Consider the following 144,179-nt stretch of genomic DNA (forward strand, 5'->3'; position numbering starts at 1 on the left):
TGACTAAATTAACATGCCAGGCTGCGCCAGGGCAAACTGTCTCTTCAAGTTCTTCGAAGACCAAGGACTTCAAAAAATCAACGAAGCTAATTTGATGGCACGTGAATAAATTCAAACAATTACTACAACTTTTTAAAATAATGTCACAGAAACAAAAACTATCTTTATTTATCCTGACGTCAAACGCCGGAACGGTGCTTTAGTGTGATGGTAGACGTCGAAATAGCAAATAACCATGGACATGTCTTTCGTATGTGACGAAAGATCTGTTCAAAGTAGTTTTAAAATTATTTTGAACCCGGATGTTGAAGTAGTCACTCCTAAACAAAAAAAGGCATCTCAAATCGTGGAATGTTAAGACCTTTCGGTGACGAGTTTGATATTCGCGGGGGAGAGCAACACAGCTGAGATGCAGATTTACGGCTTAGTGGATAGGGGTAAAAAAGCAAATGCACACAGCCCTGCAGGGCTGCAGGTCCCCAAAAAACCAATGTTGCTATAAGCTTGGCAGTTTATAACAACAATGATTTCCGGTGTTTGCAAATCCAGTGACCAGAATGCGATCCCCACAGCCCAGCGCGCTAGTATCTGTCGCTTCAGAAACCAGGCAAATCACGGGTCATACACACGAACACTGATTACATCACTGGCCAGAGGCGACGCATCAAAGCCGTGTTTGTGCCATGTGGAAGTCTTCACAGGTAGACAATGTCGGAAAAAGAACAAATTTTTGCTCTTTCTCCGACATTTTTCTTCCCCGCTTTATTTTGTTAGCATCTCTGTTGTCTGCTTTTTTAATGCCTGGCTCAGTCAGCGAAAAAGCCGTCGGCAAAATCCGTCATCGAAATTTGTGACTTGTCCAACGCAGTAAAAAAAAAACTGGTCACGTGATATCTCTGGGCACGTGACCTCTTTGGTTACGTCAGCACGAAACCATCCCCTGCCTGGTTTCGAAGCTAGGCCCTCTTGATCGTGAAGCTAGCGCGCTATCCATTGCAGCAAGACAACTCGGGCAATGGTAATGCTCACGCATTCTCACATCATAAGAGAAAGTTTAGGTAGCCTCGTAGTTTGTTCGTTTTTTTCTTCTTTGCTTGTACTTATTTCACTCCCCTTGCCTGTATGTATTTCACACCAAGAGGTGCAGCGAGTCAAGATATCCAATATTGAACCTCTTGACGCGTTGGACCTCTTGACACATCAAGGCACGAGTCAAGAGATCCAATATGGGTCAAGAAGTCCAACGCGTCAAGAGATCCACAGCGAGTCAAGAGTTCCAATGCGTCAAGAGATCCAATATTGGACATCTTGACTCGTTTGACCTTTTGACGGGTTGGATCTCGTGACGCGTTGCACTTCTTGACTCGGAATCCTGTGTCATCTTCCCTCATCTCACTCTTCTTGTTGCTTTGTTATTAGTCGCGGGATCCCACCCCGCTGCAGTGCAGTGACAGTCACGCCCCTCCTCGTTACCCGAAAGTTGTCATTCATCGCAGTTCTGCTTTTCTTTCTTTTCCTGCCCTTCTTCCAAGCCCTTCCCCCTTTCTTGGTGATAGGACGTGGAGTCAAGAGATTCAACGAGTCAAAATATTCATGACGAGTCAGAGGTCCAATAATGGATTTTTCGACTCGTTGGATCTTTTGAATCGCCAAACACGAATCAAGAGATCCAATGTGGGTCAAAAGGTCCAACGAGTCAAGAGATTCAACGGGTCAAAAGATCCACGACGAGTCAAAAGGTCCAACGAGTCAAAAGGTCCAACGAGTCAGAAGGTCCGACAATGGATCTTTTGACGCGTTGGATTTCTTGACTCGTTGGACCACTTCACTCGGAATCGCCCCCTCCCCCTTTCCAATATGACTTCTCTGCGTTTCTTCCGTGTGTGTTAGAGCCAAAAAAGAAATTACTATTCAGGAACAAAACGGACTGAGCGCACCCAATAAGGCAGGCGTGCAGGCAGAAAAGAATAAATTATGAGACTTAGAACTAACGTAGCTTTATATTTGATAGTTCTTGGTTCTATCGCCCTGCTTTATTATTTTGTTGTCATCCTTCAAGGTTATTGTTCATCTGTTCATTGTTCTACTATATCGAATTTGGTTATTTCCCCGAGCTCTTAGGCAAATGCCACGTAAGCCAATACTGGCAACTCCCGCGCAGTGCAGGCGAAAAGTTATCGCAGCGTACCTGGCGAGCACGGAGTCTCCGCAAGCAGACGAATTCTCCGCAACGCATTGGTTTTAGCTATCTCCGTGCAAGGTGACTAATGAAGAAAAAAAATGGGGGCTTTAATTGTGGACGTGGTTGGTCAGCGAAGCTGTGGTATCACCTACAACGATTGCCTACTGCACTATACAAAATGCCGCCGCCGGTCTGCGCAGCTAATTGTATTGGCGTTTCTTTTCCCTTTGCCGCTCCTAGTATTCACGCTGCTCCTCGGGAGTCCCAACTATGCGTGGCCTATTCATCGCGGTGCTGCAGCAACAATGAAATCAGTGGCTATACTCCGTTTCATCTTACGTTTAAGCGCAGCGGATGTTACGAGCCATCGGAGCCAATCGGAGGCCATGTGAGTGTCACGTGACCTTAGAAAGGGGGCGCAGCGACGCGCGGAAAGCGTATCACGGGCCGCGTCCACAGAACGGGATTAGCTAAAATAGCTCGTAGCATCCGCTGCGTCCGGACGTCTTCTTTCATATATGAAACGCTAGTGACATCACTCCCGACGTCGCAAGCTGCCGTCGCCGCGACAGCTTTTAGCACTTCACACAAGGGCTTCGAATGACGTCAACCCCTTTCGAAGCAGCTGCAAACCTAATTTTTACCGGAACGCTTGGGAGGGTTTTCCTATTGGTCACACGCGCCTTATCATCCATCATGTGGTTTCGACGCTTGTTTTGTGGTTTTCTTTATCGAAACGTATAGTGAGCTGTATGCTGCATGCCTGATTTCAAAGGAGATATGCTGTTTTTCTTTCCATTGTTCGCCGGGAGTCTTTTGCTTACAACGACGACACGAAAATTTTCTTGGCTGGAAGATGTATACAGCTTCACTGTAAAATTGTCACGGGTATTCGCTGCTTTCAATGTTCAAAGACTGATGCCACCTCATGAGTGAAAGACATCTTCTCCGCGTGCTTTCAAAATGAAATGTTTGGGCTCTCCTAAAGAAAACACTCTATCAGAACTTATCTAAGTCGTGCAAAACACGAATGTACGTTCGCCTCGTTTCTTGAAAAATGGCAATGTACAAACATTTCAGAACACAACGACGTTTCAACTTTACTGTTCTTATCGACCAATTCGTTTTTTTGTTACGCTTCCAATTTCTCATTCATGTATGCGGAGCGCAAGTTTGTCTGCTTCTTTTGCGGCGGTTGTGGTGACATCAGAACTTTGAACTCTGATTGGCTCTTATCAACGTTACTTGATTACCTCAGTTGTGGAACTCCCGCGGAAGGGGGTACCCCCCCCCCCCCCCCCTCACTTCAATCCGCCTGCCGTCGTTCGAAGCGCCATCTAGGTTTTCGTTTCGTAACTGGGCGTTCCGAAGAGCAGAGCTGAAGCGCCATCTAGACAAAGTGCTTCGAAACGTACGTACCCGATTCCTATAGAATACACAGCAGTTATCAAAGCAGCCGTCCGGCGGCGCGTCGAGCGACGCCAGGTGAGTCGTGGTGAGTGAAGGGGGGGGGGGGGGGGGGGGGGGGGGGTATTGTTCGTGCATGCAGCGTCTATGAGCAGTTCTGTAACTGAGTCAATCTAATAACGTTGGCAATCAGTGCCTTGGTGTATAGGTACTATTATAAAGGTACCTGCACGGTTCTCTCTTGAATCACCAAGCAAGGTACTTTTGGAGGATTGAGATTAATGTCGTACTGTGTTATAAATTCACTCACAAATTGTGATAGGCATACCGCTGCTCAGTAACCCCAAGGACGACTGCGCATTTAACTTGTAGTAAATATAACCTGATACCGAGCGCTGTCGCGCATTCTGCACTTTCACTCCCCATCAAGGCGTAGCCACACTGCTCATAAACCGTACAAGGCACGGCGAGCGCGTTCGAAACGAGTTTGCTTCACACATGTGGGAGGTCTGAATTCGTCTGCGGACAGTTCTTTTGTGTTACCAATGTACAAGGATGAAGCCTGCGAGGAACGGCTCAACTATTTCGCTACTATGCGCCGCTTGATTGTTTTACCAAGAAGCACCGGGGAAATCGGCGCGCTGCAATGCGTGCCAGAAGCTTTTTCTGAGTCACCCGATTTCTCCATACTCTACCTCACTAGTTGGGCGCAGCGTTGCCAAAGGTATAGGGACGCAAACGTAACCCGAGCAGTTGTAAAGAAGGGGAAGAAGGGAATTTACTCTTAGACGGACCCTCTTCAGTGAACCCCACATCGCTTTGCTTTCCCTCGGAGATTAGCCCGTCACTCAGAATTCGTACAAAAGAGGCTTCCTTCTTTCTCTCGCCCGTAGCCTCCGCAGTGCTGCGCCCCACTAGTGAGATAGAGTATAGCTACGGATGTAAGTGTAAAGTCCGTGGGAGGACGGAGGGTTACATGCGTCCGCAGCGGTGTTTCAAAAAACAACGAAGCGGCAGCATGTCGGTTATTGTAAACGTAACACAGACAGTGTCCACACAGCGTCTTTACTATATATGAGGGCAGTGTGACCGGGCTTTAAAGCCCGACCTACAAAAAGGCTTTCCGCAAGGTAGGAAAATCCTCCTTACTACTCTTCCCATTCCCCCCTCTCTCACTCTTGTCGGCGGGCAGACTCCTTTCGTTGCGGCATCTTGGACAGTGTTGGACAAGATACTCGGCGAACGTACTTAAAATAAGTTAGTAAATACCTGCTTCATAAAGTATTTGGAGCAGTACTACTCAAGTCACTTTCCTTGCAAAATATATTGAGTAGAGTAAAAATCCATAAAAATGTAATTAAATTACTTTCGAAGATACTTCCGCATTGCGTAGTTCGAAGATACTTCTGCCGCAGTAGAGAAGTACTGTGATCGCTGGTGCATGTTTCAAGGTAATCATTTTCAGACAAATGCGCAAAAAAGAGCTTATTCTACCTGGTCACGACATCAAAAATCACATCTTGTGGTGGATGTGTGTGTGTGTGTTTTGTGTGTGTGTGTTTGTGTGTGTTTTACACATTGGACGTTCCGTTTCACTCTGTACCGTATTCGCCATATCTAGACTTCACGTAAACAGATTTTATATACGCGAAAGAATAAATTGAATGGCACGGAGGGCTCAGGTATAAAAGGTAGGGTAACCTAACGCGCCTTCTTTAGGTAGGGTACCCCAAACACTGCTTCCAAATATAACTGAACTCCAAAAATAAAGGCAGAAGGGGACACAGGGAAGTACTGCTGTCTGTCTCGCAGTTGTCGACTTTATCATTTTCCCCCGACTGCGCTCGAGCAGCCCGTTCAGAAAAGGCGTATAACTTTCAGAGGACTCTTTGTTTGCATTTGGAGAGCTCATCGTGCTCCTAGCTTCGTTCGTACCTTGATGTTATAATCCTTCTCCTTATGAAAGTTCCCCCACAGACAGTTTCGGAAAGTAACCGACACTCTTTCCTTTGGGGGGTCAAACATAAAAAAACAAACAGAAAAAATAACGTTGTCTTTTTTTGGTGCCTTCTCCTTATTCCCTTCTAAATATTATTTTGTTGACATTCCTGTTCAATGTTCCGTCGTTTCTGCGTCACGTTTGCAGGCGGTTCGACTCTGCGCTCGGGTGTTCCCATAAAATATGCCCGCGACAAATTTGTTAGTAAAGTACTATTGAAAAATGTATTTGAAATAATGAGAACCAGATACTGAGAAATGTAATCAAGATAGAGTAGCAAAAACGCCCGATCAATTATGTTCGCAATATATCAAACTTCTACCAAAAGTAATTGAAACACAGTATCTTCAGTAGCGTATTTGAGATAGGCACAAATCTGATTTTGGAGCTGGATAAGCCAGGAGCTTATCCCGGCTCATCCTGTCCCAAGATTTTGATCGCGCGTGCCTGCCCTTTCACACTTGTGTTAGCAAGGGCAGAAAGCTCGCGCTGAAGGCGGATCGTCTAATCTCAACTTAGGGGTGAATGGAGTGTAATAGCCCACACCAGCTCGATGCACGCGGAGCCAGGGGTTTCCCCAGAAATTGAAATTAGGGAGGGGAGGTCTAACTTTTTAGTGGGGTTAGAGGGGGGGGGGGGGGGGGGGGGGGGGCATTAAGAATAGAGGAGTCGTTGTGATTCAAGAGAGTGCCTTCGGAAAAACAAGGGGGGGGGGGGGGGGGAGTAGACCCCCGTAAAGGATGTGGGGGGTGTAGGGAAATCACTGCGCGGAGCGAAAGCTCGCCCTGCAGAACCCAGGGATCTTTGGTGCAATACCCACCCCTGCCTGAATCTATCTGGATGAGCATCGTACCGGCGTGCGGTCGTGTATCACTACTGCGGGGTGCACGTTATAGGCCCCAGGCTAGCGGTTGTACTGCACTGGATAAATTTCTCATCTTCAGCTGAGTGACAAGTCGCCCGTTGTTATAAACAAGTTGAAGCTGTATAAACATTTTCACACCCCAATTTTTTTCAGTTTTCAGCGCTCTTGCATTCCCTGCTTGCTAGCCGAACACAAACAAATACTAACCTAGAGACGACTAGAATCTCGCGAGGCGATTGGCTAATCGGTCCCCGTTGCTACGACAATCTCCAATCCGGCCCCTTCAAATCTTCAAAACTTCGAAAGGTCGTTCTAATCCAGTCGCACCAAGATCGGCTTGGAGCATCATCGTACCGAAGGCGTTCCTAGCCAATATGAACGTCTTTGGCACCCTGTATGCAACGAACTTATCAATCTTCAGTAGCGTATTTGAGATAGGCACAAATCTGATTTTGGAGCTGGATAAGCCAGGAGCTTATCCCGGCTCATCCTGTCCCAAGATGCAGCAAAAAACGGGAACTTTCCACCTTCAAGATAAGAGTGGAAGAGTGGGCGGGTTGGCGAGGATGATATTCTTACCTTGCCGATACCCTTTTGGTAGGTCGGGCTTCGAGAAGTAATCAACTAAAGCTGCACAAACAAGAATACTCGAAGTGGTTCGATACAATCAAGCCCCTCCAGCTCTCTTTTTTTTTTATTCTACCGAACAGACTCCATTGATATTTTTTTAAAGTTATTTTATTTGCATAAATAGTTTCACTTTCCGTTAATGCCACCAGTGCAAGCCACCGTATGCATTGGGTGTATTATTAGCAAGCATACCTGGTCGGATCGAGAAAATTAAACATGACTTTTCGGACCGCAAAATAAGCTATACTATTTTTCTTACTTAGCTATGACGCTGTGAAAGCTGCTGGCGCGAGCATGGGGTCTTGTAGATCATTTTGCGCGCGTTCTCGCCCAGACGAAACCATAGATGGAGCCACCCGCTCGCGCCAGTAGATTTGACAGCGTTGAATACTAAGTATGGAACGAAGTATAGGCATCGCAGAAAGCTCTAGCGCTGGTGATAAAAGGAGGAACTTTGAGCACGTCACGTTACCTGTATCAAACAATTCATCAGAAAAGCATAAGCTAAATATTAGGCAACATAGTATGGACCGGAGACACTAAAACAAAAAAAAAGACGTACATAACACAGTCTCGGTTTTGTTGTGTTGCCTCCTATTCCCCAGCTTACCTGTGCCCTCAATCTTGTCAAATATTAACCGAACCAAAATCTTAGATTGTGGGCGCCTGTAGTGTTTATTTCAGTGGAAAGAACACACTTGTTAGTCAGAAAGACGACATTGTTTTATTTTAAGTTGACAAGTGTTACAGGCGCCCACAATCTCAAATGCTGGTTCGATGAATATTAGGCTTAGGTGAACGTCGGCTCTGAGAAAATATCGTTTTTCATTTGTGTCATTTTTTTCGGGTAACGTCATATGCTCAAGCTTTTGCATTTGACCACTTCCCCCAGCGTCACACTCTCGCGGAGTTTCAGCTTTCTTCGGTGCGTAGTTATTAATGCAAACCAAAATGCCGGGTTTCATTTTCTCCATCCAAACCGGTAGAATCATAACTTCTGTTTCTTTCCAATCAAAGTAAACGCAATGTCGCCTCATGTTCGACGATGACTGCAGCGTCTTCCTCTTCGTGACTCCAAGACAAATAACCTGAGTTCACGCTTTTCTTTTTCCAGGCGCACTCAGTTGGGACCTGGTTAGCCTTGTCCTCTGTGGCTTGTCTGCGGTTCCTTTCGCGGTGGCTCATCAGTCCGCAATGTGTGCCTGCATTACGCACCCACAAAAATAAAGAAAGAAACAATCACGACACTGTTAAGGGTGGTTCACACATTTGAGTCTGCTTGCTACCTTAGGCCTTAAAACTTCCAAAAATCTCTTACCCCATTCACACGGTCAACATAAAGGTACCTTTAAGGAGGCCATGAAACGAATTTTGGGCTGAGATAAATGATTTTAAATTGGGACTTTACTAATCACATATGGTTTAGTTGGCCAAAAGGAAGAGGGTAGAAAGTCGAAAGCCAGCTTTTCGGTACGAACATTTGAAAACATAGCGGACTATTTTGTACCTTCTTTCCTTCGAATGCTCTCCGCCTTTTCACAATCATACATCCGCGGTTTCCAAAGCGCGTCAGCGGCGCCAACCTGACGTCAGCCGAACCCAGCCCACGCATTGGACACGAGAACTGCGTCGCTCGGACGTATGCGCTCGTCAACAATCAATCCGTCGACGAATATTTGGATTCGCGTTCGTGACCAATGAGTGGCCTGACGGAACCTATCGTCACTGGCGAATGACAAGTTCTATGGTGTGCATAGAAAGCACGGTGGAAGCTAGGAGTCATCGCACCGGTGCCGAAGAATGTCACGACGACGTGATTTCATAATTCGCGTTTGAGTTGAGGATTAAAGCTAAGGAGGAAGAAGTAGGAAAATCGTTTCATGACCCCTTTAACATGGGTCCCTTTGCTATCGGCGAATCAGCCGGTGCTCTTGGGTCGCGAGCACATGCCACGCGCGGAAGATCGTTAATTGATTGGCCGCACAGAATAAAGGTCTCTTAGCAAAATCTACCTTTACGGTCGTGTGAATGGGGTATTAAGCCCCTTGATAAATTCGTTTTTTACACGTACCGACAACCATTCTTATGGAAACCAGCGCAAGACACGTGCCACGAGCGAATGATCCGCCGCCATTCGCATCCAAGGACCGCTCGTGCCACAGGGGACAAGGGCCTCGTGCACTGGCGCCTTTGACGCTACTTGCAAGACAATCGCAAGCACATCGAGAGGCTTTACTTTCGACTAAAAAGACCTTTTAATGTCTTTGCGTTTGTATTTCAAGTAGCGTCAAACGCGCCAGTGCACGAGATCCGTGCTGACCATCACACAGCCTCATTGGAACGACCCCATTTACGCCGCGCGGACAGTGGCACTTCAGACTGCTTACCTTTCACAGAATCCATTGAAACATACCTGCGTGGAAAAAACAACAGACGAAGAGTAGAGGTTAATGACTGCGGTACATCCCTATATTACCGACTCACGTCGAAGTAGCTCTTTTTTACGCTGAGTCATGGTACAGTACACTAAAGGTACGATGTGTTTGTCCCATTAGGCAGAAATGTGGAAGTACATTTATCTAGCTGACGAGGAAAACGACGCGATTTGAGGTTGATTGGGAGCGTCAATTTGAAATGTGAACTAAACTGCCATGCATTACAAAGCGAATGTGCCACCACAAAGAAAAAAACATTATTTTGTGTTCTTTACTGTGGAATGCGCTACGCTCGCTCAATAACCATAAAATTATCCCTTTTCTTTTTCTCTTTACATTCTACTAATTTAAGATTTCCCTCCAAAATTTCTGCTTCCTTTGTTTACTCACCGTTCGAGGTATCCTATCCTTCCTTGTAAACTCCAAGAAACCTACCACTTGGGGGAGCCAATCTCTGCGATCTACGGAGGGAACTCGGCGAATGACGAGACGACCGCTTCCGACATGAAGTGGTGTGTATAAAGAACACCAGAGCTAAGGTTTATTAAGCTGTATTAACGTGAAACGTTATTTTGATAGGTGTTCGGCATTTTGTGAAGCACTGATAAAAATATGGCGAATTGCTGGGCAATAGATTATATGCGAAATGCACAACGCCATCTAGTGGGGCACCGAAGAACATGCTTCGGCTCACCCGTTGCCTTCGGCGCTGACAAAGTCCAGGGCGCGAAAGCGTAGTTCTGAAAAGTCCTTCACACGCACAAGCACTCGCGCGGAGAGATCGCTTTAGAAAAACAGGCGCCCGAGCCCCTGAGCCGAATTCCGAGCTGAAGTGTAAGTCCGCCACGTTGATGGAGGCGAAAAACCAACGTCCGCTGGGGCTACGAGCACGTGCTATACGTGCGCAAGAAGAGCGTAAAACAATACTAACCCTTAGCTCGCAGCTATGGGTGAGGATCGATGACGTGAGCAGTGGGCCTCGATAGTTATCGACAACGATACAAAATTCACAAACAGCAGAGGAATCTTGACGCACCAAAAGTTGCACCGCACAGGGTGTTGACAGACATCCGGACACTTTCGTTAATGGTCTATGTTCGTCTGCTTCTTTTGCCGGGGTTGTAGTGACGTTCGAACGCCGAGGAGCTCAGATTGGCTCTGATTGAAGGATAATGGGTAGACCTCAAAGAAAGCCGCCTCGTGGTCTACTCACCATCCTTCAATCAGAGCAAATCAGAGCTTGGCGTTATGACGTCACCACAACCCCCGGCAAAAGAAGCAGACGAACCTGCGCACCGCATTGTGTTGCATACTTGAGCCGTTCTAGGATCGCAAACGTTAAGCGGTACTCTGAGTTTTCAGACGCCAGACCGCTGCGTTCCCGGTTCTCTTTATCATACAGTTTAACGGTTACCATTTGTACACTTGATAGTTGTTCCTTGAATGAAGTGATACTACTACACAGTAATATTACCGATAATCGGACTGATGAACCTAAAGATCTTCCAGTGGGATGGATGGATGGATGAGGCTGAACACTTCGAATCGGGGGGCAACATGCGTCCCCCAGCCAGTGTTTTTTTTACATTTATTTAACATAAAATTATATATCTGGAGATTTATTTCTAAAAGCTATATACAATCCACACGACAGAGTCACCTCTATGTAACCGGGTGCCCACACCTCCCGCCCTAAGAGTCGCCCGGAAGGGAATAAGCAACCATTCATCCTTCCCTTGACCTATGCCACCAATCAGATAATCTTCTTTCGGTTATCTCCACCTTCCCAATTTCTATTTTTCCCTCACTATACCTAAATCCCAGTCGGTTTCTTAATTTAATTGCCTCCTCACCTACTACAGGGCAAAGCCCCTTACAGTAAATTATCAAGTACTCAGCCGTCTCGTCCTTCTCTCCACAAGCTCCAGATACTGTTTATACTTCCTAATATCTAGTTCTGTATGTGTTAGTCCGCAACACTCCCCTCCTTGCCTCGAACAACAAGGAGCTCCCCCTAGAATTGTTGAAAAGGGACTCCTTAGCAATGTGTTTCTTAAACGATCTGTAAATTTCCAAGGCCGATTTAGTCCGCATGCCTGCTTCTTATATTTCTCTTTCAGTTTCTTTAACTCTCTCCTTAACCTTTATGTTTTCACCCGCATCCCCGCTATTGTCCATATCTTAGATCCAAGTTTTATAGTCCGCTTTCTTCATTTTGAATCGACGCTTCTCATGTGTAAATAGCTAAGAAAAGTTCGTGCCCATCGTTCTGCATCTATTTCTTTTAGCCTATCCTCAAAGCCTATCTTACTGCAAGCATCTCTGCCGTCGAATGACGGCTATCCCATATCGCCTTGCACACTTTGGTTCAGTATTTTACCATGTGCTTTCAGAGCCAATCTAATCTACCTACTCCACGTTGCTTTATTTCAAGCCTTGTTTGGACGTCCAGTTTTATGCACAAAACTGCATTTGCAAAAGTCATGTCGGGAACCATAACTCATTTCTGGATCCCTCACCACCTCATACCTTTTAATAGTTCCACAGTGTTCTATTTTTTATTACAGCTGCATTTCTGTTGTCATGATCAGTTAAACATTTCGCATGTTCGTTGATTGTATTATGCGGCGCAATCTCTTTGAAATGAGAGTCGAAGTTCGACACGCCAAAAAAGTTTAAAAAAAAGGAAAGAAAAGAAAAGAAAAAAAAGAAGGAGAGGAGGGGGGAGGTCGTCAGGGCCCACCATCTGTCGTCGATGACCGCTGGTGGGCGGAGGGTAACAGCTACACGATCACGGTGGTCCGATCGGTACGCGCTGACTTCTCGGTGCGCAAATCACCTTCGCACTTTCCACCACGCCTCCAGTCTTTGCCTAGAACAGGCCACGTGGTCATGTTCATTCGTGAAGCCGAGTGCCTGCTCGATGCGGGAATCCCCGATGGGCGCTGGCAGGAGCTTCTGGCACGTGAGCAGCAAATGAGGTACCATCCACTAGCGCCACCTACCAGCATACTGAGGTGCCATGTTCATTGAGCTACCATCTACTAGAGCCACCTACCGGCACATGAGTTCTCGTTTCGAAAAAGCCAAACCTGGCCAACAAGCCACCATTCCGCCTTTTGTTCTTTTAGCGCGCTTCACCAAGCCGCTACTACTGGGGCGTACCTGCTATGTTTATATATATACGTGCTTATAAAAGTTCATTAAGTTACTATTTCTTCGCTTCACCCTTGCCCCTTCGCCCTGAGGCCGCTCTAAGCCAACGCCCGGCCTTAGGGCTCAGGACTGGCGCAGTCGACAATGAAGCCCGCCGGGACTCCCCTTCTACCACCACCGGTTGTACCGCACGATAACCGCCAGACGTGGATACGTTCGCCAGTACCTTTCTTTGACCCCTAGTTGAACGCTGTGGACTTGACGCCACCGAAACAAAAGGTGACATAATCGTTCGCCTTCTCCGTCACATTCACCCGAAAAGCGGAAAGAACCAGGAGTCTACCTACCATCCTATGAGAATGGAGCACTACATCTAGTCCAGCCGACCGCACCGTCACCGCAAGTGGCATTGTAGTCACGTTAGCTTCATGCCTGAAACAAAATACTCCGATCCTTTTCCGGAATGCAAGAGTCATTCGCACAGCGACCCACGCAGTTAATAACGCTGACTGACTTGCCGCAGTCGTCGCCGTTTTCCGACGATTCCCAACAACTGTGCTCACGCACTTGGATAGAATCGGAACGATTGCAAAAGCTAACACCATAAAGTGACGACGCCCTGCGAGCCATAGCTCAAGGAAAGCTCCGCGGAACTGCTAAAAACTGGTACCTAGCGTGCGGCGACGCCTTCGCAACGTGGTTGTCATGGCGTACCGCCTTCCTCAGACAATTCAGTGACGACTTGAATCTGATCGAGTGGCAAGCAAAGGTCAGCGAGTGTCTGCAGTCGAAGAACAAAACTTTGCACTCAACGTTTGCGTAGTCGACAATCCTCGCCCGCTTCTTCTCTCTTGACTGATAGGCAGAAAATGAAAGCCGCATACAACTCCATGTAACACCAAATTAAAGCGCAGCTCTTGAGGAGGAGGGGGGAAGGAAACTGAGGGGAGCGTATACCACTCCTCCCTTCTCCTCACCTCCTCACCCTGCTTGCTACTCTTCCCTCCGAGCGGTGTCGGCGTAACCGCAAGGGCACGTGACCCCCGTGACGTCACGAGGGTCACTAGTTAGATCTGATTATGTGTCCATCTTTTTTTTTCTTTTAATGTGTTTTTCTTTCAACCATGCTTGTTTGGAAGAAAAAATAAACTAGTTTTAGTTGCGCCTTTCGTGTGTAAGTGTCGTCCTTCTTTGTCCAAGTTTGCATACCTTAGCAGCGCAGAACAAAAATCATGAACGCTTGCTACCTCGGACGTCGAATGCTGCTATGCGCCAAGAGTAAGCTTTTGTCACTGTGTTGCGGGACACCACAGCCCACCAGGACCACAACACCTGCCACTGCCAGGTACTGATCAGCCCTGTGGACTAGATCGTTAATCGAAAAAGAGATCACCAACATTGACAGCGTACAGCCAAAGCAAGAAGCATTCTCGACAGTTGGTGTTTGCATCTGTCCAGCCCTGCCCACAGCACAACTTGGAAGTAATCTGTCAGCCACAGCAGACCTAATTTACTGCCCACTTGTCTAGACGTGCTGAAGTGTTTCCCCAACAGAAAATGACGTTGTTTTATTCGAAGGTGTAAAACAAGCGATAGACCTGCTTCCAGACGCCACCCCTCTAACCGTTCTCTGTGCCGCAATGCTGCTAATGACCGCGGCTTTCTTTAAGCGCAGACAAGGGCACTTTTTTGCCAAGGCATAATTCTTCCCGCCACTAGGCCATGGGTTTTCCAAGTTTGGTTGTCACCAAAAATGAAAACAAAAAACCGTCTTTGCGTGAACTATGTGCCTCTCAACAAGATGACCGTCACTGTCGTCCCACCCCTTCCACACGCTGACGACATCATGGACGACATTACAAGCTTGTCATACTTTGCCTGCCTAGACCTGAAGTTTTCATATTGGCAGGTTTGTGTTCATCTGAAACATAGTGAAAAACTGCGTTGTCACTCACCAGGGGGCCTTCATGTAGTCCCGCATGTCGTTTGGACTAAAGAATGCGCCGTCTACATTTTAACATGCCATGCCCTCTACCTTGTCCAATTCGTACCCACATTGCTCATACTGTGGTGTGAGAGCCTACTTCGACGATGTGTAGATCTTCAACTTTTGACGAGTTCCGGACGCTACTGGATGAGGTAGTTTATCTTCTTTTATGACAGTGAATTTAAAGTATCGCTGTTCAAGTGCAGGTTTGCCTTGGGGCCCTAAACTCAACACACACAAAGTTGGAGCCGAAAGTTCACGGAGCGCGGCGATTGGACGCCACGACAAAAGCGCGAAACCATCGTCGTAATAGTCGAAACAGCGCGCTCCACGAACTTCGGCCCGAACTTTGTGTTTAACGAGATTAGAGCCCTTGGAAACCATCCAGTTTTACCTCTATTCACTGGGGAAGAAATTATTTCTGTTTACTGACAATTGGGCTGTCGTATGTCTCACCACAAACATCAGACCCACTCGCCGCTTCACCACCATGTTGATGGATCCCAATGAGTTCGACTTTACAGTTCAGAAGCATCCTGGTCACCGATATGTGGTTGCTAAAATGCTTTCCTGTCCTTCGGCAGCAGTCCTTGGTCAGCACATGGCCGTGGCATCGATGCAAGCAGAAGACAAAGTGTGTCAAGCACTTTGTTGCAGCCTTTCGACTTTGTACCAGCCAGAGACAGACCTTGTGATCACAGCTGATGTTCTTTAAAACCATGACACTACCTCAGGCGTGCAAACCATTGTAGCTGCAGCAAAAATGCACCAGGCAGTACTGGAAGTGGTTTTCGATGGTGCAGGCCACATACACGTTGCCCAAACATTGACCAAAGTACGAGACCGGTACTAGTGGCCAGACCTTGCAGCCACAGTAACCCGTTATGTGACAGCATGCCAGATCTGCCAGTGTAACAATCGCCCCGTGTCTAAAGAAGTAGGCCAAATGGGATTGATGCTACTTTCGGATGTTGCTTTTACTTTGAGCTCCATCGAGCATGTCAACGTGCCTGCCACAGCAAACAAGAAATATTCTCTGAAAGTGATCGACTTCCAACATATTTTGTCGTCCCAGCAGCCGAGTCTTCAACCTCGACAGAGGACGTGCTAAAGCACTTGCAGTCCGTGTTTTCTTTTTTTTTTTTAAGTTAGGATGCCCCGACCACTGCCTCTGCTACCATGGTTCATCCTTCGAATCTCACCAGTTCAAGCAGTTCATGAGCATGCATGGTGTGATGATTCACTACTCGGTTGCATACCGCGCGGAGAGCAATGGTCTCGTAGAACGCAGCAACGGGACTTTGGTCTCGGTTCTTCGCAAGCTGTGCACAACTGACCCTGCCTCCTGGTACAGGAAACTCGAAGAAGCTGCATTTGCTGACAACTGTACCAACACTGCCAGCACTCACATTTCTCCGTTTAAACCACTACTTGGATATGTGCCCAAGCTCCCACGCCAAAGTGATGCATCGTCCCATCGAAGCCACAACTCTTCAAGATCGCTTCCTGACTCTGTCAGAGAACCGAAGTGCTGCAGCTTGAAACACTCAAGAGGCTCAAGAGAAACGCAAGACAGCTTATGAACAAACCCAAAGGCACCATTCCTTTCACATGTGTCCCTTTATGTGGGTTCGCTGTCAAGAGCCTATTGTAGATGTCACTACGAAGTTGGCTCCCAAGTTCAAAGAAGTTTACAAAGCAACTGACCAGGAGACACCAGTGACATTCGTGGTCTCCTGTATCACAAGGCAAGACCGCGCGATCGAACCCGTGAAAGGCTGGTACAGGTCTCCCAATTGAATAAGCCGTATGTGCCAGCGTATGTCGAGCCCTAACTGGTGGACAGCATGACTTCCCCTGGTTTTGGACCCCCTGGGAACGTTTCAACTGCTGGGTCAACAGCCAGTGTCGACATAACCCCTTATCACCTGACCAGGGAACCGTTAACCAAAGTTCGACCTCAACGGCACGGACCAACGGGACTTGGCCTTATCTTAAGCAGGGTGGGATGTGAGCTACCCTCTAGTAACGCGACCTACCGGCCCACCAGTTCTCATTTCGCAAAAGTCAAGCCTCGCCAACAAGATACCCGCCGTTCTGTCATTTGTTCTTTTGGCGCGCTTCACCATGCCGCTACGCCTGCGGCGTAACTGCTATGTTTATTTACATACTTTTTAATAAAAAGTTATTTAAGTATACTATAACTACGCCTAGCCCTCGCCTCATCGCCCAAATGTCGCTCTAGGCCAACGCCCGGCCCTATAGAGCTCACACAAGAGCCTTCCAAACTCTCAAGCTCCTCCCCCTCCGTGCGCGCAGGTGATTGAGTTCTTACTCCCCAGCCAAACTCCTCTTCGCCTACCCCTCTGATCACAGAATTTCCCCCGTTAATAACCAGTCAGTGTCAAGCCTCGTGGTTACGCTTTTATCTGGGCTTCACAAAATGCCGAACACCCAGCCAAAGAACGTTTCCCGTTCAAAGTGACGCCTGGATGAAAGCGTGACCGCGTAGCTCGACACTGATTGGTTGATGGGTAAGAGAGGAGGAGTGAAGTGCTAGAAGCTGATTGGTCGTGCGTCGTGTGGCCAGGGGGTAGACGAGGGGGAGCTCGACCACCTGTGTGCACCGAGTGAGAGGGGCTCGAGAGTATGCAAGGCTCTGGAAGATCGCCAGCTTCATCAACCCGATTAGCTGTAGTATCGCTTCAATCTAGGAAAAACTATCAAGTGTACACATGGTACGCGTTAAACTATCTGATTAAGAGCGCTGTGAACGTAGGCGTCTGGTGTCTCGAAAGTCTGAGTATCGCTAAACGTTTAAGATGCTAGAACATTTAACATATGCATCCCGACTGCCTAGCAATACGCCATACATTTTTTTACTGATCCGGTTTAGTGGTATAAAGTGAACAACATTTATGATTGGGAATTCATCCCCAATTCGGTGTAGTCCAATGACCTTTTCTCGGGGGAAGCATCAAAAATAAATAACACTTTTGTTTAATAGATTTGACTTTAGGGAGAATCTAGATGCAGTAAATTGATCCATACATCTCTTGCAAAACATGCAGCTGCGTCAGCGGCGAGGAAAGGAATGACGAGAACGGTATATGCAGAACCGATTGTAGCAGACGACGGGGAGGACGTGTGAGCCCTCTTTCTCTCTCGCTCTCTTCAATGTCACGTAGTAGATGTGCAGGGAAAAGAAGGTGCGCACAAAACCTCGCGCGTGGATGTTTTGGATATGTACGTAATTAAGGTCTATTATATTCGATGTGGCTTTTTATATTTTATGCTCTGGTACCGCTCTTGAGACGTCTCAGTAGCTACTCTTGAAATAATATATACATAATAAAAACATATATACCGCGTACACATTGAGTGGTTTTAGTGCCTATGATGAATTTCCCTTGGTTCGCAACTTAGGTCGCGAGATGCTTTAACGAACCTAAAGATAAAAATTTATCTGAAACTTTGAGCCGAAGTGAATTCGTTTATACAGGATCGTTGACTTTGAGTCGAACTGGCCCGCTTAATTCGAAAGCAAGCTGTATAAGCCGAATCGCAAGTTACAGCTGAAATGAAAATTCGAGTACTTTGAGAGGCTAAGCTCAATAGACCGATCTCACCAGCTAGTTTGAGTACGCCACCGCTGCCGCCAAGCATCGTGGGAGCTGTAGTCTTTCTGCACGTGTGACAACCCTGCTGGAGATCTGCGCGAGCAGAGCACGAGGCGGCATGAGATATCTCGTGAACTGGCGTCTGCCTCCTACGAACTACAGTTATGGCGGCGTCACGCATGCGTGGAACGCTTGGTGAGATCGCTCTATTGGGGTTTAGGACAAAATGAGGATTCAGCCGAACTGAAGCCGCAGTCAGACTGCTCCTATTTCATACAAAAGGTACGGCGTTCTCTGCAGATAGGATGACAAGAAAATCTGCGGACAAGGCTCAAGCAAGTTCTAAGTATGTCTGCTTCATACTATACGCTTCGGGGATGTCCGCAGACAGTTTTTTATTACCGCCATGAAAAGAAGAAATGCACCTCAAACAATGTCTACATACTGCCTTTTGTATGATTCATTAGCAGTATCACTGCGCTTACCCCGACCCATTGCGCCAAGTCCTGCGTAAATTATTTGCCGCTTTCCTTCCCCGCACGCCAATTTCCCGCTCCAAGCGGGGGGATTGTAAAACTCGGCACATAAAATGAGGAGTTTGGATGTAAAAGCGTTGTAACTCACGCCAACAGTGTTATACGTTTCGAAGAAGGAACGGCAGGCCATTCCGTCCAGACCGAAATAGGTCCAGACCTTTTGCTTTGCTCCGTTGTTCCACGTACAACAATCCACCGTGCAGGAAGAGGGCAGGATATTATAGTCCTACAAAAACCAGAGTCGCTACTGTTAATAAAATTGGGACTCTCGGAACGTCAGTTTTAATACGCATACTAGCGAGAATCTGTCAGAAAATATTCTTCCTGGGTTGAGTCACCATGACAGCATGAATAATGATATCGTGTGTACGCTTATACAGCTTAGAACTTAGACTGCCTCAACGGCCGACTTGTCTCCCTGCTCATAGATGATAAATTTAGCCAGTGCAGCACAACCGTTAGCCTGGGGTCTCTAACGTGCATCACGCAGTAGTGATACACGACCGCACGCCGGTACGATGCTCATCCAGATCGAAACGGGCAGGGGTGGTGTTGAACCCAAGATCTCTAGGTTCTGCAACGCGAGTTTCCTCTCTGCGCGCTCAAGACTGCGCTGCGGTAACACACTCAACCACCGATTCTAGATTTAAAAAAAAAATTAAACAACGCTAAAAAAAGAAATGGGGGACACCCAGTCCTCAAAATTAATCGTCACCTAAAAACAATTCTTGGTCACTTGCCGGGTCAAATGAATTACGTTGGCAGACAAGGCGCTCAACCCTCCGCTGCTTATAATGGCCAACACACGACGGACCGAATCGCAATTTTCGTCCCCGGACTGTGTTTACCAGCTGAGCATCACGTCCCCAATTCCTGCGTTCCGCGCCTGGTCCGCGTAAGCGCCGACTGAAATAGCCGAAGCAATCGGGTTGCACTTGAAAACAAGAGACATCAACGTAAAGGTGAATAGGAAATGTTGTTTTTCGACATGCTTCTCTCACTTTGGTGTATTTCCTATTTTGTAATGATCGGATCCACTTCTCAGACCGTGAGGACATGGCAACCGTTTTCAGTGAGCTTTAGTAGATAGTATTTGCACTTTGATAACGCTACGCCATAGCAATACGATGCATACGGAAAGGCTCAAGCTGAGTATCAGGTATCATTATCAAAGTTTCCGGGACGATGTACTGATTCGGAATTCACTAATGTGATTATGCACCAGAAAAATAGCGTTAGCCGGGATAGTGACGGGAAGCAAATTCACCAACTTAAAAATATTGTTAACGTAATTGCTTTGATTAACTTACAGTTTCAACCTCTTTTTTTTTAAGCTTATGTATTGTCCAAAGGAAATCTCAAATGTATCTGTACTATAAAAAAGATGCAAAAATTAGATAGGTAATTATAGGCCTGTTCTTATCTTCCATGTTTCCACGAAAGCTTCGGAAAAAATATTTTATCCTCTATTAGTAGACTTTTCGAATAAATCTTAACTTCATCGACCTTTTTTTTTTCAGGAGGAATTCTTTGACTAAAACAGCCCTACCGAAAAGGAAAAGTTATTGTAAACATATTTAAAATCAAGATGTTGGTCCTTGGGGTGTTTTTAGACTTTGCAAAGGCATTTGATAGCCTCAATCATAAAATCTTATATCTAAAACAAAATCTTGAAATTTTCGACATCCAAGGTCATACGTTGATGCTCTTAAAGTCGCACCTACAATACCGCCAATAAATGGGACTGTGAATGGTTACTCTTAATGCCTATCACATCAGGTGTTCCGCAAGGTGGCATATTTGGATTCCTTTCAATTCTTTTTTTTTACATTAATAATATTATTAATTAAATGATCAGGCGAAATTCGCTATCTACGGGAATGATACGAGAATATTTTGTTTTTTATTTCAAGACTGGTTAAGATAACACGAGAAATTTCTTTACTTTAAAAACTTTTTTCTCTTCTCCGAGACTGGCTAAGACTTGACGAAATATAAAAATTCGTGGGACATACCAACTAATTGAAAATAATATTAACCCTTTGCCTACCGCAAAATTTTTGGGAAAAAAACTATTTGAAAATAGCGCTTTTTTGTGCCCCATAAATTTAATATGCAATACAAAGGCCAAAAAAACAAATGCCAAAACAATTATTATATGAGAGATCTTTGAACACACTGCAAAAGAAAAGGGGACTAAAGTTCGGCTTCACTGCATTAACACAGACAGTTCACATCACCTTGCACAAGGACGTTTATGCCGGGCGTAGCATTCCTGCAGACAGTTCACATCACGTCGCACGCAAAGTGAACGCAAAACGTGGAGGGGCTGGAGGGGCAGGTTTCACGTTGATTCTAGTCCAATGCCGACACGCCGACACGATGTCCTATTCGTAATCGGAGTTATCTGAGTTAAAATCCAATAACTCAGTTGCATCGCTCTTGCTGTTCAATGAGAGATTCATTTCCTCGTCTTCTGAATCTGAAGAGACACTTCAATATCTTCCTTTTCGCCCCAATTTTCAGGCAAGATCGTCATTACGAACGCAACGACCAGAAGTTGACGCCGCCATTTTTAGATCCCCTGTTGCTTGCGTTGGAAAAATTTTCCGCCAAATTCAGAAATTTAATATATGTTTTTTTTTTCGTGAAGCGCCCTCTATCCACGGGAAAGCTCACTAGAAACACGTGGTCTAGCCCAGTTCGTCCATGGTAGCGTCTTGGAGTCCAAATGAACGTGGACGAGCCCAGCTCGTCTTCGGGGGGAGCGGTACAGTGTGGACGAACCCAGGACATCCATGGTAGGGAAAGGGTTATTAAAACGAAACCTGTGACTTCTTATCCAAAAATAAGCCTGCAGTAGTTCCTAAAATTCTGACCTTTAACTCGACACCAATCGAAAGTATTAGTAGTTTTCAAACTATTTTTTTTTAAAGAACATGTCCTGGGTAGCCATATACGCTATCTTACACCAACACTATAGTCGGTGACATGTTAAGAGTGAAGCAGAAGCTCCTCCCACCTCTTTCCACTTTAGAAGAACGAAAGCTGGAGAGGAGGTCGCCTCCTCTCCAGCGTTCGCTCTGCCATAGTGGAAAGAGATGGGAGGAGCTTCTGCTTCACTTTTAACATGTCACCGACTATAGCTTTGGTAATGGGAATCGTTAGTCGCGAACGATTCATTTTGCCATATTATGTTAAATTGTTGCTGTACAAATCATTATGTTACTTTCAATTGACGTATTGTCATCTTGTCTATGGTACTTCACAATGACTGATGTTGAGAAACTCTTCTTGCTACATAAGATTTATAGGTAAGGTATCACGAAGCTTTTATGGTATTGATTTATAAAGAACAGTAATATGATCAATATTTATAAATTAGACCAATACCGACTATGTACTAAAATGAAAAGGAAAAAAAACTCAAGGTGAATGTTTTTGTTAGGAACCTTTGCGTCGCTGAGAGGGAAATGACACCTCAGCACAGAAAAATGAGAATGGCTACTCAGCAAAAAAATTTTGGCTGTTAATTGCTAGATTTTACAGTCATATTTATTAAATAATCTCAGCATAAATGTGTGAATCTAAATTGTCCAACATTTCAAGACTTAAGGTTGTATAAGTATGAGTGCGTATGTTGTTTTTTAGGTGCACTCAAGCTCAGCTTGCTGCTAATCAGTGAAGGGTCCCTAGGAGTAGTCAAGCTATACATTACAGCTTCACTCATTGAGTGTCCCATCGTATTCGATGATAATAATTTTTTTTTATATATTATATTTAAAACTTTATGCTAGGGGGTTTCCGTGGACCGTGTTCCCCCCTCCGCTATGATCTCAGCAACCAAGACGCCGCTAGAGGACTTGCGCGCCGCTAGCCTTGCTAGCGGCGTGGCCAGTTCTGAATCTCGCAGCGGATTGCGGAGAGGGTGTGTTTCGGTTTGGTAGGGTGCTTGGACCGCTTCTCCAACTGGTGTGTTTAGCGTTTTATTGAGCCCATGCGTCAAAAGCGGTGCCGAAGTAGCAACAAACGACAAAGCGGTGATGGCGCAGGCCCGAGTTGGTATGGATTTACCATTTTCTCAAATGGTAATGACGCAGGCGACCTATCAGCGCATCGTCCGCCTCCCAAACGCACGGAGCAGACGCACGGAGGAGACGACGAGCAGACGATAGCGGGGACGGGCCTAACCTGTTCGCGACTCAACATCGCCGCAAAACGCAAGCGCACTGTGGCACTGTTGTCCAACCAAGGTTGAAAGCGACGTTTGGTGCTGCGGTCGCGGCGCTGCCGCGAACACAAATAAATCGTTGTGAGCCACTGTAACATATACGAAGCGAAACAGAACACCGTGAAAGGCTTGCACGAAGCGCCACTAGTTTTACTAACCCAGGTATCAAAAGCATGGTCCTGCTCGAGGAGGCTTCAGTATACAAGTACAACTACTAGAAGCGACAAAGTCCTGGTCTCGCAGAGGCGAATTGGAGATGACTTAACGCACCGCGCGCTCCCGCACAACCCTTCGGCACACCACAGCCGCAAGAAAGTTCTTGCTCGTTGAAAGGCTGGAGGACGTACAGAAAAGATCGCCGAGTGGAGCCTGCGGCGCGTCAGTCGGATAAATTTTCTGCAGAGTCTTTCAGTTAACTGAGATAGTGTCTGAGATAGGCCAGCTAGTTGAACTCTTTGATCGTTAGCGGCTCAATAACAGTTGGCGATGCTGTGTAACTACGGCCGATCGCGTTTGAGTAAACTGTGGTTAACTTAATGACAGTTAAGAGCGCGCGTGTCATTATAGGGGTTAAATACTGCCTGACACTCAGAGGAATCGGTGGCCGAGTGGGCTAGAGCACACTGAAGTCACTGAATCCTGGGAAAGTAGAGCCATTGCCGGTAAATTGGTGGCCGGGTGGGCTAGCGCACACTACACTCTTAGAAAAAAGGGTATGGATAGTCCTCCCTTAGGGGGAGGAACGGTCTTGTATCCCATGTTCCTTTAGAAAGGGAGAAACTGTCGTCCCTGAAGCAGGGGAGCAAAGTTCCTCCGTCGCTTGCATCTCAATATGGCGGCCCTGAATCGAGCAAATCGAGCCCAATAAGGCTTGACGAGGACGCTACGTCTCTTGTACGGGACGAGAGCAGCAGCAAATAAAAGCGTAACACGAGCTTTCCGCAAATTGTGTCTATTTCCGAAGCCAGATTCCCCCCACACCTACAAATACTTGCGTTTCGAAAGCAGTTACTCAGTCTTCTCGTCGACAGAACTGCGATGTTAAACGGAGACAACCGATACCCAGTTACTTCGCACACTTTGCGTCTTACCTTTGGTGTTCCTCGAGTCACAATTCCTTTGTCAACCACACATCACGGAGAAGGGCAAACTCTATCCGCGAAACCAAAGGCCGCTCTCGAAAGAACAAACTCGAAGCCGCTGTTTATCGCGTAGCGTGAAAGAAGGTTAAATCGCTAGCTACCAGATGGCGGGGTCAAGCAGAGTAATTGCAAGTAGCTAGGCTAGGTCATACCTCTGAGAGTATTTTGAATGGCTCAGGGGATTAATCTCTTATTAAAAAGTAAACGCCCGATCATGCCGTAACTATATGACAGCCAATAAATCAAGCCGCTTCAATGCGGTTCGAAGCCATGAGTTTGTTTCCCCACACGGCACGTCGTAGCCTGTTTTTCTATTTGTGCTGTTCGCGCAAACCTGCAATTGCCGTCTTGAATTAATCTCTGTAGAGCGGATATTCACTCAGCGTCAAGTGATGCTTCACGGGCTAAGAAATCGCTTTTCGATCAACTTGAATGCAGTCAAAGCCGCGACTTGCGGCAGGTGTTAAGTGTACGGAGCTACGCCGTGGCGAGCCCGAAAACTTCTAGCGCTCATCCCAGCGCGCCACTTGGAGGGCAGTTTCTCCAGGAATCGCAGTATATTTAAACAGCAAAATAAAGGGTGGCTCTTTTTTTTTTTCGATTTTACCTACTATTGTTTTTTAATGCCGAAATTCCATACTGTAAATATACGTACTTTCCGTCACCATTTCGTACTGTTCAGTGCTTGCCCCAGAGCGCAATCGCTCTCGGGGACGAGACAATTCCGACAGTCACATTGGCCACTGTACGATAGGAGCGTCTACTGTTCAGACCAGCGTTCCAACATGACTATCCGCAAGTTGATCGATTGCACGTAGTTCCTCAAGTGGTATTAAACTTTTTAATGTAAAGCAGAATGTCAACCTGCGACACTCCGCCCCCTCCGATCACGGCCCGACCAGCGGCATCAATGCCCAACAGTGTACGATCACATCTTCTTGATACACCACTGATACGCGAACACACGGTCACATCGGCGATAATTCCAGTCTTCTGTTCACAACCCACAACACGGCCATCACGATGTTGCAGCTATGTTGCTGACACGCACAAACACAGAACCACGTTGAACGCCGGTTGCACTCGGCATCGGAAAACAGAACCGAACTCACTGCAGCACGGAAGGCACCCAGGCAGCCGGCAGCAAAACGTGCCTGTCTTGGACGCAGTTCCTGCGGTTTCCATAACGTCGAAAACGTCGACACAGTTCCGCGTGGTTTCGCTACTGTGGTGACTAGTTCTGTGCCGCGCGAGTCCCGCAATCCGGAAACGGCCATTGCGGCCATCCCCCAGTGTACGTGGCGCTGCTGGCACTGCTCCGGAACTTCGCTGTTTTTAGCGACTTCGTTTGCTCGTTTGATAAAATTTGTGATAAAAACGTCAATGCAACCGAAATGTTCTGCAAGTTTAGACTAGAAGACGGAATTACAGGCGGCCTTCGCTGCCGCTGGAGCTCAATCAACTCAACAGCTATTTATTAAACAACAAGCGCGACCTGCTCGAAAAACGAAACCGAAAGAAGATGAGTCGGGAGGGCGAAAGCTTTCTCCCGTCTGCCTGGAGAAGGAGAAAAACGTTCCGTTCCTCCCCTTTTCTCGTGTCCGCATGGGGGCGCGTATGTAGAAGAGAGGAAGACGCGCCGTTGCTCCTTTTTTCCTGTATTTTTTCTTAGAGTGTATAATCCGTTCACCCCTAAAGCCTAGTTCACATGCAGCGATTTTGGCCCTAAAGCGGCGCGATTTCTGCCGTCGCGGCGCTCGTGCCGCAGAATTGAGGGCCACCCACACTAGCGAGAAAACGCGCCCGGCGCGCCGATAAATCGGTTAAGCGGCAAGATAAAGGGCGTGTCTCTGCACGCGCTCGTGGCGCTGACTGTGCTTCGGCGACATTTTGTTACTTGCCGCGATCGGCGTGCCACGCGCGTTTTCTCGCTAGTGTGGGCGGCCCTTTGCTGGTGCTGGCCAGAGCGTCGCGACGGCAGAAATCGCGCCGCTTTAGGGCCAAAATCGCTGCATGTGAAACCCGCTTAAGCATGCAGTGGAATCTCCGCTTTCAGGGCGAGCTCTCTGGCTTTCGCAGTATTTTGATCGCGCGTGCCTGCCCTTTCACACTTGTGTTAGCAAGGGCAGAAAGCTCGCGCTGAAGGCGGATCGTCTAATCTCAACTTAGGGGTGAATGGAGTATAATAGCCCACACCAGCTCGATGCACGCGGAGCCAGGGGTTTCCCCAGAAATTGAAATTAGGGAGGGGAGGTCTAACTTTTTAGTGGGGTTCGAGGGGGGGGGGGGGGGGGGGGGGGGCATTAAGAATAGAGCAGTTGTGATTCAAAAGAGTGCCTTCGGAAAAAAATGAAAGCCGCTTACAACTCCCTGTAACGCCGAATTAGAGCGCAGCTCTTGAGGAGGAGGAGGAGGGAAGGGCACTGGGGGGGGGGTTAAACTAACCAGGGAGGGGGTCATGGACCTTGGGGGTCACGTGACCCCCAATGTCGATGATGTCATCACTGACGTCACTGATGACGTCATCAGTGACGATGGCGATGCGGGTACCGATGACGTCATTAGTGACGTCACTGATGACTTCACCAGTGATGATGACGATGACGATGCGAATGTCGGTGACGTCATCAGTGACGTCGCTGATGACGTCATCAGTGATGATGACGATGACGATGCGGATGCCGGTCACGACATCAGTGACGTCACTGATGACGTCATCAGTGATGATGACGATGACGATGCGGATGTCGATGACGTCATCAGTGATGATGACGATGACGATGCGGATGCCGGTGACGTCATCAGTGATGATGACGATGACGATGTGGATGCCGGTGACGTCATCAGTGATGATGACGATGACGATGTGGATGCCGGTGACGTCATCAGTGATGATGACGATGACGATGTGGATGCCGGTGACGTCATCAGTGATGATGACGATGACGATGCGGATGCCGGTGACGTCATCAGTGATGATGACGATGACGATGTGGATGCCGGTGACGTCATCAGTGATGATGACGATGACAATGTGGATGCCGGTGACGTCATCAGTGATGATGACGATGACGATGTGGATGCCGGTGACGTCATCAGTGATGATGACGATGACGATGTGGATGCTGGTGACGTCATCAGTGATGATGACGATGACGATGCAGATGCCGGTGACGTCATCAGTGATGATGCCGATGACGATGTGGATGCCGGTGACGTCATCAGTGACGATGACGTCATCGGGGGGTCACGCGACATCGGCGGGGGTCACGTGACCTCGGGGGGTCACGTGACCTCAGGGGAGTCACGTGACTTCGGGGGGTCACGTGACCTCGGGGGGGGGGTCACGTGACCCCCCACAAGGTCACGTAACCCCGGTGGGGGACTCGCGCGGTGCATTATGGGACATTTCCCATGATGCACCGCGCGGTTACGCCGACGGCGACGGCGACGGCGACGCCGCTCAAGCCGGGAACGGACCCCTAAGAGCTGCGCTCTAAAACAAGGGGGGGAGTAGACCCCCGTAAAGGGGGTGGGGGGTGTAGGGAAATCACTGCGCGGAGCGAAAGCTCGCCCTGCAGAACCCAGGGATCTTTGGTTCAATACCCACCCCTGCCTGAATCTATCTGGATGAGCATCGTACCGGCGTGCGGTCGTGTATCACTACTGCGGGGTGCACGTTATAGGCCCCAGGCTAGCGGTTGTACTGCACTGGATAAATTTCTCATCTTCAGCTGAGAGACAAGTCGCCCGTTGTTATAAACAAGTTGAAGCTGTATAAACATTTTCACACCCCAATTTTTTTCAGTTTTCAGCGCTCTTGCATTCCCTGCTTGCTAGCCGAACACAAACAAATACTAACATAGAGACGACTAGAATCTCGCGAGGCGATTGGCTAATCGGTCCCCGTTGCTACGACAATCTCCAATCCGGCCCCTTCAAATCTTCGAAACTTCGAAAGGTCGTTCTAATCCAGTCGCACCAAGATCGGCTTGGAGCATCATCGTACCGAAGGCGTTCCTAGCCAATATGAACGTCTTTGGCACCCTGTATGCAACGAACTTATCAATCATGCCCATCTCCAAGTATCTCTTACAATTATATTGTTCTTCTTGTGCATTTCAAAACGGTTTGATTAATTGATTGATTGATTGATTGAACATGTTTTATGAAAAAAAAGTAAAGCGTGTACGACTCTCTGTAATCAATTGTCTCCTGACATCGGAGAGAGGAGGGGGGGGGGAATTATTTTTCAATGCCTCCAAGCACGGACACGGCATCTGGTGGTGGTACGAAGATGTGAGCTTCTTTATCCAATGCGTGGATAGCGATATTTCGGTATACAAGAGACGTACGTCTCTATAGACTTTTTTTCCGTCGTTCTGAGTCACGTGGGTTCCATATATGATATGCGGGACGAAAAAATAATGAGACATTTCAACTTGAAATATACGAGAAAATATGGGTGAGTCAAAACAAGGATGTGTGACAATCACGCATTTTTCGTAAACCCCTTCCAGCGGCGTGGAGAGATCAAAACGATGTTTCACCACATACCACAAGTGACGACAATCAAGATGACTGCGACCATGTGGAAAAGCTGTTAAAAGCTACCTATCACCAACGAATTTGGATCGGCTTACCAAGAATTGAGAGGTCAAGAAAAGATTGTTCATTTCATTAGCTAAAATTGCGGTTATATGGGGAGCTTGGCGCTACATTCGCACGATTCAGTTGCTTTAGTGCACAGTAAGCGCACACTATAATCCGTTCACCATTAAACATAGTCTAGAAGCTTCGCCTTCAGCGCGAGCTTTCTGGCCTTGCTAACACAAGTGGGAACGCGCAGGCACGCGAAACCAAAGCACTCCGGATGCCAGTGAGGTCTCGCTGAAGGCAGAGCTTCTAGTCTCAGCTTAATGGTGAACGGAGTCTACACCTTTTTCTCAAGGGTGCAGCCATCTTGAATGCCGTCACTTCTGGTATGCGGTAAAGTATCATTTTGGTCTCTCCACGCCGCTAGAACGTGTTTACAAAAATGCGTGATTGTCATATATTCTTGTTTTGCCTCATCTATCGTTTCTCGGATATTCCAAGTTGAAAATTTTCAATATGTTTGTCCCGCATACCAGATACGGAACCCACGTGGCTGAGAACGGCAGGAAACAGAAAACGACTATAGCTCGAATACCGGCTAATCCAAGCCACTTCGCTCGTAGCGCCCTCTCGGGCGCTACGAACGAAAGGTTTGGACAAGCAGTTTTCTTCTTTTCTTTTTTGATAAAAAACGCATTTTGTTCTAAACCCAAGCTCAACCGGCACACTGGTCAAGGTCATAGAAACAATAGAACGCCGGACTATATTTCTGATACAACCTAGACGTAAGTCGTCACGTACGTAAAGTCACCGCGACCTGACTTGTTGTCACAACGCCATGCGACATCAGGACGACGCCTTGAAGTCAACGTCGTCATCGACGTTGACAACGTGCGTTACACGCAACGACGTAGAGGGGCTTAGAGCGATAAACAGAGTTCCGGTCTGCACTCGAAAGTGGCCCCCATAAGGCCGCTGCCATTGCACGCAAACTTGACCACTCGTCACGTGACCAAACCAAGCACGTGACGTCACAGGAAAGATGGCAGCGCCCAGGCAGCGGCTGGCCTAAGCTGGGCCGGAGATTGTCGGTTGCTTTGTTCGTTGTCGTTCGTCTCGGCAAGTTGATTTCAGACGAGGAAGCCGTCATACGAGACCGGTCGATAGCGACTTCAGAATTCAGCGTTGTGTCTGACGTACGTATGACTTGAAAATACGGAGGAATGGTATGCATTTCGCTGGTGACCGACAGGGATACTGTCACGAAACAGAAAATCGGCCCTACGTTGCTCGGGCCTCGGATTGAATCGGATACGGCTAGGATAAAATTTAAGGCGACGTTTCTGTGCTCTCGTTAACCATCGGAATCTTCGAGGTCTGCTGTAAAGCGTGTGCAATATATTTGGATACACAGTTTAGCGACGGAAATTGCGTGAGTCGCGCTTGGCAGTGTGCAATCGTGGTGCGGCTTCATTCAAATGACCGAAGGCTCACTTTGGTTGTGCGGTGCACCGGAGAGCTGCTTTGTAGCTTGCAGCCCCCTGCCGTGCTAAATGATACTGTGCTGCTTCCCAGATTGTTCCGGCGTAGACGTGCACTTCCACGGAGCACAGGTGTGCGGCGCACCGAAGAGCTGTCTTCAAGCTGGTAGTTTCTGTGCCGTGCTTTGGGTGATGCTGTGCTGCTTCCTAAATTGTTCTGGCGTAGACGTGCACTTTCACGGAGCAAAGATGTTGCAGTTGGTATTGATTCCGCTGGTCTGTCGCACGTTTCGTCGACACAAAAGTTTCATCAACACTCGTTACGCGAATTGCAAGCTGTATGGACATTTCATCGCGCGTGTTACGTACCCAGTCCACCTGTTCACGCCGCTTTGCGACGATAGTTTGCAGCGGCCCATTACCAGAAAAGTGGTCCCACATCCATTTTAGTTCAGCTCATCCACGGCAGTCACCAAACCCCGAAGGAGAGGATTTATTCGGACAGAATGCAGCTTCTTTAGTGTTCAGGATAGTCTCTCTTCTGTCTGTTTTGTTATATTGTCACGGATGCTTGCTCCATTCCTTTTTTCTATCAATATTTACTATTCTGGAAAGTTCCAGGCCATGCTCAGCTGTCATCGCATGTTCTGGTGGAGGTGCTGCGCACTTTACCCATAGCCCTTCGCTCTCTGTGGACCCTGGCGGCTCCTCAGCCGAGTTGCCCGATAACAAGACATGGGGGGCGGGTTATCCCGCGTCTTAAACCCCCGGCGAGCCGTGAGCCAAATCTCATCCCGAGCCCGGCAGAAAAACCGCAAGACGAGCGAGTACCACAAGGACGAACTTCGGAAATGCACCACGAAGAACCCGAAATCCGAGCCAGTCGCTGCTACCAGCAAGAACCACCGGAATTCGGTCCTTTGCCAGAAAAACCGAAGCTGACTAAGCCAACAATAGCAAACCTGTAGCAGCAAACCGCGTCCGCTCCCACCATCGTTTGCATGCCCGTCGCACCTCGCACTCCGATGCCCTTTCACGCAAGGTGTATGAACGCGTCGAGGGCTGGATTGAACAATATGGCCGTGTCGCCCGCCACAGTGGTTAGACGGACAACCAGATCCTGCAGAACCTATGCTTCTCGTAAAAGAAACTGCCAGGCACTGGTTTGAGATCCACGAATCCTCCTTAACGTCGTGGGAAGCTTGCAAGATCGAGCTGAAGTGCACGTTCATCGGCCAACCTTGACGAGAGAGAGCCAAATTCCTGATTCTGTCCAGGACACGGCCCCAACGAGAGCGTCATCGCCTTCGTGGAGGATGTTTTGCGCCTGATCGAGCACCCACGCCAACCCTGATGCTACAGAAGAAAAGAAGTTTAGAATCCCATGTCCCTCATGTGATGGATAACACCTTCGACAGCCTTGTCCGCAGCCCCACAACAACAGTCGAAGGGTTCATATCACCAAGGCTTCTAAGATTGAATTTATACTGCAGGCCCGAGCCTGTTAATATCAACAACTTCCCAGCGTCTCGACACCCGAATCATCCAGCTACAACTTCGACTCCAGCCTCCCAGGCATCCGCGACATCATCCACGACGTTGTCCGGGAGAAGATCAGGAAACTACTTCTTGCCATCAGTTGCCCGGCTTTTATTTTGATTGCCAAGATTGTTTCGGAACAAGTTTGACAGGCATTTCAACTGGAGACATCTTTGAGCGAAGTGGCATCTGACGAACTGAGGGCGATATATGCCAGAAAGTCGCGATGACCGCCCACCGGCTGCCCGTTACTATTCAATGCCAATTCAACGAGACACCCCAACGCCGAAGCATTCCCGACATCGGGAAGGACCGGTGTAGGTCCGCGCTGAACAAAGTACACCAAGGAAAACGGAGGTGCAGCGAATGGTCAACCGAAAACTACTCTGCTACCACTGCATGAGGCCGACCATGTCTACTGGAGATGCCCGTACAAATGAATTGGCCTCCAAGGGTTCGTGCCGAACGACCCTCGACCACGTCTCGACTAGCGTCGGCGAAACATTGAAAATTATCTTTGGCGACCTTTGTCCCTGGTGCCGACATTACCCCGAAGGTCCTGATCCCCTTCACCTCGACGGGAGGTAAGCACGACAAAGCATGTGAGCGGCAATGCAAGGACAGTTGATTTGGTGTCGGTTGTCGTCCAAAGACAATAGCTAATAATTTGCTGACACTAATTATTTGTCCACGCCACGAAGCACACAATTTCCTACTTTGAGGGAAAATGCCGCTGAGCGACATAAAGAAATAGACTGGTTGGTTGTTCTCGAAAGTGGACTCCAAGCACCACCAGACTTCACTTTGCCACACGAGACTTACACAAGTTGCAGTGGTCGCGGGATGCAGAAAAAATCGCCATTACGAAATGGAAGTGAAATGGCTTGGACAGCAAACAAACATTATTGTCAGGTATCTAGTCAACGGTACAGCAAATGGCACAGCCAAGTAAGGAATACATGCCCGAGCTGGCTGCAGTGATGCAGAAAACTACCAGGAAAATGTGCGGATTAGAAGCCAGCCCTGCAGCTTCAGTGCATCAGGTGTCAGTGGCCGCACATGACGTATGATTACAAGACGGCATCAGTCGTTCAAAGTTGCCACTAGACCAAACTGAACACCGACGTGCCAGGAGCGTCATCCGGCAACAAAGAGCACAGGTACTCAACGACTGAACACCTGACACAAGACTGTCGCAGAAAGAACTCGCTATGGAACCATTTGCAAAGAACCAATAATTACGTAATCATGTGCAAATAAACATATCTGATACACTAACCAAATAAACATATTTCCGCTCAGCTTTACGCCTTCAGAGTCTATGCACAAAGAGTTGTGTTCACCGCGCGTGCTGGACCTTTTGAGGACACTGGCATCTCTGAACCCTCAATATTAATTAATGGGACATACCAGACTGGCAGACTGGTTGCATTGGGCTGCACTCGTTCCACTATTCCTGAACATGTGGCGCATTCAAAAACCAACTCCAGTGATGTGAAAATGTTATTTATTAATTTATTCCCACCAGAGGACCTTGCAGGCATTGGAGAGAGGATACTTAAAACTACACAGATGATTATAACATTAAAACACACTGCTGTAACTTGTTAATTGCAAAAACAAATAGACCTCTGAGCATCTAGTTTAATAGTATGTGTTGATGCATTGTTCTATAGCAGGACACTTCCTATACGTATGACACAATACACCCTTTGCAAAACCCCATCGAGCAACACAACTGTCACCATTTGTTTTACGGCGTAAAGCACACGAATAGGCCCCAGTTCACGTCGAACGTTAATGAAGCATTCAAGTTCAATAGGCGCTCAGCCGAGTTCACAGTGATGGCGGACATAACATTGTTGAACAAATGTCCAAAGAATGGAGGCCTTGGGTAATTAGAGTAGTATCTACTGTAATTCGTTCCATCACAATTTGAGAAACGGCACAGGCTACAGTCTCGGCGAGTCAACTCAATATGCACGCTGGAGAGAGACAGTTGACAACATATCAGAGTGCTGGTGTGCACAGATTTGTCACACACCTTCACTCCGTCTCTCTGATTGGCTCAGGGGGTATGTGGCGGTTGCCCTTTCCCACGTTATGGTGAAAGAAATTATAGGCAGCCCACACTTTTGAAAAAAGTCTATTGAAGAGACCGAAAGGGATGGTAGTCAAGATTTTTCAAGAAGATTGCTCTTCGGGCAAAGGATGAACACACATATCAATAATCTTGTCCAGGTAATTAGAATAAGTAAATAATTGACTGACTAATACAATGTACTCTTGATGAGAAAAGTATTGCTGCAATAAATCCTACGAAAGAGAAAAATGTGCAGTTAATCTATGCGTACACCAAAACGATTGTTCTTATAGCAAGTCGGATAGCTTTGAAGCAGGTGCCTGCAACGATGTATTCATCCCCACACTCAATGAAACGTTAACCTCGCAGCTGAAAAAGGTGTGCACTTCGCACTCACAAAAAAAGAAAAGCGATCGAATGTAGAGTCGTAGATTAGCACAAAAGGTTAAAATCGCAGGAGCTTTCTCGCTAAAAGCTGCTATGGTTATTCGGTGACGCAGGGCTGAAACAACTTCCCCTACGCCCTAACGCGAGGTATACCTTTCGCTTCTATTCTCAGACGTTCAAACGAAGCTAGAAAGATGCGAATATTTTATGCTAGAAGTTATATCGTAAAATTGTTGATAAGTACAAAACGTAAAGATCGCAGGAGCACCTTCGCTTAAACGTTGGCTGTGATTATGCAGTTACTTAGGGCTGAGATGAATTCTCCTAGGCCCTACGTCCGACCCATACATTTCGCGTCGATTCTCAGGTATTCCAATGTTCAAACAAAGCTAAGAGAATGCGAAAATTTTATGCTAAAAGCACTGAAAGTTTTATCGATCCTCGAACACATCCGGGAATCCGAGCACCGGCACGGCGATACGGCTGATGCTGCCTCCCGTGCGTTAATATTCAGATATCAAAAGCGACCTGGCGCAAAAGGGGTATAAAGTCTCATTCCTTCAAGTTTTCACATTATACCTGCGTCAGCGAGCACGAAAAAGCCCGAAGTCGTCGGAAAGCAGCTGCACATCACGGCTACCGCGCACCGAACAAACTCGCATCCGCCAGCTCTGGGCGCTGTCATCTTACCGATGACGTCACGGCTCCTGTGAGGTCACGTGACGACTGGTCACTTTTGCGTACATCATGGCGGCGACCGGGGGGGTGCCACTTCCCAACTTCCGGTTTATCACTTTAAGCCCCTCTACCTCGTTGGTTACACGACATCAAGACCGCTTTCTGACGTCATATTGCGTTGACAACGACGACGATGTCAACGTTGACGTTGATGACGACGACGACAACGTCACGGGACGTCAAGATAACGGCGTCCTCGTCAATGCGACGTCATTAGGACGATTGGCGTCAGTTCGTCGACGTCGTTGTCGACATGACGCAACTCGACGTCACGAAGACGTCCCGACAGCTTCAGGACGTCGACGTTGACGTCATCGTCGACGAGGTTACACGACGTCAAGACTTCATCGTGACTGCGCGTCAACGTTGATGCTGCCGAAGGCGACGTTACACGCTGTCAAGGCTTCGTCGTGACGTTGACGTTAACAATGACGTAAGGACGACGTTAACGTGACGTCACAGCGATGTTCAACGTTGCGCGGGGCGTCGACGTCAACGACCAAGTCCACGTCGTCCTCGACGTGGCGCGCGACGTCATGACCGCGTTGCAACGGCGACTTGGTGTCGCGTAACGGTGTCGTCCTCAACGCGACGCGATGTCATGACCGCGTCACAAGGACGACTTGATGTCGCGAAACGGCGTTGTCCTCAACGCGATGTCATGACTGCGTTACAACGGCGACTTGATGTCGCGAAATGGCGTCGTCCTCGACGCGACGGGATGTCACGACGGCCTTACGACAGCATCTTGACGTCGCGCAACGTCGTAGTCGACGATGACGTCGTGGCGTCGCCGTAACGTCACGTCGTCGTGCCGTGGTGCTTTGACGTTACCTCTGGGGTCAAAATCATAAAACATACACTAAAGCTCCTAAGGGGCTATATTGCCCTTATGACCGTGACCTGTGTCGTTGCTCGATCGCACGCAGCGAAGGCGGCGCTGCGATCGAGGTGGCTTGGTTTCACCTGATCGCTTTCCACATTTTGAGGTGCAACTAAAAGCATGAGCGAAGCCTGTAGCTCGTCCCACTCGTACTTTCTAGTACACTCTAGCTCTGAGCAGCAGGGCCTAGCTCGAAACACGTGGAGCGAAAGCTCGCGCTGCAGAGTTGAGGGATCCTGGGTACAATCCACACACTTACCCACTTCGATATGGATGAGCATCGCACCGGCGTGCGATCGTGTATTACTACTGCGTGGTGCACGTTCAAGACCCCAGGCTAGTGGTTATACCGCACTGGCTAAATTGCTCATCTACAGCTGAGACATCAGACGCCCATTTGGGGCTGACTAACTTGCAGCTGCATAAACGTACACGTAGCACAATTACGTTTACCATACACTCAATAATTTAGTTGCTCTACGTTGACCGTGTTAGTATATCAACGACGTGGAAACACTTACCGGATGACAATAACTCAAACTCTTATTGTGTGATGAGCAGAATTCATTCGGCGACAAGGCTTCACCCATGTATGTTCTGTTTCCGTGAACTGGTGACCACTTGTTTGTAGGGTTGAGGCAAGTGGCGTCCATGCTGCACGAAGTCGAGATATAATGTTACAAACAAAAATCCTGTTTCTGGTGACTGAGGTGTATAGTACATTTGTGTGCGCGACGTTGAGGGTTTCTGACAGCTTCACTCGTTAGTGTGTTGGATACTCGTCACCTTGAATTATATGTTTGGATTTTGCTGTCCTCATCGTGAGGGCCCATTGTACCCGCCCGAAGCTCGAGACAACGGACGTTCGCCCTGTTCATGCAGGTTTCTATCGTACAATCGCCGCGATGTTTGAACCGCTGAAACTAAAGTTCTTGCGATCTGCGTTATACAGAGCGATTTCACGTTCGCACTTATAAACGACATGGACTGCGCGTGATGGTATAATAAACGTGCGGAAAATTTAAAACAGATCACTTGTGTCTGTTTTTTTTTCTTCTTATTTTACGTTTTAGAAGGTAATTTTAGCGAATCTTCAGTCTACTGCGTGCAAACTAAACTTGGCTTTAACGTTTTTGCTAGCAATAAGACGTCGTGAAAAATGTGTCGCGGTGTTTGACATTACATGGACTTCCTTCTTGTTTTTTACTCGTGTTTGTAGAGTGGAAGCGCCAGATATACTATTGGCATTACGTGCTCGTGTGTTTAATGTCGATTTCTTTCTTAATTATGGTTTCTAGTTCGGTTTGCGTTCTATAGAGCGGTTTCGATTTCGCATGGCGTGCGGGGCAAGCTTTGTGTAATGGAATATTAAATATGTGGGCAATTTAAAACAGATCACTGGTGTGAGTTGTTTCTGCTTATTTTACTTTTCATACGGAAATTTTTACTACTTGCAAACAAAAGTTGTTTTTAGCGTTTTCGGTGGCATTCAAAGACGTCTCGTGCCTGTGTTTGACCTTAAATGCAGTGCCGACATGTCATTTGATCGCATTTCCGCTGTAGAAGCGCCAAATACACTGGCGTCGCTCACCCGGGGTTTTCTCTATCGAATTGTGTCGTTCGACTGCTGCGATGAATTAGCCCTAATCCATCGCCAGAGCCGAAGGGCCGGATTCGACCGAGAGCCCTGGAAGCAGGTTAAAACAGATTGGAAATGCCCGATCGACGCTGCATCCAAAATCGGCCAGAAAGAAACAATTCCAGTCTGCAAACCAAAAAAAAAAAAAAGAGCTACATTCAACCTGACATTATTTGTTCACACCCAATTTTAGATCCGGACTGTATCCGATATTTTTGCATTCTGGCTTCGATGTTAAATTTTCTTATTGGACACAGTATGCACGATATTTCATCCAATTACCGTTTCTTTAGGGTCTCCTTGATCATATGTCTTGAACAATTGGAAAATGCGTAGGGCGTGTAAATTTCTCCGGTTCCCATAAAATACCCGCCGTCTTCGGGACATTCAGAAGCTTCAGCTCTTCCGTCATACTCCGCACCTAACCTGCGAGACGAGAACACGTTTGAGTTCGTTCGCAGCTTTCGCCATCCGCCACAAATAGGCATAATATGAAAATGTCGCATTAAAAACTTGCTAGCCGCCAACTCAGTTCTGTCCTGTCACGAAAATAAGAACAAAAACAAAATAACTTCGGAAGTAATTACTCGCTCTTAGCTTTAGTCAGCAATTTACTCAATTTCTGTTGTTGTTATGTGAACTCTGCTCATACAACTTTTAACAACGAAACTGTCTGTTTTAGTGATTTGTACATGTTTGCATACACCGGGATTGTTTCTGCACAGACATTCAAACATCCCTAAAAATGGGGTGTTTAAAAAAAAAGTCCACTCTTCGGGAAGAAATTGCCAGCAACGGCAAATGTCAGGCATCGCAAAAAAAAACAAAAAAAAACATACTTATTGGCGAAACAATGACATAAAATTAAGTAAGAAACTTTTTGATTAGTGCAAATCAACATGTGGTTAAACTGCGAGCTTGCTGAGCGTTATCGAAAACCCCTATATCGGGCCATTTTATGACGATTCGTAGCGCGTGTGAAGCGCAGGGGCGAGCTAAACTTACATCGTGTTGCAGGCGCAAGGCCCACGATGCAAAAACGCGAATAAAAACATAATTCGCGTTTTGTTCACAATTGCGTCCGACTGTGGTCTGAGTTGAGAACACAGACACGTGAAGATAATCATTCACACGGCGGCGTTTGCTTACGTTTTCTTACGTTACGTTTTGAGTAGGGTTCCGTGTTCTTTGCAAATACCAATAAACCCTGATAAATAACACCGAAGTGGTGAAACCCCGAATCGGAGCTGCCCTTAAATAGATAAAACCCCGGTTTTAGGTGAAGACATTTTTATCTGCAGCCTTTTGTTTTAGGTCGTCCTGAACACTATCATACCCGTCCTAACTGTTCTTTACGTTCCTTCTTTTTTGGGGGGAATCACGTCGCTTGCCCCGTCTCGTATTCTCGGTATCCGGATGATGTTTTTTTGTTTTTTTTAATATTTGGGTCACAGGATAAGTTCAATAGACCATAAAAAAAAAGAGGACACCCGGGGGGAGGGGGGTTATTAGGAATCACATAATCTACAACCTTGTACTGTTTTCTTCAGGCATTTGCAAGGATCCCAGACCCTTTGGTAACCAACAGGCTCCAGTTCAGATCAGATCTAGGCGCCAGTCGGCATAGGTCCAGAAACAGAAGACCATCGAAGATTATTTTAACTAATTTGACGATTTCGAAGCTTTTGGTGAAGGCGTCGAGGAGGACCTTTTCTGCAAGAAGTCCCGTTTGAGATTCTGCAGACCCTTCCCACACCAGCAATCGAATCAGGCGACATCCTCAGCTCAAAAAATCCCGAACATAGCCAGGTATGGAGTATTTACGTGAATTTATTTCCGTTTATCGCCTCTTATCTTGGTTGCTGCAATAACAATCTGGTCATTACTTTCAGTCGTTTTAAAGATACTGTTTTAGTAATTAAGTGTTAATTCACCACCTCATTTTTTCAAGATTGCGTGCTGCAGCTGACACTAAATTTAGCCCCGCTGCACTTCGATTTTTTTTTTTTTTTTTTTTGACGGCCACTATAAGTAAACACGGAAAAACACCGTATTTGAGAAAATAATTAAGCCCTCAAAAAAGTCCCCTAATTAAAAGAAATATTCGGATAAAATGAAACACATAAAAACTAAACAGTTATGAGCCACCGCAACATCCGTGCTCGTATGTCTCGCGCGAAGGTACACATTGAACTGCTTGCCACGCTCCATATGAAGCACGAATATCCCTGTGTCCCGGAACCCAAGAAGACGTAAGCTCCAGTAGCATAAAGCAACGTAACAAAAGCCTCCTGTGTCAAATTATCTCAACGCGTCAAGGCATATTTGAGGGCGTTCGTTCTATGACACGGAACCAGGCTCTAATAACTCACAGTCTTGCGGTAATTACGGCTGCCATCTCCACTCCTTCGTAGTTGCCGTTGTCCCTAACAAAGCCATACTTCTTTCGGGAGGAGCACACGCCTCCTCGAACAGCATACCCTGTGGTGCAACGCAGAGAAATTACTGTAAGCAGTTTTCTAGAAGTAATGAACCTTCCTTAAAATTAGCCTTCAGGCTATTGGGGAGGAGATCGAACTGTCACGCCTCTTGCGGCACGCTTCAGCTGTGGGGACAAGAAACCGAATTTTCTTGTTCGTTTTTGATCAGCGATATCGAAGATGACAATTCGAATGCCACTCCTTGTGCAACCAAAGCACTGGTCAGAGCGAAGCTCTCGTGTCCAGGCCGTGCATGACGAGGTTCAATATTTTTGTTATGCTGTGTTAGTAAACACCGGGCAGTGGCGACAACAACCTCGATAAAGCGCCCCCTATAGTTAGATCTCCTGCCCAATAGTCAGCTCACATTATTGGCATAAAGAAAAACAAATACATGACTACACTGACTCGTTGAAAACAAAAACATGAAAATTTGTGCAGAATAATGGGTGACACAATATGATTTCCATTACGGGAGTGCCGAAACGAACGCCGTCGTTAACGATCGCTTGCACTGCAAGCATGAAAACAACCGTCACCGAACATCTAAAAACAAAATATGTATACACCTCACAGTAAGGTTTGATGAAGTAATCTCCAAACAGCTTGTTCACAACACAGGCAGGGAATGCAAAACGTGTAACATTGAAAATGGTACTTATTGTGGTCAGATACAACGACAACCGAACTGTCACTCTCAATTTTTGAAATGGCATATATATTGGGAACCACAAAATCCTATAGAGCTGTGTGTGGGCGCCACAATAACTGTACCTCATTTCAGTTTTCTTTCATTCTGCTCGCTTCACATCAGCACCGTGGTCGCGCGACAAGCTGTTGACCTTCTAGGTACCACAATTTTCTTGTCTCCTATAGTCGGCGACAGGTCAAGAGTGAGGTGCAAGCTCCTCCCACCTCCCTCTACTTTAGCAGAGCGAACGCTGGAGTAGAGGTTGCCTCCTCTTTTGCGTTTGCTCGGCTCAAGTGGAAAGGGGTGGGAGAAGCTTTCACTTTGTTCTTACCCTGTAACCGACTATAGACCATTTTCGTGTCACGGCCGCCATGTTGAAATATGACATAGTTGGGCGGGCCACAAAAACTAGGCAATAATTAAAGCATATAATATAATAAAAATCTATAGCCTAGAAAAAACAAGAACTACTGGCACGCATCCCTTGAAATCTAGCGCCTTTCAATCGGCAAATAAATTAATTTTCTATTTTGTCCGAACTCAGCTACGTCAATATTCAACATGGCGGCCAACACGGAAAAACAGTCTATAGGCAAGCTTTGCGTAGATATGTTCCTACCCATTTCGCTGGCTCGGCATCTCCACGAGGCAGCAGAAGGTTAGTTTTGGCAGCGAAATTTTGGCGCGCGGGAAAAGTGTGTCTATTCGTCTTCTAAAACTTCAATCAAGGTTTCATGGAAGGTGCAATCTTGAGTTCACAGATATCAACTTCATGCGTCAACTCGCCCCCACATCACTGCCACAGATGCCACCATTCCCCATTTGCCCCCTTCCCTTCATAAGACGTGGAGACGAGGCCCACCCACAGAAAGCAAAGCTCCGCCCACACAAAACAATGATAGTGTGCCAGTGGTCGTCTTCTGGTAGACTACCCAGTGGCAAGCGATAAGCACCATCGTTAAAAAAAATCCATTCAATATACGAGTACAAATTATATAGGTTATCTTCCATGGATCGCGTTACTGTGAAATAAGTAAAAAAGATAGGCGCCTGAACATAGAAGGCTCAAACTTTCAGCGAATGTGCTTTTAGGTGGTGCATTTTTCCGAGTGAAAGCATCGACTGATTTGTATTGCAGTAGGCTGGATTGCGAATCAAGGTTTGTCTTGCTGAAGTCCTGCGGCATCAACAGCAGCCATCACTTGACACCAGCTAATGCATGGGGCTCTATGAGAAAAATGGGGAAAACTGCAATTTCTTACCTGAGGAGGTTGTTCTCGATGGTGAAAATTTTATCGCGTTTTCCTGGAATGACAGTTTATATTCTTGGCAAAACTATCAAAAGCGATTGGAATACCAATCTTTTTTTAATAAATGTTTTGTGGTTGAGGGGTGAGGGTTGCGACTTTTTCTTGTGCGCAAGCTGTGATGCGGCTCAACGAGACAAGGGTGGCTGAGGGTCAATGTGGAGTCATTCGTAATCTTGAACTCATCAGAGCGTAGCAGGCGATAAGTTAGAAGGCATTTACTGGGGATATTCGCATCGTTTTAAGAGCTTGTACAGAGTACGTCTGATGTAAGCTTTTGTTTTCAACTGCAGGGGGGAGACTCTATAACAATCTAAAACTCGTAGCGTGGAGTTAATTTTTTTAAACATGTCATTTATTTAGCAATTGAAGCAAGCAAAGCCGGCAAAGTCGGAGGTGCTCCGGCACATTTGTTTTTTTTAATCGGCGTAGGAACGCTTAACAAATACCAGTTCGATCTTCATACACCCGATATAATGATCGCACACATCGTAAAATACTTGCCTACAAACTTCAACATTCCTACTTTTGTGTGTTTCTCATACAGGCTTGCGTGTTTTGCCTGGTGTCAAACAATGGCCACCGGTGGTATCACCGACGAGCTGTGGATCCGCGGTCCAGCCTACTACAATAGAGATCAGTAAACTATACTGACTACTGTTTAACTCTTGCTATAATATTGAGATAGAAACATATTGAACTCACCAACAAGATCGTCTTCATTGCCCCGAATGTTTGATTCACTTAGAGAGTACCTAAACAGATGTTACGAAGGAAACGTTACATAGTGTATAATTACACAAACAGAACTAGGTATTTATAAACCCTCACCCAAGTTTATGAGCAGCGGCGGCAAACGTACACGCTAAATCAAATCGAAACACGAAAATTGAGACTTCCGTTTCTTAATAGTTAGAGCAAACCATCCTACAAGGGTGCCATGGCAAATGACGGCCTTCTGCAATTACGCAGCACATTGGAGTGCCAGATGGAGAAAAAGAATGGCGTCCTCATAACTGATATTGTGTGTGTATGTGTGTGTGCGAACACACACAAAACAATATATATTAGGGGGGACCTGTGTATTTAGGCACCCTTGTACAATATACAAAGTTATAAGAAGCAGCATTAAGGATTGTGGGGCGGTCCAGCTAAGCGAGATGCAAGCCGGAGCAAGTCAGTGCATGTGGACCCGATTGCAGAGCAAGTCATTCCTGTGTAGATAATTTGCTCGTAGACACAAGACGAATACCGACAACTACTTCCTTTTAAAAACAGCAGTTGCGTGGGGGGCCCGGGGGGGGGGGGGGGGGGGACTGTTGGACAATCAGTAAAGAAAAAAAAACAGCACTGGCAGCGACATTAAGTTTAATGTCCTATAAAAATTAAGTATTTAAGAATATCACAGTAGAAGAGCCTACGCATTTGCTATGGCAACTTTTGGGTCTTCATTCTTGTCAACTACTGAACCTACTGGCGTCAAAGTGATTGTATTCGAAAAAAAGAACTTCAGAGTTTTGCGGAATGGCATTTTTCGATTTTGCGTTCATTATCTTTTTAGGGCCTCGAGTTTTGAGAAAAAAAAAAACAATTTGTTTAAGTTCCACTTTCAAACGTCTAAACAATCAAATTAAAGGCTAAATGTGAATTGTAGTGCCGAGTTGCTGTGTAAAATGTATCTGTGTATCTATACCTGATGATGGATTTCCTCGGTTGCACCCAGGAATCCTGGGTTCGAGCCCCACCCCTGCCCGTTTCGATGTGGATGAGCATCGTACCGGCGTGCGGTCGCCACACCACCACTCCGCGAAAAAGCCGAGCACGGTACACTCTGAGAAAAAAAATGGAGGAAAAGGGTAGCAACAACGCGTCTTCCTCCCTTCTACTGACGCGCCCCCAAGCGGTCACAAGGAGAATGGAGGAACGAGACGTTTTTCTCTTTCTCCAGGCAGACGGGAGAAAGCTTTCGCCCTCCCGACTCATCTACTTTCGGTTTCGTTTTTCGAGCACGTCGCACACGTTGTTTAATAAATGTTGTTGAGTTGATTGAGCTTCAGCGGCAGCTAAGGCCGCCTGTAATTTCATCTCCCAGTCCAAACGTGCAGAACATTCGGTTCCATTGACGTTTTTACCACTAATTTTATCAAACGAGCAAACGACGCTGCTAGAAATAGCGAAGTTCCGGAGCAGTGCCAGCAGCGCTACGTGCACTGGGTAAGATGGCCGCCTCCGGATTGCGGGATCTACGCAGCACCACGCGGAACCACTGATCTCTATGTCTATTTGCTGGATCGCGTTCGACCAGCTCCTCCTATGGACCGGAATGCGGTCACTGGCGGCCATCTTTAGGTAGAGTTATATCATCTCTAGCCATCATAGTAATATGGCGGACAGCGCAATGGCGGCAGGCTGCCATAAAATAGCCGTAGATCTAGTACACTGTACCGTGGGTGACATTTCGTGCTTGATTGAGTTGTTCGACGAAGCAGATTTTTGAAACCCTGCGTGAACGGTAGCCTCATCTTTGAGGACCCGGCAAAAGTTCTACGAAAGCGCAGCAACGGGGGAAAGCAGCGCAACTTGCATCAAAAGCAGACTCCGCACCGTCGTCTGCTTTCGATGCTTCTTTCAATGCGACTTTCGATACGTGCTGTGCTGCTTTTCTCCCGGTGCTGCGATTTTGTGAAACTTTTACCAGGTCCTCAAAAACCGGACTACTGTTCACGCCGTGTTTCAAAAACATGTTTCCTCAAATAATTTTAATCAAGCACGTAATATCACCCACGCTATTTTGACCAACCCACCTGCCAAAACGCTATCTGCCATGGATGGATGATAGCGGCTGCAGCAGCTTACATTGGCTAGAGGTGATATAACTCTACCTAAAGATGGCCGCCAGTGACCGCATTCGCGGAGCGGGCAAACGCGATCCAGCAATTGTCATAGAGATCAGTGCGCGGAACTGTGTCGACGTTTTCGACATTATGGAAATCGCAGAAACTGCGTCCAATACAGCCAGGTTTTGTGCCGGGTGCCTGGGTGCCTTCTTTGCTGAGTTCGGTTCTGTTTTTCGATGCCGCGTGCCAATCAAGAGAATCAACCTGATTCTGTATTTCTGCGTGTCAGCAAAATAGCTGCAAAATCTTGATGGCAGTGTTGTGCGTTGTGAACAGTAGACTATAATTATCGCCGATGTGACCGTGTGTTCGCGTATTAGTGGTGTAACAACAAGATGAGGTGACGTAAACTGTCGGGCATTGGTGCCGCTGGTCGGCCCATGATCGGAAGGGACGGGGTGTCGCAGGTTGACATTCCGCTGTACATTAAAGAGTTGAAGACCCGTTGAGGGATTAGGTGCAATCGATCGACGTGCCGATAGTCATGTTGGAACGCTGGCCTGAACCGTAAGCTCCTATCGTACAGTGGCCAATGTGACTGCAGCGTTTACTTGTTGATCGAAGGGTCGAAGGGCGATTTCTCTGCCCGTGAGGAATCACTTTCAACTGAGCGAATATCCGCTCTACAGAGATTAATTCAATACGACAATTGCAGCCGTGCGCGAACAGCACAAATAGAAAAACAAACACTATAATAGAAATACTGGCTACGACGTGCCGTGCGGGGAAGCAAACACATGGTTTGGAACCGCATTGGAGCGGCTTGATTTATTGGCTTTCAAATAATTACGACATGATCGAGCGCTTACTTTTTACTAAGAGATTCATCCCCTGAGCCATTTAAGATACTATCAGAGGTATGACATTGCTGGAAGAAAATCAACATGCTGGGAATATTTTTTATTGCCTAGGCAATCACTGAGAAATTCCGTACGTTCAAAACGACCAGTATAAAAGACGGAAACGCAGAGCTCGGGAGTAGTGATCGGATTAGTATGCTGTTATATTGATGTTTGTGTGTGCCTTGTATGTGTATGCGCTCAGTGTAGGTTCAGCTGATGCTTGTAGTATGCGTAAAGTGTCTTCATGCGTGTATTAAAAAGGTTCCCGAAACGCAATGATAGCCTGAGGAAATGAAAATATTTTTGTAGTAGAACATGAATTGGGCGGTACCTAGCGCCACTTAGCCTAGATACGTGCAATTACTCTGCTTTACCTTGCCATCTGTTGCAGACGATTTAATCTTCTTTCACGCTACGCGATAAACAGCGGCTTTGAGTTGTTCTTTTGTGAGCGGCTTTTGGTTTCGCGGATTGGTCTGCAATTCCTTCATGATGTACGGTTGACGAAGGAATTGTGACTCGAGGAATAGCAAAGGTAAGACATAAAGTGCGAGAAGTAGCTGGGTATTGGTGGTCTCCGTTTAACATCGCCGTGCTGACGACGAGAAGGCTGAGTCACTGCTTTTGAAATGCAAGTTTCTTTACCTGCACGAGCCTTCCGCGAACTGTGTTTATTTCCGAAGCCAGATTCCCCCCGAATCTGGCTTGGGAAATGAGCACAGTTTGTGGAAAGCTCCTGTCACAGTTTTATTTGCTGCTCCTCTCGTCCCGTACAAAAGATGTAGCGTCCTCGTTAAGCCTTATTGAGCTTGATTTGCTCGATTCGGGGCCGCCATAATGAGATGCAGGCGACGGAGGAAATTTGCTCCCTGCTTCAGTGACGAAAGTTTTTCCCTTTCTAAAGGAACATAGGTTACAAGACCGTTCCTCCCCTTAGGGAGGACTATCGAGACCCATTTGTTTAAGAGTACGCCGCCGACATAGTGGCCGCCGAGGAGGGGCCTCATACCTCAGCATCCTCCTCGGCGGCGCGGAAGTAGTTTCGAACACGATCTTTTTGCTCGCCCCCCGCGGGAAGAGCGGCCACAGTCATCGCCTAAAAATATGTTGTTTTTTTCCACCGTGGATCAGGCGTAAAAGGTAAGCGATTAATTGGTGTAACAAGCACGTAGCTTTCACTTGTGAAGATAAAAAGCCTGTCTGTATTCTCCTTATAGGCCCGAAGCCCATACATTTCACCGTCATCTTAAATGAGAATGGGAGACTGTGACGTAAATTTCGCTGCATGTGCTCGCGCACACTGGCGGCTGCTGGCTCGAAGAAAGAACGTGCACCACTTATTATAGACCATAGCCTCCTCTATACTCACAAACCGTGGTATTTCGACGATGGAGGAACAGAATGCCCGGCCGCAGATTTGAAGTGCGAGATTCTCAGGCAACCTGGACGTCATTGCATAGCTTTTGCAGCGGCGAGGACCCGAAATATGGTTTTCAAACCCGACAAGAAAAGAAGCGGCAGCCCGAGGAACGCGGGGAGCACGGGCGGACATTCCATCGGTCGGGAGAAGTATGTTTCGGCGGCTCGCCGCAGCCAGGCACCCGTCACGTGGCTCTCTCATCCGTTGTCGGCCGCTCTACCTTTTCTATTTCGGCGGCCGCTTCTCGTGATGATCTGCCAGTCTTTGTCAGTATAGAGGAGGCTACGTATGTATACTAAATTGTTTGGTTCAGTATCCCTTTAAAAAAAAGGACAGTGTGCAAAGCTCCAGACACCAAGTTCGGGTTCGAACGTCTGCTCCGTCATCCTCGTCCTTTAGCCATCAACACGAGGCTATCCTTGGTACATATACGACCACTCGACGCCAATAATTTCAGCAGTTGCTAAGATTCAGGACCAAAAATTTGTCATAGGAAATGCTCCGGTAGTTCTACCATGATATCCTCTTGCAGTCCGTTCACACACCTGCGTTCGCTTAAGACCTAGTTACCATGACATTTTGCGGCAAGAGAACAGATAGGCATGCTGGCGTCATCTGAGGTGACCCTGGAACTAAATTTCTCCAAAACGAAAGTTTTGCGGTATTCGCGAGATAAAATGTACAGTGCTAATCACACTTGTCTATAACGCGCAAGCGAGCGGCTTTCTCCGGGGAGCGCTGGGCTGGTGGCATTCGCGGAAACTAAGCTAGTCACGTGGACCAACATGGAACGGCCCGCTCGAGGGGTGTCCTACCCACTCTATCAGCTTGATAAGCGATAAAAGTAAAGTGCTTTATGTTATATTTTTGTTTTTCGATAACGACATCGTCGATACGTTTTCATGCTTTGGTGTGTTTATTGTTCGAGCAATGATGTTTGTAAAAAGCGTGCGAGCAGCGTTCCGCGTTCGCCGCCAGCTGATAGAGTGGGCAGGGCGACACCCCTCGAGCGGGCCGTTCCATGTTGCGCCACGTGACTAGCTTAGTTTCCGCAACTGCCACCAGTCTAGCGCTCCCCGGAGAAAGCCGCACGCTCGCGCGTTATAGACAAGTCTGATTAGCACTGTACGTACTATCTATGAAAAATGGCCATTTACAGCGCTTTGAAAATATTTTTAAACAAAAAAAAAATGAAAGTCGCTTACGACCTCTTGTAACACCGAACTAGAGCGCAGCACTTGACGAGGAGGAGGGAAGGGTACTGAGGGGGAGCGTATACCCCTCCCTCCTCCTCACCTCCCCATCCTGCGTGCTACTCCTCCCTCCGAGCGGCGTCGCCGTCGTCCGTGAGGTCACGTGACCCCGTGAGGTCACGTGATCTCGTGGGGGCCACGTGACCTCACGGGGGTCATGTGACGTCACCGAGGTCACGTGACCCCCGTGAGGTCACGGGACGCCATCGCGCCATCGCCAATGATGACGTCACACGTGACGATGACGTCGTCAGTGACGCCATCAGTAACGGCACTGATGACGTCATAACTGGTGACGTCACTGATGACGTCACCAATAACGTCACACGTCCCATACTGCACCGCGCGGTTACGCCGACGGCGACGGCGACGCCGCTCAAGCCGGAAATGGGCGCCTAAGAGCTGCACTCTAAAAAAAAGGAATTATGCGCGAGAAATGTAAAAAATATATACTCCTATAAAACGAGCTGCAAGTGTTCCAAGGTAAGGATGCCGCCAGTGTGTTCCCTCGTAGAGACTTTATGAGGTTAAAAGGCGTCTGTTCAAAAGCAGTCGCAAGTGTGTGAATGACCCAGCCTTTAATTCAGCTCGAATGGGCGTCTGGCGTCTTCGCTGTAGATGAGAAGTTCACCAAGCGCCGTACGACCACGCTTGCTGATACTGAAGGCCTCTACGCATAGTTGCGTTTGAGAGCGCGTTTCATTGCGTTGCGGCTGCGAGAAACCAGGACACATTATGTCGCGAGCCAAGCTATTTCTTGAACTGTATTTCACACTTCATACAAAGACAAACGTGCTGATGACTCCCTTTCGTTCATCGACGCAACGAAGTCAAACGCACCCAAACGCTCTCAAACGCAACTGTGCGTAGGGACCTTGAAACTCAACCGCACACCGGTGCGACACTCATCCAAATAGAATCGGGCTTGGTGGGCTTGGCAGCACGAGCTTATCAAATGACAGAATCATACTCACTGGGTGAGAAAGAGAACCACGTCAGCATCGGCATGTCTTGTTCCCTGCTTCAATATGCCCGGCGACGACATTACATTGCTAGCTTTTGTTAAAGGAACTGTTGGTGGATGCTTCTCCCGTATAAGACTCTCGATATACTTAGGTGCCTGTGGAGACCCCATGGCGCACATGTACATAACAAACAACGACATGATTATATATATAAAAAAGGGAGCGCCAGTGATCGTAATGATTGAGCTAAGAAATTTCTCACGCTATACACGCCAATCAGCACCATGTGAATCCCTGGGTACTCCAGTGCCTTAAGTCGAAGGGCAACCTGCAAACAAAAAACATAAAAATTGCTTCGGTATTTTTTATTGACTTGGGAAGCACATAATGTATCGTGCATGTATGTTACAATGGAGTCTTGTGAGTTTTCGTTTTGCGCCCTTAATTTAGATTTGACTTTGTGAACAAAGCCCTGTACGGCGCGCTGCTGTCTTGGAGCCGGGGCCTTGTCTAGCTGCACGTGCTGCAGCTTTTTGCCCCAGCTACCATCTTTCCTGCTGAAATAAAAATAAATATATTGATTGATTGATTGATTGCATAATTGATTGATTGATTGATTGATTGATTGATTGATTGATTGATTGATTGTGTTATGATTTGCTAGGCTCGGTTGCGGTGAGCTCTAGGTGGTTTCTGGTGCGCTATACACAAAACAAACTTTCGTGTTCTCCGTTTTCATCCGAATAATCGAAACAAATTTAAATTTCTTGAAGAGCGGAGTGTGTCACGAACATGTTTTAATGAGAAGCTTTAAACGGGTACGGAAACAAAAATTGAAATATTCAAATTTCGTTCGGAAATGAGTCAAGCATGACGGATAATAACCGTAAATGATAATCGCATGTTTGTATTTTGAACGACTGGATCTATTTTTCGTTCCAAATGGTGCACTCGAGCAAGCGCTCGAAGAGAAGCGAACGGAGAGCGCGATGCGTCATGGGATATCCGGCGCAAACAAAAACAGAAATAGAAGATTCCCCGCATTCATGACGTAGCAAGGCTGGCGTGATTATGAGCTTTGCCCTTGGTGGCGTCGTCAGCGTTGTGGTGGTGCCAATAGCGTCAGCGCGTTCCAACCGAGCCGTTCGAAGTACCCGTGGAGTGACAAGCGTGTGACTGGCCCAAGGAGCACGTCGCTTACAACACTGGGGAAAGCAACTTTTGTTCGAGTTTTGAGCGACGGGCCAATCTTCTAGGGGGAGAGTGGCTGTGTCCGGTTGCACGAACGAGGGTCTGAGAAAGAGGGGAGTTCTTCCTTTCCGTCTTCTTGGACCGTTCGGTACAATGCGCGATTTGTGAGTTGAGGAGGAAAGCTAAGAAGGAAAATGTTGAAATGCCAAAGCGCAGCGCTGCTCCGAAGGGATCTGCTACGTCACGACTACGTAGAAAGTTCCCCAACGTTGCTAGATTACCTCCCAAATAGGCTCCGCATGCATCCACCAGGTGCACATTGAAAGATCGTGTATTTAGCTCTAAATTTATTTTTCTTGTGCCTTTCAACCGAAGGCTGGTGTTTTTGAGGTTGGGGTGCATCATGCAACACATTCAAGCTAAAAAACAAGCGCTGGAATTTCGTTGCTTAGCTTGAGAGGAGGCCCTTGTGACGTAAGTCAAATAATTACGAGGAGAGGAAGTTTATCGCACCCTAACGCTATCAATCGACTTTTCTAGCTCTGGAGCTTTGACTTCATACGACAGCTGTGCTATCCCTTGTCACGTTATAATTCACAAAGATTAGTGTGCAACTTGTCTCTCAGCTGTAAATGAGCCATTCAGCCAGAGCGGTACAACCGCTCTGGCCACTGGGATCGAAAGTTGGGGTTGTTAGGCCTATATACCGTGTAACACAAGACAACTCAGTTGAACTCAACAGTTGAGAGATGCCAACGATCGCTGCAATGATCGTTCAAACGGCCCCTGTAACTAGATATAACTCGCCGCTACCAGCCGCCTGCGGACTGTGCTCCGTTTCACTTTAACTTCGACCGCAGCCGACGCCAAGATCCGATGGAGCCAATCAAACAATGCCAAAAGTGCTTCATCACGGCGGTCGTTGTCTTTTTCCGTTTGGTATCGCCGACCAAACCAACCGCGCACAATGAACGCGCCGTGCTCACGATTGGTTTAGTCTCGTGATCGCGAACGCACAAAAACGACGAGCGCCGTGACGTTGCAGTTTTGGCAACGCGCCTGACTGACTTCATCTGATCCAAGCACTGATCTCTATTTTAGCAGGCTGGATCGCGGATCGGGAGCCCGTCGGTGTCGCCACCGGCGGCCATTGCTTGACACCAGGCAATACACGCAAGTCTATGGGAGAAACGCACAAGAGCAAGAATATTGAAGCATGTGCGCTGTGCTCGGAGGCGAGTATTTTATGATGCGGTGCAATCCTTAAGTCGGGTGTTTGGAGATTGAATCGGTATTTGTCAAACGTCCGGTCGCCGAATAAAAAAATCGAACGTATCGGAGCACCCACGACTGAGCTGGCAAGCTTGCTCTCGTAGTGGGGTAAACAAAGGAACTTGCCGTCAATGAGATCGTCTTCGGGGAAGCCCAGAGGTTGATGAATGACAAAGAAGTTCCATATCGACAACGGCTTTCCGAGATTGAGCGAATTCCGCGTTGCAAAGCCTTGGAGCTTGTCGTCTGCTAAACCCAACTCAACGAAACCGACACCGACTCCGCGGTAACTCTAGGTAACTCGCATCATTGAGCTGCACTACTGCGGAGTCACTCTCGACCACAAAATATTTATTTATAAGAATTGAGAGGGCTGTCAGTTTTAATGTTTGTAAGCAATCTATTTGACGGGCTTATCGAAAAACATCCAAAAAGTTTCAGTGCCGAGAACAGCTTAGAAACCGGGGAAAACGTCACTTTTCCTCGTTCTTCCCATAGAGTCCCATGCATTGGCTGGTGTGAATCAATGGCCGCCGGTGGCGACACTGGGCCCCAGCTGCCGAGGACGCGATCCGCGATCCAGCCTACTACAATAGAGATCAGTGGATCCAAGCGTCGACTGCGGGCGGACGTTGTGTGAAACGGATCATAAAATCGATGTCAGAAAGCTCAAGCGATAGCGCTTTAATCTCTCATCGACTTTGCGGAGCGCAAGTTCTTCCGCTTCTTGAATACGGGTTGCGACGATGCCAAAACGTCGAGCTCTTATTGACTGATTAAAAAAAAAAATTAACGACGCTTACGAATTTCTGTAATGCGCAACTAGAGCGCAGCTCTTTAGGAAGAGGGGAAGGGTACGGTAGGGAGAGTATGCCCCTCCTCCTCCTCCTCGTTTCCTCCTCCTTTTCTCCTGCCTCTGAATTTGTTCTTGGGTGACCTGACACTAAGTCATGACGTCATTCCAACGGTAAATTTAGCGGGGAAACTGAATTAGGGTTGAGGTCATGTTACGTCAATTTACCAGATAAATTTAGCGGGTAAACTTAACCCGGTAAATATAGCTCGAAAATGTTCCCACTAAAGTTAGTGGCGAAATTTTTACGCTAAACTTAGCGCGGAAATTTTTCTCTAAATTTAGCGGGAAAACTGTCGTCACATGGCCTCAACAAGAATTCAGTTTCCCCGCTAAATATAACGCTGCGTCTGTGTGTTTTCTTTTACTGGTCCTTCGTCTTTTTGCGCTTTTTGACCCATTCAATATGATCAAGTAATAGGTTTTTTTTTTTTTGCAAAATCAAAAATAACACAAACAAAAAAAAACTCACAGATTCCCCATACAAGATTAGGTACAACACTGGATCCTCCCTGACTGGGCCGGCGTATATCTTGTTCAGCAGTTCAGCCTCGGCCACAATTATAGCCTTCATAGTCACATCTAAAACAGGAAGAAGAAAAAAGTAACATGTATTAAAAGTGATTTGCCAGTTTAGTGGCAGTGTTCTTTGACAGCCTCATGGTGTCCAAGTAAGCCTGCCTTTTTTACCCGCCGCATGCACCCGTACTTTTGTTTCCCCACCTCCTCAACCATTCTCAGCCAATGACGGCGAGCGCTCGGCTGCCTAGTCATCGCTCGTTCCCTTCGCCGTTCCCTATGTTGTTCTTTGATTGGCGGGCCCCTGCTAGAGAAGCGACAAGCGTGAACGCAATTAGCCAAGTAATGTGTTGGATTGGTCATTGATAGACATAATAAAAAAAACAGCGCAGAATAGACGGGACAATACTAGTGCCTGTAATGTGTGTTCCTTTTTGTTCCGTATATTTTGCGTTGTGTTCCCTTCATTGCAAAAATAAGCCACGCCCTTTTCTTTCTAAGCCAGTGACTATAGGTAATTTAAACATTCTGCGCTAAAACGGGCGACGAAATTCCGCGCAGCATTTCGTCACTCCGCCTTGCAATTCAAATAATCAAAGAAAATAAAACTATACTTGGTTTCAGCGTACACTGTTAGCAAGTCCCGTGTATTTGGCGAATATTTGGGGTGAAAAACACGCCTTTTACACAAATTACCATAAATTTACACGATGAGTAACGGATAATTCGTTCAGAAATCATGCGAGGTTGTAAAAAACGTGTTTTGGTTCGGTCATACACGCATAACCGTGTAGCCGACCTCGAAAACACGCATCGCCCCCGGCGACGACCGCGGCATTGCCGGCTATCGAAGCACCGGAATGCTTGGGGACACACTTAGAAAGGACCGTCGAGACATATGCCGCGGAAAGAAACATGTCTCGGAGACAGATATGCACCAAAAGCAATTGCGCCATGTCGCAGGACGTTGGCGAAACCCACGCTTACCGGGCTCGCCGCCATCTTCTGGTCGATGGCAATGCGGCTTGCTTCATGTCGCCCATGTTTGTATTTAGTTTAGGGGTCCTGATAACAGTTTCTTAGACACCACAAATAAAGTTATGGGTCTAATTATTCATTCCAAACAGTTAAAATGGATATAAAAAGCGTGTCCTCGATGTGAACACGTGACATTGCAGTTGGTTTCGTTTTTGCTTCAACCTTCAACTGCAAGCGATCTGGCGATCTGGCCACGGCGCAAGCGCAACGCCGATGTACGTAGAGCACTATATAGCTCCTTCGGAGCAGAGTAGCGCAATCTAGAACGCCGCCTCTCCGCGACTAGCGGCGAACGCCCGGAGGTTCCAACTGCGGTTGGGAATGCATGGAGAACGTGAGAAAATCGTTGTTTCTTCGGTATTGTGGGGATGTACGGAACTACAATCGTTTTTGACATAATAATGGAACATTTTAGAATAATTTGCGCTAAGTTTTGTGCCCCGCAAGGACGTGACTTTCTTTTTAAAATTGCCTGAGGGGCATCATGCAGCAGACGACACGGCGACGTCACACCATTCACGGGACCCGCTCCGGCCAACCCGAAAAGCCCATCTCCGCTGCGAGCAAAAATCGTCTGCTTCAAACGCCATTGCCTTGGAAATTGCCTTTTCAAAATTTGCACACGGATCCGATATTATTAAAACTTTGATAAAATGTTTAGTGCTTTACTACCTTCACGACAGACTAGTTTTGAAAAGTGTGAACTAGCCGTTCATTTTTTAATCAGCCGTGTTGTGTCAATCTCCATGTATTCTCCCATAGGGCGGGCCGCCTCCTGGAACCCTGAGTACCACGTGACTCGCGCCGAGCCACTCTGTCGGCCATGTTGTCGGCAAAACACGGGGTTCAAAGGATTGCGCTACTCTGCTCCGTAGGAGCTAGATAGTGCTCTAGATGTACGCTGGAAGCAAGCGCCGGTTGGCTTTCGTTGTTTTTGTTTGACCGGAGAAATCTGGCAAGTACGCTTGGCGCCGCTACTGTTTTGGTTTGACGGGACGCGAGAAGCTTCGCATAGAGCTTCGGAGTTTGCGAGCACATAGGGAAGACGTGACCGGAGAAGTGCCCCTGTAATGTTCCTGGAAGACGGAAAGTAGCATTCGTAATCGTCGTGTGTGCTTTGAAAGCGCAGGGAGTCACAGGGTCCACAAGTTCGCAACCACAAGCCAAGGTTCACGACAGCGCGGCGTTGACTTCGGCGATCTCGTTCTGTTTGGTGCAACCCGGCGATGCGAAAAAGAGCTGAAACATTCGTCGTGTGTGGTGCGGTGCTTTGTATTCCGGGTCTGTTTGAACCACGCTTTTAACACGGAGCGCAAATTGTTTGTTGCGTGGTGGAGGTTCAACGGGTACAGTCCCGTCGTCGTCAGCTGATCCGGTCCAGCTGGTCCGGGAGGACGCAGCGAGCGTTTTTAAAAGTAAATCTTCCCTCGTTCCGTTTCAAACTGTGGAAGTATCCCGACACATACCGTGAGTAAGAAGCAGCGGGCGTTTTCAACAAAATTACGTTGTTTTAATTGAATAATGGACTCCGGATTGTCGTCTTAAATCTGCCGTTTTTTATGCTTCGTGTTGGACTGCGTTTGCATAGCGACGCACACCGCTCGAGTATGATTCGGTCCTGCAACGAGTTCGTTGCGGCAATCATGCGGCGTGAATAAATAAGGGCAAGGTTTCCTACCTGCCCACAGATGCATGTGCTGAGACCATTTTTTTATGTTGTGAACGTGGTGCTCTTTCTCTATTTTAGAAGACGCGTTGGTGCATTTATTATGGTACAATCACTTGAGAGTTGAGAAATTGGAGAGCGAGCAAGCTTTCTCAACTTTGTCTCTTTCTTTCTGGCACTGCCCTGTTTCAGTTTCAGTAGGCATATCTACTAGCAGGTACAAACTGCTCTAACGCAGGTAAAAAACGGGAAGCTAGGACGGTGCAGACTCCGTGTTTCGCGCTTTTCGCAAGGTGACAGGGTAAATGCTTTTGTGAGATATGCGGAATATGCAAGCGATTTTGTTATGCCCGTCGTTTGCGTCTCTCCAGCAAAACGAATAAGATGATCTACTACAAAGGCGCAATCACAAGCCAAGATTTAAGATAGCAGTCGTTTGCTTCGGTGATCCGTGTAGCTGTATTTTACCCTGCTCTCTGCAACACCGTGTCATGACGAAGAGCTGGAATGGTCACGGTTTGTGCTGGCCTCCCGGTTGACAGAAACCCGCGTCGCCCGCATCGGCACCGAGTGCGCTTGGGCTGTTGATGCTCCAGCCTTTCGTCCGCGGCTTGTCGCCAGCTCATCCTGCTGCTCAACGGTGAGGAAGCGGCGAGACTAACCTCGGAAGTGAATGTAAATCCTCGTTCATTCAGTTATCCGGTGTCAAAGTGTGGAAGATGTCCAACGTGTACTGAGGGCGGGAACTACGAGCGTTTTGCCTTGCTTTTATAACCGAAACCAGACCAACGAGATAACTGCCTTGCGTATTCTAAAATGACGGAAGCAATAAGTTTCAACAGGTCGAGTACGTCACCGGGGATGTAGGCGAGATGGTGCACACTGTTTAAACGCTTGCAGTGTCCACGAGTGGTACCAGGAAAGCAACGTCAACAGAGAAGGAGCTCGCGATTCAGCATAATGCACTGCTACGGGCCCGTGTATCTTCAAAGTTCGGGGTGGTGGCAGTATAAAAAAAAGACGCATCAGCGCCCCACACCAGTGTTCACGAATTACACCGGTCACAAACTACCAAGCCCCACCGCTCTTCTCGACACCGACACGACATACGACAACAAACTGCATCAAAACGCCCCAAAAGTGAAGGCGTCTGCTCCCGTACTGCAACTGCTGCAACTAGCGGAAGTGAAGTGTTGGGCGGATGTCCGGATGTCCTACACAAAAATATATAAAAAATGCTTTGCGCAAGGATCATTTTCATTTATTATTGTATACGTAATGACAAAATTCCAATAATTTGTTTTTCTATCTGATTCATGCTAGTCGGACTGCTCATAACACTGGTCAAGCAAGAAAATAACAAAAATTTGAACTTTTTCATGACCGGTTTAAGATTTATTGTTAACATATCATTATTTACTGCAACGGACTAACATTATAGATTTTGCCTCCATACTTTTTAAATGCAAACAGTTCTTACACTCGGCTGTCCATTGCGCCGTGTTTTGTGTATTCTTCTATAAATCTGTAATGGTCAGTGACCAAGGAGCTCACCCGCACATGTCAAGCTTATATGCGCCGCGGGGAGAAATGGATATCGAGTAGGAAGTGTCGGGCGTTGTGTCGGTTGTTGTGTTTGTGTATATGTCGGTGCCGTGTAGCTGTGTGCTGTGTTGCCTGCGTTGTATGTAGGGTTGCTGTGTGGCCGTGGTCGTTCACAGTGTTAACAGACTCGTCTTTTTTTTTTTTAAACAGGCTGCTAGAAATCTCGATAGGTGACGCAAGTTACCGCCCGATTTTAAATAGTTTGCTCAAGTTATTTATCCATGTGAGTTCGGCATTCGTTTTTTTTTTTGGGTTTAGCGGCTCGTTGAAGCTATTGACGCCGCCGACCGCCGACAACACACGTACGTACCTTTGCAAGTAGCTACGTCCGCCGCTTGGAGACTTTACTGTGTATAAAAGACATCGAACGAGAACTAACGCGCCCTGTGTGCTTTCAATTCGGCTGAAAGGCGCGCGGCTCGCTGGGCTCGTCTCTCGCCTGTTCTCGGCCGCTGGCCGCCATGTTTCATAAGGAACACGCTCGAAACGGTTTTGCGGAAGGCAGACACGGTGTAGCGTGTTAAGTTTACACAGCAACTCATCTGTTGACGAAAAACGGGTCCATATCACATGAGCGAATGACATTTTAGCGAACAGCGACATTTGAGCGAATGGACGTTTTAGCGAATAACGGGGGCGCGCGTTAACCCATCCGCCGCGCTGCGCTTTCGCCGCTTCGCGGCGACAGTCTGCGGCGGCTCATTACAAAAATGTGAACTCATTTGGCCCACCCGAAAACGCCGCTCCGCGGCGTCCGACTATTTGCTAAAGTGTCATTCGATGAAACGTGGGCGTTCGCTAAAACGTCATTCGATCAAGTGAGTGCCTCCCACGAAAAACACAGATGGCCTCGTGTAAAACGAACACGTTTCGACGTGTCCGCTATGGGACAACGGTTTACACGTCTGGGCGTGTTATTTTTGCTAACAGTGTAGGTCCGAGCGTAGCCGTTGTTATGATCTGAAGGACCAACCAAACAGCCCTAAAACCGCAACTTCATGGCATTCTTCGCTCTTGATAGCACGAGCCGGCGGAGGAGCACGCACAAAAATACAGCGAACACCGCTGGTCTTATCGATTGCAGAGAGCATACATGACGATGTGACTTTTGGCCTTCCGGCTCATAACGTCGGCCACGCTCGGACCTAATCTGATTTGAGGTATAGCATCTATTATGCTGATTAACCCCAGGAGCACATGATGTGTCGTGTGTGCATTAGGCGTCCGTTCTGATTTGCCACGCTTGGTTACGGAGAGCTTTGGGTGGTTTCGGTTGTTTTGCACGCACGACCCACTCTTGTGTACTCCGGGTTTGTCAGAATGATCGAGATAGGTCTAAATTTTTTTAGGAGTGGTGTGTGCCACAAGGGTATCCTTTAATGAGGAGTTTTACATTGGTTCTCCTTTCTTTCTGGGCGCGTGCGTGGCCCTTGAATTCTTCGTGCTCTTCAAATGAGAGGACCACCTTTTGATGTATGAAGTAATCATGAGGGGAAAAGATTAATCGCGCCTTTCACGCTATCTATTGAAAGCTGTCTAAAGTTGTGACGTCACCCACCCGCTGCGCTATATTTTGGTACGTGTGTGGTCCACCCAGTCATATCGTGAGTCCACGTGGGTTGCTACGCTTCGTCCACGTAACCGACGCAACTTCCCCCGATTTACTTCGGTGACCATCGCACGAACTGCCGACAACATGCAATCACGGAAGCAACAAAGGGCTAGCAGAAATCGCGGAAGGACTTGTTCCGGCCAGTTCCGTGTTTTCCCGCCTATTTGCTGTCCGTTTTGCTAGAGTTGTGTGTATGATGCTACCCTGTGGTTACGTGCCAGCCACGCTTTTCAATAGGACGAGCAGACTCGTTTGAACGGCTTGGCGACGAGCAAAGTTTTATATTTAGCTATCGCGTTCCACTCTTTTTGACAATCTCGTAGGCGCATGCAGAGTGGAAGGTCAAACGGCCTGGGGCGAGCGTGAGAACAGCGTTGGAGTAGGCGAGTTGTTTGAGCGGTTTTGATCATACCGTGGCGAAGCGAGCTTGTGCGATCACGGGGGCGCCTAGATTGAGAGAGTGTTCATGATCACGTGGTTTACGCCTTAAGTACTACGTCTGTACTTAAGTTGAAATGAAGTATAAAACCTTCCACGTTAAAGCACTTTCTCGTTGTCTCTAACTCCATGACTTTACAATCTGGAGGACACCGACCTTTCCACCAGCTGTTTACCTCCATACAACTATTCCAAATCTCCTGCTATAACTCCGCGTTAAAAAAAAAAAAAAGTTTGAAAAGGTGAAATTGAAAATGTTGATTCCTATTCCTCGGCACGAACCAAATGTTACTTGCTCTTGGGCAGCCTTACCTCCGGTAAAACGTTTAAAGTGGCGGTGCAACGATTTTCAGACTTTGGCCAATTAACTCCGGGAATTAATCTCTCACCTAACCTGTCGAACGAAGAACATACAACCCTAGTGTCTTGCGCGCTCTAGTTTTTATTTCTTTTTAGTTAAACAAATCGAAGGTCAAACTGCCTCTAAGCTCTCATGTCGTCTTTCGAGTGACGTACTCATGAGGACCACCCGGTTTCCCGTTGGGTTCTCTCTTCAGAGACTCCAGCCGCTTCCTCCGCGATCGCCGACTTTTCAAGGATTAGCATCGTCGAAGGTCGCGGCGAGCGACCGACACAAAAGACGGTTCGCCACAGAGCTGACGGCGAGTGTAGCAGAGGAGGGGGACAGCTGCTGTTGACTTCGGCGTTTTCCCCCAGAGACGTGTCACCGTAGTTTCCGTAACCATGACACACGGCTGCAGATAGGCAAATAATTCATTTTTTCCTTTGCAATTATACAGCGGAATAACAGTTTTTCGGGGAAATGTGGTCTGTTTCTGTCGTGCCTAGTCAAACAGTATATAACAAATACAAACTGCAAATTCTTTCAAGATTAAAATCGTTACACTACTCTTTTACGGTAGCCGACTAACAAAATAATGCTTTATTGACGCACGAATGATTACAAAGGTTCGAATCGGTTCTTGTCCGCGCGCCATTTGTTCGTGCGTATCTAAAAAGAAAAAGACAAATTGATATATATCGCCGCAAGAAACCCCTTTCAAAAGCCAGAACTTCACTTAGTGGTAGTCTCAAAAGCTCCAATATTTCGACTTTAATCGCGGTGCGCGGTGATTAGCTCCGAAGTAAATCAGTGGAGTCCTCTAATAGCCGCTGTTTGTGACGTCACGATAAAGATTTGCCCAACCTTATTAGCTGAGTTGGGGAAGTGCTCAGAGACGCTGCTTGCACAAGTAGTCCCCCCCCCCCCCCCCCTTCCCCTCTGCCCGCGATGCGCCGAACGGCTGTTATGATAACTACAGTGTATACTATGGAATACGTAGGTTTCGAGGCACAGCGTTTAGATGGCGTTCCACTGTACCCTATGGCAGAGAGAGGGTAAGAGTGTGGACATCTATTGTCCTCGGTGACATGTTGCCGTACCTTCGCTCCTCCCAGACTCCTTCAATGGGACTGACGTCAGGCCTAGTGCCTAGCAACAGAAAACTCCGGGGGAACGGCGCGGGCCTGTCCACCTATACCGATCCCAGGCCAACGCGCCCGCATGCAGGGCCGCATGGTATCCTATAGATGCTTTACACACGCGCCAGATTACAGCAGCCATTGCTGACCTTCTCTTGTTTTGCGGAGATAGCTAGCTACTGAAACGGATGTTGACAAGCCGCCAGAAAGGCCAATGTTGGGAAAAAGGACGCAATAAAATTTAAGTTGGCAATAACCTGGCCTGCTATCGTAATGATGAAGTGAAGAAAATGGAATAAGAGGAAACAAAAACTGAAGGTCAGTTATGGCGGCGCCAACGCACAGCTGCTGCAAAGCGTCTATAGGGAGAATTCATTGACGACCATAGGTGTGTGCGCGAATGCTGAGCGCGGGCTGAAGCCGAGCTTCCATAGTTCTTTTGCAACGTGCATTCCGCACCATCAAGAGTGCCGGTCTTAGCAGCCTATAGATGTGAGCTTGTTCTGAGCATGCGCTTTAAACAGCACTCACAAATATGGCGTCCAGTGAATACTCCCTATAGTACGTTGCAACCTAAGAACGAAGGGCGAGGGTAAGACGGGCCGGGGAGGAGGAAGCAGACGGAACGCTGGAGAAGAAAGGGGGAAACCTCCTTCTCTCTTTAGCGTTCCGTCTGCTTCCTCCTCCCCGGCCCGTCTTACCCTCGCCCTTCGTTTTTAGGTTCTCACCAGAAAACCTAAAAATAACGGTTTTGTAGCTATAGTCCGTTGCGGACTATAGGTACAAAACCGTTATTTTTAGGTTTTCTGGTGAGAACTTGGTCGGTGGTTGCGAGTTCGATGTTTCAATCACGGCGTTTTCGTATTTCGTTTTATATTTTAAAATTCTAAAAGAAAAAAAAAGAAAAGGACGTCTCAAAATATGGTTGTATAAAAACAAGCGCGACAATTGTACACACTACAGTGTTGTACACACCCATGGAAAGCTCCCGTCTTTCTGAGGTAAGAATGCTTGTTTCATCTTGGATTTTTTTATTGAATGGAGTTTTCGTCGCACTAGGGACGAAAACTAGCGAACTAGTTGCTACAGAAAGCTCGCGTGCAAGGTGCAATGTGAATTTTTGCTGCACGAGACAGTGACGTCTTATCTCTGAAGCGTTTTCTTCTGCCGTCTTCAAACCGCGAAGTGAACGAGTTATTTGATGCCTTCTAATGTTGCGAAGAAAGAAGACGATGAAGCCAGTAGCAACGGCGCCCTGCTTCTTCGATCAACCTAGAACTGTTTTCAGTCGAAAATTCTGATATTTTCTTCGTGATTTTTGTGTCCTTCGACGCCTAAAGTCGTCCAGACCACGCCGATACGAAATTTTCCCCGGTGGGTGGATTTTTTGCCAGTTTTTCAAGATACTTTTTGCTCGACCACACCGCGGACGCATTAAGCCTCACACCATAGCCCTACCGTCCCGGTGGAGGCTCGGCGGGCTCGCTCCCGTGCGACCTCGTTTGCTTTGATTAAGATGGCCATGCAAGTTGCAGTGGAGGGGGAAGACATTTCTCAAGAAGAATTTCAGTGCGCCGGTTGGCAGTCGGCGTTTACCAAGCGCAAATCTTCCCAGAAGTGCCTGCCCGCCGAGAGCGAGCAGCCCGCCAACACACCAAGTGGAAGTAGCAATAACGGCTCCCGCACTCCCGCCAGCGTGAAGAAACGCCTTGTAGCTGCCTCGAGAATGCCTCGCCTGCCGAAGGAGCACTTTAGAGTCATCGTCCGACCTCGGGGTGGCCTAAACGTTAAAAATGTTAGTCAAGTCAAGGTCGCCCAGGCTCTCGTGAATGCGGCGGGTCTCCCTTTCGCGAATACTGCGGAAGACATCATCTGCCCCAACACCATGCAGAACATTTTGGTGGTCAGCACACCTTCAGAACACAATGCCAAGACCTATGCGGGGATTGAAGCCATCTCCATTGGCTCAGCAATCTACGAGGTCAGTTCCTACCTCGCTGCGCCTGACAGCACGTGCAAGGGGATCATAAGAAACATTGACCCGGAATTAGATCACGAGCAACTTATAAGTCTCATCATACAGCCGAGGAACCCCAAGGCTCTCGAAGCTAGAAGAATCAAGAATTCCACCACAGTCGTCATTCTCTTTGACGGTCTCAAAGTGCCAAACCACGTCATGTGCGGCCTCAGTATGCTCAGATGCACGCTCTACCGAAGACAAACGGAGGTCTGCTACGCATGTGGCAGGCTCGGTCACCGAGCCGACATATGCCCGACTCCCGAAAACGTGGTCTGCAGGGGCTGCGGAGTAAATTCCCCAAGCGACCAACATGTTTGTTCACCGAAGTGCGCCCTCTGCGGGGGGCCTCACCCCACGGCCGACAAGTCCTGTAAGCAGAGATATCAACTGCCTTACATCGTAAGACAGAGAAGAAAAGAACGACGTGCCTACAACCAGGATTTTCCGCCGATGGGCACGCTGTCTGGACCAGCCATTCCACCCCGGGCCGGGAGTGGATCCCGGGTGCCGGGCATAACCAGGGTGCCCTCGAGAGGGCGATCCAGGGTCCGACTGCCGCGGGCTACCTCCGGCGGCCGCTCTCGCTCCGGGGGCCACTCACACTCCGGGGGCTCGGCGGTTCGCATCCGGAAGCCTGCTGCCCAGGAGACCGGATGGGCCGATCGCGTCAAAGGATCCCCGACAAAAGTAACGGGGGCTACGCCGCCTGGGCAACACAACACCAGACTCGTACAGTTGGAAAAAGAAAACGCGGCGCTGAAGGGCGCTATTGAACAACTCAGGTCAGAGATGGCAGAATGAAGGTCGGCTCGCAAGTGCGAGGCTTCGCCGTCTCCGCAGGCTCCGAAACCCGCCAGGGAGGAAACACCCATGGAGGTTCCCGTCGAGGCGCCCTCCGAGGCGCGTACGGCCAAAAAAAGGGCCCTAACGAAGCCCGTTTGCGATGAGGGACTAGAGGAATTTCAGACTGAAATGAGGGTTATGCTCAAATCACTCAGCGAAGCGGTTGCGATGCTTAACGCTAAAGTTGATGTCCTTGACGGCAAGTTCAACGCGCTGGAGGCCAGGGTGGACACTTTTGAGGCGAGGAGAGGGACGATGGAGTTTTGTGCTCTTGCGAACAATGAGCCTTCTCCGACCGAAAACCCGGCATCTTTTGGTGCCCAACACCTCCAAGCGGCTACACCTTGTAACATTGTACAGGATAGGCTAACTGGCATATCCAGTCATGGAGGCTCATCTTAAAGCAGTTGGAATCTGGCAGTGGAATTGCTGGGGTTTTCAGCGCAAGAGGGCTGTCCTCCAGCAGTTCATTAGATCTCATCCGGAAAAGCCACACGTCATTCTACTTCAGGAAACACTTTCCGACGCGGTCACGTTACCGGGTTAGAAATCGCACGTCGTTTACAGTGAAGGAAAGAGGGGCATCTGTACGCTTGTCTCCAAAAAATGCACTTTCATCACGCATGATCTTTTTTTAGACTCTAGCAAGGTTGAGCACTCCTTTGTTGAAATAATTCCGAGTGATCGGCTAAATGTAGCATCTTTATACTCCACATCTACAGCTCACCTACGGATCTAAAACAGAGGTTCGCACCGCTTTTTAGCAGGGCAGCTGGTAAAGCCGGTGGTTCCCCTCTCATCGTTGCCGGCGACTTCAACGCCCCGCACCGAGCGTGGGGTTACTCGCGAGCAACGCGCAAGGGAGACGACCTCTGGCAGGCGGCGGCAAATCACGACCTCACGCTCGTCACGGACCCCGCGTTCCCTACCAGAATCGGCAACTCATGTTCGAGGGACACCACGCCGGATTTGAGCTTTGTGAGGAACGTTGGCGCTGTGTCTCGGCACAATCTAAACGAAGCTTTAGGCAGTGATCACAACGTACTTGCCACTTGCATAAACGTGAAGAGCAAACCGCTTAAAGAGTTTACCATCACGGACTGGGATCAGTTTCGCAAGAGCAGAGAAGAGCGGGCACTGATCCAGGACTCGTCTATCGACCTGGAGCGCTGGGCGACACAGCTCAAAGGAGACGTCGAATCGGCGACAAAGACGGTCCAGACGGACCTAGAGATCGATAGAATGGACAACCGCCTCGCAAACCTTCTGGAGGCAAAAAAGGCGCTTCTCGACAGGTGGAAGGGGCAACGACTCAACCGCAGGCTTCGCAAGAAGATTGCAGAGCTCAACCGAACCATCGAGGACCACTGCCAATCCCTCACCAGACAGCAATGGGACGAGGTGTGCAACTCGGTCGATGGTCAAATGCGAGTCGGCGGTAAGTGGAATCTACTCAAGCACCTGCTGAACGAGTCCAACTCCAACTCCAATCAGAATCGGGTCATTCGCAGAGTCCCCCACGAGGCCAGGCAGTCCGAGACGGAAGACGCCATCTTGGACGTGCTGACAAACAAATACCTACCTATCGGCACCTCGACCCTGGCGGATTACCCGTCCTATAAGGCCCCCCCCCCCCCCCCCTGCCTGGAGCTCAACGAGCCTTTCACCGTCAACGAGGTCAGGGAAGTTCTCCAGAACCTCAAGGGGTAGATCGGCCCCCGGCCCCGATGGCGTCTCCAACAGGGCGCTCCGAAACTTGGAAGACGGCTCCATTGAATTTCTCACTGATGAAATCAACCGTATTTGGGAGCAGGGATCCGTCCCGGAGTCCTGGAAGACGGCGACGGTCGTCCTGATCCCCAAGCCCGGTCGGCCTCCGGGGCTGGCTAACCTCAGACCCATTTCCCTTACGTCCTGTGTGGGCGAGGTGGCAGAGCACGTTATACACAACCGCATATCAAGGCACATCGAGGGGAAGAATCTCTTCCCGTACAACATGATTGGTTTCTGCCCGTCCCTGTCTACGCAGGACGCAATGAAGCTACTCAAAAACCAAATCTTTAACAGGAAGACGAGGGATGTCAGGGCTATCCTAGGCCTCGATTTAGAAAAAGCCTTCGACAACATCACCCACGCGCACATCCTGGACTCCATTTTGGAGCTCGGACTGGGCGACACGTTTCACAAGTTTGTTAGTTCGTTTCTACGATCCAGGAAAGCCACGCTCAAGATTGGCGATCTTAGGTCCGACCCCGTGGAGCTGGGCCCAAAAGGTACGCCACAGGGTGCGGTAATCTCCCCGCTCTTATTCAATATTGCCATGTGCAAGCTATCTAAACAACTCTCCACAGTTGAAGGCATCAATCACACTCTCTACGCCGACGACATCACCATCTGGTGTGTCGGCGGTAGCGAAGGCGAGGTCGAAACTGCCCTTCAGGAAGCCCTTGACCAAACAGAACACTGTCTCACCAACACGGGCCTTAAGTGCTCCTCGAGCAAGTCGGAGCTCCTCCTATACAGGCCTGTAAGGAGGGGTCCCAAACCAAAAGGCTGGATGCCACTGTCCGAAGTAGACATAACGATCCACACGAGTACCGGTAATCCCATTTTCAGGGTGGACGTCCTTAGAGTGCTTGGCATACTGGTAGAGTCGAATGGCAGTAACAGTCGAACGATTAACAAAATCACCTCGAAGACGGAGAACATTATCAGGTTAATCAACAGAGCCTCCAACAGACGGGGAGGTCTCAGAGAAGACAACCTCCTGAGGCTTTTTCACGCCTTCCTCATGAGCCACATCACGTACGTGGCGGCCATGCACTGCTGGCACGGTCACGAGAAAAAGACGTTGGACACGCTAATTCGAAAGAGCATAAAGAGGGTGCTGGGCATTCCCATGCAGGCCAGCACCGAGCGACTCATGCAGCTAGGGGCTCATAACACCCTGGAAGAAATCATCGAGGCACAGGAAACTGCCCAGGTAGCTCGGCTGTCGTGTTCGCCGGCCGGAAGGAAGATTTTGGCCATACTCGGCCTCAACCCCACGCTCGTTGCGGAGCGGCGACATCAGCTTTCTGACGCCCAAAGGGCCAGCATTCAGACCTCTCCTTTTCCTCGTAACGTTCATCCACAGCACGATGTCGGCCGACGCAGAGCCAGGGCCGTCGCGCTTCTCAGACAGGTTAGGGACGAACCTCGCTCGGCTTGCTTCGTGGATGCCGCACAGTATGGCCGCTCGGCCAGGTTCGCTGCCGTTGCCATCGATCACCAGGGTTCGATCCTCAATTCCGCATCCTTCAAAGATTCTACTCCTTCGAGGGCCGAACAGGCGGCCATAGCTCTCGCCCTCCTGGACAATAGTAGATCGCACATCTACACAGACTCTAGATAGGCGGTTCGGGCTTTTGCTTCTAACTCCATTTCTGACGAAGCCTCTAAAATTCTTGGCAATAAGATTATCTCCCCGCACACCATTACTTGGTTTCCGGCACATCTCGATTCTCAGCTAGATTCCCTTACCAACCTCAACGATACTGCTAACTCTCGGGCGCGCGCTCTAACCCTCCGCGCCGGGAAGGACGCCGATCTGCAGGGTGGCTACGTGGAATTTAAAGACATCTTATTCACCTTTAACGAAGTCACCGCGCACTATCGAATGGGCAGGCGGACTTTTCCGCCCCCGCATGGTAAACTCTCCAGGTCTCAGGAAATCACACGAACACCCCTGTTACACGGGCACACTTAACCGCGGTTAACTCAGCTTTACAGCTATTTCAAAAGAAGTGAAGAGAGCGCGTGCACTGCTCTTTGATGGGTGCTCAAGATGCCCAAGCGCACGTTCGCCCATAGCTCTGACTGCATCGCCGCAGAATGTTGTCGGCAAGTATTGTGCGCTAACTGCGGCTTAGCCTAACTGCAATTAAGTGTGCCCGTGTAACAGGGGTATAAGAATGTTGCAGACTAGATCATATCCCAGTTTAGCTTTCTTCAGCATTATTGATCCGGATACCTTCAAGTCTATCTGCCCGGACTGCGGGTCGGTCAGCAGCTTGGATCACATGCTCTGGCGGTGCCCCTCGTTACGGGGGCCCAATCAAGTCACCGAGGAGGAGTGGAGCTCTGCCATCACGAGTTCCGAGCTTCCCCCACAACTCCGGGCTGTCCAGAGAGCCCACGATGCGGCGGTGAGGCTAGGCCTCCCCGTCCCCACGTGGGAGCGGCCCGCGGTGCTGCCTTAAGGGCAGCGCTTCTCAGGACCTCAATAAAGTTCTTTGTCTATCTGTTCTAATGCTATTTTTTGTATGAAAAGGCTAAATTTGTTGTCTTTTTATCTTGCGTTATTTCTTATGTAAAGACACGACGATGGATGCTAATATCTCATTGTCGTCAGGAACGGTCAATCAATTGAGTTGAAGCTATGAAAACGAGCAAGCTTAACATTCGCAAAGAGCCGCCTGGCTCTGAGTCGCTCAATGTTTATTTCGTAACCTTCCGCTCTGATATCGACGGCGGCTCTGACGTTACGACAAAAGGATAGTGCCGGGGCCGTTTTAATGCCAGCAAACTCTCACAACCTTCATTTATTTTTCTTATTTATTTGTAACCTTTGGGCTTCCTAGATGTTCGAAGAGCAAGATCGCGTTCCACTGCTGAGAGAGTTCGGTGGAGGCACCCGGTAAGCGTGCACGGCGTAGTCACCCATACCAGGGGTAGCGACTGCTTCGATCAAGCCATATCGTTTGGCACGGTGGCGCTTAGTCAAGAGGAAATGCAATTAAGCAGAAACGAAACTCTCGAAAACTTTCGGACGAGAGGCTTCAGCTCGCTTTACAATCTAACAGATACCTTTCTTCAAAAACACGGGCAACAATTTCATCTTCGTATACGCTAGCTAATCAGAGCACTCTACGGAAAGTCCCTCAGCTGCGAATTAGAGGGTGTTATCGTTGCACACTGCTAAAATACCAAGACGCGTCAACGAGAACTGAAAATTGCGAACATTACACGAGCGTAATTTGCGCGACACGCCGGACGTCCGCAAAGTGTATGAACGGGCATGGTGACGCGGCGCGTATGGAGGGAGAATAGACCGGGAACTAAGGTACATGGCTCTTAAATTAACACGACACATCCCAAATTCTGCTATCGCATGAAACAAAAACACAATAAAACATTCATTGGTTGGAGGAAACCGAGAGCCAAGCATACGGGCATAGGTCCCCAGCGTCGGTTGGGCTCGAAGATGGCGAAATGGCGTGGCCGTGACGCTCGCGGGGCGTGTCAGTGAAGTATTTGACAACCTCTCAACGAGGTCACGCCAGCTGGCTAAACTCTTCCCGATATATTTCATTTCATTTCATTTTATTATACCTCAAAGGCACTTCTACCGAAGTGCATTACATGAGGGGGGATAAGAATACAAACTCACATAAAAACAAACAAAAGCAAAAGTAGATTCACAAACAAATAATGGCTCTGCTCTATGGCAGGGCCGTATATAGGATAGGGAGAGTCTGGCCAGAGGATGTGGCAAAGAAGACGCTGGAGAGGAGAAAAGTGGAGGAAAGGGAGAAGAGCGCCAAAGAAGCGAGAGATAAAGCGCAACACGCTTTCGGTGCGGAGCACTGTTCAGGATACGCGTCGTCGGCTACGGAATGACGTCTTTTTCGCATGAATTAAGGTGTGCAGTCAAAGGTCAAGAAACCTTCATTCGTAAGGTTTTTAAGCCACCGCGAAATAGTGCAACCCACTCATAACGATGATGAGAAAACCCGATATTTCAATCGTTATAAAAGATTATCGTTGCATCTGGACTAGAAACTGATCATTTCCAGTCCAGAAACTCTAGAAACTGATCGTAAATGGTGCATCGTTATGAGTGGGCTACACTTAACACGACATCATTTTCTTGCCAAAGCCAGCGATAGCGAAGGAAATAACCGATATTTAAATGTCGATCTCATGCATTCCACCGGGCGAATGAACGAAAATGGCTTCCCTTCCTGCTCAGCTGGGAGTAGCCGGGAGATGACGCGCACGCCTCTACTCTGCTCCGCAGGCTGATTCGCTCTCTCGGGAGGGGTGCGTTACGGCGGCGAGATCATAAACTGGCCAAATTCTCCCAATATACGGCTATGCTCTATGAAACACAAAGTTTTGGAACGAAAGTCTAGATCGCGTTTCAAACGACGGGAAGTGAACTGAAGTGAGTGAGGGGGATACCCTCCTCCGCAGGAGTTTCACAACTGAGGTAATTCAGTAACGTTGAATGTGCCTCGCCGTGACGTCGTGAGTCTTAATTATAGATACTTATCATAAGTTGCAAACTACAGGCTCGATAGTGTGTGTAAAAAGCACGATGGAAACCGGAAGTCATCGCATTCTTAAACCAACACCGTCAAAGTTGACACTCAGACGTTCTTATTTCCGTCGATAAAAGCAACATTAATCTAAATAAAGACTTATTGGTGACGAGATCAGAGCCGTATAGAAGGTATTCATTGGACCCCATATTTAAAGGCGATGTTCAGAGCGCATGCTCAAAAAGAGCTGCTAAGACCCGGACTCTTGATGGGGGGTACCCCACGGGGCTAAAGAACTCTGCAAGCTCACCGTCAGTACGCGCTCAGCAGTCGCGCACACAGCTATGGCCGCCAGTGAATACTCCGTATAGGGAGTATTCACTACACGCTATATTTGTGAGTGCTGTTCAGAGCGCACGCTCTGAACGAGCTCACATCAATAGGCTGCTAAGACCGGCACTCTTGATGGTGCGGAATGCACGTTGCAAAAGAAATGTGAAATCTCGCCATCAGCACGCGCTCAGCAGCCGCGCACACAGCTATGGCCGCCAGTGAATAATCCCTATATAACGGTTATTCACTGGACGCCATATTTGAGGGCGATGTTTAGAGCGCATGCTCCAAACGATCTTACATTAATAACCTACTAAGACCGGCAATCTTGATGGTGAGGAATGCACGTGGCAAAGGAACTGCGGACAATCGCCGTTAGCACGCGCTCAGCAATCGCGCACGCAGCTATGGTCGCCAGTGAATACTCCCCATACTGGTAAAGTTCAGAATTCTTTTGAAGATGTCGACAGTCTAGCAACCAATGCAAGAGATCTGGCAACCAAATGTGTTCCCTGCAATATTGTGTTACGAATTCATGGCGCACTCTGAGTTAGCCACCCATAAAATCACTGGATATTGGGAAAGAAGCTGTATTGCCTTCCTTTCCTGCTAGCCGGACACAAAAATATACTATTATACAGACGACAAAACCTCGCAAGGTGATTGACTGATCGCTTTCAGTTTCCATGGCAATGGCCGATTCGGTCCAATCAAATCTTCGAAGCTTCGAAACGGTCGTTCTGAACTTGTCTCACTAATATCGCTCTAGAGAATCATCGTACTGAAAGCGTTCCTGTCAAATCAATCAACTCATCGGACATGCTTATCTGCAGATATCTTAAGGCCGGTTCACATAGCCACTTCTTTTTTTTACGTTACATTACGTCACGAAAAATTGCGTCTGCTTACGCCACGAGTCATCGGGGCATCTGCGCTGCAGATGCCACAATGACTCGTGCTTATATCTGCTTCAAATTAAGCGTAACTACCAGTTCAAAGAGATAGCCTGGCACGTGACATTCGAAACACGAATGTTTCGGTTACTTAAGGCTGGTTCACGCCGTTTTCTTACGTTTTCTTACGTTACATATAAGTCACCGAAACATTCATGGAATGTCGCTTGCCAGGCTATCTTCTGGAACTGGTAGCCACACTTAATTTGAAGCAGATATGTCCCGGTGACTTGTTGCGTAAGCAGACGTAAGCTTTTGTAACGTAAAGGATGGCTCACGAAGCACCGTTTTCTTACGTTTTATTACGTTACGTCAGAGGCGGCATTTTTGACTGAATTCACTCACAGCTAGTTCAAAATAAAAATGTTGAAACTCAGCCTCACCCTCCCGCCGCACTCAACTTCAGGTCCTCACTCGCGATCTCATGAACTCATCGAACTCATGAACGCATGAACTCACCAAACTCACACCCCTCACCAAACTCACTAACTCACGCCCATCACCGAACTCATGAACTCACCGAACTCATGAACTTACCAAACTCATGAACTCTCTGTACTCATGAACTTACTGAACTTACGAACTCACGCCCCTCGTCGAACTCATGAACTCCCTCACTCACCGGTCTCACTCAGTCAGAAGTATTTCTCACCCTCACTACAGTCGCGACGCTGGCGCTCGTGTTGCGCGCGGGTGGCACGGCTTTTACAACTCCGCCACGGTCGCTGCCGTTTTCCACCGCTCCGACTCCAGCCGTCACGTCACCAAATGAAGAAATGTTTTGTCTTTTCGTTTGTTTCTCTTCGACTCCCTGCTGCACGCCGGCCGAGGGCTTAGGAAGGCGCGCTTTGTTGAGATACAAGGGCGCATCATCGCGAGTTTCGTGCGCTATTCTTCACGGTGTGCACTGTTTGTTTTAAGCATCCGTGACAACTTCGTACAAGTATCAAGTGAGTGTCTGCATCGCTGTTTATTCAGGTGTGAAATATTATTATTCCAACAGCACCACCTTGGGTGTGTATTTTGTTTCTCCATAGCATATTTCAAACTTCTTGGTAATGGTAGGACGGTTTGCTCGGCAATTCGTTGTCGAGTAGAACTATATCGGAACGGTTTCTGTTTATATTTATCGTCGTTCACACAAATTATTTTATCTAGAATAACTGCCTGGTGCATATTTAGTTTCAGGAAGAAGAAATTACTGAAGAACTTTGTGCGTACCATATTGTTGTATATTAATTTTTTATCGCGTGTCAATTGTTTACTGTTGCTCCGCGCATACCAATTGAAACTGGCACGTTGAAATCTACCCACTCTATGCCTCGTAAAATGCTGCACTTCATGGATCCCGACATCAAATCGTCATCTGTGTCAGAGGCCTTCGGTATTCTTGTTGCTCAGACAATAGGGAGTTTTAGAATAGCGCACGCTAAAGCTTTGCGTGCCCAAAGAATAGCGTCGTCGCCACTGCGCATGCTCCGAACGCAAACCAGATTTTGCGCTTTGCGTGCGCAATTTTAGCGTGCGCTATTTCTCGGAAATAGCGTTCGTACGCAAAGATTCTTTGCGCTTCTCCAAGGAGGATTCGTGATGAGAAGTTGGCTAAAGCCAAGACGAGCAGAGTTGAAAAAAGATGGCGGCTTCCAGGATTATGTCAGCGGCTGCTTTGGCGACGTCGTGAGTGCGACGTCGGCGGCATCCTCGCGGCTGCGATTTTCAATACGGGACGGCATTGTACTCGGTTTGCCAACGATCACCGACAGCTTGATGCTTGTGACGCGCGAACATTTCTCGGCGAAGGTACGATGTGCGAAGGTCAGTACTTGAGACTTCTCTTGCCGAGGCGACGCAAGCGGACACGACCGGTCAACCGCTCGCGTCGCATTCTCATGTTTAAATAAATCTAAAATAATACTCTGGACCAGAAAACTTTTTTTTTTCTTAAGTTACAGCATTTCGTGTGTGAAATAAAAATTGTGACTGTGTCTTGGTGGCGTCGCAAGCGCGAGATGCTTGGGCTTTTGCGTCGCGACCGGAGAAACGCTATTCTAAAACTCTTTCGCGTCGCGTGCGCTAATACAAGCGCTAAATTTAGCGCTAGCGTGCGCTAAAATTTCGTGCGTTATTCTAAAACTCTCTAATAGGCAGTCATAGAATAGCGCACGCTAAATTTTTGTGTACGCAAGGAATAGCGTCGTCGCCACTGCGCATGCACTGCCACTGAAGCATTTCGTGTGTGAAATAAAAATTGTGGCTGTATCTTGGTGGCGTTGCAGACGCGAGATGCTTGGGCTTTTGTGTTGCGACGGAGAAACGCTGTTCTGAAACCTTCTTGCGTAGCGTGCGCTAACACAAGGGCTACATTTGGCGCTGGCGTACGCTAAAATTGCGTAAATTATTCGAAAACTTCCTAATATTTTCAAACTTGTCAATATGTTGAATACAAATAGTTACACAGTATATCTAGAAAGCGTGTTTTCTATTAAAATCATTTAATAGTTTTTGATGGATGGTAATTTTAACTTGTATTCACTAATTTGAATGAATGAACAGTATGCCTAGTGTAAGCGGAAGTTCTTTTACCTTCGATATTTAAATTACTTCACATGGAACTACTAATAGCCTAATTCTGATATCCACGCTATATTTGAGGAGGGGGAATGGCGCGGTCATGCAACTTAATGAAACGTTCTACAGTTCTCCAAGATTTGTTTGTTAAATACACAGAATTGGGGCGTTTAGTTTTTTTGTTTTTTTTTGACGGGGAAGGTGCTTTTATGTACGCACGCGCATGCACACATATCAAATATTTGTTTAATTACTTAGGTATTGATCTTACCCACCTCCCCCATGGTATTTACTCGTATAAATATAAATCATGTTGCCAAAAGACAAATAGCCCTCCTCGTAAACGACTCAGATGTGAACCGGCGCGGACTGTGCCGGTTGATAAATAATATTATGTAGGAATCATAACTAATATCTAAGTATTATTAGAGCTAGTAAGAAAAACCCTTTCTACGGCACGCGAAACGTTTTCGGATGCCGCCGGTATTTCGACTTTGCTCAATGGCCCCCTCTTGAGCGACTAACGGGGTGTCAGATAGCAGGTTAGGAACGTCAATTTGTTATCACCAATATTAAGCGAAAGTAAAAGGTAGTTTCATATCTCTTTGAATGCAATCTAGAAACTTATCGTCTGCAGTTGTTCTATGACAATAGAAAATCTAATTAACTTTTATATGCTACGAAATGAATGTAGCAGCCTTGAAACCAATTGCGATCAAGTCCGGTGTATCGGGCGTACGCGCACTACAAATAGCAACGTCTGCCTTCAGGCGTACCGGCGGAGCGCCCGTTCGCCTCCTTCCTGAAACGACAAAACGCCGCGTGTATATCGTTGCTTCACAGTCTACATAAGAGCGGCCCAAGCGAGCGGGAGAGCCCTACTCCCTTTCTCGTTATCGCGCCACGAAGCAGCAACCGGCGGCAAAAGACCACGACAAGCCGCCGCAAAGCGAGCCGGAGCCGAAGAGCGCAGATAAATCAATAGGCGCCTTTCCTCCTTTCCCACCACTCGTAAAGAACCAGCCGTACGAACTAACAGCGCTATTGCGAAGCGAGCCTCGACTCAACTTCCCCGGAAATGTACGGAGAAGTCATGCGACCCGCTCTTCCTCGACGTTGCTACCCAAAGACTTTATGCCTTGCCAAACTCAGGAACTCACTGTCCTCATGAGCTCAGGCCCCTACAACACATGAAGTCATTGAACTCATGCACTCACCGACTTCATGAGCTCAGGCCCCTCACCCAACTCATGAACTCGCCAAATTCATGCACTCACCGACATCATGAGCTCAGGCCCCTCACCCAACTCATGAACTCGCCGAACTTATGCACTCACCGGCCTCATGAACTCACGCCCCTCACCGAACTCATAAACTCACTGGACTCACTGAACTCAGGAACTCACTAAACCCACAAACTTACGCCCCTTACCGAATTCGTGCACTCACCTGCCTCATAGACTCACACCCCTCACCGAACTCATAAACTCACACACCTCCCCGAACTCATGAGCTCACTGAACTTATATACTTACCGAACTCACGCCCCTCACTCAACCTCAAACTCATAAGGTTTACAGGCTTACGAACTCACTCACCCTCACCTCACGCGCGATCGGTAAGGGTGAGTGAAGCTCGCCGCATGGCGTCAAGCTCCCCGTATGGCGATCATACGGGGAGCTTGGCGCTGCTTTCTAGGGTCCAGTGACTTCACTGACGACCTGTGAATTCTTCCACAGTGAGCTTTTGGCGAACCACAAATGCCGACTTCAGCGACGTTTTTTGGTCATGCCGTTGCCCATAGACCTTTTACTAATTACCCAAGCATCAAAGAAAAGGCCGGAAACGTAGGTACGCGCGCTGCACGTTCTGGCGTCTGCAGCAGTAACTGTTCTGAAGCAAAAACCCAAAGCAAACTTGCAGACGAGTTCGTCATTTTATTTCGTTCAAATCTTTTATGTGGGGATAACGAGCAAGTGAGGCGCGTGCACTGACATTCCCAGAATTATCTTTCAAGCTTGTGTAATTTAGAGATAGTAAAGACCTTCACTAAAAAGAGCGTGTGGCCGACGCCATTTTGAATGTTCGTGCGTATGGCGCGTGCTTTGCTCATTTTCCGAAGCGACGAACACGCACGTCCTGGGCTGTGAAGATTGGACGGTGTACTGTAATTTTTTTAAACCTTAGAAAGGTCTATAGCGATAGGTTTGTAGGAGGCAAGATTGCCTAAATTGAGCACCCTAGACTTCATGAGTCAATAAAGGTGACATACAACGACCAACTTCACCGTTTTCGGCTTTATGCTTTCTAATGTGTTTCCCCTTTCTTGTTCGGGAAGCTGCGTAATGCCATAATTACAGCTTCAGGTTTGAATCTGAACTGAGACGAAAGGCTGGCTTTTTAAAAGGGTCTATAACCTAAAAGACAATATAGACGGCACATAAAGCTTGTGTAACAAATTATCATTACCAACCATATAAAATTAGTTGACAATGATTTCACTGGTTTTCCGATGTATTTCACTACTTCTGGAATGTTGAGAAAAAATCTCGCGGATGGACATAAATTGTGTTGTACACAAACCCAACAACAATTCTCTACTCACTCGAGAGTTGGTCCGTCGGCCAGTGGTGATGCTTGAACCTCCAACCTAAACAAGGAAGAAGAACAATTTAAGCTGCGTTACAGTTTACTGGCTTTATCAGAAGACGCTCTGAAGCTCATGTAAAGTCTTTTGAACAGTGTTTTGATAAGAATAGACATGACTGTACGGTCAAAGAAATCTTTGACCCATCTCTTCTTTCTTTTATTTTGTTATTAACTGTCAACGAAGCTGTAAAAAGGGGGAGCAGGCTAACATTACATTAATAACATAAAAGAAACGATGAACAAAAGGAGCACGAGCGAGGTCGAGCCAATTCCTTTAATACCAGGAAGATAGTTATCTCACTTAAGTATCTTGACACACTTCCCATCTACGTGATTGGGCCTGTACATCGTGGCACATGCTGATCAATAACAACCTTCACGATTTTACCAGAGGGCATAAACTGGAGTGGACGGTTACAAGAGCGAGTCAGTTGAACCAGCGCTCAGCTTACTGCTATTCATGAAGTCCTCAACTTCATTTTTACTCGACGCCCCCACAAATTCTCCTCATAATCACGAACTCTGAAACGGCGCAACGACTTTCTATACCACGATCTCACGACAAGACTCTCATCGACGCCAGTTATAAATAATATACCTTTTGCGCCTGGGTTTGGAAGTAGAGTTTCAGTAGGTACACTCACATGGTGGGACTATTTTGACGACATAATGGCGGATTAGTTGGCTAGACTCGCCCATAGTTTACCACGTTCAATCCCAAGCCCTATAAACCTCAAGGGACTAGGCCGAGCCATCAAACGCGACGTTAGTAACCACACTCCAACCACCTTCGCGGCACACCAGCCATGTCTAACTAGGGGTCTAAAACAAACAAAACAACAACAACAAAAAAAAAGCTAGGCTTCTCCTGCGTCTTCGATGTAAGAGGGTATTCACATGAGCCTTTCGCTCGAAGGTATCCGTTGTTGACAACCCTGACTGCCTCAAATGCTCCGACGATGATACATCTGCTCACGTCCTGCTACACTGCGCGTAGTACTCGGACGCCAGTCAGGTCCTGCTCGCCAAGCTCTCCGAGATCGGAATTGGAAATCCTTCAAAAAAGAACATTATCATTTCTTCTGCCTCCATTCGCCGTCACCGGAAAATTCAGAAGTATACCTCTCGAGTCAATCGACCTCGCTGATATAGACCGTAGAAGATTCCCTCTCGTCTCAATACGACTCATCCCATTTCTCCTCTATGCCTACTCTTTCTACTTCTCAATTTGTGTTATTCGAGCTTTACTTTTCTGTTTCTCTCCTTTTCTTTCCTTATTTTTTTAAGAAAAACCAGTTCGGGAACCCCGTCAGAACAAACATCCCCATGGTATAATAGCACTGTTACGCTGGGAATGCTTTACTTCCCTAGTTTCTGGTCATTGAACTACCATTTTAAACGTAACTTTAATTTGTCTTACCACTAGTCATCTCCAGTTTTTCGAACCATTCCGGGTCGTTTTCATCTATTTGAAAGAAGGCAAGGTTAAATGTGATGAAATATTGCTTCTGCATTGAGGTCAATAAAAGTTAAAAGAACAGCACAGATGTGACAACTAAGTTCTTTAACATAATTGCACGATAATAAAATTAAAACGCTCCCTCCGTTCCTCCAAGATTTAAGAAACTTTGTTACCTTCCTTCACACAAGCAAGCTACTGTGTCGGGACCTCGCAATTCTTTTCTCACTGCGTATCGTGGCACAACAACGGGACGCCGCGACACCACGTGACCAGGAGAGGCCAGGCACATGTCAAGCTGTCACGTAATCCGTAGTCAATTTCTGTTTTGTTTTGTACTTTGAGCGAAAAGTACGCCTCTGTGGATATATATATATATATATAGGTATATTTGCTTGTATTCCTCTATATTGATGCACGTTTAACTGATGTCGAATACAAACGGCCATCTTGGAGCTGGGGAGTCGTCAAGCTACACTTGTTGCAGCTTTTTTTCCCAGCCGCCATCTTTCTTGTGACGAAAATAAAGCATTCCTCAATTGATTCATTCATCGATACCAGCTACGTGACCACGTAACCACGTGACCCATAACGACGTCACGTTAAATTCAGCCGGACGCTAGCCCTCTCAATGCAGATGAACCTATGGCGGCTTACTGGGAACAATAGACGCTTTTCAAAACCCCATCAAGCTACATTGGCGGCCGCCAGTGCTCGGGCACGAAATCTATGATTGAATTCGAGTCCTCACCGAAAGCAGACGCAGCGCACTTGAGACTGCGTTAGCTAAAATGGACTAATTTGATTTCAAAGAAGTCGGTCCTGTTCTTCGTATTTTTACCCTAATCGGGATTATCAACAGCCACCTCGCATATATGCATCCATCGTCATGGTTACCGTGTTTGCAATCAATAGATCAATATTAACTTCTCACAGTTTGGGATGTCATTGGATCTTGAGGCGATGCGTGGCTTTTGAATGGCACGTACGGCGTGAGGCATTGAGCCGCCCCGCGACCGAGCCATCGCAACCAGCGGCTGAATAGAGTGCGTTGCGTTCACCAGTCCACTCTAACGGGTAAAGGCAAAACAAAAAGCGACCAGATTAAATCATAATTTAGTCATTTAAAAGCTAGATGCATTGACTGCCTTAGCGTACCATTTTATAGAAGCCGTCAGACTGTTCCAAGGATACCGCGGCAAAGTGCCTACGGTCATGGTACAACCGTTCCGAAAGTCGTCTCCCGGGTAGCTATTTGGTAAAGAAATCAAAATGGCTTGGCTTTAGTCACGAATGAAAACGTTAAGCCACGTTCACACTGCTAATACATGAAACAAAACAGTCTGCAGACACAATCTGAGGCGTGTCCACAAACATTGTCTTCATATTATGCAACACAGTGCCTTGTACGGCGGTTCTGTCACATTGGTTTTACAGGAACGGTCTGCAGGTATGTTCGAAGCATACGTATATTTATGAAACAAGCACACTTCAAACATGCTTCAGGCGTGGCCGTTGCAGATAATTCTGCTTCATGTCTGCAGCAAACACCGCCTCTTTTGTTTGATGTATGATCACCGTGACCGCGGCTTGAAATTTTAAAAGATGATAACTTCAAATATTTCTACACTATATTAGACCCTTTTCAAAGTATTATCAAGCAACATTGGGGGTCGCCATTGCTTGAACACGAAGCGTGTGATTGGATCCGAGTCTTCGCCGAACGCTGGCGCAGCTGTCGTGTCGAATACATGCTATCAGTACGTGCCCAAATAATGGCGAACTCAGATAATTCGTGCTGCGGCTACTAGATGGCACGCACTTTTGAAAAAGGCGCAGTGTAACCGCCAACGTCACTAGACGCCTACCAATACGCCAAGAAATGACCAAAGAGAAGTATTTTGGAACAAGTATGTAGCACTGAACTGGAAGGGTATAGCTTATCCTAGAGTCACTAAATGAGCTACGCTTAGGGTATCGGCGCGCTTCGTTCCCCGATTCGCTAATGGGCGCCGCCATCGTGGTGCTTAATGCGCGAGCAGACGCAACTGTCGATCGTAACAATTCAAAATGCGACTTCCTGAGCTTTAGGTATACGGTGCTAGAAAGCGCGGCTTATATCGTTGTGCTCCGTCACGAACTGATTTAACGTGTCTGGAGGACGGAAAAGCGTTTGTTGCGATTTCAGGTAAAGCTTCAGATAACTGGCGACCATGGTTTTAAACACCAAGATGGCTGGGGTGTCGTTGGAGTCAGCCGGACCAGTGGCCCACACCGTGTCTTCGACCGACAGGGCGCTCACGCTGCTCGGTTACAAGCTCGACCGCAAGCTGGGGGACTTCAAAGCCCGCTTTCGCGAAGACCACCGTCCGGCCAACTACAGGATGCGCCATTAGCAATATCCAAATGTCAAGTCATTTATTTCTGCCCCCCTCCCCCCTTAAAAAAATGTAATTTCATGGTCCCTTTAACACATTCCGCCACCTATCCCCCCAGTGATCAGTGGCGGACTCAAAGGCTGACTGTCTTTGCGTCTACCCGCTCTCTCCCTGCAATCAGAGAGAACGACAGCGTCGTCTGCTTCTCGCTCAGTGTCTCTCGTTCGAACGCCGGACGCCGGCGCTCGGCGTTCGAACGCGTTCGAACTCCGAGTGGAGACGAAGGCAGCCAGTACTTGCAACTCCCCGCGATCCTTCGAAACAGAGCTCGCCAGTCTGACGTCCCGGCACGCTCTCACATCCTCCTCTCCCTCGCTTTATATCCTCCTACATCGGCGTCCATGTCTGGAACATGCGATCGAAACCCTAAGACCATCGACATTATCTAAGGCTGGAGAAAATTATCCAAGAGCTCTGCCCTTTTAGTAGATTGCGTCAAGAATGTAATTACCCTTTGCTCGATCCTTTTCCCGTTTCGATTCAAAGACACGTGAAGTTCATCGGCGACGACTGAACTTTTCGAGAGATGCAGGGTTAAATGCTCGTCGACGCGGACTATTTTCTTGTCGTCCAGCGACCTTTCCTCGATGACCATCGGATACACGATCCGGGCTCCATTGACGGCTGCAGAGAGAGTTTCGACATTTTGAGAAAGGTTTTGCTCGGATTCATCGGCTACGTGTTTGCGAAAGCAGTTCTATCCAGACTTTTACGAAATAGCCAACCGTCGATTCAATGGAGTTGGCCTCTGGCATTTGAAACGTGGATCCGCACGTGTACCGCTCGCTGGAACATAGGCACCGCAACAATGCGTTCACCGGTGGAAATTAAGAAAAGACGCGGTGCTCTCTGCATGGTGACTAAATTTTCTGCGAACATTCCTCAAGCATATTAGAAGCTATCTTGCTTTATATTTACACACGTGCTGAAAGTTTTCGTGTAACCAATAGGACCGTGATACAAAAAACAACAACAAATAACACGCATCAAACAATGTCTGCCGAGGGGAGCTTTTTCTTTTTTTTCTTTTTTTGTATTGTATTTTGCAGTGTGACCGCGCTTACAGTTATTTGCTAGATTTAAAAAAAAGCAATTGCTAGTTCAGGTGATTGACATTGAGGTGTATTTAAATACAACCTCATTAAAATCATTCTCATAACGTTCTGAACTATGCGGCTAAAGGTCCATAAACACATTCTCGGTTGAACTCCTTTCAGTGCAAGTGGTTACTAGCAGCGTCACGGTTTTAATTTTGTAAGGGCCGATCACCAGAGCTAGCTCTTCTAGAGCAAAACTGAATACATTTTGCATAGTTTTGATGATAAAAAATGAGTCTAGGTGTTTTTACTGATTTTACTAAGGCTTTTGATTACTTAAACCACAGCTTGCCGATAAAAAAAAACTTGAAATGTATAGGTTTCGCGGGAAAACGTTATCTCTCATTGCGTCAAATCTTGCTTAGTGGCACCAATACGTGCACATCAATGGTTAGTACCCCTGTGACATTCAACCAGTAGTATCTCGTTTCGGAAGAAAGTATGTTAGGCCTTTTCTTGCTTAATTTATACATTAACTACATTGTAAACCTATATGAAGATACTAAACATTCCATATATATTGATAACACCAGCTTGTTCTTTAAGCCGGGTTCACACTGTTCAAACATGATACAAAAGACAGTCTACAAACACGGGTCACCGCAAATATCCGTGGTTCGAATGCCGCGTGCCAAGTATCTCCTGGAACTCACTGTCATGCGGCATTCGAGGCAAGGTGCTCGCGGTGACTTCCGTTCGAATCTCTATGCAGACTGAATTTGTATGATGTATAAGGAGTATTCATTGGGCGCCATATTTGTGGGTGCTGTTTAGAGCGCATGCTCAGAACGAGCCCCCATTTATAGGCTGCTAAGACCGGCCATTTCGACGGTGTAGAATGCATGTTGCAAAAGAACCCTGGAAGCTCGCCATGAGCACGCGCTCAGCAGTCGCGCACACAGCTATGGCCACCAGTGAATACTTACTTCCTATAAGCAGTGTGACCTCGGCTTTACAAATCACTGCCGTCACAAACTAGCAAGCAGAGTGAATCACACTGCAGAAGCTAGGTGTCTGCACGGGTCACTCGAATGCCTTTAAAATTTGTGAGAACAATATTGAGGCTCTTCTATTTTAAACCAAAAAAATGCTACTGTTGTCAGCGATATTGTTTTAGATTTTTAAAAAAAATAAAGGTTTTAACTAGTTCTAAACTAGATCGAGTTTTTTTCTGTTTCTTTTTTAAAGAATGGCTTGGGATAATTTTTTAAATTATATTTCGGTAAACTTATCACAGGTCGTTGGCATAATATATCATCATTTCTCTATCTTTCCAAAAAAAATTTAAATTATTACTCTAACGCGTCCCCCTCTCCCATATGCACTATTGTCGCCTAGTCTGGGGGAAGTTCACTCAAAAAAATTGTAACAAGAAAATGTGCTACAGAGAAAAAAAAATGGCGTATTACATATTTGTATATGATCACCCTTACATTCCTCTCTTTACAAGTCCGAATATGGTTCATGCATATATTTTGTGCAAATCTCGTTTATCTGCAGGGTGTGGCCGCAAGGGACCAGCAGATTTGGCAAGCCTTACAAAATTCGAATCCCAAACGTGCATACCTGAGACTGGGCGCGTGAACGTCGTTTCGTAAGAAGTTTTGTCTCTAATATTTTATACTCCAGCTCAGAAGTGATGAAATGTTAAAAATAAAGCAAAAACGGCGGCAGTCTATTTTTTTTTTTTTTTTTATATCGTATACCAGCCTGTTTGTCGTCTGCTCCCTGGTTTGCGAGCTTGCTCCCGAGTAGCTTGCTGACCACAATACCGCTGAGAACGCCTAGTAGAGGTTGCGATGTGCAGGGTAATCTAATCGCGCTAAGTAGTAGTTTTAACGAAATATACGAACAATGACCAACTGGGAGCACGTTCAAAAACCAGTGTGCAGAAGGCAAAGATCCGATATAGGGAATGGAATATGCACAACCGCCGTTTTTTCAATGCTGTTAATATTTCTCCACCTCCGAGTTAATCTCTAAAAAAAGAGACATAATACTTTTTTTGCAAAAACAACGTTCGCGTGCCCAGTTTCAGGTATGTATTCAATATCATTCAATTTTTTTTAATTATTCCAATTCTGCAAGGCGTGCGAAATGTGGTGGTCTTTACAGCTGCACACTGTATAAGTTATAGCTTAGGTAAGAACTCAGAAGTAAAAAAAAATTAAGTTCGCAGTCTAGCTGAATCATGCCCGCGCCACACGGGCAACTCGAATGCCATTTACAACGAATGCCATTTGTGTGATCGGCGAATCAGCTCGCAATCTGTCGCGCGTGGAATGCACTATACGCCCAGAGTGTCGCGCGCTGACTGGCCGTCCGCTCAAACGTCATTCGTTGTAAACGGCATTCGAGTTGCCCGTGTGTCACGGGTACTAGCCTCTCTTAAGACGAATTGCAAACATACCTTACTTGTGGCATAAGAAATTTGAAATTGCTAGTTATAGAACAACTTATGGGGAGCAGGTGCAGTCGCACATGCCACCATATATATAATTATGTAAACACTCAAAACATTTAAAGGATCCCTGAGGAGGTTTCTGAGATCGCCTAAATATGGCGATAACTCACTCTGCGGGCACTAGGCATCCTAGAAATCCATAAATCATGATGCGTGGCCGATTTCCCTAGTAAAAGAAAATCAATTATCTATGGCGATGGGAGAAGCATTGTGCCGGCACCCAGGACGGTATGGGACCAATGAAAACGCGACATTTCGTTGAGATTGCAAACGCCGTTATTACAAAATGTGCGCGCTTTTGTAGATGATAGAAGCAAGTAAGTGAAGTCGAAAACTGTTATTTTTCGCGGAAAAAGAACACAATACTGCAATAACCGTCTCAAATACAACCAACTATTCCTTTTTTTTTCGCGGGAGTGATGCGTTTGGTCCTCAGCTCTCGAGAGCTTGAGGGCGCGCTCGCTGGGTTGAATCGTAGTCCCGGCTGTATGGGCAGCGAGCCGCGCGCATTCGAGATATCTCTCCAGGGTTCCACCGGTCGGAACCCGAGGATCCTTCGCTTGCTATTGACTGACAGTGGTCCTGGTTTGGGAACATGCTCATCACATCGCCTTAGATGACCTTGGTGTGTTGCGATTTTTGATTGCTGTTTTAATAGGGAAATCGGCCGCGTATCGTCATGATTTAGCGACTTCTAGGGTGCTTTGAGTAAGCAGAGTGAATTATCGCCATATTTAGGCGATACACATCAGTAGTGCTTTCGTTTTGCTTGTTTCTTATGATTTGTATGAATGTTATGAATATGAGACGCGTGTCTATTGAATATTATGTAGAATTACAGCTTCATTCTGTGTGTTTATGAATTTTATCAGAGCCGTTTTACTTTCTGTGTTCCTGAGACTGCTTTGAATTGTTAGACTGATTTTATATACCTCTTATAATTGTTTCCCCTTTTTTATTAATATTTTTTTATCGTGAGCTACACTGGCCGAGGTTGAGCAGTTTCGCTTGACTGTCAAAGAGACGTGCTGCGCAAGCGCGAGGAGCAGTGACGTCACACGGCGCACAGCTGGCGCGCCGGAGCCGCCGCCGCCGCGCGCTCCGCCGCCACCGCGCGCGCCTCGCCGGTCTGCGCATTTCAGGGGAGTGACGTCATAGCCGTGGCAGACGCGCTGGCGCCGCCGCGTGCCCAGCTGTGCGCCTCCGTTGCGCACTAGCCAAGTCTGACACTGCACCGGAGCTGCTTGATAGCGCCTATCATCTATCATTTCTATCATTAGCTCACGCTACGTATATCCTGGCATAGCCGAGCTAAGCCACCGCAATGTTTTTTATTCTGTATTTACTAGGTTCTTTCTAAAGCGCCGCTGTTGCAAATTTTGGATAGGGGACCGAGGGCACTTCAAGCTACACTTATGCCGCTTTTTTCGGTTGCCTTCTATTGTGCACATGATTGTAAATAGAACATTACTAATATCATTCTTTATTTAATATTGTTATTATTAATACTAGTAGTAGTGGTGGTAGTAGTAGTAGTAGTAGCAGTAGTAGTAGTATTTACTATAAAAAAGTTCGAAGCCTTAAGACTACGGCGGATACGTTCTTTTAAGATGTCGTCTCTTTAAATTGTTTTTGTTTATTGTCCAAAGAAGACCTGGCATCGCGACTATTTTCCGCCTGGGTTCAATGTGCATCGCTGAAACCGCAACGGAGCAGGGACAGGAGAAATTGGAGGAGGCGTCCTGGTTGCCTGGACGAATGTATTCAATCAGCGTCCTGAGTTAGAAAAGTGTCCTGAATCGGTTTGGGGAGAAAATTCGTTGCAACCTCCGGAAACTGTTCTTCTTGGCGTTCCTTTTTGTTTTTTTTTTCCTCGGTTTTCAGTAAACCCAGGCATATTTAATTAATACCTTAATGATATAACAGGAACAGTTAGTTAATAGAAAGAGCTACTTAAATATTTATTTCTAGAATATTTTAATGCACCAAGAATTAAATAGGAAAATGGTAATATTTCTGAACACATTTACGTTTAAAAAAAGCGCGGTTTACTTACTGACCTCACCGTTTTCTTTCATATTTAACACAACAAAAATCTATTTTTCATCATAAAGGTAATGTTGTAAATTTGTGCCTCTCAAACATAGTTAATGCAAGCGTGACTCAGTGCGAAGTATCAGTTACACTTACAGGTAAGCATCATCCCGCACTAGAAGTAGCTTTCCGATTTCGTCTGGCTTGGCGCCAACTCAAATTGTTTAATTCCGCACAAGGTTTACAACTTTGCTGCGGGGGACTATGCTAGTATGTGTGATCATTTTTCCGAAGTTGACCGGGATACAATTTCACGGAGGTACTTTCTTGAGTTGAAAACGCGGCTTCCCAAGGTAGAAAACTTAATTCACGCACTTCAGGAAAATATGCCAGCAAGTTTTAAATCGCAGTGGTGTAAGGCACATTAATTTTAGCAGTACGTGATTTTTTTGTTTGCATTACCCACGAAAGTAAACAGACCAAAGATTATTACTCAGGATGATTGTTTAAAGGGGTAGTGAAACGAAATTTTAGCGCCGATCTTGTTGCATAAATATGGGCTAGGGACAGGCACCACCTCGGAAATATAAATATCGCGCTGTAAAACACAGGAGAACTAATTTTAAACATAATTGAACGATTTCAAATTCTCATCTGGTGGATGGGGGGAAGTTCTCGTGACATCACTTGTGCCATAATAGCAGCGCCGTTCTGCGGCAATACGGCGTGCCGGCAGAATTCGCCTAGGCCTGAACGCGTTTGCAAAGCCTTGGCGGAGAAAGCCAACGCGTAGTTGGCCACGGTGAGCTCGTTCTCGTTGCGGCTCTTTGCACGACACGACCCGAGCATGCTTCTGGCACGGCCGGTATTAGTTGCTGCGAGTCGCGAGCTGCGAGCCGACGTTAAAAAGGATATGTTTGAACTACGAGGGTGTCAGCAAGAGCCACGCAAATACCTGTTCACACTCGGAGCGGACACGCGCGTTTGATCGAAGTGCTGGATTCGCTCTGTTAGACCGCGTTTCGGTGAGCGCTTCTGGACCGATCTTTTACGATTGCAACTCGATACTGACATGACACTCGGCAAAGAAAGGTTAGACCGACATCGCGTAGCTCCCACGAACTGCTATACCTCGACAGTGACGTAGCGTCGAGTCAATAAAAATGACATACTAATAACAGAGTGTACACACCGAGTTGCGAAGGTAATCCGTATGGCGTTTATTTGAGCTCTATATCACACAAAACAAGGAGATAGAATCAATGAGAGTCCCTTTTCGACGACAGCGTTCGTCACCGCTGTCTCGAAAAACAAGGAGATCGAGATGACAAGGGGAAAATATTGACCTCTGAAATTTAGTTCAGGGATCAAACTACTCATCCGGTGAGGGTCCACAAGGGTCGCGCGGGCATATTCCATTCAGCAGGCCAGCCGGTCATGGACAGGCGGTCTTGGCCAAGGACCGCCGGAGCAACGGTGCGCCGAGTCGATGTTGCTGCTAGGCCTACTATATTCTGCCGAGCTCGCTCGGTCGGCAGAATCGTGGCCGTTGTAGCTCTTCCCGTGTGTTTGTGGATCCTGCGTTCTTGATCGTCGTGGTCTGTTTTAAGTACTCCTTCCTTTTTTCTTGCTGGTTGAAGTCGGGACGCACGAGAAGAGCACGTAGAAAAATAAATGTCCGTTGGTGGCCGATACCAAGTAACTGAGCGACGCTGTCGGCCTTGTTGATTTGATCGTAAAAAGTGCGTAAGACAGCTTCGGAGCTGTCGTAGGATTCTGTCGTAACCTGCGCAAAGGTTACGACAATTTCGTTTCGAGAGTACGGGTTTTCTCTCAAATTTGTCGTACGCACTTTTTTCGTCGTGAGTTCGCTTTGAGAATCCGGCCTCAGAGCCGGTTTTGTCAGTGCTGCCGTGGTTGCCGACTTGCCGTGGTGCAGCATGCGTGCAGCCCTTGCGCATCTCAAACGGCCACGTTGTCACAGGTCGTAAATCGTCGACGCGCCACCAAGTGGCAACGCTCGTAGCCACAACATTCACGCCGTAGGCTGTGTTCCAAAATTTACTCGATCCGACTCCGGAGTAAAAGTTTCGTACCGTGGCGTTCCAAAACTTACTCGAGCTTACTCGATGACGTCAGAACTCGCGTTCCAGAAGCGGGTTGTTCACTCCGGAGTAATTACTCGCGCTACCCTCCTCGATCGGGGGGTAAAGTCGGATCAAATCGAGTAAATACGTCACGTGATCTGTTCGTCGTCTGCTTTCTGCGCCGACAGCCGTCAAAGCTCGCTTGCTCCGTTGGTTTTGGTGGCGGACGTTCGAAATGACAAAGAATTAGGTGCAGCATGTGTGGTTATTGCGATTTGCTGTTGTCAACGCAGGAATTGACTGCATTACATCCAGACCGTCCACCTTCCCCGGGAACGTGTACTTGTTATTAGGGAGTTTTCGTAGATCGTTTTCGCCGTCCCGCAAGCCCCTCCGCAACCCGCTGCGATAGCGGAAACTCCACAGTCAAGGCTATCGGCGCGCAGGCGCAGTAGCGACTTCTTCGTTGCGGAACGCTTAGCGGAGGGGGCAGCGCGGTCTACGAAAACTCCCTATTATCTGAGTGCGAGCGTAAACAGGAGCTTCTCCGCATCCTCGTCCTCGGCGTTGGGGGATGCCGTAATCTCACGTTCAAGGCCGAAAATGTTTGAACTCGTTATATGATAATGTAATATTTTTGTTTCCTCCAGAGTGTGTGTAATGAGAGGATAACGTTTGTAAAGCAGTGAAGGCTTCGAAAATTTCACTGTAATCACATTCGCGTCAAAGCGAACGTGAGTTTCATAATCTGGAGAAAGCACCCTCGCGCTGGACCGCTACACCGTGTGGAATATATTTCTGCAAAACATAATAGGTGCAAATTACAATGCGTGGAATATATGCGTTTAGGGCACCGTGACTAGAATTGCAGCGATCGCGCTGATTAATAAAAACCCATTTTTTCATGTCTAGCTGTAAGGAGTAAGTAATTTTGATCTCAATATACATCTCAAAACGAAGGTGAGTAAAAGGAGCTGGTGGATCCACCTCAAAATACACCGCATCGTCATTAACATAACCGTTCTTCGGGTGCTTTCTCCATGATCAAAAGGATCGTCTGCTATTTTCTGTCATCGCTGCTGTGTTTTCTTTTTGCCGTCGCCCAAGACGAAGCCAATCCGCGTAGTATCCAGGTGATTATCCTGGCCGTTCCAAAATCGAGTCGCGGATCGTTTACTCGCGATGTCACGTGGTATTACCCGCTGACGTAGGAGGCAGGTTACTCGGGTAAGATTTGGAACATAGCCGTAGCCTTTCCCGTCTGGCACAAGTGACGTCACGAATGCGCCCAATATCCCAAGAGGCATCGCGCTCTCCGATGGCCGATTTTTGAGCGCGCGCCCAATCGGGCCCATTAGGGTGAAAAATATAGCCATCCGTTCAAAATACAAACGCGCGATTATGATTTATGAATATCATTGATCATATTGAACCTATTTCTGACCATAATAGGTGTATTTCAAGTTTCGCTTCAGTATCCCTTTAAAAAAAAATACGTCAGAAATGTTTGCCGATCATTTCAAGTCGATGTCCAGCGATAGCGTAAATGCCTCCAGCAATGTTAGCCCTGTTCTGTGAATCCGAGGTCACACTGCTTCTACATCATACAAAAAACAGTCTTCATACAGATTCGAACGCGAGTCACTGCGAGATATCCGTGCTTCGAATGCCGCCTGGCAATGAGTTCAAGGAGGAAACTTGGCACGCGGCATTCAAACCACGGAAATTGCGGTGACTAGTGTTTGTAGACTCTTTTTTATGATGTATGAGCAGTGAGACCCCGGCTTAGAGGGACAATGACAACACCCAATTTTTATTTATTTATTTATTTATTTTTTGCCAGGCGATTTAATGTGGTGTCAGAAATCTACTCAATCAGTATTTTGCTACAGCGTCACGTATATTTTTAATGAAGTCAAAAAAACGCAACTGCTCGAAACCGAAACCGAAACTGGACTGGGGAGGAGGAAGACATATAAAGGAGGAGAGTGTTAGCAGAAGTCACGTGGCTGTACAACTGTCTTTTTTTCATCCATCAGCGTATTTTTGACTTTTTAGTCAAAAATCCGCAAGGCTTTTGAGATAGTCGATCCTAAAATCTCGACATATAAGCGTTTTCACCATTGTGTTAGTAGACAGGTGTTCGAATGGTTTAGAGTTGCCCTCAGGAGGTTTTTGAGATGGGCTAAATATGGCGATAACTCAATCTGCAGGCTTTAAGCATCCTAGGAATTCCTAAATCACGGCGATACGCGGCCGATAGTTTTAAAAGCAATCAAAGATCGCAACACACCGATTTCATCTCCGGCGATGGGACCAGAACCACTCTCAGTAAATATAGCAAGCGAAGGATCTTCGCGCCTGCGACCGGTGGAACCGCGGAGTGATATCTCGAATGCGCGAGGCTCGTTGCCCACAGAGCCGTGTATAGACGTTTTCATTTTAGTAGTTGCCTCACCGGCGGATAGAGGGCGCTGACGCACTCGGCGCCAATAGGTTGCTTCAATTTGATTGGTTTCGGTTTCAACGTGAACGCAGCTATGTTGCTGTTTTACGTTGTTTTTGCTTAATTTTATGATATGAATATTTTCCTTGTAGCACACAACAAATGAAACAGCGATATTGAACCACTTCGAGGACTACGAGGTGTATTTTAGCCTAAAGTGCGGGCTTTTTTTTTTTTACCAACTCCTTTGATGTATCTGATTATGGTCGGTTGCGAAACGCCTGACTGATGTACAGGAGATATTACCATCACCTACAGCCGTACCCAATGACACCAATTTCTAGAAAAACAAACTAATGAAGAGACCAACACGTGAACGTAAAGAAGCATATCGACAGCTTGATTAGCATTGTGCTGAATTGGCGAGAACAGATGAACTCGCAAATGCACTACACACTGTTTGGTTTTCATGGGCACCCTATCTTTAGTGAAATTCGCAGACTAAAACGTATCGTGTAATGAAGCAGGTAATTTATATAAACAAGTAGTATCTTCGCGACCTCTTTTATTATTATTATTCAGTACTCGAGCAAGTTTTGACAGGCCGAGTAGGAAATTTCTTAAATTATCAACCCTGCTAAAGTATTCATAAGCCGCATTTCGTGATATTGGTCCAATAAACTAAATTATTTTTATATGAACATTCGCTTACTCAAGATATGATATAAGTGACAGGCCCGTCAAATTAAACCTAGCATTTGTATTCCGTAAAATTTTCCATATAAAATTAAAGGGCGCAGGAGGAGAGATACCTTGGAAAGTTCCGCTGAATCCTAACGCTAGGTGCCACTTCACGGACCTGTGTTAACAAACATTTCTTTGTTTGAACATATTCGCTTTGTAAATTTCGGCGTCGCCAGCCACCAAAAGTAAATCTCTATTCACCATCGACAAACCTGGACTCAAGTAATTGTTATGCAGATAACTATTTTTTTCAGCGTTACATATTGAGGATTTCAGATACTGGCAAAAGTTAAAACAGTATACATAAAAAGAAAGGCGTCGTCATTATAGCGCATGCGCCGAACCCAAACCGCGTCTTAGATTGCCAAACATAAACGACGTTATATCTTTGTGCGCGCTATTCGAAAACTCGCTACTGTTAAGTTGTGTGTGGCAGTTTCTTACGCGGAAAGTCCCAATCTTTGTGTCAAAAGAAACTAAGTGGATGGCACTGGTTATCTGAATATAATCAATAAATTACTTAAATGACTGTCGAAATGGGAGCGAACATGGTATAAATTTCTTAAACTTCATAAGTGACCGACCAACCGAATGTTTACGTAGCAAAAAAAAATTGAGAACCTCATACACATATAGGTGTGATGTTATGAACGAACAAATCGCATGTTGTTGACATACCGTTACTTCTAGCCTCAGATAAAATACAAGCTAAACGTTGGTTGTCTATCTCCTCCGCGCGTTTCCTCCCATAATCAAAAGAAACTGTTTTCGATATATTATGAATAAAAAGAACGATACTTTCAGGAAATACAGATAGCCTCCTTGCGCTGACTATTCTTGACGCCTTCCGATCCTAGATGCGCGATATAAATATACGCGTTTCTTACTGAGAATGTTCCGCCACTCTTAGTAAACAAACCGTATTTGTCATAAGGACCTTTCAACCCTTGTGATGCCTTAGTCGTCGAGTAGATGTATCGGACTACAGTTTCCAAAGTAAGGCAAAAAAGCGCGGTGAAACGCGACGAAAAACACGAATACAACGCATCCGCCAAGGCGCGGAGGAAAGAGCGGAGCAGCAAGTTGAAGCAACCTAATGGCTGCCGCGTGACGTGATTCCAAGATGGCAGCGCCCTCGCGGGGGATGATGAAATGGTCTATACAGAAAGTTTGGTCAATGGGATGCGCGGGCAGAGCCAGGGCGTACACCAGACGCAGAAGGTGGGCTTGGGATGCTCTCTTGGCCAACCAGAAGCCGAAAAGAATCCCCTTAGCGGTGGTAGTGAGAAACTCTTTTAATCGTTTTAATAAGCGCGTAAGAGTTAAATGTAGTAATCCTTCGTAATCCTTCGGAACGTCACTGTTGATGCTACTGAAACAGCTGATTCAGTCGTCCAAAAAGTCATTTCTTGTTGTGACGATAGTAGGCTTCGACGTCGGCTCATGGGAAAAATTTGTCGTGCTCAGTTATCTTTTGATCCAAGTAACGTCGGGTTCTTGAACCTTCTCGTTCTTTCCAAACCACTAGCGCCACATTCCCACGGAGTTCGGTCTTCCTGCGACACGTAACTTGTTCACGCGGGCCGAACACCACGACTAACCTCACCAACACCTGGTATATTCCATTACGTTTTCAAACAACGTTAAGGGACCATGCTTTTCAGGCGAAGGTTTAGAGCAAAATGTCCGACTCACCGTTGGCAAGCTCCCCGAACGTCAGTGTAATAAAGAAGAGAACTTTAGGGGCGTTGAGCCTCGCACAAATTGTTTCTGTCGTTCTTGGCTTTCGGCAAGCGCTACCACCTGCGATGCTACGTTCGAGAAGGCAACGAAAAGCTTCGCAAGAATATGCCTTCATTGTGTTATCCCGGGATTATTACCGAACGCCCTACGAGTTCATACGAACTGAGTCCCCTTTGGTTGCTCTTGCAAGTCCCCTTTATTTAGCAGGTGGTACTCGCTCTATCAATACCGATAGCCTCGGTGTGCACTAAAAACACGAAAAGTCACTGGTAATTGCGAATACACCGACGTCGTTTCTAAGGGACGTAAAGAAATGTGCGTAAAAGGCCACACGCTCTGGTTCTCTCTATTAAAACTAATAATGAAAGGTTATTTCGCTATAATTTATTTATCTCTTTATTTAATGAAAGGCTGGATGGGGTGGTCAAAAACAATTAGAGTTCTTTCTTTTCTGCCGCAAAAATAAAATACGTATCGCAGAACGCTCAGACTCAGCCCACATATCGGGGTGTCGAACCACAACCGTAACCGAACCGTAACCGCAGCTGAACCAATTTTTTTTTCCCAGAACAGGAACAGATCCCGAATCGAAATGTTCAGCGCCATTTTGGAGTTGAACCAGAACCGGAGCAAAACAAAAGAACCGTTCCGAACCGGTTCGCGAAACTGTTCGGTCGCGCACTCGCGCTATATTATTCCGTGCGCTGTGCGCCGGAAATTTTGTGAGGCTTAGTTAGCGCTACGGAGCGAGGTGTTTCCACTTATGTAACCATTTTGTAAGCATAGTTTACAAAGATTAAGTTTAATAGCTGCTGTTACTGACTGTCATAAAATTGGCCTGACCCGATCAAAGTCATCGCGCCCACGCGCCAAGCAAAAAGGCGTCGAAACGCTCCGAAGGAATGACGCACCGAGCCGCCGCGGAAACAACAACAAAAAAATTGGGTTGTGTGTGTGTTTATACAGCCTAGAACTTGGTCTGCCTCACAGGGGCGACGAGTCTCCCAGCTGTAGATGAGAAATTTAGCCAGTGCGGTACAGCCGCTAGCCTGGGGTCTTTAACGTGCATCACGCAGTAGTGATACACGACCGCACGCCGGTACGATGCTCATCCAGATCGAAATGGGCAGGGGTGGGGCTCGAACCCAGGATCCCTGGGTTCTGCAGCGCGAGCTTTCGCTCCACGTGCTCCGAGCTGGTGTGCGCTAGACCACTCGGCCACCGATCCCCGGAAACAACAACACTGCATCAAATTCGGGTTTACTATGGTTGATCGAACGCCATTCCATCAAAAGACGTTTTAGAAAATGGGGACGTTTTATCGAACCTCGGTTTAGAGAATGTGGAGCCTCAGTTTGGAGAAACGCCGTTTATCAAAGAAGGCGAGAGTTTGCGGCGGCTCATTCTAAAAACGTCAACCCACCTGGCCCACCCGTACACGGCACTTGGCGGCGGCCAATTCAGCGCGTGTGGACTGGAATTTTCGTAAACAGTGGAAACGTGCATAGGCTCCAACGGCTCCATCTCAAGAAGGTGTGCCCGAAGAACCCAGTGAGGAAACATTTCGATCTTGACACTAACAAAAACCAGTCAGTATACCAAATCGACAAATGTAGGCTGCGGCTTTCCGCACAGCATGCTGTCGACCCCGAGCGCCACGTACAGTGTGCTCAACTGTTAAACATAACGCGGGAGCGGTGGCCGAAGCTGATACCAGGGGCCCTAATCTGGACACTCGGCGAAAAAGAAGGCGAGAAATCCAGCGGCTCTGATTGGCAGGCGCCAAGGTCAAGTGCGGAGTTGGCCAATCACGGCAGCCAGATTACTCGCCGAATTTTTCGCCAAGTGTCCAGATTAGGGCCCCAGAGGTGTGTAGCGATTAAATCAATGATGCGACAGAGAATAAGCCGGCTCTTCTTGGGATTGTCGCCACTCCCCGATACAATTATCGCACGACATCCTCGTTCCTTTCTTTATCACCCAAGCTTTAAATTTTTACTTGTTTGTTTTGTTGTTTTTTTCCAGTCTGTTTATTCACATCTACGCATTTACCATGCCGGGCTACCATATCTCGGTGATCTCGCAGTTTCTCTAATAAAGGCCACCTTCTTTAGACAACAACAACAAAAAAAAAAATCAAAAAGCGTTTTTTTTTTTATCGCCGAGTCACGCATCGGTGATTGTTTCGGAGCTGGGAGTGTAACTCCAGAAAACAGCTGCAGCATAAGCTTCCAGAGTGAGCTGGTAGATGGCGCATGCAGTCTCTCCGGCCACCGCTCCCGCGTTATGTTTAAGGTGCAACCCCACCCTTGGTTAGTGCGATTCTGAACCAACAGATGGCGGTGCGATCGCCTTCCAAGCCTGTTCATCAATCCAAGAAATCGTGTGTGGTGGCGCTTCGATACAGTGGGGTATTTTTCTATATCCTGAATTTGACATCCCTGGTCCCTTGCTTGTTTTTCTCTGCACGAGCTTTCTTTGGAACGCGCACAGCTGCGCCAGTTCTCGTGCAAGGGGGCCAGTTGCCTACGCTCCGAGCTCACGTTTCTAGCAAATGTGGGCAGAACAAAACGCGAAAATCGTCCTGAGCCAAATGGCGAGACACATGCACAACCAAACCACCGACGCGTTGAAATATATAAAGTTGCCCGTGCGCCGCTATTGGTTCAGAATGAAATATGTGTAATTGGCAGAGGCCAATTAGACGTATTTCAATGTGATCAAATTTCTATTGTCACAAATAAAGGTGACAAGAGGACGAACAGTGAACTGAAAAATAAAGGTTTTATCGGCGAACTTGTGCCAAACAAAAAAAAAAAGTAAAGATAGAGCGTCGAGAGCCGACAGCAGAAACCAGGCTGCGATTCGGCAGCGTGACAGAGAGCGAGAGCGAGAGTGACTCGACGAGCTCGCCGGCAGCTGCTTATCCACAGTGCGTCACCATCTCGAAAGTTCGGCAAAGGTTCGAGCGTCGCGCGCTCGGGACGAGGATGAACTGGCACTTTCGAGAACAAGAAAACAGAGCGAAAGTTACGCCTGGGCCGCTAAACTCGTCAAACACAAAGTTGGGGCCGAAGTTGACGGAGCGCACCGATTGGCCTATAACGACGATGACTCGGCACTTTTTTCGCCGACGTCCAATCGGCGCACTCCGCGAACTTTTGGCTCCAACTTTGTGTTTCACGAGTTTAGGGCCCCTGGTGAAAAGAATGAACGCAATTCTTCTATAATAGGTTACAAGTCGAGAAGGTAGCGGCAAATGCCCCTCAAAGGGAATCATATATCCCTCCGCGTCCAATGGCGTCCCATCGTTTCCGTGACGTCGAGGCCAACGCGCGAGGAGGGTCTTGCCTTTTTGTACATATTTGATTTATCTTTCGAATTTGACTTAGCATTGTGGAAGTTACGAAAGGGAGATTAGAGTTTTCCCCCTCCGATAAAAACAAATACTACTTTCGGGGTAAGGTTCCCCCTCCGATGGATACAAAGGCTGCTTTCAGGGGCTCGGTTCTCCCTCCGATGAATACAAAGGTCGCTTTCTTAAAGAATGGGACCGGAGACAAGTTGGCATCACTCTGTAGCCAATATCTATCCATTGAAGTGGAACAAGGAGCGTTTCCGGTGAACTCTTCTTTCGACTGCGGAGGGATTTGAAACCGGCGCATCACACTTCTGGGAGGAGCTTCTCCTACCTTCTTAACTTGTAACCGACTATAGAAGTCCGTGACTGAGCGTTGCTTTCTCGGCTCGGCGGGCGGCAGTATGACGGGACGGCGATTTTGTCGTGCATGTGTTTGGCTCTTTCTGAATTTCCAGGTAAACGAGTTGACGAAATAGACTTGGGTGTCCAAAATTCTAGTCTAAGGAATTAACCAAAGAAAAAATTTAAAAAAAAACTATTTTTGGGTGGTTAGGTGCCTCACTTAGGTAGCTGGGTGTTCATTTTGACGAAAACCACGAGACCGGAAAATACACAAAAAAGAATGACACTCAGGTTTAGATGTTGAGTTTGGTAAACGCAAAGTAGGGCTGGTGCGGGAGTCATAATAAAAAAAAAATGCCGAGGTTAAAAATTAACTCACAGCAATAAATGATAATAATTAATTATCATTAATTCGTTATTATAATAATTAATGAATTCAGTGATAAATGCAATGACTGGCCAGGCAAAGATTCTTTGTCTGTGGGTAGCCTTTCCACAGTTTAAGCATAGTACAGGATGTTAAAAAAGAAAATTACAGGGTCTGTTTTTTTTGTTTTTTTTTACCGCAAGAATAAACTAAGCATCGCCGAACGGTCATTTTCCGCCCGAAGGCAGCGCTAAAGGTCACAACCAGATGTCAAAGTTCAGCCCGATCCGATACTTTATTCAAAATTTAAGTGATTTTCTGAAACGTTCATTGGGAAAATGGCGGCCGACGGAGCTTTCAAATACATGCGGCTCTATTGCTCCAGAAACAGAAAACGGGCAAAAATGGGCTACATTTTCCCATTGAAATTTTCAGAAAATCACATAACTTTTGAATAAGGCGTCCGTTCGGGATGAAACTTTGGCATCTCGTTGTAACCTAGCACTACCTTTTGGCGGAAAATGAGCGTTAAACGATGCGTAGTTTATTTTTGAGGTAAAAAAAAACTGTATTTTTTTTTGTGGCATCCTCTACCAGTCTTAATTTGGTGATTTGGTGATTTATGCGCGCAAGTAGTGGTGTGCAAAAATGAAAAAAGAAGCAAACGGGTATAGTTTGACGTTGTATTAAATATAGTGTAAGCACTCACATGGTACTTAAGAATGAAACAGCCCTACATTTTGCACTTGCGGTGAGTGTATCGAAAGTTAAGGGTGCATCAAAGGCTAAAGCTTGTAGACATATACTGCTCAGGCCATTATGTTTGAAAGCTCGTAGTACTTCGTTACCCTCAGATTTGGTGTAAGTCCTCTCCTCAGTGCTTACAAGAAAAAGAAAGGAAAATATCTAAGCTTGTGTTGATAGAAAAACTCCACCTGCTGACAGCTACCACTCATCTCGGCGCCGATTATGAGTATTCACTGCGTGCCGACGGTCGCGTGCTTAGAACGAGTTTTTTCCCACGTGATTTCATACAATCACAATTGTTCTTGACAAACAACAATGTTTATTCAGGCAAGCGGGCATATGTGAAGCTTATAATTGTTTGTATTGATTGTTGCGCACGTGGCAAGTTGCATAGGCTATTTTACAATCCGCGAAATAGAATGCTCCTGGGTTACCTTGGTCTCTAATGCATGTAGGACACAAAAGAACACGAACTGAATTGCAGTGGGAAACGAAAATAAATGATGATAAACAAGCGTGTAGTCACGCGAAAACTGAGGGCATTGCACATATACAGAAGATAAGCTTTATTTCACTAAATACATCACTAGTAAAGTATTTGGTTTTACCCTGCGAGCGAAGCGGAACATACAAGTGCGAGCATACTGCCCTGAGCTATACTTCCAGTGAACAAACGCGCCATCCAAACCATCGAGTTCGTTTTTATAGCTCTTAGTACGCTGAAACCTTTAAAAACACAATTATATTCAATTCTATTATTTTTATTATTTTTATTAAATGCGCCTATGTGTTTTTTTTTTTTTTTTTTTTTGTCTGTTGCATCCACGTGCCATTTTCTTAGATATATAATATTTTTCCAGAAGTCCGACAACTATAGTCTGCTTCATCATAAGTAAGGGCCCAGTAATCAAAGATGTAGACAAAAAAACAAAAAAACACGAACAAGCGAACACACATTAAAATGCAATGTAACGCCACATTCAAAACTAGTCGTTAGTTTTTTAGAGGGCAACAGTTTCGTAGGGCGACATTGTTACCCGTTGAAGATTATAAAACGTGCAGTACAACTGTTAGCTCGGGGTCTTTAACGTGCATTACGCAGTATATGTGATACACGATCGCACGACGGTAGGATGCAGATGGGCGACTGAACCCAGGGTCCCTGCTAAAGCCCCTTGATAAAGGCGTTTTTCACAAGTACCGCCAACCATTTTTGGGGAAACGCGCAAGAGACATGCTACGAGCGGGTGCTCCGCCGCCATTCGCTTTCAAGGGCCAGTCATTTTAGTGCTGCGCCGCCATTTGCCTCCAAGGGCCGCTTGAGACACGGGCCTCGTGCACTGGCACCTTTGACGTTATTTGAAAGACCAATGCAAACACATCGAGGGGATTTAGTCCCTACACTTTCTGCCAACGTTGGGTTCCAAAGCGTGAGCTCCGTGCTTTGAACGGAGCTCGCGCTGGAGCATTTCTCCACGTGCTCTGATCTGCGGTGCCACACCACACTCGGCCAACGGTCCCCCGCCGCCCTTGGTTTAGCCTGTGAGCTAAACCAAATGAGCTATGCTTAGAGTATCGGCACTTTTTCCCCCAAAATTATTGTGGGTGCCGCCACCTTGGTGGTTAGTAAGCAATCAAACGCAACTGCCGATCGTCATGATTCAAAAGTTCCGGTGTCAGGCAGCTCGCGTAATATTGCTTTGCTTTGTCACGAACTGTTTAAACATTTGTGGAGGACGGAAAGGCGTTTCCTGTGATTTCAAAAGCTTCAGATAACTGACAACCATTATTTTAAGCACCAAGATGTCTATGAAGCGTAACTTACTCAGTTGTTCTAGTTTAGCCCGACCGCATAGGCATAGCAAGAGAACAAACAGCTTGACCTTGCGCTCTTCGCGCTGCTTCAGTGGCTCTATCAGCCCGTAGCGTTGGCTGCGTTCCGAACTAAGGTAAAGCAAAGTAAATACTCAGATCTTAGGGTTTCTCAAGACAAACCCACAAAAATCACTTAACACACCCCAATAAAACAATTGCGGGTTTATTTTGGCTAATTGGAGATCTTTTGACGTGCAACCGAAATCTCAGATTGTCCTCCGTCGGATTGCGGGCACCTCGGCCGATATTTAAACCCAACAAATATAGATTTATGGGCCAGCGCGTTGGCTCAGAGACTCTGAGACGATTTAATGCTTTGCGTTTTGTTTTAATATCATTGCCACTTAAGAGCCACCGAGGTGGTTTTTGAAACAAAATATAGTCAAACCATTCCGACAAGCATAGTTTGATTGCGAAAATGGTGTTTCCATGTGATAAAAACATTAAAATATTTGTGCATACGTGGCGGAATCTGAAATGGCAGAATGCATTTCATGGCACCCATTTCATTTGGATGGCGTCGGGAATGCGTACCGACGCACAGTAGAGCGCGCGCGAAAGTAGCTGTGGTGCACCCGCAGCCTCGCGCTGTGTTTCTGACATCTCTGGCTCGCTCACAGCGGGCATCCAGGCATCTGACACCGTGACATCTGGCGATTTTTCTGTCTTTCGCGTGGCGTTCCAAGCGGCACATGACGGAAGATGCACATCAAGCTGTTCTTGAACACGTGTCGCCATCTCTACTTTATATTAAGAAACTACAATTTGCCGTAACTGAATGGGAAAAGTTTGAGGTGTTATAACATTTTAACGTGTAATATGTCAATATGGAAGTTCTGGAAAAATGTAATCTTGAAGGATGCTTCATAATTTAATGTCTCGTCATTTTGATTAGTTAACGTGATTCCGTTTTTATAGCGCCTTAAAAAGATACCATTTTGAGCTTTATTTTTTATTTTAAGATATACACTATCTGTACAGCTCGTTGCTTACTTTTTTTAATTTATTACATGCAACCAAACTTTCACATTAATTATCGTGGACAATGGGACGTTATAACTCGAGAAATAACTTTTTGAACATTAGAGACTGCGGTCTATTAAAAGATAAATTAATAACTAACAACTAAAGTAATCTTAATTTTGAGACAATAAAAGATTGTCGAAAAACAGCTCTTTAATTCGACATTAACTTTATAACTGTAAGTTACATAGAACGAAAGTTATAAGCCGTCAAAAAAGCACCAAAACGTCCTGCACGGTGGGGTTGCATGGCACAAGTTAGAGTATGATGCGCTTCTAGCGTAGAAGCCGTCGGGCAGCAGCACTCCTGAACCATTCAATAGTAGCAGCCATGCTGCCAATTGGTCGGCAAGAACGCCGTTCAAACAACTAGCATAGACATCTTTCGTACAACGAGGCTACAGTGTAACATCAAACACATAGAACGAAACCGGAAATGAAGTTACCACAAACGGCCGGCCATTTTGTTTGAGGGATGACTCAGGGTTTCGGGAAATCGATCCCGTGATGAAGGACCTGAAAGAGCGCGTCACAATTAGTGCCAAAAGCGTCCTGCACAAAGTCTCAGAAATGGCAGAAAATTGCAGGAGGAAGGTACCTGAGTCCAAAGGTGGCAAAATTACTTTCAAAAAGTAATTCAATTACATTACTAATTACTTTTCTAGAAACTGCACAAATGTAATTAAATTACATTACAAATTACTGCAGATTAAAGCTAATGACATTACGTTACAATTACTTTCCGAAAGTAATGAAATTCCTTCGAAATTTGAGATTACTTCTGAATAACTTGAGGCAGTAATTTGCGCTCTTTTATTTACCGTATACACCAACACAGTGTTTACAAAACAAGCCCTTGTGTTCCCACACAGCGCGTGTGCAGGAACCAGATCCGGGAGAAGCGAGGCGCTGCGCATGCGCATTGCCGACAGCAGCGCCACCGCAGTGATGTGACATCAAAGAGCTGAGTTGGTCTATATGTACCATAATTCAGGCCTTCCTGTTTACACCGAAACAGCTTTATGCGCCTCAAAGTGAACCATACTGAACAGTGGTTTTGCTCGCGCACTCGACATGAGTGTTAAACATGATGAATAGCTTCTTTAGGGGTGACTCAGAAAGGCAGTCGACTTACCGGTTTCACTATTCATTCAACGGTAAAGTCCTAATAAAAAAGGTGATATGTTTCCGTCTTCCTGATTTATAAGTTGTAGTCCGTGTCGGTATTTTAAGTCGGGCAGAAGCAGCTCGTTCTTACAAGCAGTTGTCACGGGAATGATTTCCCTTCCGCCTCGGACGAAATCAAATTCTGTTTTCCCAAGAGCACTAGTTGACCTATTCTCGGTCATTTTTTTTTTTTTTTCATGGAGTATTTTTTCCAAACACCCGAAGAGTCCAAGTTTTCGCTCATTGTCACACAAAGGTCCTGGATAATTTCTAAGCAGAAGCGTCGCCAGTTGACGAATGGCTTTAGCTTCCTAAATTGTGTACTTTTAGAACAAACGGGGGGCGATATCTGCTTGTAGGCTTATTCCCGAACAAATTTCCCAAGGGAAGGCAACGAGGCATAGCGCGAGTGGCACCTGCTTTGCTCGGGGGCGCATGAAACGTTCTGGGTCATTGACAAGGCATTTGGAATTAACTATTTATTCCGGACTTTTATCGTTCACAATGGTCGAAGCTTACAGTTTGACCTTGCTTGACGAAAGCACAAGGCTAGGCATCTGTTTGTCCTGTCCTCTCAGGTGTTAAATTACGTTTATCTCGCTGGTGATGTGCCCGTCGCCTTGTAGCCTATAAGCCGTTCATCTCTAAGCTAACGCACTGTCTGCTTGGGAATCAACGGTGGAAGCTACGTGTTCGTTGGAGCAGCCCCACGTCTATCGTTCGCCACGTAACCACGCTCTCGTTCAAACCCGCGCGCCGAGAAGGGGGCGTCACAGGTGATTAAAGGAAGGTCTGATTGGTTCTGGTTAGCTTGCAGCTCCCACCGCACTGTAAGCTTAGTAATGAATGAAGTATAGTATCGTCGTGATGACGTGATGCCGTGGATCTGTCTTGCCTGGAGTTTGTAAGCCGTGGCCTTCCAGCGTTGTCTTCACGTAAACTTTTCTCCTTCGCCTTTCCAGTTCTCCTTTGTGCGCCTGTTCAGCTCTTCGTACAAGGCTTTGCGCTCAGGTGACCGTCGTTTATTTCCTATGATGCTCTTTTACAACATTTGGCCATGCAAAATATTTTTTTTTGCAAACAAACTATAATTTATAACTAAAGTAATTTCAAAGTAATGAGTAATCTCAAAACTACTGCCTGAAAGTAATTCATTACATTACTAAATTACTACCCTAGAGAAGTAATTCATTACATTACTCATTACTGCAAAAAGTAATTTATTTACTGTAATTCCATTACAGTAATGTCGTTACTGCCATCTCTGCCTGAGTCCCATAGGGCCCGGTTGGCGTCACTGAAAAGGGACTGCGCCACGCTCCTTGAACGCGCAGTTTTTGGCGTGAACGTCAAATACGTCGAAAATAGAAAACTTCACCTGAAAACGCTGTCAATTAAAGAAATGTTCGAGCGACACACCGTTGAACGTTTGAAAGGGGAAGTTCTTTAGGTGACATTCAAGGTACGACGGCTCCCCAGAGCAGGTCTACAGTATAGCGATCAACAACGGAGCCAATATGCTGAGAAAAGTTTCTCTCTTAGCTGAAGAATCCGCTGGCCCTATAGCAGCAAGATCCGACCTGTCCTAGTCGGCAGACGAAGACGTGCACGTACACAGTGGTGCTTACCTCGAAGCTTACCTCCTACCTCGAAGAATTAGAAGGGGCATTTCCTTTCTCGAATGGGAAACCTCTTCTTCAAGGAATGAGGAATGCTGCGCACACGCTGCAGCTCGCTGTACATGACGCTCTCAAGTCTACAGACGCTAGCGGAATTTTACAGAAGGCCCGTATAAAGAACCGGTTGTAAGAAATGAAAGCTGTTTACAATTCCCTGTAACGCCGGTTAGACCGCAGCTCTTGAGGAGGAGGATGGAAGCGTACAGAGGGATAGGTGACTCCTTGAGGTCACGTGACCTCAGGGGGGGTCGTGTGCCGTCAGGGGGTCACGTGACCTCAGGGGGTCACGTCACCTAAAGGGGGTCACGTGACCTCAGGGGGGTCACGTGACCTCAGGGGTGTCACGTGGCCTCCGGGGGTCACGTGACCTCAGGGGTTCACGTGACCACGTGACTTTGGGGGGTCACGTGACCTCAGGGGTGTCATGTGGCCTCCGGGGGTCACGTGACCTCAGGGGGTCACGTGAACACGAGACTTGGGGGTCACAAGACCTGGGGGTCACGTGACCTCGGGGGGTCACGTGGCCTCGAGGGGGGTCACGTGACCTTGGGGGGTCAAGTGACCTCGCGGTTAAGCCGACGGCGACGCCGACGCCGACGACGACGGCGACGCCGCTCAAGCCGGAAAGGGGCGCCTAAGAGCTGCGCTCTAAAAAATGAGGTCGCAGGCTGTGCCGCTTCGGAAGCTCAACCTGAAGAAGCCCATCCTGGATTGCTTCATGAGGTGGATGTTCATCGGGGCCATGCGGCAACGATTGCTGGAGCGTACTTTGAGATCGTATTTTGATGGAATGGTGTTCGATCAACTATAGTAAACTCGAATTTGATGCTCGCCCGCTTCCAACAAATCTTTTGCTACCGGCGCAAACGTATGCCTAATGGCGAATTCCATGGGCGTTTTCGAGCGCACCGGGGTCAGTTGACCAGATCCGGACTGGAGCACACGATCCGAACGGGGTCGCGCCGCCTACGGATCGCCAGTGGAACATGACCACTGCTCCGGGATCGGCAGATGCCTTCCCATCATTCAACCGCCCGGGAATCCCCTTTCCGCGGCCGCCGCGGTCGTTTCGAAGACGTTTTCGCAATCGCGGCGCTAACACGTGTTCGACATACGAGCGGCAGGAATGGCTCAGGTGCGCCTAGCAAAGATTGCCGGAATGCCCGTAGCGCGGAAAATACCTTCTCTTCTCCTTCCTGGAAAACGACCCGGCTGTCGAGCCAAGGGGTAAGCAAGCGGTCATTGCGAATTCGAGACAATCTAGGAGCCCAGCCCGCGACGTGCTTCTTCTTCTTCTGAGGCGAGATGGGCGACATCAGGCGAGATGCCCCGCGAGAAAGGAAGTGACGTGTGTGCGCCGAGGGCTTGCCCGCCTGGCTTCCGGTTGAATCCGCCGAAATCGTGGGAGCGACTTTTCTCGGATCCAGATCGAGGTCTGGAGGGGGAGCTAACCCATAACGACCAAGAAAACACGTCGGTCTCGATCCCGATCGCCCAGTGAAACAGGCTCGCTCCAGAAAAGTCGATCCCGGCGCGCTCCAAAACGACCAGTGGAATTCGCCATAAAGAAATATCTCCGTGAAGCGTACCAAATGCGCAAACAAAGATACAGGAAACCTTGTCATAACCAGCATCACCATTCTTGGCTCCCTGCTTCATGTCTGTTTAATTATGTTAAAATTTATGACCATTGTGATGTAGATTGTGCTTTGTGTCATAACTATCGCATATCGCCAACGTTAATTCACGTGACCCCTTCCCGAGGTCACGTGACACCCCCAGGCCACGTGACCCCCCCCCCCCAGAGAACACGTGACCCTCAGTACCCTTCCCTTCTCCTCCTCAAGAGCTGCGCTCTAATTCGGCGTTACAGGGAGTTGTAAAGGGCTTTCATTTTTTTACAAAAAAAACTACTAAAAGGAGTATCCACTGGACGCCATATTTCTGGGTGCTCTTTAAAGCGCATGCTCAGAGCGAGGTCACATTAATAGGCTGCAAAGTCCGGCAATCTTGATGGTGTAAAATGCACGCTGAAAAAAAAAAAAAAAACTGCGGAAGCTCGCCGTTAACAACGCAGAAATCTGCGTTTTCTACGTTGTTGACGTCACTTCCTTTTCCCTAGTCGCCGTGCGAGTTCAAAAAGCGCAACATAAAGCCCCTCGTATACCGTCCACCAAGCAAGAGGGACACCCACCTTGCTGCCGTTATGTTTTACAATTTTAACAACTAGGCACGTGACCGTACCAAATCCTGAGGCTTTTATGCAAAACTGAGCTCATATTTGTATTGCGATCGTTGCAAAAAACATGACGAACTATTTTTTCAATGCTGTTAGCTTCAGAGATCAGTGTCTAGCTCCGATAAAAACCCAAAGTACAGGACCCTGGCTGACGGTATCTATAGCGGAGCTAGGCATTGCGAAGTTGACCGAGTCTTTGCCGTAAAAGCACATTTTGGACTTAAAACAAACCAAACAATTTATCTCGTCGGTGCTGTTATGAAAGATAAATAATCAACTATTTGTGCGCGGTACTTCGTTAAAATCTAGACACAAAACTATAAGGTCACGTATCTGGTGGTAAAAAATTGGCAACATGGCGGCGGCCAAACGGGGACCACTTTCAGCTGCCAGTTTATCGCTCTAAATCCCTCTGCCTTGTTGAATCACACAGACATCATACAAAAGACAGCCTGCATGCAGACACAGCTCATGACCTCCGAGATTCCGAAACGCGCGCGCGCGCTTCGGGATCTCGAAGGCCATGCACTGTCTGTACGGTATTTCCTCCTTGCATGAGCGTCAGCGCTCGCAGGGGTTACACAAAAAAATGAAAGTCGTTTACAACTCCCTGTAACGCCGAATTAGAGCGCAGCTCTTGAGGAGGAGGAGAGAAGGGTACTGAGGTTCGCGTGTTATCGGGGGGGAGGGGTGGCCACGTGACCTTGGAGGGGTCACATGACCCCCTCGCCAAGGTCACGTGACCTGGGGGTGTCACGTGACCACGGGGGTCACCTGACCTCAAGAGAAATTTTTCCGCTTGATTTAGCGGGGAAATTTTTCCGCTAGATTTAGCGGGGAAATTATTCCGCTAGATTTAGCGGGGAAATTTTTCCGCTAGATTTAGCAGGGAAATTATTCCACTAGATTTAGCGGGGAAATTTTTCCGCTAAATTTAGCGGGGACGTTTTTCCGCTAGATTTAGCGGGAAAATTTTTCCGCTAGATTTAGCGGGAAAATTTTACCGCTAGATTTAGCGGGGAAATTTTTCCTCTGGATTTAGCGGGGAAATTTTTCCGCTAGATTTAGCGGGGAAATTTTTCCGCTAGATTTAGCGGGGAAATTTTTCCGCTAGGTTTAGCGGGCAAATTTTTCCGCTAGATTTAGCGGGGAAATTTTTCCGCTAAATTTAGTGGGGAAATTTTTCCGCTAGATTTAGCGGGGAAATTTTTCCGCTAGATTTAGCGGGGAAATTATTCCGCTAGATTTAGCGGGGAAATGTTTCCGCTAAATTAAGCGGGGAAATTTACCCATAATGCACCGCGCGATTACGCCGACGGCGACGGCGACGCCGACGCCGCTCAAGCCGGAAACGGGCGCCTAAGAGCTGCGCTCTAAAACTCTCTGCAGACTTATTCGAAGCATGTACGAAGCAGACGAACACTAGAAGTATTCACAATACTTGTAATCAATTACTTTTTGTAATTACAAGTGTAATGTGATCCCTTTCTAAAGTAGGAAAATTACTTGTAACAGGTATTATTTTTCTCCCCCCCCCCCCTCTAACCACACCATTTGTTTCAACAAGTTCCCTACCATCATGGGCGCACCAACCGGGTTGGGGGGGGGGGGGGGGGCAAGAGGGGCATTTGCCCCCCCCCTCTCAGTTCTCAGAGTGGAGGGGGGTGCAAGGCATGTGTTTTGCCCCCCCCCCCCTTCCCCCCCTGAAACAGCCGTCACGGGCAGGGCAAACATTGGCCGGCGGCGCCCAAAGGATACCAAGGGCTTCGCCCCCCGGCCCGGGGGAGGGGGGCGGGGGTCTGGTTCCCCCCCCCCCCCCCCCCCCCCAAACTCAAAAACAAGTTGGTACGCCACTGCCTACCAGGGAATTTTCGAATCCCCCGGCAGGGAGACGCTCCACCAAAACTTTTAGTGGATTTAGAAGGTGAGTTGTTTGTATTGTCAGGTGATTCTACACCACTGGACACACAATGCTAAAAGTCCGTTTTCAAACCAAAAAACAAAACATGTGCCGTTTTGAACATTTGAAGTAGTGTGAAAGGTAGCGGTTACTCTTTTAAGTAAAGGTCAATTGCCTTTCTTTTCAAGTAATCTAGTTTAATGTTTTGTAACCGAGAGTAATAAATAGCAGTTGTGATCGATTACCTTCGTGGAGTAATGTGCGCAAGACTGGTATGAAACAAATATGAATCAAACATCCGTGAGGAGTCTACGCAGATAATTTAGTCATCACAACTGCAGAAAACACCGTGTCTTTTATACGATGTATCATCGGTGGGACCTTACAGGTAAGGTATGGTCGAGCGTGGAGTCAGCGCTTGTTACTTCGAGGCATTTGCGAAAGTGGCAAATTTCTTTTTTACACGTCTTTCGCGGCAGTATCCTTTGAAAGGCAGAAAAGAGGCGCTCTCTTCTCGTACTTCACGCCCGTTCAGGCAGCCAGGCATACGGCACCACGTCTGTCGCCGTTTCGTTGACGCCATTTTGAAGTCATCAAAACCGTCCCCTCTCTCCTGAAGAAAATAATCCCCGGAGAAGGGGAACAAGGGGGACAAGGGACAAACACAAATCTCCAAACAGAGCTAGGTGATTGGTGCGCGGCCGAAAAATTCCGCCTGGTCCTAGTCTCGAACCAGGGACCTCTCCATTTCCAGTGGAGAGCTCCACCACCTAGCTGTGCTTGGAGATTTGTGTTTGTCCGTTGCCCCCCCCCCCCCCCCTTGTTCCCCTTCTCCAGGGATTTTTTTGTCACTCTTGTCCAGATCGCTTGCACTTTCACATTAATTGCATTATCATCATAACCTTAAAAATGCAGGCCGTTTACCCATACTGGTGTTAGACAGGTGGTAGTTGATACAACCCGTTTGCTCCACTGACGTTTAACTCCTTGTTAGCTCGGTTGGTAAACCGCTCCAATGGAAATGGAGAAGGCCGTGGTTCGATAGCACGACCAGGCGAATTTTTTTGGCCGCGCACCAGTCACCTAGCTCTGTTTTGAGATTTGTGTTTGTCCTTTGCTCCCCTTGTTCCCCTTCTTCAGGGATTATTTTCGTCATTCTTGTACAGCTCGCTTGCACCTTTGCATGAATTACATTATCATCATAACCCTCTCCCCTGCTTCCGTGACGAACGGGCAAAAACGCGTTTTAACACTTGCGTTTCTTTTCTCGCTTGAGATCGGCTACCCGCAGGGAACATCAACGATACCTACTATACTCTGCTTCACCGTAACTTGACAAAGAGCGAACGCTAAGCCCATTGGAGCGAATGAAAGCGACAATGCGAAGCAGGTGACAGCTCTTGCCAAAGATAAAGGTTTTATCCAAGCCGTTGAGGAAGAGAGGAAGGAGGAACCGCCCTCTTACCCTATTTTGTGCGCCCCAGGCGTCGCTTTCGTCCCCCTCGCAGTCTTGGCAGATTGCACTATATATATCCGAATTGAGCTACATATTTTTCTTGTTGGCGTCGATATTTTGTGGTTGACGATGGGGCTATTTCGGGGCTATTTCTAGGAATGCGGCGAACGTTTGTCGAACCTCAGATTCGACGTCGAACTTTGAGATTCGACTAGTTACTTTTCAACCTTCCCATCAGTTTCGAAAAAAAAAACTTCTCTTGGCTAGTTGAGAGGAGAAAGAGGAAGGAAAAAGGCTTCAAATTTGTACAAAGTTCGGGGTTTTCACAATGCTCAGAGAAGCAGTGCTTGCGCGGTTCATGCGGTCTCCCCACAGCTCGGTGGAACAGACCAAACAAACTGATTGCACTGTTACCACAGGGCCGGTAGCGCGTCCTCTACCCGGACGTGGACAAAACTCCCCAAACGCTGCTTTGGGGCCCATTGTGAGGATCCTTAGGCACCTAAGTTCGTAAAAATATGGTGTTCGCGGCCTCTCCACTAAACAATTGATTACCTTCCAGTCGTCGGCCACCCCAAGAAAAGACAACACAATCAGAAATAGCGTAAACCAGAATGGGAGACACTCATATTCTACACGAAGAAAACGAGACGGGTGGGATATTGGTAAGGACCTTAGACATTGGGGATTCTTGTTTGCGACGCCCAGTGCTTTGACTGTTCTGCTTCTCTATTCTGTTCTTTTACGGCATGATCACATCTCCCGGGCTTCACAAATAAAGCTGTCTTTGGGTGTTTTGTACTAACTTTTGAAACCTTACAAAAGAAGGGTCACTGTTGTACGGACATCCTTTCGAAGCTTTCCTTGAAAATTTCACTAGTGGCATAATGTACAGTCTCCGGCAATATGAAAGACCCAGTGGGAGCGCGTGGCCGAGGTGGTGGTTGGCGGGGGCGCTGCGAGCGCTCCGGGCAGTTCCATTCTGCTTCAAGGGGAAGACGCTCACTCGGGGCTCAGCTAAAGCGCGCTCATATCAGTTTGTGCTGAGCTTGAGTGAGCGTCCTCCCCTCGAAGCAGAATGGAATTGCCCGGAGCGCTCGCAGCGCCCCCGCCAGCCACCGCCTCGGCCACGCGCTCTTAGTGGGCCTTTCATATCGCCGGAGACTGTACACACAACGTGGCGAATCTGAGAGTTGAAAAAGAGAATGTAACGTGTTTTAATGTGCGTAAAAAATTGTTAATAAAAGGCCTAAAAATCATTGTTTTTAGTCTTGGCTATTTTAACTATTTTGGCTTTTTTTTTACGGTTTTGGACCTTCCTGCCGTTTGCCGGTTTTTTGTGGGACCATCTGGCAACACTGCCCCCTTGGAGATTAGACCGTCACTATGGTGGCTGGAAGTGTGACGGGCGCCGTATGCGCGCAATGATAAAGAAGGGCGCGATACGCGATGGAAACTTTGAGAGAGCCTAGATTGTAGAGAAAGTCCGGCTCAACCCATAGAGTGCCTTTACAATTTAATGACCGACACCATCGGCGAAGATTGTTCGCAAGTGCTTTGGTTGCGTTTTCGCTTCGCGAGGAGGAAAACAGGCGAAAAGTCTTAAAGGGTCGCAGGCGAAAAACGCGTTAGTCACCTCCTCGCAGCTCGTATTGCGAACACGGCCCATACACCTCGTGACCCCAATCGAGCACTTGGAAACGCCCTATAAAGGTGTATCCACACGACGGACCAAATTGCTGTTTTGGTCCGCGGGCCGCGCATCACGTGATCTTACGTCACCGGTTTTCGAGGTCCGCCGGCGGTCCGCGGTCCGCACTTGTGAGAAATGCCAAGCGACTTTTCTCACCCGGACCTTGGCGGCGGACCGCGAGGTTTTTAGTATAACTGAAGTGATAAGTCTGGCAACAAGCTGAGTTTTGTTGTTTGGATTGGAATCCAAATCCAAAGTCGTGTTCTTTTGGCGCTAACTGTTGAAGGCGAGGGAGACGAACCTTTTGCTGTGCGACGATGGCGGCATGGTGCGACGATGCAACTTTTTACTTCATCGCGCTAGTGGAGCGATTCCCCGCTCTGTGGAACAATGGATGCATGCCCTTTTCGGTTCACTTAAGTCCTTCTCGTCCTCAATAGACAACGCCAGGGCCACCGCGGTCAAACGTCCCTTTCGTTCAACCTCCAGCTTGGCTCCTTACAAATAGCCTCAAAGCAGCACGCTGCATGCGTTTGGCGGAGCTGTGAGGTCGAGGGTTAGACCGGCCCGTTCACTCTGTCGTTTGCTCTTTTAATCCGCCATGCTCATTGCAGCCGGGCGGTCCGCGGGCCGCGCATCACGTGATCAATCGGTCCGCGGCCCGGTCCGTCGTGTGGATACACCTTAAGGAGTATTCACTGGGCGCCATATTTGTGGGTGATGTCTAGAGCGCATGCTCTGAACGAGCCCACATTAATAGGCTGCTAAGACCGGCAATCTTGAGGGTGCGAAATGCACGTTACAAAAGAACTGTGGAAGCTCGCCATCAGCACGCGCTCAGCAGTCGTGCACACAGCTATGGCCGCCAGTGAATATTTCCTATAAGGTAGGATCTCTCAATTTTTCGGGGCCGCTGACTCGCCTGCTGGCTGCAAGCATCCATAAAGGAACATACGCTTGGGTTGCTTGGGTTGCTTGGGTTGCTTGACTTACTAAAAAAGAGTATTCCTTTGGGTTGCTTGGGTTCCCAAAAAAGAGGACTGCTTGTGTTGCCAAAAAGCTCGTTTCCTTTCAATGCCAGAGAAAGGCCTGTATTTGTAGCTCGGGACACGAACAAAGCTGACTCGCTACGTTTTGTTGAATATTCTACTGTACACAGTGCGACGCTCTTTGGGCAAAAACAAAATACGACGGAGACAGATAATGAGCTTGATTAAAAGAGAAATACAACTTTCGGGGTGTTGCCGTGTGCGAAACACACGGCGTGCTACTATAAAGCTGGCGAGAGAAACCTTGTGCGATCAATTACTGCAGACGCCCTAATGAGTCACGAACAGACCTTGGTCTATCATCCACAGCTCAGGTGTTCCACGTGCCTCGCGTGCACGGCTTTGTATTTCGCCTGACAGAGTCTCTCCTGCCGAGTTCAGTCGACAAGGTCAAGTTCATTACCCGTACGGGCTAGTCTCCTGCCAGGACTGTTGGCATCGGGTAACTAGAACTCATTTTCCATCATTCCTCTGTTCCTAAAATTATCGCTTTTTACAATATTCCAAGGATCCTGCGTTTGTGTTTTTTTTGTGAAGAACCAAACAAATCTATTTTGTCCGGTAGCTCCATTACAATGCTGGTGCATCTGCGGCTCAGCTACGGCAGGCTATAAGATGTATGCTCTTCGGGAACATTCCCTGACCGCACCCTTGCTGATGAATACGGCATGTTCTTTTCAAGCTCCTTGCGATTGGCGCCTGATATGACCTTTAAAATTACAGGCAATCAAAGTTCCTGCGAGATTTGAAGTGATTATTATGGTGCAGTTTGCGGTGGTCGAGCGTATTAGCACAGCGCAACGCCTCAACTCATCAGCACGTGAAGGCAACGTTCGAGTTACAGAATAAAATATTTATTAACTCAAGTTTCTCTACTGCCGATTTCGAAATGAATGAGCGATGTTCCTACGTGAATTCGTGTAATCACGGATTCTTTTTAGCCGCGTGACGCACAGGTTTCCAGTCGTACAGCACAAGCCAAATTACAGGGCACACCGATATCTCACTCTATGAACATTCTAGAACTTCCAGTTCTTTTTTTATCACTCTATTAAAAAAATACAGCTGCTACCAACGGTGTATTTTATATGCTTCCAAACAATATACACTGCGCGACACCGTTAGCGACAACTTTGGTGCTTTTGCGCATTTTACCTCCATAAAGTACTGGCGGGAATGAAAATTTATCGCTTAGGTTAGTACTCGAACTGAGAACTTTCTACCACTAATAGTAGTTTTGATGGCTGTTTTTCGATTCTTAGAGACAAACATAAAAAAACGGCACTGTTAGCGCGACACTGTTCGCGCTAACAGTGTCGTGGAGTTTTGCATTCTATAGACTCCGCCCTTGTGAACAGTGTTCTCTCGCAGGAAAGCCTTCTCCGTCCAGCGGCGACTTCAGGCTAAAGAGGAGGTCACTCATATTGAGCACGGAATGTCCACACCGATGTCTTCTTCGGTGGCGACGGATGACACAGTCTCTGCGATGGCCATGACTCCGATCCGGGTGTCTGGTGGCAACAAGACGGACATCCTGCTGAAGACTTTGCGAAAATTCCTCTGGTGTCTCGCCCTGAGCTTGCCGGTTCCGTCGCTGGCGTTCCGGCTGACCAGCGCGTTGCTGTGCTGGGGCAAAGACAGGGACCAGGTGGTCGTGCTTGACAACCTGATGACCATGGTGCGTGAGGTCGTCGCTATCGTTTCCGGAGCCATCTACTGCTTCAGATCACCACCAGACCTTGAGCGTCCCGAGAGGTAAGTTTCAGATTAAGGGTCAATATGACGTTCTCTACTGTAATGCACAATGCGGGCTGATGCTATATGATGTGGCCAATTATCCTAGATTCTTAAGGAAAATTTGCATTACTCGCACGCTACTGTATGGCTCATGGGCTGACTGGTGCCCTATGACGTAGCCGATTATGCAGAATCTTAGAGCGTAGCTCTTAAGGCCTGATCACACTAAAGTCACTGGATTTGGATCACACTAGTGGCAACGGCGCCGCCAGTCGGCGCCGCTGGGTGGCACTGCCATCCGGCGTACCAATGCGAGGGGGCCACATTGGCTTCCGTTTTGCGGGCGTCACGGGACAGCACTTTCAAAAGTCGGCTACTATCTTTGCTTCAACGAATCCTAATCCACCCAAAAATCTAGGCCCGATAACAGTTTTCAATAAACTTCCGCAAAGAGACCAACAGTTACAACAAAAAAAAACAGGTTACCAAACATCAAACACACCCTTGTACCGCGAACATTGGTCACTTAAAAGATACAAAAAAAAGAAAAAAAACTTTACTCCTTCTCTTTCGGAAGCTTCCTATGGCCTCCAAAAGTACACTTATTCATTTTTGTTTGAAGTATAACAAAAAAAAAAACAAGATTAATAAGTAACTTTTAGAGCCCAAAAGAAACTCCTGAAAAAGCGCAAGCAGACGTGATAGACCTGTGCGCCGGTCAGATGACAACGGCGGCGCCCCGGAGCAGACGAACTTGTGCGGCGGCGGCGGCGGCGTGACTTTGAGGCGGCAGCAGCGCCGCGCGACGGCGCACAGGTCTACCACGTGACCCGTGGTAGCGTCCGCGAGTGCCAACTACAAATTCGTTTTGCGCCGTAAATATAGCTCTAATAAATGTTCTTCTTTGTAAATGCTTTTCATTACATTCTTTTTCCATCTAGGCTGTTTAAAAACATGTTTTTTTTATTTTTTAAGGGAGATGTGTATTATTCGCGAGCGTCTCCTTCTTGTACGCAGATGAGTCTTTTCGAACTTGCCTGAGGGGGAGCTCAAACAACGTGTGCAGCGGCTTGGTGGGGTCCCTGCCTCTCAAGCAGGAGGAAATAGCCGTTTTGGGTTATCGGTGAAAAGAACAAATCCAAGAGAACAGCTCTCCGGCAGAAATGTGATATTAGCAACAGCAACGACAACACAACAAAACACCTTTTGTGCTTGCGGAGTATCTTTTTGTACCGCACTACACATGCTACTTGCACGGATGTCGAAATTCAAGGGGTATCCTTTAGCCTCCATAGATAGGAAGGTAACGAAGGTACATTATGCTTGAGGGTACAGCAAAGCAGCAGCCGTATCAATCATTGGTCTGACGGCCCAAAAACCTATTGTATTTTCTTTTAAAGGCAGCGGGAGACCGTCTTTTATTTATATGAATAAGCTTAAATGACTTAAATGGATGCCAGACACAGAAAGAGACCCCCAAATGAAGCTCGCTAGGAGGTGCGACGTGAAGCCAGCTGGTGGTGTCTACGCAGGGACATCTTGAGCCGTCGTCTTCGTGTTTCTTGCTACCTGGAGCTACTGGCGTACGCCTTGCTCTATATTCCCCACTTGTTCCTGACCCTCCTGTGGAACAACAGCGAGGCCATCCTGACCATGCTCTTCCTCTGCGTCGACGTGGAGCACCTGGACCATGGCACCTTGTCCAAGGTCATCTTCGTCGGAGACTAAATCGGGTAGAGAACCGCAGTCTACTCGCGTCTTCTAAGCCGCGCTCACACCGTTAATATATCATACAAATGCAGTCTACACGCAGTGTTTGAGGCGTGCTTCTTCCTTGTATGACGGTCCTGTCGCGTGGTCATAAAAAACTGTTTTTAGACGTGTTTGAAACTCATGAAGGAAACAAGCTTGGAACACGCTTGAAGCATGTCCCCAGGTAATAGGGAGTTTTAGGGAACCGTTTTCGCACATGTGATAGGGTACGATAGGCCCTCCGGTACGAACTTCGAACGTGCTACCGCAGAAGACTCTCACATGTGCAGTTCGTACCGCACGACCCATAGCACCGTATCGGATGAGCAAAAAGGGTTCCCTAAAACTCCCTAACATCATATCTGTAGTCAACAGTACAGATATAATGACAGCCTGCTCGAGCGAAGGAAAGAACTTGCTCTTCTCCTGCTCTATCAGTTAGATCAATTTGGCAAGTAAACATGGACCCATTTAATAACCTATACAATTGAGAGCGACGACGCTTCAACCATCTTGACGATTAAAATTCATTGTTGCCAGATGCCTGAAGCTTTATCTCAAATTGCAAGATACACTTTTGCGTCTTCCGCAAACCTGCAAACAGTTCGCGACAGTTCAAAATGATATTGCCTGTAATTCCCTAGACCTTATGTCTAAAGCCGAGGAAGTCGAATTTTTGAATCGTAACTATCGCCAATGGACACTTTGCAAACGTCAACGAAGCAACATTGCTTGTGGACTTTTGCTTGCTCACGATGTTCGTGATTGGATCCGAGTCTTCGCCGAACGCTGACGTCAGCGCCCGTGTCCAATACAAGCTCAGCCGAGTTCACACCGAACTCTGACGCATCCCCCGTGTCCAATACGTGCTCAGAGCAGACTTGTGCTCGTTACTTGAGAATTGTAATGGGTTACAATTACAAATTACCGAACCTTAAATGTAATGGATTGCCGTTACAAATTACTTTCGCTGAAAAGTAACGGATTACTTTACTCGTTACGTTACAGATTACTTTCTCGTTACTTTTTCCGTACACTTATCCAGAAAACATTAGAAACAATTTTGATATTTTTCACAAATGTTCCGTAACACTACTTTTCAGTTCTCACACGCACGTATTATGGTAGTCCTGGTTAAAATAAAATATCGAATTTAAGAGAAAGAGTGTAGATGCACTCCGTTCACCTGTAGGCTGACAAGGCACCGAAAGCTGCGACCACACCCGCCATCCCACTGGCTTACGACCTCCGGAAATGATCCCTGGAGTTGTGCAGACAAAGCTAGCGGTGCGCATGCTCAGTAGCAGCGTCTACCTCCGCTACGAGATTCTGAGCTAAAGAAGCGATCTACGAAAGCTCCCTGTTGACTCGAGTGTTTCGCCTGTTTTTCGCAACAAAAGAAAAACTTGGCTCTAACGTTACAATGTATAGCCAATGCAGAATGCAGGTGTCCCAGCTTACTTTGGTGTGTTTCCGTAGATTTAAGTTTGTTGTTCTTGCTGATGACAATGTGTCTTTTTTTTGGAAAGCAAAGTATGCACTGAAACTCTGGGTTTCCGTTCTGCTTAATGCCCTGAATTTTGAACATCTCATTAAGAGATGACCATGGAGACGGCGGACACTCCATGACCGAAAACTCGACCTGTCAGAGAAAAAGTGGCGGTTACGGGTTATCGATCGTTCATCGGTTCTCACTTCTATGCCAATATCCGTCGAGGCTAGGTGAGGGAAGGACATAGAGAGCGAGAGAAGCGGTAGCCATCGGTCTCACATAACACCACTATTACGCGTTCTCTCTCTCTCTCTCTCTGTCAGCACACCTTAGATAGCCTAACACCCCTCCCCCCCCCCCCCCCCCCCACACACACACACAATTCATGTCGACAGTTGACTGTAAAGTGAGGAGTAGACTCGGCCGCTATGCCCAGACAAGTAAGCCAAAGGAAGTATCGTTCGTACCCTGGAAGACGATGCTCTTAGCTTCGCGACGTGCCTCAAGAGCGTTCTAGAATACATTGGCGGACATCAAAGACAAAGAGAATTCGACCCCCTCTCGCGAGACTATATCGTCTGTTACGCGAGTTGTGAACCCGCGACCCGCGTTTGATGTCTGTGCCGATGGCGGGAGACGTCGAAGAAGTTGGAAAGGAGAAAATGGTGTAAAAGACAAAAACAAACACGAAGAGCTTTCTCCTGTCCGGTAGAACAAGAAAAACACGATGGAAGGCGACGGAGAGCCTACTCGGCGTTGTCTTACTTGATATTTGTCTTTCGTATCTTTGGACATGCCTTGCCCGTTTTTCTAGTTGTTGTAGTGACCGGTCATACAAAAAATCGTGTTTTCTTTTCGGATATTTTCCCCTTCGTGATGTTTTCCATTCTGTTGAAGTTGCTCTTTTCATGCTGCTGAATGTTGAGCTCGTATTGCTCCAGTTACTGTATTATTATCATATTTTTAACAAGTAACGAATAACTAAAGTAATCTGTTACCAATATTTTGTAACGAAATTACATTACAAATTACTTGAAAAAGTAACGGATTACAAGTAATCCGTTACTTGTAACGGATTACTTCACAAGTCTGGCTCAGAGTATGTGAGCAAGCAATAGCGGACAGGCTTTGGCGCGAACGTTTGAAAAGGGTCTATTTCGCCCGCTCTGTATTAGCCAACAAAATGGCGGCACCCGCAAGACTGTCGGCGAAGTGTCAGTGCTCTTAAGGTGCAACTCCACCTAGCAGGACGTTTTGGTGTTTTTTTGACGGCTTATAACTTTCGTTCTATGTAACTTACAGTTATAAAGTTAATGTCAAATTAAAGAGCTGTTTTAGACAATCTTTTAATGTCTCAAAATTACGATTACTCTTAGTTGTTAGTTAATAATTTATATTTTAATAGACCGCGGTCTTTAATGTTGAAAAAATTATTTCTCGAGTTATAACGTCCCATTGTCCACGATAATTTACGTGAGAGTTTGGTTGCATGTAATAAATTAAAAAAGTAAGCAACGAGCTATACAGATAGTGTATATTTTAAAATAAAAAATAAAGTTTAAAATGATGTCATTTTAAGGCGCTATAAAAACGGAATCACGTTAACTAATCAAAATAACGAGACATTAAATTATGAAGCATCCTTCAATATTACATTTTCCTGAACTTCCATATTGACATATTACACGTTAAAATGTTATAAGACCTCAAACTTTTCCCATTCAGTTACGGCAAATTGTAGTTTCTTAATATAAAGTACAGATGGCGACACGTGTTGAAGAACAGCTTGATGTGCATCTTCCGTCGTGTGCCGCTTGGAACGCCACGTGAAAGACAGAAATATCGCCAGATGTCACGGTGTCAGATGCCTGGATGCCCGCATTGAGCGAGCCACAGATGTCAGAAACACAGCGCGAGGCTGCGGGTGCACCACAGCTACTTTTGCGCGCGTTCTACTGTGCGTCGGTACGCATTCCCGACGCGATCCAAATGAAATGGGCGCCATGAAATGCATTCTGCCATTTCAAATTCCGCCACGTATGCAAAAATATTTTAAAGTTTTTATCACATGGAAACACCATTTTCGCAATCAAACTATGCTTGTCGGAATGGTTTGACTATATTTTGTTTCAAAAACCACCTCGGTGGCTCTTAAGTGGCAATGATATTAAAACAAAACACAAAGCATTAAATCGTCTCAGTGTCTCTGAGCCAACGCGCTGGCCCATAAATCTATATTTGTTGGGTTTAAATATCGGCTGAGGTGCCCGCAATCCGACGGAGGACACTCTGAGATTTCGGTTGCACGTCAAAAGATCTATTGGGGTGTTTTAAGTGATTTTTGTTGGTTTGTGTTGTGAAACCCTAAGATCTGAATATTTGCTTTGCTTTACCTTAGTTCGGAACGCAGCCAACGATACGGGCTGATAAAGCCACTGAAGCAGCGCCAAGAGCGCAAGGTCAAGCTGTTTGTTCTCTTTCTATGCCTATGCGGTCGGGCTAAACTAGAACAACTAAGTAAGTTACGCTTCATAGACATCTTGGTGCTTAAAATAATGGTTGTCAGTTATCTGAAGCTTCTGAAATCACAGGAAACGCCTTTCCGTCCTCCACAAATGTTTAAACAGTTCGTGACAAAGCAAAGCAATATTACGCGAGCTGCCTGACACCGAAACTTTTGAATCATGACGATCGGCAGTTGCGTTTCATTGGTTACTAACCACCAAGGTGGCGGCACCCACAATAATTTTGGGGAAAAAATTGCCGATACTCTAATACCCTTGTTACACGGGCACACTTAACTGCAGTTACGCTAAGCCACAGTTAGCGCACAATACTCGCGACAACATTCTGCGGCTATGCAGTTAAAGCTATAGGCGAACGTGCGCTTGAGCATCTTGAGCGCTCATCAAAGCAGAAAAGCAGTACACGCGCTCTCTTCACTTCTTCCGAAATAGCTGTCTGAGAGTATAGCGCGGTATCTGTGGTGCCGCGCAACAGCAGTTAAGCTGAGTTAACCGCGGTTAAGTGTGCCCGTGTAACTGGGGTATAAGCATAGCTCATTTGGTTTAGCTCACAGGCTAAACCAAGTGCGGCGGGGGGCCGTTGGCCGAGTGTGTTGTGGCACCGCAGATCAGAGCACGTGGAGAAATGCTCGAGCGCGAGCTCCGTTCAAAGCACGGAGCTCACGTTTCGGAACCCAACGTTTGCGGAACGTGTAGGGACTAAATCTCCTCGATGTGTTTGCGTTGGTCTTTCAAATAACCTCAAAGGTGCCAGTGCACGAAGCCCGTGTCTCAAGTGGCCCTTGGAGGCAAATGGCGGCGCAGCACTAAAATGACTGGCCCTCGAAAGCGAATGGCGGCGGAGCACCCGCTCGTAGCACGTCTCTTGTGCGTTTCCCCAACAACGGTTGGCGGTACTTGCAGAAAACGCCTTTATCAAGGGGCTTTAGCAGGGACCCTGGGTTCAGTCGCCCATCTGCATCCTACCGTCGTGCGATCGTGTACCACATATACTGCGTAATGCACGTTAAAGACTCCGAGCTAACAGTTGTACTGCACGTTTTATAACCTTCAACGGATAACAATGTCGCCCTACGAAACTGTTGCCCTCTAAAAAACTAACGACTAGTTTTGAATGTACCGTTTCATTGCATTTTTAATGTGTGTTGGCTTGTTCGCGTTTTTTTGTTTTTTTGTCTACATCTTTGATTATTGGGCCCTTACTTATGATGAACCAGACTACAGGTGTCGGACTTCTGGAAAAATATTATATATCTAAGAAAATGGCACGTGAATGCAACAGACAAAAAAAAACACATAGGCGCACTTAATAAAAATAATTAAAATAATAGAATTTATTATAATTGTGTTTTTAAAGGTTTGAGCGTACCAAGAGCTATAAAAACGAACTCGGTGCTTTAGATGGTGCGTTTGTTCACTGGAAGTATAGTTCAGGGCAGTATGCTCGCACTTGTATGTTCCGCTTCGCTCGCAGGGTAAAACCAAATACTTTATTGGTAGTGTATTTAGTGAAATAAAGCTTATCTTCTGTATATGTGCAATGCCCTCAGTTTTCGCGTGACTACACGCTTGTTTATCATCATTTATTTTCGTTTCCCACTGCAATTCAGTTCGTGTTCTTTGTGTGCTACATGCATTTGAGACCAAGGTAACCCAGGAGCATTCTATTTCGCGGATTGTAAAAAAGCCTATGCAACTTGCCACGTGCGCCACAATCAATACAAAGTATTATAAGCTTCAGATATGCCCACTTGCCTGAGTAAACATTGTTGTTTGTCAAGAACAATTGTGATTGCATAAAATCACGTGGGAAAAAGCTCGTTCTAGGCACGCGACCGTCGGAATGCAGTGAATACTCATAATCGGCGCCGAGATGATTGTTAGCTGTCAGCAGGTGAAGTTTTCCTATCAACCCAAGCTTAGAATGTTACCTTCTTTTTTTTGTAAGCAATGAGGAGAGGACTTACACTAAATCTGAGGGTAATAAACTACTATGAGCTTTCAAACATAATGGCCTGAGCAGTATATGTGTACAAGCTTTAGCCTTTGATGCACCCTTAACTTTCGATACACTCAACGTTAGTGCAAAATGTAGGGCTGTTTCACTCTTAAAGGGCTACTCCACCGATTTTTTCATTGTCTCCGATTTGCTTGAAATTTTGCTAAACTAACCAACAAACATCGCAAAAATAGTATCCCAAATATTAGGTCAAAATATTGTTTTTTCGCGAAGTTATTGAATTTACAGTTTTGGTCCTCACCGTGTTTTTCAAGCTCGAAGTCTCTACTGGCAACAATGAAAAAATGACGTCAGTGGAAGGCAGGGGTTCACTCTTTGGGCTGTAGATTTTGTTTTAAACTGATTCGAAGCAGTTTCATGGTGTCAAATGAATGCTTGGGAAGCTCGCTGCAGTACCCGCGCTCCAGCACGGAACAAATGACTGGCATATTCTATTTTTTGGCTGCTTGCTCGACTGGCAAGCCTGCCTGCCACTGACGTCACGGCCCTGAAAGCGCGCGTATATTTCAATGTTGGTTTTTGCATCATTTTCATTTGCCCATTTTGCAATAACTATTATGAATTTCGCGATTCTAAATAGCATACCGGAGAGAGTAAAGGCCGGGGAGTCAGAAAATATAGTTAGTTGAGGTAGCCCAAAAAATCGGTGGAGTACCCCTTTAAGTACCATGCGAGTGCTTACACTATATTTTATACAATGTCAAACTGTACCCGTTTGCTTCTTTTTTCATTTTTGCACACCACTACTTGCGCGCATAAATCACCAAATACCAAATTAAGACTGGTACAGGATGCCACAAAAAAAAAATAGTTCTTTTTTTACCTCAAAAACAAACTACGCATCGTTTAACGCTCATTTTCCGCCAAAAGGTAGCGCTAGGTTACAACCAGATGCCAAAGTTTTATCCCGAACGGACACCTTATTCAAAAGTTGTAAGTGATTTTCTGAAAATTTCAATGGGAAAATGAAGCTCATTTTTGCCCGTTTTCGGTTTCTGGTGCCATAGAGCCGCATGTATTCGAAAGCTCTGTCGGCCGCCATTTTCCCAATGAACGTTTCAGAAAATAACTTAAATTTTGAATGATGTATCGGATCGGGCTGAACTTTGACATCTGGTTGTGACCTCTAGCGCCGCCTTCGGGCGGAAAATGAGCGTTCGGCGATGCCTAGTTTATTCTTGCGGTAAAAAAAACAGACCCTGTAATTTTTTTTTTTTTTTTGTAACATCCTGTACTATGCTTAAACTGTGGAAAAGCTATCCACAGACCAAGAATCTTTGCCTGGCCAGTCATTTGCATTTATCACTGAATTCGTTAATTATTATAATAACGAATTAATGATAATTAATTATTATCATTTATTGCTGTGAGTTAATTTTTAACCTCGGCATTTTTTTAATATGACTCCCGCACCAGCCCTACTTTGGGTTTACCAAACTCAACATCTAAACCTGAGTGTCATTTTTTTTGTGTTTTCCAGTCTCGTGGTTTTGGTCAAAATGAACACCCAGCTACCTAAGTGAGGCACCTAACCACCCAAAAATAGATTATTTTTTTTTATTTTTAGGTGGTTAATTTTTTCGGCTAGAACTTGACACCCAAGTCCTATTCCGTCAACTCGTTTTCCTGGAAATCCACAAAGAGCCAAACACATGCACGACAAAAGCGCCGGCCCGTCATATTGCCGCCCGCCGAGCCGAGAAAGCAACGCTCAGTCACGGACTTCTAGAAGATTTGCGTTCATTCTTTCACCAGGCGTAACTTTCGCCCTGTTTTCTTGTTCTCGAAAGTGCAATTTCATCCTCGCCCCGAGCGCGCGACGCTCCTTGCCTTCTTTGCCGAACTTTCGAGATGGTGACGCACTGTAGATAAGCAGCTGCCGGCGACCTCGTCGAGTCACTCTCGCTCTCGCTCTCTGTCACGCTGCCGAATCGCCGCCTGCTTTCCTGCTACCTCGACGCTCTTTCCTTATTTTTGTTTTTGTTTGGCACAAGTTCGCCGATTAAGCCTTTATTTTTCAGTTCACTATTCGTCCTCTTGTCACCTTCATTCGTGTCAACATAAATCTGATCATATTCAAATATGTGTAATTGGCCTCTGAAATCTCCGGTAACGGCGCACAGGCAATTTTATATATTTCAACGCGTCGGTGGTTTGGCTGTGCACGTGTCTCGCCATTTGGCTCAGGACGATTTTCGCGTTTCGTTCTGCCCACATTTGCTAGAGACGTGAGCTCGGAGCGTAGGCAACTGGCCCCCTTGCACGAGAACTGGCGCAGCTGTGCGCGTTCCAAAGAAGGGTCGTGCAGAGAAAAACAAGCAAGGGACCAGGGATGTCAAATTCAGGATATAGAAAAATACCCCACTGTATCGAAGCGCCACCACACACGACTTCTCAGATTGATGAACAGGCTTGGAAGGCGATCCCACCGCCAACTGTTGGTTCAGAATCGCACTAACCAAGGGTGGGGTTGCACCTTAAGCGTAAGCTATTGAGTGACCCTAGCCAAACCAAAGCTGTGCACACCGCTATTCCCTGTGGCACTCAATTTTGTTCAACTTAAGCTGAAGCTGCTGGATATGTGTCTTCTGGAATCTCGACTTTCGTCAACTTGTTCAAAAACATGGCTTGCACATGACGTCATCGCATGATGCTGGTGTTCATCCTCACTTGTTCTTGTCAAAATATTGCAGACGCTTATCTGTAACGCGAAAGTAGAGCGCAGCTCTTGATGTATTTTAATTTTGTAATATATCGTGGTAGAGAATGTGAAAAATATGTATTTAACTATCTACTTTTTTACGGTGGGAGCCCCGTAATGCAACGCGCACGGTGTATGTTTTAACGTGAAATGCTGTTTGGCTAGTTGCTCCGGATTTCGTGAAGAAGTGGCCTGTGACGTCACATGACGTCACAGTTTTCACGATAAATTTAACGGGAAAATTTACGTCACGTGGCCTCAACGCCAATTCAGTTTCCCCGCAATATTTAGCGGGGAAAATGATATCAGATGACTTAAATTCAGTTTCCCCCAAATTTAACGGGAAAATTGACGTCACATGACCTCAACAGCAATTCAGTTTCCCCGCTAAATTTAGGGGGAAAGTGACGTCACATGACTTCTTTTTACGTGACCTTTATACATATTCAGTTTCCCTGCTAGATTTAGCGAGAAAATTAACGTCACGTGGCCTCAACACCAAATTAGTTTCGCCACTAAAGTTAGCGAAAACATTGACGTCACATTAAATCAATACCAACTCAGTTTCCCCACTAAATTTAGCAGGGAATTGAATTGTTGTATAGGTCTTTGACGACCCATAATGCAATGTGCGCGGTTACGCCGATGCCAACGCAGCTATATCTGCACCGAGGAGCAGCGCCCTAAAAACGATTCGTTGAAGCTATTTTTCCGTTGCAACTCAAGAAGGTAGGGCGAGGGAAACGAAGGCCAGGGAGGGCGAAGCAGACGGCACGCTGGAGAGGAGAGGGGGAAACTTCCTCCCCAGCGTTCCGTCTGCTTCCTTCTCTCCGGCCTTCCTTTATTTCGCCCTGCCTTCTTGAGTTGCTACGGACTATAGATGGATGCTGCAGAAGATGCGCGCTCGGCAGCAGGGCCACCACAGAGGCAGCTGATGTGACGTTAATAAAAGCCATGCATAGACAAACACGCTGTTTACAAACAAGTCAGCGTTTGGCCACACCTGGTGTGGGCACTGCGCGCGCGCTTCTGCGCATGCGCCGTGCCGACAGCAGAACCACCGCAGCGGCGTGACGTCAAGGTTGCGTGTTGGCACCTAGCCGCCTGTATACTCTCCGGTCGGTGTATATATGCGGTAACTATCTCTCCCTTCCCCCACCCACCTCCCTTCAAAGGTTTATGGCTGCCAACGCCCTCATCTCCTGGTTGGCTCTGCAATACGCCCTGGGCCTGGCAGCCCTACGAGTCGAGCTCCTGAGCCAACCACGGTGTTCCCTTACGTCGATGTTCAGACGTCGGAGGAGGTTGGCCAGACACTTCGCGTTTCCGTTGCTTCTCTGGTGCTGCAACACCGCCGTGGGCTTCACGGTGGCGCTTCGACAGTCCATGCACTCCATCAACATCACAGGAGAGCTGTCAGCACTCCTGCTCTACTCAATCTTCCAGGTGAGTTGCGCGGGAGGCGTGAATCTCGAAGATTTTCAAGCTCTGCTTCTGACCGATTGCTCTCCGTTCAAGCGGTGGTCCTCCGTGGATTCTATTTACGAGGAACTTTCAATATGCTGCCTGGAATGCGTCTCCGACTGGTGTGTTTACCGCCTCCACAAACCTGGTCCCTCGATTTCCGCCTGATGACGTCATCAGAATACCATGCTGTTGCAGGCCGCGATCCTGACGGAGTCACAACAGCGGTGGTGGACGCGGCAGTCGTCTGTCCTACTGCAGATCGCTATCCAGCTTGAAAGTAAACGAAATCTTGGGCAGCCAGAAAGGGGGGCGTCGAGACGACAGCGACACTCGCGTTCTCTCGTGCTTATTTCCAGAACTAATACACCCAACCGTCAGGATGGTGGTGACACCCGACGGCATGACACTCTGGCTTCTGTGACTTCATTTGTTTCCACTTCAGGACTCCTTTCGATGATTGGGCAGAATAGGACCCTAAACACGCCAGTCAGACACACGTTCTTGGCACTGTGCATGGTTAAACTACCAATTTGTCGATCTTCGAAACTCTTGGAGGCCCGAACACACTCTCGTCCCAGATGGTTCACAGCGTGTGGACCCTGGTCCTGGTGGCCTGGGCAGCCGTGGCCTTCGAGGGAAGCCTGACCAACGGGGTGCGGAAGCGGATGCCCGTGGGTAGCGGACAAGACATGGCCCCACTGTTGCGCGACTACTCCGATGCCCTGGGTTTCTTCAAACCCGAAGGCCGGTGCCTCGTGCGTCTGCTGGCCGCCTCGCTTGGCTACGGCGTCGTCCTCTACCAACTCACCGTTCCTTACGCGGCGTCAACCCGAAGACAGAAGAATTCAACCGAACATGCGTCGTTCGGGCCTCGCTACAGCTAGACGCAGCTACCAGGGCCCTACTGACGTTCTTCTCGTCTGTGGGCGATGAAAGCAAGGCACCGCGATGCCATACAAGGGCGAGGATTATATTTATACTCCGCGACAACTTTTCTTGGCAATGCAGTGGAAGGTACAGGCCCGCGTCCCCTCTCCCATTTTGAGTGTGCGCGGGCTCTCCTCCTCTACCCGGAAATGGGGGAGGAGGAGTGCCTGCGTACGCTCAAAATGGGAGAGGGGACGCGGGCCTGTACCTTCCACTGCATTGCCAAGAAAAGTTGTCGCGGAGTATAGCTATCCCGTTACACCCATAAAGATACGAACGGGGGTTATATTTAACTATAAACCATAAAGGCTAAAGCCCCTTCATGTTCCAAAAGTAGCGCAAGGTGCGTCGAAGCACGAGGCGCGTGCAACGTGCAGCCCTTGAGAAGATCATGGCGGTACAACGCAGCACTGAGCTATACTTCGTTTCACCTTATGTTGTACCGCAGTGAAGGCTAGAAGCTCGAGGTCATAGCGTTGGCAGCCGCTCTTAAGTCACGAGAGCTTGTGCCGCCGAAAATTGCCCCAGAGCAAGGAGCTCGCGCTTGTAGCCTTTCCTGCGGTACATCATAAGGTGAAACAGAGTATAGATTTCAGCACCGGATTTCAGACGCCATATTCTGCCCAGAACCCAGAAATGGCGCGCGGCACGTGTCCTGAGAATTTCCACTACAATGAATGGCGCCACTTTTTCCAGGATAGAGGGGCTTTAATAAAGGCGAAGCTAAGCGTCCTCCTGCATTTTTTTATTCGATTCGCCAGAAACGTTTTGTTCTGTCGGTGGTAGAACATCGATACTCATTGCCTATTTTCTACTCAACAAATACCTATCATTTTCCTGCCTAACAAAACGGACCACTCGGCCTTTTTATAATCATTTACATTAAATTTAATCCCCTAAGCGTTTTTAGCTTTGGAGAATTTCTGACCCACAACTATTGCTCGCTTCAAAATTTGAATTTCTCGCCTTCATATTAAAGTTCTTAGCCACAAACAAAATAGAAATGATTAAAAAAAACTCACTTTTTCCATTCTGGTGGAAAAGGAAGAGCAGCGGAGTTGTACTATGAGCCGCCATCTATGAGCGAAGGCGGCAACAAGACAACCATGTCTTGTTGCCGCCTTCGCTCATAGATGGCGGTAGCTGTCCAGAGGGTTGTGTCGAGATTTATTTGTCCACGGGCACGAAACTGGGGAAACTAGCCCTTAACAGCTCCGCTGTAATATTCAGCGCTGCCATTTGTTGGTGGAGCCGCAAACTAAGCCGTGAGCGAGACTGGTTCGTCCAAAACGGCTGAGTGTGTGAACCTGGGAAAGCATTATTGATCTTTATTCTAGTACGCTGAATCTCGGATCGAGAGCCCGTCCGTTAACACAGAGGTTCGGGGGAGTTCGTTGCTCATGGTGAAGAAGAGGAACAACGCGCCCACAAAACTGCTCCTCAAGTCCACACACACAAAAGAAAGAAGACACTTACGCTTTGTAATGTGTTTCTTTTGTGTGTGTGAACTTGGGTGACTGTTTGGAGGGTGCGCTGTTCCCGCTGTAGAGCACGTCGGTGGCACCGCTCAGGCACTTTACGCAAGTCTATGGGGGAAACACACGAAAGTAGGAATATTCTACACTTCTACGCGGTGCTGGAAGGCAAATATTTCATGATGTGCTGCGATCATTATTTCGGAGATCGAATGGGTATTTGTGAAGCATTCGAACGCCCCATTAAAAAATCAAACGTGCCAGAGCACACACGGCTGAGCTGGCCAGCTTGCTCTCAGTGTACTTAACAAAGGAACTTGCGTCAATATGACCGTCCTCGGAGAAGCCCAGAAGTTTATGAATGTCGATAAAATCTCATGATGAGAGCGGCCTTTCGGAAGTGAGCCCGAACTCCGCGTAATAAAGCCTCCAAGCTTGACGTGGGCTAAACCAAATCAATCGAAACCGCCACCGACTCCTCGGTAAACTCTAGGTAACTCATGTCTCATTGACTGCATGCACCACGTTTTTCGGCCAGTGGGGTCACTCTTGACCAAAAAATATTTATTTCTGAAAGCTTTGAGGGTTGTCAGTTTTAGTATTTGTGCACAATCCATTCGGCAGGCTTCCTGAAAAGCAGCCAAAAAGTTTCATTGCCGACAGAAGCTTAGAAACGGGGGAAACGGCACTTATTCTCGTTTTTCCATAGAGTCCATACAATGGTTGGTGCCAAGCAAATGGCTGCCGGTGGTGTCACTCGACTTCAGAAAGAAAGACCTCGATCCGCGATCCAGCCTATCACAATAGGCATCAGTAGAACTCACACGACGCTCGTCCAAATCAGTTAAGGGGGTAACATTATATATTTTACGTGTTGTCAGCTTGATAATGTTTAACCCTTGTCACTTGACCAGCAAAGGCTCCCACTATAAACAAACAAAATCAACCTACAGACTGTTGTCGTGCTCAAATATCACGGCATGGATCTATAAAGCTGGCGAAAGCGAAAGTGTGCAGTAAATAATTGAAGACGCTTTAATGAGTGCCGAATGGGCAGACATCGATTGGTGCAAACATCAACGCGTCCTCCACTGTTTTGCATGTCCCACCTCGAGTTCGCGTGCACTATGTACCGTCTCACCGTTACTTGGCGAACGGCGAAGGTTATAAGGTCTCAGTGGCCCAGTCAGCATGTCGGAGGGAGACAAGTGACTGTACTCCATATCATTAGTTTCGCGCACTGCTGCCAAAGCCACGGGCGGGGGAGAGAAAGGGGAAAGCCGATTTTGTACGAATTTTGAGTGGCGGGCTAATCTTTTAGGGAGAGAAAAGCGAAGTCTTACTCCCTCCCCTCTTCTCAAACTGCTCGGGTGACGCTCTTGTCCAAGCACGCCAACGGCTGTCACGTGCTTTGCCGATCCGTCACTCTGATTGCCTCGAAGGGGCCGTAGCGTTCGCTCTTTGTCAAGTCGCGGTGAAACGAAGCATAGCGTCCACGACTTGGTTCTTGATCTCACGGAGTCTGTCTTGCCCAATGCCGGCGGACACGGTCACGTGTTCATTGCTTGTGCCAAAACACTTCATCCCTCGCTTGGTGTCAGGTGACTAGAGCGCCTCTTTTACCCCACATGTATATCTGCCATCATCGAGTTTTATTGGTTTGTTTGATTTCCTAACCCGCCCTGAGGCCCACACGTTATTTATTACTGATCTTGCCACCAAGGAAAACATGCAATGACCAATAACTCCACCAAAAAAAAATTGCTTAAGAATTTTTTTGCAATTTTTAAATTTGAAAAAAAAAAAAAAAAAACATGTAGAGCATTTTAACGAAAATGTTAATTTTTATGTCTGTATGAATAATTTATGACGCTCAATTCCCACACCCTCCCATTTCAATTTGCATGAGCAGTATTCCGGCGTGTGGTTATGTAATTGATGTTGCAAGATTCGCGTTAGAACTTCCGGCCAGCAGCCCTGCAGCAATGGCTAAAATTTTTCCCAACAGTCCATACGCCAGTGTTGCCGTATCTGGACAGTAGATCAATCTTTCGCTGCAGAGGCACTCACATCTTATTTAATTTCTTTTGGTTGCGCTTTCTCGTAGAAAGAAGGTTGTCAGCAAGGAACATTTGGCTTGTACGTGTCCGGTTGTCCCGCTGATGAAGCCATGTCCTTGTAAACATTATCTACACGCAGGACCAAGATAACGGCTTCCTTCCTCAATTTGCAATCCCAAGAGAAAGAAAGGTTCGGCCATCTTGTTTTCGGAAAATTTATCCTGCCGACGTCTTCGACTCCTGTGATCACGAACGGCACTGTCTTCGCGATGGCCATTGTGTCCATCCGCGTGTCCGGCGGCAACAAGACGCTTATTTTGCTGAACACTTTGTAGAGGATCCTCAGGTGTCTTGCCCTATGCTTGCCCGTGTCGTCGCTGATATTCCGGCTGACCAGCGAGTTACAGTGCTGAGGAAAAGACATGAACCAGGTGGTGGTGCTTGACAACCTGATGACAATTGTGCGTGAGGTCGTCGCTTTCGTTTCCGGAGTCATCTACCACTTCACACGCCCACCGATTCTTGGAATTCCGATCTGGTTAGTTTTAAATTCAGCGTCGATGTGCTTCTTTGTATTTCGTTGTTTTCTAGTGTCATATATGATGCTGCCACTTTTTAAGGAAGGGGGGAGGGGCGGGGGTGGAGAGATATTGTTAACGTCAATCCTTATTGCTCGGACGTTATTCTTGCTTGCATACAATTTTTTCTTTAGACAGAAACTGGGAGGGGGGGGGGGGGGAGGGGGAGGGGGGGGGGCAGAAAGTGAGAACCAACCTGAGGAGGTTCTTGCACGTCAAAGAGGCGAAAACGATAATTTATGTAATATGTGTACAGGTCAACGAGGGGATAATTTTGCCGTGATAGCGTCAAATAAAAACAAGCTTGCTCTCGTGAAGTGCTTTTAGTGCCTACAAATGACTTTCACTGACGTTAGTTTGGGCATTATGGCCAGTAAGGATTCCAAAAAGGTAGCAGGGAGTGCTCTGAGAGAGAACCAAGTAACACTCGTGTCCCTATTAAGCTGAAGGCTGAAGCAGCCATGTACACAAGGAGCCCCTCAAAGCTCGTTGTTCAACAGTGCACAAGCAAACTTGTACAGACTAAAATATTAGAAGCGACTACTGCTTCAAAGAAACAATACATACAGAGTAACTAGAAAATAGTGCGTTACACTCAAGCTGAGGGAAAGCGTTTTTTTTTTTTTTAATAGCAGCAACAAGCCGTTTTCTAACCAGCTCGCTTGCGCCATCTCACTTCAGACAGTACTTAGTTATTTTTAGTGAGTGTTAAGTATCGGTATTTAGTTACTTAATTTAAGTAACGTGCACATATATGTGCACCAGTGACCTCTGCTGGTGCCTTCTACGCAGGGACAGCTCGGGCCGTCGACTCCGCGTGCCCTCCCTTAGCGAAAAGTCGTTCAAAATCAGTATACTGAAAGTATACTAATAGCGAACTTAGGGTATGTACTGAAATCGTACTAGTTTCACACTTTTATGAAACAAAATAGTATGCCTTTAGTACACCCCAAGTACGTATGTGGTATACCATAAGTGCACCTCGAGTGTACTTTTAGCATTCTATAAGTGCACGTTTAGTGCACTACATGTGTGCTTTTAGCGTACTAAATGTACACTACCAGTACATATATGCGGAGTGTCCCAAATAACTTGCACCAAACTTTAAAAAAAAAAAAAGAAAACGGAGCGTTCTGCGGGAGTGAAACCAACTGTACGCTGTTAGAAAGTCTCTTGCGAAAGTGCACGAAATTGTTTTAGTGCGCCTATTTATTTAATTAAGAGTAACAAGCTAACTTTTGAAATCTTCGTTTAAAAGCCGGGGTGTGAAATCGAAAGTTGTAGAGCGCATTAACAAACACCCAATTAAACCATTTTCAACAAGGTGCACTTTGCATGCTCCTTTTTCTTAGCCTTCAAAAAGACGCCCGCGAAATACAAAAAAAAAAAAAAAAAAAAAACCGTGACAACTCGCTTTCCCAATCACGGCGTGCGACCGCGCCGCGAATATGCGTTCTTTGAAGGCAGGAAAAAAGCACGAAAACGTATTATGTTTCAAACACTTTAATTGGGTGTTTCTTAATGCGCCCTGCAACTTTACAATTGATATCTTGGCCCTTAAAAGAATATTTGAACGGTTAGCTTTTTAACCTTAGTTATTTACATAACCAGGTGTATTAAAAAAATCTGTGCACTTTCTGAGGACACTTGCTAACGACAGTTGATTTCACTCCTGAAAAGTCCTCCGGTGTTTTTTTAAGTATGGTGCAAGTTATCTGCATGGGGACGCAGTGTATGTCGGGCGTTCTGAATGGAAAGAACGGTCTCAAATTGACCAGAAAAATCGGCGCCTGCATTTAAAAAGCTGACTTTTCAAAGGTGTTTCTTTCAACAGCTGTATTCCAACCTGTGAAATTTCATGTCATATGGCTCCATTCTCGTGAAATGTTAAGAAACGTCGTTGACAACTCAATTGATGATGATAATGCAGAGGCGCCACCATCGGGAGATGCACTCTTAAAAATGAGTCAGCAAATTAACGAGGAAATCTTTGGCAGCTCTATTCCTCGTGAGAATGACGTACCGGCGTCTTCTGAAACTGCGTGAGAAAAGTCATAAAGAAGAGGTGCACTGCATTTTTCAACTGAAAGTATGTATGTGTAGCATACAAACATTATGATCAGTGTTCTTCGCGTAATTGATAGCACAGAAATTGAAATCCTACTTATCACTTTATTCAAGTTTCCCAGCCTGCCTCACTGTACACTCTCCTTTGTGATGATGGTATGCCATTACATCCTGCGTAAAAAAGAAGAAAAAATTACCCTATGCCACTCTATGATATAACGGCACACAATTCGCTAAAAGGACCACTATGTGAGGAAGGCAAGATAGTAACAACTTAATCCTGACAAAAGGGCGAGGAAAATCAGACAATATCGTTTCTGAAAGCCTGATACCTGAAAGAAGCTCTAACACAGAGCAAACAAAATGATTGGCATTTTTTAATGCCTCGTTTTCTTTTGCTATGAACACACATACAAGTCGTACGCTATTACACATTCAGTGGTCCGGCTTAATTTATGATAAGCACTTTTTTTTATATAACTTCGAGCTTTTAGAGAAAAGATTCAATATAATGAGTCGGACATAAATGGTTGCTATGAACTATCCTATATATTTACACATTATCTGATATCATAAAAGCACTAGAGCGGGGTAGGGCTGTACTGCATTAATTATAAATTTCTAACCAATCAAAAGTTGTCATTTATTTAATTTATTAGTATTGGCTATTATTCTTTGACAAAAAATAACTGGGCGAGTTGGTACGTTGGTAGTCTCTCAACTCCATCGAATATTCAGGTCCTTTTAACATTTTTTCATGCTTTTGCTTTTTCTAACTGCTCCGACTTTTGTAGCGGCTTTCGCCGCCACTAAACAACGTGACATCCAAACTCACTTTATTCACAACACACAACCGCAAACTTGGAAGGCGTGCCGCTTCAGCATAAGCAAAGAGATCGTCCGTCTCTACGGCACAGGCAAGAAATCATGCTGCTCGCTCTTGTAACGTTTTTCTCGCTCCCGCTTTATGAAACAAATCGTTGGCGAGAGACTGTTGGGACCACACGTCAGAACTAGCATGACCTGTGATTGCTTGAACTGCCGTCAGACTGTACTTGAACGCTCCGCAAAAGCGTCGTCGGGCGACCGTCGTAGGGACGGCGCTCAGGACAGGTCTCGGCTGGCCCTCGGATCCGCCGCACGCGAATCTTTCTCACTCTGCGGAGAGAGCCATAAATTTTGAAGATACGCTCTTTTCAAATAACGAAATAAAACCGGATAGAGCATAGTGAGAGTCAAGCATAGCTTAGCAAGCACACGGTACAAGGCAAAGTTTGAAACAGCGGCGCACTTCGCAGAAACAAAAGGAACTTCCTCACCTTCGCTTGCACCAGTCGGCCATGACTGTCCGCCACTTGCGACGCTGCGTCTCACAGCTCTCAGTAATCGCTCGCTATTGTTGAACATGGTATTCGTAAGTAAGCTATCTAAAATATCCGCTAAAACGTAAAAAGGAAGCGATGCTCGAAACCTCCAGAATTACAACGGCGGCCGAACGGAAGCTGATTGCAATAGCGATGGTCTTACGCAGTTTTCAAAAGTCACTCAGAGTCACTTCTTTTCGTACTTTTTTTTTTTTTAAGACACAACTAAGCAAATCAATATATTAATAATAATAATGTCAATTTTATTATATTCATAAAAGATTAACAAAACGTTTAGTCTATCTTAGGTTTTATCTAAACTTTCGGTTTTCTTTTTCAGTGTAAAACCGAAACTATCTCAAGCAATTTCTCCCTTGTCGCCAAGGCTATTTTGATTCATCAGCGCATGGTTGCACCGCTGGGATTTCGGCTTTTCTGGAAGGATCGGCTCTCGCGGCAAATAAGTAATGAGGGCAACCTCGCGTTTTGAAACAATGAGCGTGCTCGTCTTTTTGACGAGGGAAAGACACGTTAAATTTACGTCGATTTTTTACAGTGTGGAACTCTCGATCGACGATGTTGTTCGTTGTTGCAATTGTAAATCTCTTTTCAGGTGAACTGAGATGTCTTAGAGTTTTGCAAGATAAATCTACACCATGAAACACTTTCGGTGAAAGCTTGAGGTTGTTACATAAAGGCGCCAATTTCTCCAGCCAATTTCAGAGCGAGCTTCCATTCATAACACCACTTCGCTTACGCGGTTCAGAAGTTCATTTGCGCTGCATCCGACCATGCAAGGTGGAGCATCTTTTGTCCTCATTATTAGCCGTAGTTTATTTTGCCTCCTGTCCTTTTGATTGCTGTAGATGCAGATATCTGAAACCGCCTATAGTGCGCTGAGATCTGCATTACAAAAACACCGGATTATCCTGCAAACGTAATTTGTCCACTAGCCTATGAGGCAGCACGCAAGTGGCGGTGCACTTTGAAAACAAAGTCATGTGCATGCTTTTTCATCAGCAGCATTAAACACTTGGTGCGATTGCCCTCAATCGCCTAGCTTCCGAATAGTGCTAACAGTTTTTTTTACAGTAAACTTTTATTCTTCAATAAAGGTAACAAATACAGCTCAGGGAAAATAAAAGCAATCTTTGCAATAAAAGTAGACTGTTCATCTGATAAATATAGTAGAAATGACTAGCTAAAATAATTATTGAGAAGTTAGATAACGCTACTCTCCGTGGCGTACAATCTAGCTAATTTTTCTATTTGTGCTTTTTTTAGGCGTAAGTCCATGTTGCATTTGCGACGTAAGTATGCTCTGACAGTGCCGGTCGTTTCCCCGGGGAACTTTTGGACCACGTGGTCTTCAGTGAAATGAGAAATGAAGCATCCCTTTGTCACATTATGTCAGCTATTTTTTAATCAACTGGTTTCAGGAAAATTGGGGGCTCATGTCAATGTTGATGCACTCTTCATGTGTGTCGTGCGACTCGGCGGACATCACATGGGTGAATAACCGTGGCAACATTTTTTTTAAGTAATTAAATTTCGTAAATTTACTTTTTTTTATTAATGCTGTTTTAGAGGCAGTTGTTATTAGAGCCTAACACATTCAAAACTATTCACGAAACAGCAAGGGGCTTTAAGATATTTATTTATCAAATTTCGCACTTTTTCCCTCGAGTCAAGAACCACGCGCGGCAGGGGCGGGCAAAGTGGAGAGTGACTTAGCGGTTTTGACATGGCATATCGGTGATGGCATGTTTGTTTCTGTTAGCGAGAACTTCTCATACTGAAGTTGTATGCATTATTTAATTTTCTAGTGAAGTTACAACCCTCATAACGTGCTGTCGCATTCAGCCTGAACGAAGTTGCACTCTTTTGACAGCGTGCCTTTGGTGGCTGCTCCAGCATCATACTTCCAACGGTTCGATTGAAGAGAATACGTAAGAATAGCATCCTGCGCTCCGTCCAGCGCGCTGTTTTAAAATTGAGAATTCAACATGGTCTATTACACTGTCAATTAAAAAAGCTAATTAGACAACGTACTGTGACGTTTATTTACTCATCTAATGTCCGCCGAGCCCCACAAATATTCCGTGAAAACGACATCGGCCTGTCTATCGCGTTTTTAGTGTGTTGATGTTAAAAATCGCACTATATATATATATATATATATATACCCGTTATTATAATTTGAGTACACCGGCTGCAAGCACTGAAAGTAGACCTTGAGTATACTTAAGTGCACTTTCTGTATACTGATTTTGAACTACTTTTTACCGCGGGCACTACGATTCTACTACATGTACTAGTTTTGTACGGACGAGTATACTTTCAGTCCACCGCCATTTTTACTGGAGGTATACTTTAAGTACACTTAAAGTATACAATCAGTACCAAGACCGCACTGAAAGTATACTTTTAGTATACTTCAGTACACTTCGAGTGTACTGATTTTGAACGACTTTTCGCTAAGGGCTGCTACCTTGGGATGCTCGCGTCCGTTGCGCTCTATATCCCTCACCTGTTAAAGAAGTTCCTGCGGTGAAACAACGAGGCCATTCTGAACCTCCTCTTTCTCTGTGTCGACGCGGGTTACCTGGACATTGTCATCCTGTCCCACGCCATCTTTGTAGGAGACTACATAGGGTAGCGGACCGCAGTCTTGTGGTTTGCGTGGATGCACGAATACATAGCACGCTAAAGCCCGGGTGAACTTTAATGCTCATCTAATACATTTGCCCATTGGCCGCGACATTCGATGATCTCGCGGTGAAGATCAATACTAATTTTAATAAAGCGTATATATGGGCCAGAGTTCACGCGAAAATCGTTACCCTAGTGTGTAACAAAAATACGTAACACGCAGACAAGGCCAGCATAAAGCACAAGTAGCCCATGTTTGGCAACGCACAAGCGTACAACACCTATAGACCTTTCCGGATATTGCCTTCTTTGCGCTGCCATCTTTCTCTGCTGGGCTGTGAAACGTCTTCTGAGAATGCGCTGTAGCTCTGGGGCCCTAAACTCGTCGATCACAAAGTTCGAGCCGAAAGTTCGCGGAGCGCGCTGATTGGACGCCGGTGGAAAAAGCGCAAAGTCATCGCCGGTATAGTCCAATCGGCGCGCTCCGTGAACTTTGGCCCCAACTTTGTGTTTGACGAGTTTAGGGCCCCTGCTGTGCAATAAATCAGACGCTGCGCATTTTCGTCCGGGCGATAAGCGCTCGAAAGGCCTATACACGTAGTCATCTTGGATAATCAAATTAGCGAGATTTACTAACATTGACGTAAACGATTTTTTTTTTAAATCCTTATCACCGCCACCCCTGACTTGCGATGACACATTCATCAGAAGGCCGGCTTTTAAGATACGCGAGAGGTTTAGTTTTATGGGAGCAAGCACTGTGCGGTGTTAGCGTTTCGGGCTCCACTCTGCGCACGCGCGTCGTCGCAATGCGCCCATCCAAGACGCAGATCGAGCTTCGCAAACGCGCACTTTTTTTTTTTTTATTATGGGGGGGAGGAGTCAAACTACACGTGTATTTTATAGGCTCGGCTGGATTTAGAGAAGGGGGGGGGGGGGGGGGGGTGGAAATGGAACGCTCTAAGCCCCCACCCCCTCCCTTTTTGCTGCGCAACTGACACTATCGTATATTGCCCTCCTGGAGGCTGCTCTTACAAGCCCTTGCGTAAACAGTTCTTGAAATTGAGCCGGCCGGTATTTGCTTCAAGTAAACTGCGCTGCGAAGGAATATAGACAACGACACTGCGAACTAGGAAGCCAACGCAATGTACACAAATAAGCACTACGAACAGCTCTTTATTTCTTCCTTCCACTCAAAAGCGGGGGGGAAGGGGGGGGGGGGGGGGCGCACATTTTCCTGTGTCGCGTCGCCTTTCTAGTTTCAGTGTTGTTATTTGTAATGCGTAGCGGCGCAATGTAGTCAATTCTTCTAAAAACGACGACCGAACGCCAACGTCAGTGTCGTCCCAACTTCTTGCCGTGTGAGCTTCGTGCACTGTCGAGCTCAGGGAGCAAGCCACAGCAGAACATGCGCCTGTCGCGTCCACTGCGGTGCTGAAACACCAGGATCGCGACAGGAAAGAGCATGACGCTTCTACGACGTCATCAGTCAGAAACCGAGGGACCGGACTTGAGCATGCGGTAAACACACCAGTCGGAGACGAGCTCCAGGCATCATAGATGCCGACAGACTATATACTCCGTTCACCTCTGCCTTCAGCGCTAGCTCGCTGGCTTCCATGGTGCTTTGGTTGCGCGTGCCTGCGCGTTCCCACTTGTGTTAGCAAGGACAGAAAGATCGCTCTGAAGGCGGAGCTTCTAGTCTCAGCCTAAAGGTGAACGGAGTATAGGCACATGGTCTCTTCCTGAAGTGATGGAGAATCGCCAGTTAAATAAATAGTATTCACAGTATTCTCCATAGCACTTGATGGTCAAAAGACACCCCAGACAGGCAGGTTACGGAAGGGAATGGATGAAAGCGAAAGAGCCACTGAGAGCTTCATAAACGAAAGGCACACCGAGTCTCAAGCAACTTATTATCACTCCAGCAAATGAGACTGCCTCATTAACCGATAAGAATACCGAAGAACGAATCACAAAACAAGCTCATATTAACTCGCGCTCTGAGTTTCTTATGCTCTCATTCATTATAGATATCATTTGTTATGTAAACTCCCAATCGACCGATTCGTTTCATTATTAGACAGTTTTACAACAGAGGGCCCCAAAGCATTGGGTCCCCCAAGCAACTTTTCTTTTGTTCATAGGAGGAATAAGACTCTAAACGCACCGGTCGAAGACGCCTTACAGGCAACGTGATCATAACTGCCGGGTGCCACAGTCAACGCAGTACGTCGTTTCCTAAAATTTTGTTTCGTGCATGTTCAGACTGCGGGAAGTTAGGGAGCCCCAATATGCTGGCTAACTTCTGCTATCATAGCGGAGTCAATAATGGATGTCTCCTATGTAGATGTAAAAAATAGACTGCGCTGGGACACTGAGCATGAGGTTTCGTCGTGCTAAATTGTCACAACGCAAAATTCGTTTCTTTTTTTTTTTTTTGTTTTTTTTTTAGGTTTTAACGTTTTATCAGCCTCGTCGTCTGTAGAGTCGCCTTACTAGATTGCAGCGATTGGTTCTCCGTTCTTTTCGGTAACGTGGACACTCCAGATTTCTGGGAACCTTGCCATACGGTAGAATTTAATGTGAGATTCATCGACTTCCATTAGGCGACCATGGAATGATTTTCAAGCTTTTTCCCATTGAAGACCCTAATTAATCTTCAATGCTCATAGAACCGGGAGAAGGAATTCGTTTTCGTTTTATTGGCCTCAGCTTTGAAAACGCACACACAAAAAAGATGAAATACCAAGTCTGCTTTCCTCCTCCACTCGACCGGAAACGGAAGTTCTCCCAGCCTAGCGAGAAATCCGGGTCAGTCAAGCGTCACGTTGCGTTGAAACGTTTTTCCTTCAGTGTTTCGACGAAAGGACGTTGAAACGACGCCACCCACTGAGGTTTTCATGGACGCCGATTGCTTCGTAGGACTCGTTGGTCCGCGACGCTTGTGCGATCAACGCCATGGCTATGGATAGGGCGCAGATAAGTGAAATGCAGCTTGAAATGTTTCGGTAAAGCAAAGTATGGGCCTTGTTTCGTACGCCGGGACGCGGCAAAGCGAGGACTCGCCCGACGAAGGCTGCAACAGTTCAGCGCAGGCAGCGGAGGAGTGGCGACTACTCAGTGTAAAATGGTAAGTTCATATTTCGGCTGCGAACACAAGACGCTAGAAAAGAGGTAATATAAATTCCTATTTAGGATAGAGAGCGTGCTGGTAAGGACCATATAAATAATATGAAGAACACAAAACAATGTCAATTTCATGCCCTGATATTATCTTATCGGCCAAGCAGCGGAGGAGTGGCGGTTACTCAGCGTAAAATGGTAACTTCATATTTCGGCTGCGAACACAAGACGCTAGAAAAGAAATAATATAAATTCCTATTTAGGATAGAGAGCGTGCTGGTAAGGACCATATAAATAATATGAAGAACACAAAACAATGTCAATTTCATGCCCTGATATTATCTTATCGGCCAAGCAGCGGAGGAGTGGCGGTTACTCAGCGTAAAATGGTAACTTCATATTTCGGCTGCGAACACAAGACGCTAGAAAAGAAGTAATATAAATTCCTATTTAGAATAGAGAGCGTGCTGGTAAGGACCATATAAATAATATGAAGAACACAAAACAATGTCAATTTCATGCCCTGATATTATCTTATCGGCCAAGCAGCGGAGGAGTGGCGGTTACTCAGCGTAAAATGGTAACTTCATATTTCGGCTGCGAACACAAGACGCTAGAAAAGAAATAATATAAATTCCTATTTAGGATAGAGAGCGTGCTGGTAAGGACCATATAAATAATATGAAGAACACAAAACAATGTCAATTTCATGCCCTGATATTATCTTATCGGCCAAGCAGCGGAGGAGTGGCGGTTACTCAGCGTAAAATGGTAACTTCATATTTCGGCTGCGAACACAAGACGCTAGAAAAGAAGTAATATAAATTCCTATTTAGGATAGAGAGCGTGCTGGTAAGGACCATATAAATAATATGAAGAACACAAAACAATGTCAATTTCATGCCCTGATATTATCTTATCGGCCAAGCAGCGGAGGAGTGGCGGTTACTCAGCGTAAAATGGTAACTTCATATTTCGGCTGCGAACACAAGACGCTAGAAAAGAAATAATATAAATTCCTATTTAGGATAGAGAGCGTGCTGGTAAGGACCATATAAATAATATGAAGAACACAAAACAATGTCAATTTCATGCCCTGATATTATCTTATCGGCCAAGCAGCGGAGGAGTGGCGGTTACTCAGCGTAAAATGGTAACTTCATATTTCGGCTGCGAACACAAGACGCTAGAAAAGAAGTAATATAAATTCCTATTTAGAATAGAGAGCGTGCTGGTAAGGACCATATAAATAATATGAAGAACACAAAACAATGTCAATTTCATGCCCTGATATTATCTTATCGGCCAAGCAGCGGAGGAGTGGCGGTTACTCAGCGTAAAATGGTAACTTCATATTTCGGCTGCGAACACAAGACGCTAGAAAAGAAGTAATATAAATTCCTATTTAGGATAGAGAGCGTGCTGGTAAGGACCATATAAATAATACGAAGAACACAAAACAATGTCAATTTCACGCCCTGATATTACCTTATCGGCCAAGCAGCGGAGGAGTGGCGGTTACTCAGTGTAAAATGGTAAGTTCATATTTCGGCTGCGAACACAAGACGCTAGAAAAGAAGCAATATAAATTCCTATTTAGAATAGAGAGCGTGCTGGTAAGGACCATATAAATAATATGAAGAACACAAAACAATGTCAATTTCATGCCCTGATATTATCTTATCGGCCAAGCAGCGGAGGAGTGGCGGTTACTCAGTGTAAAATGGTAAGTTCATATTTCGGCTGCGAACACAAGACGCTAGAAAAGAAGTAATATAAATTCCTATTTAGAATAGAGAGCGTGCTGGTAAGGACCATATAAATAATACGAAGAACACAAAACAATGTCAATTTCACGCCCTGATATTACCTTATCGGCCAAGCAGCGGAGGAGTGGCGGTTACTCAGTGTAAAATGGTAAGTTCATATTTCGGCTGCGAACACAAGACGCTAGAAAAGAAGTAATATAAATTCCTATTTAGAATAGAGAGCGTGCTGGTAAGGACCATATAAATAATACGAAGAACACAAAACAATGTCAATTTCACGCCCTGATATTACCTTATCGGCCAAGCAGCGGAGGAGTGGCGGTTACTCAGTGTAAAATGGTAAGTTCATATTTCGGCTGCGAACACAAGACGCTAGAAAAGAAGTAATATAAATTCCTATTTAGAATAGAGAGCGTGCTGGTAAGGACCATATAAATAATACGAAGAACACAAAACAATGTCAATTTCATGCCCTGATATTATCTTATCGGCCAAGCAGCGGAGGAGTGGCGGTTACTCAGTGTAAAATGGTAAGCTCATATTTCGGCTGCGAACACAAGACGCTAGAAAAGAAGTAATATAAATTCCTATTTAGAATAGGGAGCGTGCTGGTAAGGACCATATAAATAATATGAAGAACACAAAACAATGTCAATTTCATGCCCTGATATTATCTTATCGGCCAAGCAGCGGAGGAGTGGCGGTTACTCAGTGTAAAATGGTAAGTTCATATTTCGGCTGCGAACACAAGACGCTAGAAAAGAAGTAATATAAATTCCTATTTAGAATAGAGAGCGTGCTGGTAAGGACCATATAAATAATATGAAGACCACAAAACAATGTCAATTTCACGCCCTGATATTACCTTATCGGCCAAGCAGCGGAGGAGTGGCGGTTACTCAGTGTAAAATGGTAAGTTCATATTTCGGCTGCGAACACAAGACGCTAGAAAAGAAGTAATATAAATTCCTATTTAGAATAGGGAGCGTGCTGGTAAGGACCATATAAATGATATGAAGAACACAAAACAATGTCAATTTCATGCCCTGATATTATCTTATCGGCCAAGCAGCGGAGGAGTGGCGGTTACTCAGTGTAAAATGGTAAGTTCATATTTCGGCTGCGAACACAAGACGCTAGAAAAGAAGTAATATAAATTCCTATTTAGAATAGAGAGCGTGCTGGTAAGGACCATATAAATAATATGAAGACCACAAAACAATGTCAATTTCACGCCCTGATATTACCTTATCGGCCAAGCAGCGGAGGAGTGGCGGTTACTCAGTGTAAAATGGTAAGTTCATATTTCGGCTGCGAACACAAGACGCTAGAAAAGAAGCAATATAAATTCCTATTTAGAATAGAGAGCGTGCTGGTAAGGACCATATAAATAATATGAAGAACACAAAACAATGTCAATTTCATGCCCTGATATTATCTTATCGGCCAAGCAGCGGAGGAGTGGCGGTTACTCAGTGTAAAATGGTAAGTTCATATTTCGGCTGCGAACACAAGACGCTAGAAAAGAAGTAATATAAATTCCTATTTAGAATAGAGAGCGTGCTGGTAAGGACCATATAAATAATACGAAGAACACAAAACAATGTCAATTTCACGCCCTGATATTACCTTATCGGCCAAGCAGCGGAGGAGTGGCGGTTACTCAGTGTAAAATGGTAAGTTCATATTTCGGCTGCGAACACAAGACGCTAGAAAAGAAGTAATATAAATTCCTATTTAGAATAGAGAGCGTGCTGGTAAGGACCATATAAATAATACGAAGAACACAAAACAATGTCAATTTCACGCCCTGATATTACCTTATCGGCCAAGCAGCGGAGGAGTGGCGGTTACTCAGTGTAAAATGGTAAGTTCATATTTCGGCTGCGAACACAAGACGCTAGAAAAGAAGTAATATAAATTCCTATTTAGAATAGAGAGCGTGCTGGTAAGGACCATATAAATAATACGAAGAACACAAAACAATGTCAATTTCATGCCCTGATATTATCTTATCGGCCAAGCAGCGGAGGAGTGGCGGTTACTCAGTGTAAAATGGTAAGCTCATATTTCGGCTGCGAACACAAGACGCTAGAAAAGAAGTAATATAAATTCCTATTTAGAATAGGGAGCGTGCTGGTAAGGACCATATAAATAATATGAAGAACACAAAACAATGTCAATTTCATGCCCTGATATTATCTTATCGGCCAAGCAGCGGAGGAGTGGCGGTTACTCAGTGTAAAATGGTAAGTTCATATTTCGGCTGCGAACACAAGACGCTAGAAAAGAAGTAATATAAATTCCTATTTAGAATAGA

At 46.7% G+C, this 144,179-nt stretch overlaps 1 protein-coding gene and 1 pseudogene across 1 annotated transcript; one reads left to right on the forward strand and one right to left on the reverse strand.

Annotated features, from left to right (window-relative positions):
• Nucleotides 1–8,177: 8,177 nt before the first annotated feature.
• On the reverse strand, nucleotides 8,178–93,365 carry LOC115331550 (annotated as a pseudogene).
• Nucleotides 93,366–126,419: 33,054 nt separating this feature from the next.
• Nucleotides 126,420–126,797, forward strand: LOC115331549. The gene has a single exon (XM_029993660.2). The coding sequence runs from the start codon at nucleotides 126,420–126,422 to the stop codon at nucleotides 126,723–126,725; it is 306 nt and encodes a 101-aa protein (XP_029849520.2). The 3' UTR covers nucleotides 126,726–126,797.
• The last annotated feature ends 17,382 nt before the right edge of the window (nucleotides 126,798–144,179 follow it).

The sequence above is a fragment of the Ixodes scapularis genome, unplaced genomic scaffold (assembly GCF_016920785.2).
Source record: "Ixodes scapularis isolate PalLabHiFi unplaced genomic scaffold, ASM1692078v2 PGA_scaffold4__175_contigs__length_147842914, whole genome shotgun sequence".
Classification (NCBI taxonomy): Eukaryota; Metazoa; Arthropoda; class Arachnida; order Ixodida; family Ixodidae; genus Ixodes; species Ixodes scapularis.

What these genes read in the sequence shown, in the direction of transcription:
- LOC115331549 (XM_029993660.2), top strand. Translation starts at nt 126,420, where the DNA reads ATGGTTCACAGCGTGTGGACCCTGGTCCTGGTGGCCTGGGCAGCCGTG.